At 41.4% G+C, this 120,417-nt stretch overlaps 4 protein-coding genes and 1 long non-coding RNA gene across 19 annotated transcripts in view; 3 read left to right on the top strand and 2 right to left on the bottom strand.

Moving 5' to 3' along the window:
- Positions 1 to 7,772, top strand: part of NEK3 (NIMA related kinase 3) — a 25,647-nt gene extending 17,875 nt beyond the window's left edge. For all 5 annotated transcript variants that reach the window (XM_040448318.1, XM_040448322.1, XM_040448319.1 and 2 more), the window contains exons 12-17: positions 3,090 to 3,189; positions 3,947 to 4,087; positions 4,344 to 4,478; positions 6,634 to 6,760; positions 7,196 to 7,276; positions 7,386 to 7,772. In XM_040448318.1, coding sequence (XP_040304252.1) covers positions 3,090 to 3,189; positions 3,947 to 4,087; positions 4,344 to 4,478; positions 6,634 to 6,760; positions 7,196 to 7,276; positions 7,386 to 7,413 — 612 coding nt within the window. In that variant the 3' untranslated portion in view covers positions 7,414 to 7,772. The remainder of the gene's footprint in view (positions 1 to 3,089; positions 3,190 to 3,946; positions 4,088 to 4,343; positions 4,479 to 6,633; positions 6,761 to 7,195; positions 7,277 to 7,385) is intronic.
- A 3,229-nt stretch (positions 7,773 to 11,001) lies between these two features.
- On the top strand, positions 11,002 to 72,450 carry NEK5 (NIMA related kinase 5). Of its 5 annotated transcripts, none has more exons than XM_040448332.1 (23): positions 11,002 to 11,417; positions 12,925 to 13,063; positions 21,113 to 21,209; positions 27,969 to 28,066; positions 29,949 to 30,032; positions 30,123 to 30,193; positions 31,277 to 31,363; positions 33,332 to 33,386; positions 35,347 to 35,547; positions 35,627 to 35,708; positions 37,597 to 37,730; positions 40,149 to 40,333; positions 41,151 to 41,217; positions 42,494 to 42,610; positions 43,838 to 43,924; positions 45,509 to 45,601; positions 47,927 to 48,007; positions 48,242 to 48,310; positions 50,285 to 50,393; positions 55,719 to 55,868; positions 56,915 to 57,052; positions 63,378 to 63,483; positions 70,565 to 72,450. In XM_040448332.1, exons 2-23 carry the CDS (start codon positions 12,947 to 12,949, stop codon positions 70,830 to 70,832), a joined length of 2,496 nt encoding a protein of 831 aa, XP_040304266.1. In that variant the 5' UTR covers positions 11,002 to 11,417; positions 12,925 to 12,946; the 3' UTR covers positions 70,833 to 72,450. The 5 variants fall into 5 exon arrangements, with proteins under 5 accessions (XP_040304266.1, XP_040304267.1, XP_040304265.1 ...); XM_040448333.1 differs by lacking the exon at positions 11,002 to 11,417 and adding an exon at positions 11,424 to 11,729; XM_040448331.1 differs by lacking the exon at positions 11,002 to 11,417 and adding an exon at positions 12,593 to 12,822.
- Positions 42,484 to 49,017, bottom strand: LOC121012906 (uncharacterized). The gene is made up of 3 exons (XR_005782389.1): positions 48,628 to 49,017; positions 47,448 to 47,602; positions 42,484 to 42,577 (listed from the first exon to the last, which is right to left on the bottom strand). It is a non-coding gene; the product is annotated as an uncharacterized LOC121012906 (long non-coding RNA).
- A 4,040-nt stretch (positions 72,451 to 76,490) lies between the features above and the next one.
- ALG11 (ALG11 alpha-1,2-mannosyltransferase) lies at positions 76,491 to 89,928 on the bottom strand. The gene is made up of 4 exons (XM_040448337.1): positions 89,805 to 89,928; positions 84,179 to 84,409; positions 79,538 to 80,469; positions 76,491 to 77,033 (listed from the first exon to the last, which is right to left on the bottom strand). Exons 1-4 carry the CDS (start codon positions 89,846 to 89,848, stop codon positions 76,762 to 76,764), a joined length of 1,479 nt encoding a protein of 492 aa, XP_040304271.1. The 5' UTR covers positions 89,849 to 89,928; the 3' UTR covers positions 76,491 to 76,761.
- Positions 89,929 to 90,172: 244 nt separating this feature from the next.
- ATP7B (ATPase copper transporting beta) overlaps positions 90,173 to 120,417 on the top strand; it is an 82,415-nt gene continuing 52,170 nt past the window's right edge. For 2 of the 7 annotated variants that reach the window (XM_040448326.1, XM_040448324.1), the window contains exon 1: positions 111,311 to 112,302. In XM_040448326.1, the coding sequence (XP_040304260.1) occupies positions 112,054 to 112,302 (249 nt within the window). In that variant the 5' untranslated portion in view covers positions 111,311 to 112,053. Of the gene's footprint in view, positions 90,472 to 90,766; positions 90,872 to 111,309; positions 112,303 to 116,849; positions 117,349 to 119,502; positions 119,811 to 120,417 lie in introns of those variants that run through there. The other 5 variants (XM_040448327.1, XM_040448330.1, XM_040448325.1 and 2 more) reach the window with 5 other exon arrangements.

Here is a 120,417-nt window from a genome sequence, read left to right on the forward strand (position 1 = left end):
CCTTCCTTCCTTCCTTCCTTCCTTCCTTCCTTCCTTCCTTTCTTCTGCCCCAAACCCGTTTTTTTATTTGAATTCTTGATGACAAGTGGTTTCAATATAGATGTGAGAGAACTTTGTTCTGCTTTCCATCATGAAAATTTTGTTTTAGTCTGGCTGTGGTTTGTTTTTCATTGTGGCAAAACATGTATGACATAGGATTTTACCATTCTAGCCATTTTTAAGCATGCGATTCAGCAGCATCAATTACAATCACAATGTTGTACAACCAGCAGCACACTCTGTTTCCAGGACCTTTTCATCACCCATTACAGAAACTCTGCTCACTACAATAACTCCCCATTCCTCCCTGCCCTGCACAGCCACCCCAGCTCCTAGTGACCTCCATTCTACTTTCTGTCTCTATAAATGTGGCTGGTCTAGATACTTCCTAGGAGCGGAATCATACAATATTTGTCCTTTGTGTCTGGCTTCTTTTGCTTAGCATAGTGTTTTTAAAGTTCATCCGTGTTATAGCCTGTATCAGAATATTTTCCTTTTTATGGCTAAATAATACATCTCTGTTTTGATCTTGACATTTTTCTGTTCAGGAACTTTTAGTGCCTCCCCATTATCTGAGAAAGCAAGCTGACACTTTGCAGCCTGACATTCAGGGTTCTGTTTGTCTTGTTTTGCCCTGGGTGGCTGGGAGTTCTTTGATACTAAAACTGCAGTCAAGTCCTGAATAGGAACAGTGGGTCCGCTTCCTAGTGTTACCATGCCCAACTCAGTAACTTGGGTCACACTGATGATTTTTTTCTGTCTTCAACATTTTAATCAACCTTTTAATTCCAAAAAGAAAAAAAATTAGCGCTAACAGCAAAATTTTCTATTTGTGGAATGTACTAGTAATTAAACTTGTAAATTTTTGGAATGGAGATTTGGCTGTAAATAAATAACAGCATCCCACCATTATGTGGCCAAATGGAATAGATCCTGCCCCTGTACTTTGTTTTTTAATTTGTGTGGGCATATCTATTTTTTTTCCCCAGCTTGATTGAGGCATGATTTATAGACAATAAAATTTACCCATTAGTATAGAGTTTGATGAATTTGGAAATTTTATACAGTCCTATAACCACCACCACAATCAAGATCTAGAAATCCCAGCCCCCTAAAAAGTTTCCTCTGGGCCCCTTGCAGACAATCCTGACTCCTCTTGTTACAGGTGACCACCACTGTCTATTTTATTTTATTTTGTTTTGTTTTTTGTTTTATTTTATTTTGTTTTGTTTCATTTTTTTTTGAGTTTATTTATTTTGAGAGAGAGAGAGAGAGAGAGCGCACGCACAAGTTGGGGAGGGGCAGAGAGAGAGGGAGAGAGAGAATCCCAAACATTGGTGTAGAGCCCAATGCGGGGCTCGAACCCACAAACTGTGAAATCATGACCTGAGCCAAAGTCAGACGCTTAATTAACTGAGTCACCAAGGCACCCCCACCACTGTCATGTTAATACCTACCTATAGTGGACATATCCATGTGTTCTCTCAAGATGGAAAGGGGGCAAAATGTACGCAGATTGAAGAAAGAGCCAGAAAGTAAGCTGGCAAGATATGATGGCAGGAGGGCAGAGCTGAGTGGTGTGGAGCCATGAATGGTGTTGGAGGCTGCTGTCTGTGGAGCAGTGACTGTTAATGGGAATGGAACATCGGAATCCCCTCAAGGCTTTGTTTTTAAATATTTTATTAAGTTTATTTATTTATTGAGGGGGGGAGGGGCAGAGTGAGCTAGAGAGAGAATCTCAAGCAGGCTCCACGCTGGCAGCACAGAGCCCAATGTGGGGCTCGAACTCAGTTAACCACCTGAGCCAAAACCAAGAGTCCCATGCTTAATTGACTGAGCCACCCAGGCGTCCCCCTCTCAAGGCTTTTAAAACTGCTCATCACCACTACCCAGCCGAGATTCTGACTTCTTTGTCTATTGTGGGTCCTTCACCATATGGGGAGAGAAGTTTGAGAACCACTGTATAGAAATAAGGCACGGGGGGCGCCTGGGTGGCGCAGTCGGTTAAGCGTCCGACTTCAGCCAGGTCACGATCTCGCGGTCCGTGAGTTCGAGCCCCGCGTCGGGCTCTGGGCTGATGGCTCAGAGCCTGGAGCCTGTTTCCGATTCTGTGTCTCCCTCTCTCTCTGCCCCTCCCCCATTCATGCTCTGTCTCTCTCTGTCCCAAAAATAAATAAATGTTGAAAAAAAAAATTTAAAAAAAAAAAAAAAAAAAAAAGAAATAAGGCACGGTGTGCCAGCTACAGCCTACTGTTTATTTATTCAACAAATCATTGAGAACCTATACGCTGGAAACTGTTGAGGCACAGGATATGTATTCCTTCTCAAATATATGCAGATTTAGTGGCATCTAGACAGTGTGTTGCTATACTTCATGAAATCAGAAGCTTAGATGATTTGGAAAAATACTGAAAAGTGGGAACATTTTATTTTTTTTATTATTATTTTTTTTAACGTTTATTTATTGTTGAGACAGAGAGAGACAGAGCATGAACGGGGGAGGGTCAGAGAGAGGGAGACACAGAATCCGAAACAGGCTCCAGGCTCTGAGCTGTCACCGACGCAGGGCTCGACGGACCGCGAGATCATGACCTGAGCCGAAGTCGGCCGCTCAACCGACTGAGCCACCCAGGCACCCCGAAAAGTGGGAACATTTTGACTATATATAGCAACTTTATAAAAGATCTCACTTTGATATTCCAGCATGAAAAGCCCAATACAGCAAACCGTATTGAAAATTTTCATTCCTCATTGCTTCTGTGAAGGTCTGTCATTTTTATATATCCTCTTCATAGTTGCAACGATCAATATTAATGATTAGTAATGTGTATGACTTTAATATACATAAATAGGTATGTCTGTGCTTTTTAACTTACATATGTATGATGTATATGGCTTCTACATGCAGTTATATATGGGGTTCTATAGTTATTAATGTTTTTTTAATTCATTAATCTTTATTTAAAATTTAGGTAGCTGACTTTGCACACTTTACCTTGTTTATAGCAATTCAAGCATTGCTTCATCTTTATTTTTAATCTCTTTTCAAGCAAGGGGAAGAACAAGGTAGAAAGTACAGCGACACTGATTTAGAAAGCATTCATAAAAATTCAACCGAAAGTGCACTGAGGAGAGTAAATGAAGAGAAAGGTAAGTTATTCAAATTTGAGTCACTGTGTAAGTGAGGAACTGGGGAATATGGAAGGAATACTAATTTTCACCTTACTTGGTTGTAGGTATTGTGAGCAAGTGGGCTGGCAGATTTTTGTTTGCTTATCTAGTGATTTATTTCATGGTACAGGAATATTTTATTACTCACAAAAAAAGAGAATAGTGTTGATCAGTAAGAGCCTTTAGAAAAAACAGTATTTGTTGCACTATCTACCATAGGAACCATGTCCAGAAATATACAACCTCTCAGGGCTTCATTCTTTGTACATTGTATAATATATAAATTTTTTTTTTATTTTTTTTTTAACATTTATTTATTTTTGAGACAGAGAGAGACAGAGCATGAACAGGGGAGGGGCAGAGAGAGAGGGAGACACAGAATCTGAAACAGGCTCCAGGCTCTGAGCCATCAGCACAGAGCCCGACGCAGGGCTCGAACCCACGGACCGTGAGATCATGACCTGAGCCGAAGTCGGGCGCTTAACCGACCGAGCCACCCAGGCACCCCTGTAATATATAAGTATTTTTAAAAATTCACTTTAATTATTAGCTTTACCTTTTCATTTGGAGTTTGTTTTTTTTTTTCCATTTCCTTTATTACTTAGAAGAACATTGTTGTGAGTGGAGGTGAGTTTAAAGAGAAAAGAAAGACGTCCGTATAGTTGTTCAAGTATATGTGTGCATTTGGATGAATAAACAATATGCTTAGCGGTCCTTTTTAACATTTTGAAATCAGATAAATCAGTCCATCCGAAGAAAGCCAGTTCACCAAGTCCTCTCAGGCGACAGTGGGAGAAAAATGTACCCAACACAGCTCTCACGGCTTTGGAAAATGCAGCCATCCTCGCCTCCAGTTTAGGGGCCGGGGAAGATAGAGGTCAGTAGGCTGATCGAACAGTGTTATTAGAGAACATTTTCTAATGGTTGTTTAATGGGCTAGACGCCGTTCTTGTTGTTTTTATTATCACCCTGTAAAAGATCTTAGGTGTCATGCCTGAGAGCAGTGCTCATGGAGACAAGTGAAATAGATTTTAGTAGAGAGTAAAATATAATTAGCTTAAAATATGGTCTGGAAGATATATGCTGACCATCTTTTTTTTACGTGGCACTAACAGTTACCTTTTCACAACTAGGTGGTTCTGTAATAAAGTACAGTGAAAATAGCACCCGTAAGCAGTGGCTCAAAGAGACTCCAGAAACTTTGATGAACATCCTCAAGAATGCTGATCTCAGCCTGGCGTTTCAAACATACACAATATATAGACCAGGTGACTCAAGTCTATTATGTAACCATGGAAACACTTTGATTTTTTTTTTTTAAAGTGTGGTAAAATATGCATAAACTAAAATTTACCATGTAAGCCATTTTTAGGTATGCAGTTCAGGGGCATTAAATACATATATGTTGTGCAGCCATCACCACCATCCATCTCTAGAATTTTTCCCATCTTCCAAATCTGAAATTACGTACCCATTAAATAATTCCCCATTTGTCCCTCCCAGAAACTTTGATTTTAAAGTTGTAAATGATTTTATTAAAAAAAATTTTTTTTAATCTTTATTTTTGAGACAGAGAGAGAGAGAGACAGAGTGTGAGTGGGGGAGGAACAGAGAGAGAGGGAGACACAGAATCCAAAGCAGGCTCCAGGCTCTGAGCTGTCAGCACAGAGCCCAACTTGGGGCTCCAACCTGTGAACCAGGAGTTCATGACCTGAGCCCAAGGCAGACGCTTAACCGGCTCAGCCACCCAGGTGCCCCAGAAGTTATAACTGATTTTAAAGTTATGAAATGATTCAGAACATTGTATTTTTTAGGTTTTCTTGAGTTTTTTTTTAGCCAGTCTTGAGCTATAATTAAGATTTCCCATGGAGCTTCATTACTTTTATTTGTTTTTTATTTATTTTTTAAATGTTTGTTTTTGAGAGAGAGAGAGAGTGTGTGATAGCAGGGAAGGGCAAAGAGAGAGGGGGGCAGAGAATCTGAAGCAAGCTCCCTCACATAGCACAGAGCCCAGTGCAGGGCTCCAGCCCACAAACCATGAGATCATGATCTGAGCCGAAGTCGGATGCTTAAACTTGGACTAAGCCACCTAGGCGCCCCTTGATTACTTTTTATTGTTTACTTGTTTGTTGGTTTTAACAAGGGTGGGACTACTTTGGAGGGTAGTCTGTTTTTACCATGCAGAGTACACCACTGCTTTAATGACTTTAGTTCAGACTCCATCATAGTAAACTTGGAGGAACTTCAAGATTTCTTTTGCTCTGTGCTTGAATTCTGCCATATTGAATAGAGCTCAAGAAAGAGAAATCATTAGGATTTGATTTTCTTATTGTTTCTACAGACATTTTCACTAAAACTGCACTAAATCACCTTTTGTAATACTCTCTTTAGGAATCCAGGCCGAAGCAGTGCATTAAGGGTGTCTACATGTGTGTACATGTGTGTATAAGTTTGATCATTCAATTATTAAGCCACGTTGCTAGGTTAAGATCTAAGACAAATTATGCCAAGTAAAGCATGTAATGCTGTGGCAAGTCTCAACTGTGTTTATTGTAACAGATTTAGTTGTATTTGTTTATTTGGTCAGTGTTTATTGAGTGCCTAACTTATGCTAGGTTAAAAGTTAAAAAAAAAAAGAAGAAGAAAGAATAAAACACAGTTCCTTCCCTGAAAGAGTATGGGGGGAACGTGGCCCTCACGTCAGAGGTTTAGAGGAGTGTAGGTGAATTGTGGAGATGTGTCCTGATAGAACCGCCCCGCTGTGTCACAGGAACCCTGGGCGCAGGTGGATACACGGGACGGAGTGTTCAGGAAGGCTAACGGTTGTGAATTTTGTTTTAGCAATTGTAGGTCCTGGAGTTTGTTTTTGGTCCAGTGATCAAGGTTTTGTCGTTTCAGGAAAGTCACTGTTCAGAAACTCTGCCGTAGCTCTGTTTTGAAGGGTTTTATAAAGATTTAGCCCACATTGTTGTGTTAGGTTATTGTTGCGTGAGCAAAAAGTAAAGCGATTGCCTTCTGGAAAATCTCTTGAAGGGACGCTTGTGGTTGCCATTCCCTAATGTTCTTCTCCACCACTGGAAAAAGTTGGGGGTGGGGAGCTTAAAGGAAAAACAACTGTAATACAACCATCCAAAGGTAACTTTAATATAGGTTCTTATATTTGGAGGTTTTAAGTGTACTTTTCTGCATTCTTCTTTTGAAGAAAGTACTGCTTGTAAATTTAATAGCGATACTGATGCTTCATGGGCCTGTTTTATGCCAGAAATCACGCTGTGTAATGTGGGGAGGCGCTACCGAAGAAATATAGGGCCTGGCATTGTCCTCAGTTAGCCAGCTGTCTTCTGGAGGATTTTAGTCCTATGTTCACTAAATAAGTAAATGCTGTTAAAATTGGCATAATTTCTCTTAATATTCCTCTTGAAGGCTCAGAAGAGTTCTTGAAGGGCCCCCTCTCTGAAGAAACAGAAGCATCAGACAGTGTGGATGGAGGCCACGATTCTGTCACTTTGGACCCAGAGAGACTGGAGCCTAGATTGGATGCAGAGGACACGTATGTTGGGATATACCTAGATGGTGTTAGTCGGTGCGCATGATGTCAATTATACCTTAATTTCAGGTTTAGCAGGAACTGGTTATATTACTTGACATCACAAATGAATATTTATATCTTGATCTTTTGTCTGGGATGGGTAATGTGTTTTACAGTATTATTACAGAATTCCTGACTGAGCGGTATTTTATGATCGTTTAGCTTGGACTTACTATTTTTTAATATGTTGGATTTTATTTGCAAATGTTGTAGAAACATGAAAGAAGCAATCCTATGGAAGGGATAACAATGTTTTCCCTCCGTTTGGTTGCCTCATGGAGCTCGTTTTCCAAAAACGTAAATATTGTGATGGTGGCGTTCTGTTTTGAGCCATCAAAAAAAATACTTGCTGTGCCCCTAATATGGAGGCTTAGTATCCAAATTGTTTCTTCACAGGGATTTTGAGGAGGACGACGATAGCCCTGACTGGGTGTCAGAACTGAAGCTGCGAGCTGGCTGGCCAGGAGTGTCTGATGGGTAACGCCCAAGAAGTGCTCTGTCGTTAATATCGCGTAGCTGTTTAAAGTGAGGAATTAATGTTTGGATGGTATCAGCTCACAGGATGTGTATTTTTCTTTGGACACAGAATGAAGAGGGGGAAACTGAATATTTAAAACTGTTCCTGATCAGTGTCACAAGGTTTAAAATATCTGTAACTCTCGAGTTTTTGAACTCAAAGAGAAGGCGTGGAAGAATGGCTCTGAGCTTCAGGCTTGCAGTCAGAACAGAAATGGGATGCTGCTGCTTACGTTTTGTGTGATTGTGGGAGATTATTTAACCTCTTGGAGCCCCAGTGTCCACAACTCTAAAACGAGGATAATAATGCCTTCCTCATAGGGACGCTGAACATAGACCATGGCAACGGCCCATAATGTTATTTCTGCGATTGTTATGATTTGTGTTTAATTGCTGCACAACTCTTTTTACATTTCCTAAAGGTTTGAGGATCAAAATAAATTTAATTAGACCATAATGATGTCGTCCAGTTTTCCAGTAAGACTTATTTCTGGGTAGTGATCCATGATCTTCAGTGATCTTCACCAACAGTCCGCCATCCTTAAATACGGCCCCTCATGGCACCCAGGTCAGCGGATCAGCTGTGGGACGGGGTGAAGGGGCTACAGATCTTGTCTGCTGTTGGCAGTCCTGGGCAGGAGAAAGAAACAGGCCAGAGGCGGGACGTATTGGACACTAGAGTGTGCCGTGGAAATAATGGGATGCCAGTATGTGTGGGGCATGACACACACGTGCTGGGGTCCCGTCATTCCATTGTCATTCCATACTGGGATGCTGTTGTGAGGTGAGATATTTTACTATAGAAGAAAGAGGCTTCTCCTAGGGGATCTCCCCGAGCGAGTGTGCAAACGGCAGAAGCCCGAGGCAGTATGGGGAGCAGTGCTCCAGTGAAGAATGGGAAAACAGTTGAATCTACAGCAGGATGGTTACTGAGCATCTCCTGAAAATGTGGAATACATGCATCTTGTAGATGTAAACCATTTTTTTTTTTTAATTTTCAGGAACAAAAACCATGGTATAGCCCTTCACCCCACACATTTTATTTACCCTTAGACATCTAGTCAACTGATTTGTTACTGCTGCTGTTAGCTTTGATTGCTTGATGAAGGTGATGTCTGCTACAAGGTTAAACTGTAAGGTTACTGGTTTTCGATTTCTGGGTCCTGTTCATTCCAAGTGAGTCACCAAGTCCAGCCCATACTCAGGTGCTGAGAAATTAAGCTGTACCTCCTGAAGGGGGCTGTCATCCAGAGCTAAGTCATTTGTATTTTTGCTTAAACTGTTCCAGCTTTGGCCATTGGGAGTTTTTCAGGTTACCTCTATGTCCCTTTGACATGCCCTCATTCTTTTGTGTTTTGGGAACACTTCCTGGTACTTTCTGGTACTACAAGAAGACGGTCTAGGCTCATCTTGAAGCGTCTCTGTCCCAGCTTCAGAATCAGCCATGTCTCCGAGGAACCTTGGTTCCTGTCATGGTTTCAAAACCAGGATCGGGGTGCTGGGTGTGCTTGTTGCTACAGAAGTGTCACTGCTCCTAGGCCCTCTCAGCAGACAGAGCTAGGAAATCCATCTGTGTTTACTGTCCTATGCACATGCACACAACTATAGTCGTTCTGTATCTCTCCATCTGTATGTATATTAAGCTAAGGGTGAGTTCATACTGATGTCCTTGCTTCTGATTTAGTACCAAAGGTTCACCCTGGCCTTTCCCCTCGCTCTTCTGTAGCTTCTCTGTCTGATAGTGAGAAACCTGGCCCGAACCATCCACTATCCACTTAACTGCTCAACCCCAGGATACAGATGTAAACAGTTTCCAAATAATTAGCCCATGCTCCCGTGAGAAGCAAATTTCCCAACTAGAGTATAGCATTTATGTGTTGTTCCTAGTGCTTTTAACCTTAGAGTTCCAGTTAAAACACCATTTCCCAGAGTTACTTAGGTTAGCTCCTTTTTAGCCGCTCTCTTGAAGACTTTTCAAGAATTAAGGTAGGCGGGGGTCACTTTAAGGATAGTTCCGGATACTCAGCTTCCATAAATAACAGTATTTGGTACCTCTTAGTCATGTCAAATTTTAGCATTGCCCCAGGGTGTAAATATTTCCAAACCACCAAACAAAGGGAACTTGGAATTATGTATAGTTATTGAGAGACTGAGTCTTGATTAGATGACAAATCCTTTCAAAAGTCAGATGGTTTGCAGAGTTTGCTTTTATTATTTAAAAAAAAATTTTTTAGGGGTGCCTGGGTGGCGCAGTCGGTTAAGCATCCGACTTCAGCCAGGTCACGATCTCACGGTCCGTGAGTTCAAGCCCCGCATCAGGCTCTGGGCTAATGGCTCGGAGCCTGGAGCCTGTTTCCGATTCTGTGTCTCCCTCTCTCTCTGCCTCTCCCCCGTTCATGCTCTGTCTCTCTCTGTCCCAAAAATAAATAAAAAACGTTGAAAAAATAAAATAAAATAAAATAAAATAAAATAAAATAAAATAAAATAAAATAAAAAAATTTTTTTATTTTTGGGAGAGAGCAGGGGAGGGGCAAAGAGAGAGAGGGACAGAGGATCTGAAGTGGGCTCTGTGCTGATAGCAATCATCCCTGTGTGGGGCCTGAACTCATTAACTATGAGATCATGACCTGAGCCAAAGTCTGGACACTAACCGACTGAGCCACCCAGGTGCCCCAACAGAGTTTTGCTTTTGAGGTACACTTTTAACAAAACTTCCTATTATTTAAATGAATGAGATTTCTTAATACTTACAGCTGGGAGGAAGGAAGGAAGGAAAGAAGAAAGAAAAAAGGACGGAGGGAAAGAAAAAAGGAAGGAAGGGAGGGATGAAAGAAAAGCAAGAGAATCATTGTTGAACCTTGTCGATTCTAGCAAAAAGTTAGCACTCATCTGTGGATACTAATTGGGAGGAAGAGAAAAATCCATTGACATCTTTAAGAGATGAATTTCCATAACAAATGTAATGTTTAATGATTATTTATCAGTGTGATTCATTTTATTTTTACCAGTTATCTACTACTAGTAATGTTAATAATTCAATAAAAAATAAAAGCCTATGGTCAGGAAAGGTAAATTTCCATTTATATGATAAGGTGATCAATATAACTTTGAAGCAGGAAAACATTACCTATGGGGATATGAGTTTAAGGAGAGAAAGAAATGATGTACACTTTGTGATTCTCAAAAGAAGCTTACTTAAAAAAAATGATTGTTGGTTTCAAATTGCTGTTTTTAGATTCCTTTGGATATGTCTTACTTGTGTCAATATTTATAATTGCTGGAAATTACATCCTTTTCAACTACTTAGACATGTAATGAAACGTTTTAGACAGCAGCTTGGTGTGCAATTGGGAGTGGGGAATGGGGAGGAGGAGGAGGGGGCCTGTTTGCAGGCCTCAGGGCGGCATCCAGTTTTGTAAAAGAACCCCCATGGAGGGGGCGCCTGGGTGGCGCAGTCGGTTGGGCGTCCGACTTCAGCCAGGTCACGATCTCGCAGTCCGTGAGTTCGAGCCCCGCGTCAGGCTCTGGGCTGATGGCTCAGAGCCTGGAGCCTGTTTCCGATTCTGTGTCTCCCTCTCTCTCTGCCCCTCGCCCGTTCATGCTCTCTCTCTCTCTGTCCCAAAAATAAATAAACGTTGAAAAAAAAAAAACTTAAAAAAAAAAAAAAGAACCCCCATGGAGGCCACCAGCTGTAGACAAAACAGTCTCCATCTCTTGACGGTATTTGAGACCTTGCACAAAAAACTCTCCTTGTCTCAATTTAGCTGATTCTTAAAACTGGGAGACCACAACCTTGCTGGGTTGTTGCAAACAGAGATAAATATCAAAAACCGCAAACCATCTGGTACGCAAGAAAGAGGCGCGGTGTGCTTGTGTGCTGGGATAGGCACTGGAGTCCCGACCTACGACAAAGTAACTCCAAACTCCCTGGCCCTGGACCCAACTTCTGGGTGGACTGCGTAGACCCCTCCTCTCGCAGCTTGCTCCCGGAGCCCCGCCTGCGTTTTCCCGGGCGGCTCCGCCCCGGCGGTCCGGAAGCGCGGCGGTCCGGGGACCCAGATTCCCCCGGGACGCTTCCCAACCTGCGGAATCGGCTGAACAGGTATGCTGCGGGCGGGACGCCCCGGATCCTAATCCCGAGCTGTCCCCGGAGCTCCGGGAGCCGCAGGGAAAGGGACGAGCCCCTGCGGGGTAGATAGGGTCTGCAGGGGAGCCATCCGAAGTCCTGGGCCCGCGTCAGTCTCCGTGGCAACGGGCGACACGCCGCGCTCCGGCCAGCGCGCAAACTCGGCGCAAGCTCGGCCGCCCACCCGGCGGCCGCCTCCCGGGGTGCTTCTAAGGGAGAAGGCTTGTCCCGAGAGCTGGGGGCTTCCACCCACTGGTGCTGTCTGGGCGGTGGGTCGCCGTCTCTCAGGTACGGGGCTGGTGCCCTCGAGTTCCGATTCCCCAGCCACCTTCCTCAAAACCCGATCCTCGGGTGTCTCAGGCCTCCCCTGGCAGCGGAGCTGGTTCCCAGCCCCATGCCACCCACGCAGTTGTCCCCCTTCCTACCCTGACACAAATTATCGAGAACATAACCTGCCTGCTCACGCAAGTTTTAAAAGTGGGCATGATGCCCTAATTGCAGTATAAAGAGCAAACGCAAGGGAACCGTTTACAACAAAGTCTGCATTTCAGTCTGCAAATGCTTGGTTAGTCCACACTTGAAGACGTCGTGAAGTAGCCAAGTGCCCGCACCTGGGCAGGGAGGCACCTGACGGTGACTGCCGCCCGCTATTAGGTTTCGGCTACCAGGAGGAGCGCGGCCAGCGGGGGCGTGATTTTCCCCACCGGGGCACGGTTCTCGGTAATTTTCTAAACAAAAAGTGCAGTCAAGCCTTGATTTACACGCAGTTGCATTCCTCGAAAATTCAGTGTTCGTTAAAACTGCAAAACAAAAAAAATCTATATTTACATGTAAAATGGAATTTGGTTCTAGCCGCAGGTAATTATAAACGGATTTTTCCACGCACCTGAATGTGTGTGGGGATTTGCTAAGGTTGTAAGGCCGCAGGATAATCCTTTATCTTCAGGACTGTTCCTCGCATCGCAGGACATTAGTATCTGAGGCCCAAGCCACTTCTAAATGCCAGAGTGCTTCTCCAACTCTGCCAAGCACAAGAAAACATCCACAAATTCCCAAGATGTCCCCTAGGGGGCAGCACGTCCCCGGTGAGAAGGGCCGAACTGTAAAACTGCGCGAGCCTTAAAGACATTCCTGCTTTATAGAGATGCCAAGACCCGAGGTGGTGTATCTTTGATTCTCAGAACAATCTTGCACATATGGGAATTGTTATTTCCATTTTAGGAATTGGGAAAGTGAAGTTTTCAGAGATTAAGTGACTTCCCGAAGATCACAACACTACACTGTATCAAAGCTGAGTCTGACCTGAGATTCTACCAAAAAGCAGTTTCACTTTGGTTGTCTCCTGTGGCCACAAGGAAAGTTATTTGACTGTCTCGGTGAGGTTGGTAGGAAAATTTTAGCAAAATAAGTTCTTTTACGTTGAGTGATCAATTTTGTGACTTTATGAACAGTGTGTGATAAAATTTCATCGCTCTGATTTCAGGAGCCACCGTGCATTCGAGACAATGGATAAATATGATGTGATTAAGGCCATTGGGGAAGGTGCCTTCGGGAAAGCATTCTTGGCTAAAAGGACGTCGGATAGCAAGCACTGTGTTATAAAGGAGATCGATTTTGCAAAGGTAAACTGAAGAAGTTCACATTCCTGTTCATTTTCAGTATTACATTCAACTGGCTTTTAATTGGGTATGAAAAGGAAACACTTTTTTTTTTTTTGCTTGTTTGTTTTCATAGTATGAACTTTAAGCCTCAGTTAACTGGTTTACTCAAACTCCTAAGTCCGTGGTCCAAACAGCAACCAATGATTTTATTAGAAAAAGGAAAGGAGAGTGGGGAGGGGAGGGAAAAAGAGGAAAAGAAAAATAAGATTATAGCATCTGGCTCCTGTGGCACTTGAGGGTGGCCTGCAAGGTCTGTGAGATTTCTTCTGCTCTATTGCTTGACTTTTCTGTTTGGCCACAGGGTGGTCCTCTTCCTCTGGCTGTATCTCCATCATCGGGTCCCCTCCACAAAGACTCTTTCCCTAAACGTGCCAACTGAGGTAGCAACACACCCTCAATCACTCCTTATTACACTTCCCCATTTTCTGAATGGCGTTTATAATCAGGAATTACTTTGCTCACTTATTTCTTCATGCGTTTATTGTCTGTCTCCTTCAGCATGTAGGACAGTGCCTGGCACATGATAGGCACTCAAAAACATTTATTGAATGCATTGAATGAATGGAGGAAAACAATGTACTTTTGTTAGCTTAACGATTTTGGAGACTAATGAAATATATTTCATTGAAAAGGAATCATTTTTGTGGAATTCCTCTCAGCATTTGTGTCACCCTCTCTAGTGATGTGTGCATTTCAAAGGTTGGGACAACAATGCCCATCACATGCTAGAATTAATTTTAAGGCAAGTGTTGTTGGTTGTCTTCTGGAGGATTTATGATTGAGGGTAGCAGAAGACCTTCCATACAAAATGTCTGCAAAATGGGGCTTCTGGCTGGCTCAGTTGCTCAGTCGGTAAAGCATGTGACTGTTATAAGTTCGAGCCCCACGTTGGGTGTAGAGATTACTTAAAAATAAAATCTTCAAAAAAAAAACAAAAGCAAAATCCCCAGATGTGTGCAAAATGGGCTTCATAAGTTGCACAGTGTGAGCGTACTTAATTCCACTGAATTTCTCATTTAAAATGGTGTATATTTATGTTCTATATACTTTACCACAGTTCTTAAAAGTTGCAAAGAAAAAAGGACTTCCCAAACGTACGTGAAAGCTCTGATGTAAGTTTGCTGTATAAAACTCAGGGGCGCCTGAGTGGCTCAGTCAGTTAAGCATCTGACTTCGGCTCAGATCATGATCTCACAGTTAGTGGGTTCGAGCCCTGCGTCGGGCTCTGCGTTTACAGTGTGGAGCCTGCTTGGGATTCTCTCCCCCTCTCTCTGCCTCTCCTTGACTCATGCTTTCTCTCTCTCTCTCTCTCTCTCTCAAAATAAATAAACAAACGAAAGAAAGAAAGCTCTGGTGTAGATGGTTAGCCTCAGGGAGAATGCTTTGTTTACCAATATAAGTCCCTTTTCATGGCTCCGGTGGCATACTTCCACAAGTGTCCTATTATTCTAGAGGCCTGTCAGAGTTTCCTTCTGCAACATTGTTCTGCTAACACTCTCTCATTTATCTGACTGCTCTTTCTCAGGCCTCCTGTTTTCTCATCCTCTATCTGTCCCAACCATCTGTCCTTTGCTGACACTCTTCTCTTTCCCTGGGCCATTGCCTCACTGCAGACCTCACCAGGTTGCAGGCCACACTTACAACTCTCTGTCCAACGCTGATACCTTCCATAACCCTGGTTCTGCATTTCATCTGCTCTGTGCCACACTGTGCTCATGACATTAGTGTCCTTGTGATACCGAGGCTCAAGACTGGAGTCATCTCTGAGTTTTTTCTCTCTCCACATCCAATTACTTGCTAAATGCCGTTGGCTCTTTCTCTCCCTCGAGTTTGTCTTACTCCTTTCACCAATTCCCTGGGTTACCCAGTAGCTTTGTCACGGCTCCAGCAACATTTTGATAATGCTCCAGTCATGTCCACAGACCTTCCCGTAGACAGAAGTCATAAAGGAAAAGATGGCTAGATGCATTGTCATCTTTGACTGCATAAAAACATCAAACTTCTGTATGACAAAACCCACCACGAATAAATTCAAAGTTGACAGAATGCCAAAAATATTTGCCAAGTATTGACCTAACGGTGCTAGCCTTTCGTAAATGAATAAAAAGAAAAAAACCCATAACTGAAGAAGTAATCATACTTACTCCTTAGTAAACTAAGAAATAGAAGTCAAACAATTTCACTCTTTGCGTATACATTTGGGAAGGATTAGAAGGAATTTGAAAGTGGAGGAAGTGGGCACTGTCTCCCTCTACTGGGAGGAAGGTAAATTGGTATCACAATGAAGAGAACTCTGTGTATCAAAGCCTTGGAAGGATCCATGCTGTGTTTGTGTTATAGGTCCGCAATATGTTGTGATGATGAAAACAAAATCAGGCCACCAGCACTTGTGTGTATGTGTGTGTGTGCGTATGTACTGTTAATGTTACACACACACACTAACTGATTATTGCTGAGTGATGGGATTTCACCCCCACCATTCCTTTCTGCAGTGTCAGAATTTAAAAAAATTTTTTAACGTTTATTTGTTTTTGAGAGGGGAGGGGCATGCGTGGGGGAGGGGCAGAGAGAGAGAGGGAGACACAGAATCCGAAGTAGGCTCCAGGCTCTGAGCTGTCAGCATAGAGCCCAACACAGGGCTCGAACTTGGTTGGGAACAGGGAGATCATGACCTAGGCTGAAGTCAGATGCTCAACTGACTGAGCCACCCAGGTGCCCCATGAATTGTATTATTTGTATAAGCAGGAAAGCTGTCTTCATTTTGAATTTTTTTAATGTTATTTATTTTTGAGAGGGAGAGAGAGAGAGACAGAGTATGAGCAGAAGAGAGGCAGAGAAGAAGACGAAGACACAGAATCTGAATCAGGCTTCAGGCTCTGAGCTCTCAGCATAGAACCCGGCATGGGGCTCAAACTCACAGGCCATGAGATCATGACCTAAGCCAAAGTCGGTTGCTTAACCTACTGAGCCACCTGGGCGTCCCTTCAAAAAGGAAAAGAAAAAAGTATACATCCTAGGATCTAGTACACCGGCTTCTGGGGGTTTATTCAAAGGGAAATCTTCAGAGATGTACAGTTAGAAAGCAACTTAAATGTCCAACAGCTGGGGATTGGTTACATAATTTAGGAAAAACAAAGCAGTTCTTAGAAATCATGTTGTTGGGGCGCCTGGGTGGCGCAGTCGGTTAAGCGTCCGACTTTAGCCAGGTCACGATCTCACGGTCCGTGAGTTCGAGCCCCGCGTCGGGCTCTGGGCTGATGGCTCAGAGCCTGGAGCCTGTTTCCGATTCTGTGTGTCTCTCTCTCTCTGCCCCTCCCCCGTTCATGCTCTGTCCCTCTCTGTCCCAAAAATAAATAAACGTTGGAAAAAAAAAAAAAAAGAAATCATGTTGTAGGTGAAATATTGACGTGAGAAATGTCATGGCTTCGGCTTATTGGGAAAACAGTATGTGCACAATAAGGCAATCTTCGTAAAAGTACATATTATCTCTCTCTCCGTCTCAGTATTTATACACACACACATATATTCACATACGTAAAAGGAAGATGTCCTGGATTGCTATCATGTAGGTGGAATGTGGGATTATACTGTACTTTTATATTCTTTCACTCTTCAGATGAGTTTTGACACTCTCGCTGATTTGTTCCCACATTCCATGTCCATTATCCCTCCCCCGCATGCAAACCCTTTGCACCCTAGCCTCGGTGCTCACCCATGGGGCTCTTCCTTTCAAGAAAGTCTTTGCCCATCTCCAAACATCAAGATCCCACTTGTTTAGGGCTGAGCTCCAGGAAACCTTCCAGGACCTTCCGACTCAAAATAATCTCTCTCTGTAAACTCCATAGCTTTTTATCCATCATGTTGTTATGTGCTGATTGCCTTCTACTCTGATGTGCTTTGGCTGGTTTGTGTGTGCGTCTATGCCTTCTCCCCCTTATTAGACTGTGTTTTCTGTGCAGGCAGAATCCAGGCTTTATTCATCTTGGTATTCCACACAGCACTGGTAGGTGTTCAGTACATTGTTATTGCATAAATGATTCAATTGATAGATACTTTCAGGCCTTCTAATTCTACTGTTAAGCTGGTACATACTTAGGGATTATAACACCATTTTAATTCTAAGTAAAGAAGAAACTATTTGGGAGGTGAACCCTCTTTAACAATGTATATTAATGCAGTTCATAGCATCTCTCCCATTCTTTAGTATACATAATAAAAAATTGACCATATTTTTCTAATACAGAACTGATTTTCTTTCATCCTTTTTCTCATGAACCACCCCGGTATCCATGCCATCACTAGGGAGAATGTTATGTTAGGCCTCGTCCTTCTTGCTTTTTCGTATGTCTTTCTGTTATTAAATTTGCCTAGCAATGCCTGTGTCCCAGTATTAACACGTATTACTTCTTTCTCCCTTTTCTACCCTAATGTAGTTTTTCATCACTTCTCAGCTAAAGAAATCTATGTTTCTTTTCACATCTCCAATGCCTCTCCACACAGTAAACTCTAAACGCCAGAACGTGAATTGCTCATTTTCTTATAGGTACCAAAAATCTAATATTTTTTCTCTTATCATCCTACTATTACCAAGCATATTATTTTGATTCTTTTTTTTTTTTTTTTTTTAAAGTAAGCTCTATGCCCGAGGTGGGGCTTGAACTCCTGAGATCAACCCTGAGGTCAAGAGTCGCATGCTTTCTTAACTGAGCCGGCCAGCCGCATTATTCTTTTGATTCTTGCTTCCAAATATGTGTTGTATATTTTCTTGATTATAAAATAAAAATGTTCATTGTAAAAATTTTTGAAAAGAACCGAAGGGGAAATTAAGACCACTTAGAGGAAAATAAAAATCTTTTATAACCTTTCTCTTAATCACTATTAACATTATGGTGAATTTCTCTCCAGGCTATTTTAATTTTTTTTTTAGAGATTATTTATCTCTAAAATGATAAAATGTGAGCTGGGGGAGACAGAAGGAAAGAGAGAATCCCAAGCAGCCTCTGAGCTGTCAGCACACAGCCTGATGCAGGGCTCAAACTCACAAACCCAGAGACCATGTCCTGAGCTGAAATCAAAAGTTGGACGCCTAACCAACTGAGCCACCCAGGCACCCCATCTCTGGGCTATTTTTTTTTTTTTATTTTTAAAAATGTTTTTATTTAATTTTGAGAGACAGAGACAGAGCACAAGTAGGGGGATGGGGTACAGAGAGAGAGGGAGACACACAGTGCAAAGAAAGCTCCAGGTTCCAAGCTGTCAGCACAGAACCTGATGTGGGGCTCAAACCCACAAACCGTGAGCTCATGACCTGCGCCAAAATCAAGAGTCACGCGCTTATCTGACTGAGCCACCCAGGCTCCCCTAATATGAGTCATTTTTATTAAACAGACTATGTATGTGTGTTTACCTATATGTGCATTAAATAAAAAGGTTTAGCCTGGGTGGCTCAGTCAGTTAAGTGTCTGGCTCTTGGTTTCTGCTCTGGTCATGATCTCACAGTTCATGAGTTCAAGTCCTGCATCAGGCTCTGCACTGATGTTGTGGAGCCTGCCTGGGATTCTCTCTCTCTCTCTCTCTCTCTCCTGTGTACTCTGTCAAAATAAATAAATAAACTTAAAAAAATAAAATTAAAAGATTTATAGAAAGGTTTAGCAATTAACAGCAATTACTCCTACAGCATAAGAATTCGTGGAATGAGTGGGGTTGTGGACAAGGGGAAGTTTCATTTCCATTGTGCTCACTTCTGTCTGGCTTCAGATATTTTTAAAAATCACAAGTGTGTATTATGATAGTAATTAAAACACTAATAATAAGAGTGCCTGCTCAGTCAGTTGAGAGTTGGGCTCTTGGTTTTGGCTCAGGTGATGATCTTGCGGTTTTGTGGGTTCAAGCCCCTCATCGGGGCTGCCTGGGATTCTCTCTCTCTCTCTTGCTCTCTCTGCCCCTCCCCCACTCGCACTGTCTCTGTCTCTCTCAAAATAAACAAAATCAACTTAAAAACTAAAATTAAAGAAATAAAAAACTAATAGTAAAACATGGTGATGAAGGTTGTCATAGGAGAATGCTGAAGCACGTTTCTGATTATTTTCTTTGGATAAATTTCTGGAAGAATTACTAAGTCAGAACCTGGAGCATTTTTAAAGTCTCTTAGTACATCTTATAACACCTCCTTCCCAGAAAAATTTTACCAGTTCATATACTTAACACCAGAAGTCTACGAGTGCCGTTTTGCTGCTGTTTGGATAACCCCGTGTACTAAAATTCTTTTTGTCTTTGACCATGTTTTTGATGAGACATGCATGATATCAAGTTTTGTTTTCATCCTTGCTCTTTTGATTATGGAGTGAGGTTGAATCTTTTCTTTTCTCTTTATCAGTCATTTTTGTTTAGTTTTTGTGAGTTTCCCATTCGTGTATTTTGCCCTATTTCTATTGGCAGATTTGCCTTTCTTTTCTTGTTAATTTGCCGGGACTCCTTTATATATTGTAAATACAGAACTATTTGTCACATACATTGCCAATATTTTTACCTAACCATCAAAATGCAGTGACCTACCTGCATTTGCCTTTTGATTTTGTGTATAATGTTCTTTTGAAAAATAGCAGTTAAAGTAGTTGAATAGCCAAGTCTATCAACCTGGTAAGAATACTTCAGTTTCTTTTTTTTTTTTTTTTTTTTTTTTTGTGCGGGGGGGGGGGGGGGCCCCCGAGAGAGAGAGAGAGAGAGAGCGGGAAAGGGGCAGAGAGAGAGGGTGAGAGAGAATCCCAAGCAGGCTTCACGCTGTCAGTGCAGAGCCCAACACGGGGCTCAAACCCACGAACCACGGGATTACCTGTGCTGAAGTCGGATGCTTAACCAACTGAGCCACCCAGGTGCCCCAGTTCCTTTTGTTTTTGAAGCTCATTTGCACCAGCTGTGCAGTTTAATTGGGGTGGAAGGAACTGAAGCTGAGAAGATTCAAAGGCCTTGCTGAAGGGCGCACAGGTAGGAGGCAGTCAGGCTGGGATCGAGAACGTTAATTTTTACAAAATCCTTAAATCTCAATGAGGATGAGAAATTTGGGAACTCCCACATCAAGTGTGGGCCAGTGTCGAAGAACATTACAGAGGGAGCAGTGGAGAGGAAGCAGGGACCTGCAGAGGCCAGAAGCCAGGGTGGAAATGATGGCAAAATGTTGAGAAGGAGGAAGTGGAGGTGAAAGCGAAGGGTGGCCGCTGCCGCTGACACCAACACCATCGAAAAATACTGGTCAGTAGATGATATATTGAATAGTAAGAAAGTACATCAGATCAGAAATGAAGTCACAAGAGACAGTTTTTATTTGCAAGTGAAAAATGTTGTCATCTTAACATAGAATTTTACTGGTCTGATTGATGTGATATATGACCTTCTTCTTAAGATTTCATTTGATTCTTCTCAGTAGTGATTGCTGCTGGAATATTGCATTTTTATAAAGGATGTCATTGCTGCTGAAAGATAAATATTCCAATAAGTTTCCTCTAGATGCCTGAATAATTAACACAATGCCACCAATGCAACTGAACCTTTTTTTTTTTTAATGTTTATTTATTTTTGAGATAGAAAGAGACAGAGCACAAGCAGGGGAGAGGCAGAGAGAGAGGGAGACACAGAACCTGAAGCAGGCTCCAGGCTCTGAGCGGTCAGCACTGAGCCTGACGCGGGGCTCGAACCCATGAACCGTGAGGTCATGACCTGAGCTGAAGTAGGACTCTCAACCGACTGAGCCTCTCAGGCGCCCCACAACTGAACCTTTAAGACAGCACACCTTCACCAGAAATATTTATTTTCTTGTTTACAATTGTCATAAACTATTGGTTAGATACAGATCTGCTCTAATTCTCGGGATGTCATTTTCTGCCACTGTAGATCAGTTTCAGAGTGGAATTAGGAGCCAGTGAAATTCTGAAGAATTTCAGATGACAGTGAGCAGAAAGCATGTTCTCGAAAGCACATTATCTCTACAGACTATTCTCTCTTAATATACTTTAGATGCCCACCCAAGAAAAAGAAGCATCAACGAAAGAAGTCGTTCTCCTGGCAAAGATGAAGCATCCCAACATCGTAACCTTCTTCAGTTCGTTTCAAGGTTTGACTTTCTAATGTGCTTCCAGGGTTTTAATAAAGTGTAGTCACGTAGACATCTATAAGAGGTACGTTCCTGGGAACCGTGCATAAATTAGGTTTCTTAAACAGACTCGTTTTCCCGTTTACTTAAATGGTCATTTGAGACATTGACTTTACTTCTTCTCTAGTGAGTTTTCGTAGACGACTTTTCCAAGTTTGCTCAAGTTTTCCTACCTGTCCTTGATTCTTACTGTCTCAAATAGTTAATGATTGGTATGCTAATAACTCCTAGATTGTGGCCTCCAGTAATACACATGTATGTCTCACAATGCACGTTGGCTGTGAGTGGGCAGGGTCTTAAGTCTGGGGCCCAGGTGATGGAGCCGCCCAAGTACGGAGCACGCTGTTCTCCTGAGCCAGAGAAAAGAGCGAGGCACAGGGTCCACCACGCCATCACCGTCGGAGCCCTGCTAGGATGTGGCCTGTTTCTCACGATCGTTCTGAGCTCACGGTCTTGTTGGCACAGCAGTCCCGATAACATGGTGATGAGGAATGGATATCCTGCCTCTGAGAGTCCTTGCATGCGCTGGGGCAACAGGTGGGCTGTCCAGTCCTCTTACAGAGAGGCGGCGAACAGCCAGGCACCGTGGCCAAGCAAACAGCCAAAGCAGAGGGGGAGAAACTTTAAGGAAGCAATTCCCTTCCTGTGGATGCCTGAATACAACATCTCTTCTGCCTTCATCCACCACTTGGCTCCAGAGGCAAAAATACAAAACACAACACGAAAGGAGCATTGGTCAAAGACCATTCACTCACTTAACAAAGTTTTATTGAGTGCCCTCGATGCCAGGTGTTGTTCTGAGAGCCAGGAATATAACAGTGAACAAAACAGGCATAAGGTCCTGTCCTCATGGGGCCTCCATTCTAGGGGGAAGAGACAGACAATAAACACATATCCTGTATGTCAGGTGTGTGTAAGCCTGCACACGGTTCACCATGGAGCATCCCTGTGCCAGCCCCCAGCACTCTGGTGGGTGCTTCAGTTCACACGTGCTGAGTAGTTAATGGAGCAGGAATGTTACCTACATGCCTTCAAGCACCCTCAGGGGGTGTAAACATCAGTAAATAAATATACATAGTCCCTACTGTTTGAGCTTTTACACTGCGTAGGGCACTGTGTTTCTTACAATTTTTAAAATATTTATTATTTTTAAAGGGGGGGGAGGGCAGAGAGAGAGGGAGACACAGAATCTGAAGCAGGCTGTAGGCTCTGAGCTTGTCAGCACAGAGCCTGATGCGGGGCCCGAACCTACAAACCGTGAGATCATGACCTGAGCGGAAGTCGGACGCTCAACTGACTGAGCCACCCAGGTGCCCCATGTTTCTTACAAATTAAAACCTCTGCATTCAGTGTGGCCCTCTTCAACTCTTGGGTATGAACAGGGTTCTTCTGAGCTCTACTTGGGACTTGAGCAGTACATCTGAGCAGGGAGTTGGGTTATTTTGAACAACTTCTAAGGGGCAGCCACTGAATAAGTACCCTACATTTCTATTCATCGATTCCTAACAAGCCGGAAGACAATCTTTTCCTCATTCCTCGGGTTATTGCTGTTACTCCCTCTGTCTGGCTAACGCTCATGCTCAGGCCTTCTCCGAGATCACAGTTCCCATCAGAGCCCCCTTCCTGACCTTGCACCGCACCTCTGCACTTGTGTGTGTGTGTGTGTGTGTTTACAGGTATGAATTGGTGTAAGATAGTCCCTGTAAGACAGTAGATCTATTGCATACTTTTCTCAGCACTGGATCCTCAGCATCTAACACATAGTAGGTGCTTCATATACAATTGCTGAATGAGTACATGGACTGGACCACTTTCACAGAGTGGAATATGTCCTTATGCAAGGTAGATATTTGAGGACCGTTGACATAGATACTGTTTTAAAATCAGAGGTCATTTGTACAGCAGAAATGACCTCTACTGAGTCTGTTTATATTGTAAGCTTAAACTTTCTTATGGCAGCTTTACTTTTTGTTTTTGAAGTGTGTGTTTAGGAAAACTAGAGCAATGAGGACAATGGGTTTGCCTGCAGGTTGTTGGGACTTGAAACACGGAGCTTATCTGAAAGCCACAGAACCCTTTGTAGCCCGGGACAGCTCAGAGTCAAGATAAAGCCTTTGTTTACCCTCAACAGCTTGTCTCTGAACAGAACCATGGCTCTAGTTCAGTAAATGTTTACCTATAAAAAGTATGAAGTTTTTGTAAGTTTGAAACAACATATGACTAATAAAGCGATGTAGTGAGATTTTTCCTGAAGCTAAGTTAATTCCATTTAAATTCTTTCAGTCAATATTTATAGAGTGCCTGTTATATGCTAGGCATGTTCTAAGTTTTAGGGATCATCGGTGAACAAAATTGGCCAGTGTCCCCCACACTGTTGTTTACACACTGTTGCTGTGTAACAGAACAAGTGACCACAAATTCAGTGGCTTGAACCAACACCCATTTATCTTTTCCTAACCTCTCTAGATCACAGGTCTGGGTTTGGTTCTCTGGATTCTCCGCTCAGGGTCTCTCTCTCCACTGGGTCTGCTGTCTCATCGGAGGCTCAGCATTCTCTTCCGTGCTTATTCACGGTGCTGGCAGAATTCATCTACTTCACTGGGGTGGGTATGGGCTTCCAGAGGCCAGCTGCCCTTTTGTAGGCCTTCTCTCCCTTGGAATCTCTCACTTCCTCTGTCTCTGACCTCTAGACTTAGATTTGGATGGATGCTGTGTTTAGGTCAAGCCCACCGGTAAAATCTCCTTTTCTATTAACTCAAAGTCAACTGACTTCAGTTATATCAGCGGGATCCCCTTCGCTGTATGACATGACATAACCATGGGAGTGATAGCCCATCGTATTTACAGGTTGTACCCTCACTCTGGGGGAGGGATTCCACAAGGTGTGTGCACTGGGGCCATCTTAGAATTCTGCCTGCTATCGACTGTGGAATTTTATAGGCCCAGGGGAAAGGGTGGGGAGGGTTGGACAATAAATGTTAACTTAATTAATAAGCACATTGTGTCGTATACTAGAAGGTGATAAGTGCTGTGGCAAAATAAAATAGGGTGAGGCAGGAGTGAGGAAACAAGTTAGAATAAGGCAGTCATTTGAGCAAAGACTTGAAGAGCCATGCTAAACTCTGGGGAAGAGTTTCCTAGGACAGGGCAACAGCCACTGCAAAGGCAGGAGGCAAGAGCAGGCCTGATGGGTTAAAGGATTGGCCAGGAGGCTTTGGGGAGAGGCAATCTGCTATGGGCCCTGAGCATCTCACACGCGCTTGCTGGGTGTGCCAGGAACGCAGAGCCCTGACTGCTGTCTACCCAGCTACATATTGTGTTTGTAGTGAGCGACACTGACGGATGAGACATTTCCCTCAAGGCGGAGCTGGCTTGTTCACTGCTCACTAGAATGCAGCAGATTCCTCAAGGTCAGTGTTTCTTTCCTGTAACGTGGCCCACTGCAGTGCATATGCTTGTCTAGGCTCACATGTTGTACCTCCGTGGAGTTTGGGGGACACAGAGAACGAGCGCTCACGTGAAGCTCTGACTCCTGCTTTTGCCAAGAGTAATAAAGTCCTTTGCCTCTGGCCCAGGAGTCACATGTCCCGGCATCCGTGAAATAGTCACAGGCTTGTAAATAGTACAGAATCTCATACCTGGCACGGAGCCCACTGGGAAGTCAGTGTGAGTAGAGTACAATGAGCAAGGGAGAATAGCAGGAGGTATTTTTATTCTTTAGGCCGAGTCTGTGTCCCTCCTTGATGTGGGGTGCTAAAATGCTTTTATTTATGGAATGATGGTGGTAATGGATGATATTTCATCAAATCTAGAGGCCATTAGTTACAAGATACACCATTCTGTGCTAATTACAGGAAACAATACTGTCAATTAGACTATAACACAGTGCTTTTTTTATCACAATTTTGTATTTAATGTGTACTAAAAGAGCCTTTTTAGACTTATTTACTTTCTATTACTCTTGTGCATACATAAAAAGGCAACTATAAGCAAATTAAATTGGTTAAGGTGTAAAAGTTATGCAGGCGGCATAATAACACCAAGACTGCTGGGCCCCCAGCAACCGATTAGAAGATGCCAATGTCTGTAAGATGCAATCCTAACTTTTTAAAAGTAGAGTTTAGAATGAATTAATTACAGCAGTTGTTTTTTAAGTGTTGGAATTTGACAACAGAAAAGTTGCTTAATGTCAGTCCCTACTATTAGTGTCCCTAAATAGTTTTGAAAGGTCAATGACCCATGAGCTCTATAGTTCCAGAAGTTGCTGCCCTACAGTGTGTCTTGTACTTCCTTTTTAGAGGAACCTTTTCCTCTTCTCTGCATTTTCAAATATTCTTTAAGACTAAATACAGTCTTAATGTTTGCAGAAAGGGACCTCTGTCACCTCTGCTCTGAGCACCTCCAAACGCTTGCTCATGTGGCATATAATCTGCTGTATTATTGTGCCAGTGTATTGCATTCTTTATTTCCATCAATGGGATTGGAGGCCGTGAGAACAAAATCCTTTCTCATACCTCTTCCCCCTCCTACCGTGCTTATTCTTAAACAGATGGAAAATTTGAGAACATAAATGATATTTCCAGACAGTTGTAACCCCATTTAAATATGAAATTAACAGTAGCTAGTGGGGGAGGCAATGGATATTTAGAGCCAAATGATGCTCATTGACCCAAATAGTTTTTTTTAAGATGGCTCAGCCATGATTACTTCTGAACCAGCCAATTAATTTCTTTCACGGAAAGCCAGTGTAAGGCTGAGTGAATCGTAGGTTGGTGGAAAGTGAGTAAAATGGAACCCTTTGTCCTTAGCTTTCCTGACTTTGACTGTTCCGTGGTTTTGAGATTGTCATCCCTTCATCACTATGGCAGCCCTTTCAATGACTCAGCTATGAGAAACAGTAGCTCTCCTAAAAGTAATATGTTCCTGAAAATAACTGATCCCTAGATTATTAGGGTATGTCAGGAAATACCTTCTTAAGACCCTCGTAGACTCCCCAAGTCTGTCCTCGACTGGCTCTTGTCCCCTTTGCCCTCCAGGGCACAGACTTCTACTTAGCTCTTCTCACGTGTACTCACTGATTTGCCAACTCTACGGTCCACGCCTTGTGCAGGAAGGATGGCTTATTTACCTTTTATTCTCAGCACCGCATTCCTTGGCATGTCCTCGGTAAAAGTCTGTGGATGAATGAATGGATCTGTCCCATTTGAGGAGGGAGGTGGACATTGAAGTGTTATGTGAAAGGAGCACTGAGTTTGTGAATTGGGTGCAACCACAACCGAGGGCAGATGCTGTCAGGATGCTCGCGGCCACTTTAAAGTTGGTTTAAGCTACTTGCAAGAGAGAGGTAGCAAATGATAGCTATTTGGCAAGAGATTCTGGCATTTAGTGGATGTTCAGTCACTACAGGGCAAAACACTAGGGAGATTCACCCCTGATTTTGTGCCATGTTTTTGTGTTCCTTACGTGTTTTATGAAACCACTTAACCAAACTTGATTAAGTCCCTTCCATGTGCCTTCTACTGTGCTAGGTGCAGGGAATACAGAAGAGCAAAGTGTGGGCTCTGTCTGCGGGGAACCCACAAAATAGCAGGAGACGTGAATAACTGAGTAGGAGCCGTTTCCTAACAGGAGCCCCACTGGCAGCTGGCTGGTTAAGGGGAAAGGCTGGTTAAGCAGGAAATCATATAAACGTGTTTAATTTTCATCTATAAATGCACAAGCACTTGCCAAACTTTTGACATAAGACCGAGGCCTCATCTTTGATTATGCGTTCATTGCATAGAGTTCTGAATATTCTTACATAGGCGACTCTCCTCCATTTCTTTTTAGAGCTTTTTAAAGCTTTCTTTTTAAAGCTCCAATCTTTTTAAAGCTTTCTTGGTTATTTTCCACTTGTCTTATCCAACGTTTAGGTCTATGGCATTTTTTTTTTTAAAGCTACTCGCTTTTATTGAGTTCTCCACAGTATTCAACATAGGTTTTGTAGAAATAATCACATCTCTCTTTTTCCATTCGTATTTCATCAGTTCATGCAATAATTGTAATAACAAGCATAATTGGCCTAAGCAGATTTGGGAATGCACACGATGATCTTGGTGAGAATTAGTGGGAACAGAGGTAGCTGAGCAGGCTAGAGAGGCCAGTAGCCACGAGTGGAAACCCTGAGTGGGCAGCAGGAATGGAGAATGCCCGTTACTCTAGAAAGTAGGTCAGGCAGAGGTCAACTGAGAAAAGTGTGTATTGTTCTCAACAACATAGCAGAGTACGTGCCATATAAATAAAAGGTTATACTCAAGTTCAAAGGTCTATTAATTCTTCCTGGGGTTTTGGTTAAGATTCCCAGCTCCTATTTTACAGCAGATTTCTCACATCTTGCAGGAATGTGTTAATAACAATTGTTAACATTTATGGAACTCTCTTTATATGCGGGCATTGTTCTAAGCATCTGACATGGATTAACTTGTTTAACCTTTATGACAGTCCTGAGAGGAATTTCTATATTATTATCTCCACCTTACGGATGAGATAATGACGCACAGAGAAATTTAAATAACTTGCCCGCAGTCACAGAGCTAAGAAATGTTAAGTGGTGAAGTGGGATGAGAACCCGTCCATCATGATTCTACAGCCAGAGTTTTTAACAATTGTATACTGCATTTTTCTGTTATATTCTCCATCTTCGGGAACATGAAAGGTAATGAATGATGCCTTTTCTTACAGAGAACAATAGGCTGTTTATTGTGATGGAGTATTGTGACGGAGGGGATCTCATGAAAAGGATCCATAGACAACGGGGAGTGTTATTTAGCGAAGATCAGGTAAAAACACCTCCATTTTGCCTTTTAATTTGTATGAGGGGCAATTAGATTTATAGTGCTGTAAGTAATAGACCATATTTATATACAGCATGATTGCTGGTAGAGAAAATTTAAATCATAAAACTGTGTGTCAATATTCTTGATAGATTTAGTCCAGAGCATGTTTGCAATTGAACTGAAATTGAATCTCTTTTTGAGAGTGAACTTTGAGAAACGATAGTGTATTTTTGGACAATCTCATGTAGGATGCCCTTGAGATAAATCTTCCTGGCTAAAAAAACGTGAATGTGGATGTTCCTCAGCCATTTCAAATGTGACATATTTATAGCTTTACTCTTCTTCCTTTTACCATTTAGTATGCTGTTTTAAAATAGCTATCCCACTTTGCTAGGGAGCATGGAAGGCCTTCGTGGCAATTGGCTATTTAGTTTCATTGATTATGAAGAAAGAGGAGAGAAAAGGTGAAGAATAATGGCCTCAATTCCCATTCCCTCTTGGCACAAACACATTTTTCTTCCATACTCGGAGCTTCCTGTGGAACCCTCCTGGGAGCTGTACTCGTGAAGGAGACAGCAAGTATGTGTGTGCAGAAGGGACTCTGAATCGGGCCTGTGTGATGGATAAGGCAGGCCACTGCCTGGAGCCGTGCACAGGAATGGCCTGCCATCTTTCTTTCGGCCATTTGTTTCTTTGTTCTGTTTTACCATGTAAGAGCCTCATGCCTATATCATTTTCTACGGCACACAATAGAATAGTTTGAATAGACAGATGATTCAGGAATCAGGATCTCTAAAGTTTGCAAATTTAATCACGTATTCTTCCTATGTTCATTTACATTTTATATTAAATTCCATATTTGTAGAAACCCTCCTTTCTTCCTATCCAGGTATTATTTTGCTTCATTTAATAAAAATACTTTTCTCTACAAAATTTTGAGTTACATTTCCCTCTGTTGGAAAAGAATGAAAATTATAACAATCTTAGCATCTGGAGTATAGCTTTTTTCCTTTTGTTTTTCTTTTTCTGTGTAACCTGGCATCCAAAGAACCAATGAAATTTTAGAATAGTTTAAGGAAATCTTTACAGGCCTAGAACACATTTTTAGAAAGAGGCTCATGGCCAGCTAAGAGAAAATAAAATCAAGACTAAGAAAGGAAATTAGGGGCGCCTGGGTGGCGCAGTCGGTTAAGCGGCCGACTTCAGCCAGGTCACGATCTCGCGGTCCGTGAGTTCGAGCCCCGCATCAGGCTCTGGGCTGATGGCTCGGAGCCTGGAGCCTGCTTCCGATTCTGTGTCTCTCTCTCTCTCTCTGCCCCTCCCCCGTTCATGCTCTGTCTCTCTCTGTCCCAAAAATAAATCAAAAGCGTTGAAAAAAAAAAAAAAAGAAATTAAGTTTTAAAAGTAAGATATTTGTTGTTTTTATATTAGATACATATATATTGATAATTCATTAAAGTTGTTAACAACCTCACAGATTCTCTGCCTCTTCTGCTTTCCCTCTCTGCCCTGGGCACCCTCTTTCCACTGAAAAGGAAACACTCATGGCACCAGGGTTATCAGGAAATACTGCTTATCTACTGTCCTAGTGCAGTTAGCAGACCAGTGTTAAGAAAAAAGAAAATCATGAACTGCCTCCCTCTCTCCCCTGCTTCTACTTATCTTTTCCTTTACTTTGATACCAGTGCATTCAAATTGCCTTTTGCAACCTCCATTTTTCTAGCTATAAAAAGAGAATAATGTGATAAGATGGTATTTCTAGTAGTTTCATTCATATAAGTTCGGACACACAAATGTGTCATTTCTCTCTTTTTGTACATTATCATGAAGACATTTCAATGACCACCAGACCACTGACCAGTTTTGTTTAATGTTCCTTCTACAGATTCTGAGTTGGTTTGTACAGATTTCTCTAGGACTAAAACATATTCACGACAGGAAGATCTTACACAGGGACATAAAAGCACAGGTAAGAGTTCAGAGAGAAGATCAAGACAGAAACCGATCTTGTTGTTTTCTTGAAATATCTCCCACAACATAGCATTCTCTCTATTTATAGAACATTTTTCTTAGCAAGAATGGAATGGTTGCAAAGCTCGGGGACTTCGGGATAGCAAGAGTTCTGAACAAGTAAGTGCTTTAAAAATCCTTTTTCTTTCTATTCATAACAGCCAAAATATGTATTTTTAGGTATCATGAATTAAGATATTAAAAGCTTGGTTTCCAGATAATTTGAGATAACTATTTCTATAAATGTCTTAAGTCATTCAGATGATACTTGGTCTGAGATTAAAATTTCCAAGATAAATCTCGGTATAATACAATGATGGTGGCAGTATTGTGTAGTGTGAGATAAGCTTATCACAGGAGATGTGACTGAATACGCACAAAGCTAGTGCATTTAGTGAAACAGGCAAATTCACACGTGCTCCGGGGAATGTATCGATGCAACTGCTTTGGAAGACAATTTAGTGGTAATAAGTATCAAGAGATTTTTAATCATTCTATTCCTGGGAATTTGTTCTCAGGTAATAGTTTGAAATTTGGAATGATTTAAATGCCTCATAATTGGGAAATAGGTAAATTTTATAAAACACGGCATAAGCGTGGATCTGAATATTATGTAGCCATTTATATTTGAAGACTTCTTGATGACATGGGAACAAACTTTGTCATATGAAGGCAAAAAATGGAATTCTGAATTTTAAATACTCTGTGATCACAGTCATATGAAAAATATGCCTGGAAAAAAGATGAGAAGGAAATATATCCAAATTTTAAATAATAGCTGTTTTGGGGTAGTGAGATTCTGGGTAATTTTTTTCTTCTTTATTCACTTTCGTGTTTTCCAAATTTTAAGCCATGAGATTGCATTGCTTTGGTAATTGGAAAGGGGGAATTCTTCTGCATGTCAGAGTTTTATAATATAACAATTGTACTTCTTTGTGGAGTCTTTGAGCCATAAATTTGTTTTATGTGTTGATTTGGGGGAGGTAAATTATAAACTTAAAAATCAACTAACTTTAAAAAAAATCAACTAACTTTATTATTCTTGTTATTAGTATGCAATATGTTTGCTTTATTTCCGTATGTGCATTCATCAAATTTTGTGTTATCCATTTTTATATTGTTTTTCTTGCATGTCTGTGTCTTAAGCCTTTTCTTACTCCAGTAATAAACTGTGTTGTTTTATTATTTAATATGATTTGCTAGTTCCATGGAACTTGCTAGAACTTGTATTGGAACACCTTACTACCTGTCCCCAGAGATCTGTCAGAATAAACCCTACAACAATAAAACGTGAGTTACCGACTATTGGTTTGAAAGTCTCAGTACTAACACTGGTAGGTTCTCTCTTTCTTATGGTACTTATGTAATTGCATTTTCTTCATGTGTGAAATGGGGACCCCAGTGACTATCTTGACCACTTCACTTAAAAATACAGGTGATAAAAGGAATATTAAAAATTGCAGTCACTGTGATGTCCGTCTTTCTATTTGCTCTTCATACCTTCTAAACGCTATTTAGCCAAATTCAGGAAAGTGTTGTGGATGGGTCAGATAGAAGGCAGGGAGGTCTGGTGGCAGAGCCCCGTCACCAACTCGACCAAGTCGGTTAACCTCTGTGGGCCTCAGTTCCTCTAGCAGTAACAGAGAGTGTGGGCCAGGTAATTGTTAAGGTATCTTCCAGCTTTAAAACCCAGCTAGTTTTATGAATACGATACTAAGCCCGCTGTTCAGGAGTAATATTGATATACGCAGTAGGAAAAGGTGAACATGAGGTAGTTTTTACTTCTGTGTAAGAAGGGGAAAAAAAATCCACTTTTCAAAGCTGGCTGCCAGATGAACTTGTTGGCTTATCAGGAAGACTGAGTTCCTCCTGGGAGTTAATTTTCCATTTGTTTAGGAAAATCCCCAAGAGATGTTTGGCTGTTTGACTTTGCAAGAGATAAGTGGAGGGCAAAGCCCAGATGGCAGAGATTTCTAAAAAAGAATAGTAAACATTTCTCTGCATAGAAAAACAGGCTTTTTTTTTTTTTTTTTTTAACAGCCTCTAATACCAAGAGGGGGTTTGGCCTCAAGTTAAGCAGCAAGGCAGCTGGTGCAACCTGGGTGGGAGGGCAGACTGTCCCGAGAAGAGCCCTGGGTCAGCAGCATTGTTTTGTTTCCTTGTACTGCTTTTTAAGAATTTGAATCAACATTTAAGTAAACTGATTTGGTGCTTCTGATAATTGGAAATCTTAGCAAAAATCAGCTGGGTACCCCGCTTTAGCTCAGAAAACCAGTCCCTGGTTCACCATAGTCCGCACCACAAACAGGGTGGTGTAAGACTTGTAAATGTTCCCATCCGGCCCGGTAGCTGCATTCCCTGTTGGACCACCCTGGCTATAGGGGGCGCTCTGGGACAGGGGAGGCTGTGGACCTACAGATGACCCGGTGAAGACAAAATTCTGTGTGATCGTAGGAAGTGGGGCCAGTGAGTTTCTAGAAACTCTTAGAAAAATGCTAGGAAACAGCTGGAAGTTGTTTCCTACCTGTTCTATAATCATCACCCTTCATTTCCTCAAGCCTTTGGGATGTCTTTCTCGGCTCCTGCTGCACACAGAGGAAGTATTGCTAAGCAGCAGAACCCTTTTCCTCACTGTACTGAATCCTTGTTTTCACTTTTTTTTTCACTTCTCATTATGTTTTCTTCAGTTTTTTAAGATTTAATGACGCTTTTTGTTCTCTAAAGTAGCTCCTTATTAAACCAATCGTATATAAGTACCAAAGAGCAAGTCTCCAGTCATGTATTGTTAGCACATTTTTCAGTTTATGGAGTGCCAACTGCTATGTCCTTACTTAGTAGAACTTTGGTTCTGTCAATAGCCTGGAGTAGAATATACCTTTGTAAATCAACCCGATTTTCCCCTTTGAATCAAAACAAATCTGTTTGAGTCCTGCCTTCTTCCTCTGAATTGTTCAAAATCCCACACATACACACATTTTCTTTGAGCACATGAAGCTGAAGTAAACCCTGAGCCCTCGGATTGTAGCAAAGTTTGTGTATCTTTTCTCTGCTGGGATTCTGACAAACTACATATTGTTTTAATTTTACCTCTTAGGACTAAGAATAGATAACGTATCTGAACGCATTTGTAAAAAAAAAAACTGTATAAAAAAAAACTATAGAATTGTGAAGATACACAAATACAAAGCACTGTAAGGATAAAGGCTTTAATTCGGAATTATGGATATTTCTTGGCATGTGAACTCTTGTCTTCCCCAGGGATATTTGGTCTCTTGGCTGTGTCTTATATGAGCTTTGCACACTCAGGCATCCGGTAAGTATATTAATTGTCAAATTAATCTTGAATTACTGAAACTGTGTAAGTGAAATTAACTTTTGAGAGGAAAAAGGTTAATGTTTGGAGTTACTAGATTGTTAAAAATTATATGGACAAGATATTAAGACGAATGGTCGACCTATATATACTGACATGGAAAGATGTCCAACTTAAATATCCAGGTTAGAGATGGTATACATAGAATATTTTCATTAAAAATAAATCATGTGAGGGACACCTGGGTGGCTCATTTGATTAAGTGTCCGACTCTTGATTTCAGCTCCGGTCATGATCTCACGGTTTGTGAGTCTGAGCCCCACATGGGGCTCTGTGTTGGCAGTGTGCAGTCGGCTTGGGATTCTCCCTCTCCCTCTCTCTGCCCTTCCCCTGCTCACCTGCACGCTCTCTCTCTCTCTCAAAATAAATCAACGTAAAAAGTTAATTGTTAAAAAAATAAAAATAAATACATTGTGTGCGAATATAATCAGCAAAGGGGAAAGGTGCATGGGGTGAAGTCTATAGGAGACCAAGCACAAGCTTCTAAGAGCCTCTCCCAATGGAGTCACACAGGATACGCTAATTTCTCCAGCAACATGTTGTGACAGCACATGTGACATGTTAGCAACCAGAGAAGCCCTTTAGAGACCCAGTGCCCAAGGTTTTTATGTGGCACTGGTCATGTAGGCACCCTATATCTGGCATATACTAAGCTTCCAGAGTCCCAGGAAGAAAGCAGGTGTTCAGTGTAAACCATATTATTTGCACAAGTGGTATAGGCAAAGAAAGCCACTCTGAATATTTAGAGAGTGGTGGGAACTCTCCTGCAATGTGAGTTCCCAGATGCCAGCCAAGGTGCAATATAATAAGCAGGTTCTTCTAAGGAGAGCAGTCCTTAACCTGCTGTGTTAACTCTTTTCTGCTGTTATTACTCTTATTATTAATTATTACTATTATTATCAATGGCCACACAGCTAGTAGGGGCCTGATCAAAACTGGATCTTTACAGCCACTCCAGGCTGCTGAGCATTATTATTATGTGTAAATAACCAATGACTTCACAAAATGGAAGGTTTTCTGGTTCATGAGGAATTTTTGAGGAAATGTTTATGTCATACTAATTTAGAAAGCAAGATGTAAAATTTCATGTTATTATGACCTCAACTCTGTAAACATTATTTTACTTTTTCTTTCTTTCTTTCTTTCTTTCTTTCTTTCTTTCTTTCTTTCTTTCTTTCTTTCTTTCTTTCTTTCTTTCTTTCTTTCTTAACGTAAGCTCTATGCCCAACATGGGGCTTGAACTCACAACCCCTCACTGAGCCAGGCAGGCTCCCCAATAAACATTATTTTTAAAAAGACTAGAAGGAAATATACCGCTGGCCGGGAAAATCATATGTACTTGCCCTCTTTGTAGCTTCCTATACCTTCTCGTTTTTTAGAATGAATCAATATTATTTTGATAATAAGGAAAAATTAAAACTAAAAAAACCTTGTTTTACGTAACATGACATCACATTGGGTAACTACCTATAATACCGACTCATGAAGTATTAGTTGATGACAACAATTTAGGGTGGACTATTGTGCTTCCAAATGAAGCTTTAAAACATTGTTTTTTGTTTTTGCATTTTTTTTTTTTTTTTGAGATTCAAATTCCACTTTGTTTATTTAAAAAGTCCGGATTGGGCAAAGGCAAAGGGACTGCTTTCACAAGGGCCCCTCAGCCGGAAAAGGGAAGGGCGGTCAGTTCTAGCACCCCCAGTTCTGGAGTGCAGGAATCTGAGGGCAACAGGCAGAGGGCCCCACCCCAAGTGTGAGAGTGTGTCCCTGAAGCGTGCCCGCCGATGGGGGCACAGGTGGTGAGCACCTGCTGGAAACTCTGTTTTGTTTCTTAGTATTACTTTACATGCAAGTACTGAATTCTTCTCTGATTTAGGATCGTTATTCCTTGTCCTTCCAGTTTGAGGGTAACAACTTACACCAGCTGGTTCTGAAGATTTGTCAAGCACATTTTGCCCCAATATCCCCGAGGTTTTCCCATGACCTGCAGGCCTTGATATCTCAGCTCTTCGAAGTCTCTCCCCGAGATCGGCCATCTATTAATTCCATTTTGAAAAGGCCATTTTTAGAGAATCTTATTGCCAGATACTTGACTCCTGAGGTGAGCTCTGAGGTGATTCTGTGTGGATGTTGACAGAGATTTTGGTTAGCAAGTCCTTGACACGTGTGTTTCATCTTAGGTCATGCACGAGGAATTCAATCACAGCATCACTCATAAAGCAAGATCATTGGCTTCTCAACCTCCAGGGAAGGGGATCCAAGGTAAGAACGATTTGACCATGTGATCAAAACACCTGTCTTATGTGCATCTCACACAGTGAGTTGGGATATATGGCTGGCAACATTAGTACGGAAATTCCACCAAATACACCGAATATGGATGTTTAAAGAATATGAGTAGTGGAAGCAGGAGAAAAATCATCTTGTTGAATGGTGACTAATGGTGGTGCCTGTATATCTAGCCGACGCATGATCTGGATGACTTATGTCCTCTCTTCTCATTAGTTAGGAAACTTCAAGAAGCAGTGGATTTACGAATAAAGAGACACTTGAAGAAGTAGAATCCTGGGGTGCCTGGGCGGTGCAGTCAGTTAAGCGTCTGACTCTTGATCTTGGCTTACGTCATGATCTCACAGTTTGTGAGTTCGAACCCCACACCGGGCTATATGCTGATGGTGTAAAGCCTGCTTGAGATTCTATCTCTCCTCCTTTCTGCCCCTCCCCAGCATGTTCTCTCTCTCTCTCTCTCAAAATAAATAAATAAGTTTAAAAAAATTAAAAAAAAAAGAAATAGAATCCTAACCTAACTTTTGCATAGGAAAGAGACAGTAAGAGAAGGTTCACAGACAGGCCTGGGACAATGAGTTGAAGCTTATTTTTTAAAAACAGAGAGGATAGACTGGCGATTCGGAATTCTCTTGCAAAGGCCCCTTAGAGCTGAAGTTAGTACCTCAGACATAATTGGTAATAGTGTGATCTTTATTATATGACCCCTGAAGGAAGCAGGTAATACTTTATGGTCATGATCAATAGAAAAACAATTTTAGTGGTGGTTCAGGAGTCAGCTGATGATGTGCTCTGTGCATGTGTGTGTGTGTGTGTGTGTGTGTGTGTGTGTGTGTGTGAGAGAGAGAGAGAGAGAGAGAAAGACATTAAAGAAGACAAGATTACTAATGTCACTGATGTTGTGAAATAAGAGCAGCATAGACTTAGTCATAACCAAATGTCTGAACTGAAAGGGTGAAGAGGAGGAGAAAATCTCCCCAAGGAGTCAGGGAAATCTATCTACTGTGATAGAGAAACTGAATTTGAGGAAAGTTGTCAAGGGAAGAAGAGTGAATGAGTCCCTCTGCCATGTGTAATTTGGTCTGGTGTAGTTATGTGTGGGCCTAGATTGAGGACATTTCAAAAGTGGATAAGTGGAGGGTGAGAAAAAGCATGCTGTCCACATGTCTAATATAAGAAAGAAAGGAAAACAGGAAAAAAGCCTGATGGTGACAAACACAGACATGTTAGAAACCTGCTCATACACTGAAAACAACAATGTGGCATGAGTGATGTGGCCTATAACCCAAGCTGTGATGACTATATGTAATTACTTGTACATATCTTATTATTACTTGTACATGTCTGATTATTGTACATATCTGGTTATTACTTGTACATATCTGATGCATGCTGTCTCTGTAAATGTTAGCATTAATCCCTAATTTTTTAAAAGTAGTGTTATATATTACTAGAAATATGTGAAGGAACCCTGGATAGAATGGTTTTCTCTGTTCAAAGAAAAAGCATGGTGTGGGGCGCCTGGGTGGCTCAGTCACTTAAGCGTCCAACTCTTAATCTGGGCTCAGGTCGTGATCTCACAGTTCGTGGGATCGAGCCCCGTGTCGGGCTCTGCACTGACAGCGTGGAGCCTGCTTGGGATCCTCTCTCCCTTCCTGTGCCTCTCTCTCTCAAAATAAATAAGCATTTTTTTAAATGCATGGTGGTTTTCCATCAGCACTTCTCCCACTGGGTCTAAATATCTCTGGCTAAAGTGAGCTTACTGTGTTACGATATGTCCCTTATGTTTATACTCTCACAAGCATCGATACTAAAATGCGAACATTTTAAAGAAATTGAAGTTGTTTTATTTTGGTTAAATAAGATTCTAAAATACAGAAAGCAAGATTCCAGGCAAAGTGCCTACCAAGATCAAGGATATCAGTGCCTGTTAAAAGGAAGGAAATATTACATAGAAATGAATGGAGACCACCAGCTGGAGCCCAGAAGCCCATAGCCGTAAGTCGTACTAAACCCTCTCTCTAGTTTGTTAGCAGGTAGCGTGTTCTATGGATCTACTTGCACATGTTGGCGAAGTACAAGCTCATTACTTTGGAGTCTCCTTATTTTGTACTTTCAGTAAAATTATTCTGTGATGAGCATTCAAGTGGTATCTCATTAGATAACTTCTAGTTATTATATTTTTAAAAACAATGCTGTAATTTCTTATAAGTAGTCTATGTACTAGTTTTAGTTTTCCTTTTACAACTCAAAAATCTTTAATTTATTTAAAGAAATAGCATTTTTCTATATAAAACAAGTGAGTAGCATAACTGCAGAAAACATTATGCTTTTTTTTTTCTTTAAAGTAGGCTCCATGCCTGCGTGGAGCCCAGTGTAGGGCTTGAACTCATGACCCTGAGATCAAGACCTGACCTGAGATCAAGAGTCAGATGCATTACCAACTGAGCCACCCAGGAGCCCCAGACATATGCATTTCGTTCTCTTAATTCTAACGTGTTATGTATAATTGAGAAACTTTTATTATATAATCAGTGATTTTTTTCCTAGAGATTCTTTATGCTTATTTATCTGAATCCACATTAGCAGAGCATTGATAGCATCTTAGTTGATGCTAGTGAAATGCTTCTGGTATATAAATGATTAAATGGCTATTGTCTTTTAGTTGAAGAATTGTATTTTTAAAGAAGGCTTATGGTATAATTAGAGGACCATTTGGAAATACGTTTACTCAGGTTTACTTGCTATATAGACATTTTAGAAAATGTGTGGTTTATAGGTAGATTTTGAAACTGTTTATTAAATTATTGTTCTTCATTTGATAGACCGTGGTTTAACTTTATTAAAGAAATTTAAAAGTCGGGGCACCTGGCTGTCTCAGTCGGAAAAACACGTGACTCTTGATCTCAGAGTAATGAGTTCAAGCCCCACGTTGGGTGTGGAGATTACTACAAAAATAAACAAATAAACTTAAAAAAAGAAATTTAAAAGTATGTTGTGATTTAGAATACTCTGTAGCAGACTCCTAGGAGAGAGAAAACATCTAAAAGATTCAAGGATAGATTAAGTTAGGAGAACAAGTTGATGTTTTTCTAATCAATCCATTGAAGGTTTCTGCTAATGCAATGGAATGAGTGGGTCTCCACAGGGACCACCTGTGGTGTTCTCATTACCATTTGGGGTTTTAGACAAAACCCTAAAGAAGCTGTTAATCTTCTTCCAATACTTGTCTATTTCTAGACATTTTTCAACAAGTCATTAGTAGGACCTTGTTTGGGGTTATATATAGGTAAAATTGCAAAACTAAGAAACATAAGTCATACTTTAAAAGATTTTAAAAATGAATACATAATTTATGTTTAGACTAATAAACCAGAATTTATACACTTATTTTAATATCTAAATAAAACCATGTGAAGTTGCCATTTTTTGTAAGTTAAAAATCATCCAATATCTACAATTCGATGTGGTTCAATTAACATATATATGAACCACACAGCATTAAGAAGAACAGAGGAGATAGTGTGTTACTTCTTCACAGTGAGGAAATTTCAGTTTAAACCATTTGTTTGGGTATTTATATTTCCAGCTACCAGTTCTAGTCCTTTCCAATGGTTTGAACTTCTTTTACTCTTTTGTTATCATCTGTTCAGTAGGCAGAATTGTCCTGGTTAACGTTAAATTGACCCTAGTTTGCTGTTCAGAACAGGGTCCTGACTGGTTTTCATGTGTTAATTTGGCCTTGTTCTTGTCTTATAGCTCAGTGGCCTTTACTTAACTCCAAGACAAACACTTGTTTCTGGTTCTCCTACCATTCTGTTTTGTTTGGGAAGGGTGGTGAGATGTAGCTTGGGGTGATAATATGCCTGTGGCAGCTGTTACATGACTTTCCTTGTGTTTACTTGGGAAGAAGGACTGAATGATTCAGCATTTTCTTTCCTTCAAGTCATGATGACATTTTGTATTTAGTCAATTTATCAGAACCTAAAAATGTTGCGAATCCCCAAATCCGTGGGCACAATACCATTTGTTCCCCCATAAAGTACAGCAAGATGTAAATAAGCTTATAAAAATATAAAGTAATAATTCTGAGTTTAGTTTCAGATCTTGGGTTGACTAGGCATACTCACTAGCTAAGTATTTTTGGTAGACCAATCATGACGTATGCAAGATTCCTATTCACACCTTAATAAAATGATAAACTACTGTGCTATAGTACTTAGACTTCTCAAGTATTTTCCAGTTCCAGGATTTGGGGATTCTAAGATTATTTACCTCTCAAAACTAGTCTAGAGCAAAAAAACAAAAACATACTTTCAGTGCCTTGTCTTAGCTATGGTCACCATCAAACTGTCAATTATTAGAGATTTTAATTATGTGTCTTCAAAATCCTTCCTCTTCTTTTTGATCCTTCAGATAAAAATGGTAGAAAGGCCCAAACTTCCTGCACTCTGTGGTCATTATGATTATTATTATGCTCAACTTGACGTGTTGCGGAAGAGAACTCATGAACCAAGTTACCACTGTGTTCGTCCAAAAGATTCTGGAGTGGAGGAGAATTATAAACAGGAAGAAAGCCACAGTCCATCACCAGGTCAATGGTAATGTCAGAATCTTAGTTAAGCTTTGGTCCTCTGAAAATATCTTGATATATCAACATTTATTCTGAAGCCCTTCCAAATTTTCCTAAAACAAATAACCCAAGAGGAACTTCCAAACTCTTCATCTTGAATACTCGAGTCAGAGTTTCTTTTTCTCTTTTTCATCTCAAATCTGATGTAGCTTGTCTTCTTTTTCATGGAACCATGAACATGTATGTATGTTATTTTCCAAAGAAATTATTAATATTAATAACAATTGAATTGTAATCAGATTATCATTTGAGACATATTAAAAAGACATATTGAAAATTCAGCATGTATTTTCCTGGGATCTTTCATTTGTGCGCCAGCATGAAGAGCCTCTAGAGGTACAGGAATGGCACACAACCATGGCGTCATGGAGCTCAGGGTGTAGTGCAGGAAATGGACAGGCAACTGGCAGTCAAATCAGGGGTGCAAGGCCATCAGTCAGATGCCTGCCCAAAGCGTGAGAATATCATGGTATGGATTTTTCTTTTTCCCTCCAACATATTGTAGACCATGGATGGACTGATCCTGTCCTGAAGAAAAATCACTGCATCAGAATATGTTTCTGTTTTATCCTCTCCTGTATCCCCAATTGGTACAGTTCTCTTTGCTTCCTTTTCTTCCTGAGTCCACAGAATGCATTCTGTAACTCTGAACCACTTCTTGAACTCAGAACTTTAGGCCACAGGTGAACTGTGAATCACATTCCTAAATTGAAAATCCACTCCTCAAATTGGTGCCTAAGTCTAGTAAAAGTTTCTACTCAAGCTGAACATTTTTATTTTCTAAGGCCTGCTGAATATCTTCAGAGGAGATTTGAAGCTCAACAGTATAAGTTGAAAGTGGAAAAGCAGTTGGTAAGTAAAATACCAATCGTCAGAGGCAATCAGGAACTTCCTGTTCACAGATATTCATGGGTCCTTATGTCCAAGTGCATTCTGCATAGAAGATGAAGACTACTCTCCACCTTCTCCAATTTTTATTTTTATTTTCTTTTTTTACTTTAGAGAGAGAGAGAGAGAGAGAGTGAGCAGGGGAGAGGGGCAGAGGGAGAGAGAAAGAGGATCTTACACAGGCGCCATGCTCAGCATGGAGCCCTATGTGGGGCTTGATCCCACGACCCTGGGATCATGACCTGAGATGAAATCAAGAGTTGGACCCTCAACTGACTGAGCCAACCAGGTGCCCCCTAATAGTTAAAGAAGAATAATGGGAATAGGCTTGAATCAGAGCTTGGGCGGCCTGGTTTCTTTCCTGGCTCTGCCCCTTGCTGTGTGACCTTAGGCAGGTCATACAACCTCTCTGAGCCTCAGTTTCCTTTTTATAAGTGACAGTTTGGGAGTAGATGAGCTTTGAGGTCCCTTTCAGTGCTACAATTCTTTGATTCTATTTTATTAGAATACTACACATCTTTTAAAAAGTGACTATTGTATTTTATTTGAAATGAAAGTTAGCTTTTTAAAGTTTAACCTTTATTCTTTAGTGTCAGAGTTCCGGGGTGGAGGCTGGATATGCATTCTATTTCTATCACTCTTACTTTGAACTACTCAAAAGCTCTAGTTCTGTTCCCCTACCTAACCTGATGCTCCAGTGATGGCTCAACTTTTACAGAACTTTAATTTCACAATCATAGTTTACCAGTTCAGAAAATGAATCTGGGTGTCTCACATGGTAGCATAAAATATTGATTGCTTAGGATAACAACATAAGTGGCTTTATTAAATTTCTTTACTTTTTAAGTATTTCATATTTAAATTAAGAAAATTCTGCTCATCCCAAATAGTGAGTTTTATTCACAATATAATTCTTGTTTAAAGAAAAAGGTCAAATGAGAAGATGTTTCTGAGATGCAAATATGCTTTAAAATTATTTCATTTGAGGGGCACCTGGGTGGCTCAGTCGGTTAAACGTCCGACTTCAGCTCAGGTCATGATATCATGGTCCGTGAGTTCGAGCCCTGCGTGAGGCTCTGTGCTGACAGCTCAGAGCATGGAGCCTGTTTCAGATTCTGTGTCTCCCTCTCTCTGACCCTCCCCCGTTCATGCGCTGTCTCTCTCTGTCTCAAAAATAAATAAACGTTAAAAAAAAATTTTTAATAAAAAATAAAATAAAATTATTTCATTCGATTGATAGGGTCTTCGTCCATCTTCTGCTGAGCCAAATCACAACCAGAGACAAGAGCTAAGAAGTAATGGAGAAGAGTCTAGATTCCAGGAGCTGCAGATCAGGAGAAACAAAATGAAGGAACAGGTTAGAAGCAATCTAATTCCCAGGCTCCCTAGGGGTGCCTGGGTGGCGCAGTCGGTTAAGCGTCCGACTTCAGCCAGGTCATGATCTCGCGGTCTGGGAGTTCGAGCCCCGCGTCAGGCTCTGGGCTGATGGCTCAGAGCCCGGAGCCTGTTTCCGATTCTGTGTCTCCCTCTCTCTCTGCCCCTCCCCCGTTCATGCTCTGTCTCTCTCTGTCCCAAAAATAATAAACGTTGAAAAAAAAAATTAATTCCCGGGCTCCCACTGTACTTGCCATTGTCTTTTGTGCTGTTCTGTATATTACTTTTAGTGTCCCAACAGTACACCTGAAAGGCAGAGCTCCCTTGCCCAGTACTTGTTGGACACACTCCTGTGAACCTCCATGCTGGGAGTTCGAGGGGTTACAGAGACACATATTTCACCTCCTCAGAGAATGTGATGTGGTGAACTTCATAAGGCTTTTTACCTTGGATTCATAAAGTAACCACCCATCATTAACATTTTTGAAATATGTATTCGCTTTCTGGGGCTGCCTTCACAAAGTACAACAAACTGGATGGTGTAATACAACAGACATGTATTGTCTCCCAGTTCCGGAAGCTGGAAGTCCAAAGTCAAGATGGCGGCAGGGCCATGCTCCCTCTGAGAGCTGTAGGGGAATCCTTTGCTTCTTGCCCACTTCTGGTGGCTTGTCAGGAATCTTTGACATTCCTTGGCTTACAGCCGCATGACTCATTCTCTGCCGTCAACACATGGCATTCTCTCTCAGTGTCTCTGCCTTCACGTGGCTTTCTTCTTTAAAGGACCCCCCCCTCATGTTGGGTTAGGGATCCGCTCTACTCCAGTATGACCACATCTTAGCTTAACCAGCTATATCCGCAGTGACACTATTTCCAAATAAGGTCACATTCTGAGGTACTGGAGGTTAGGACCCAAAATAGCTTTTCTAGGGGGGTAAAACTCAACCCATAAAAGTGGATATATGAAGTAATTGTATGTCATGAGCACAGTTAGGGTTATATATAAAAGTGAGATCACCCCAAGCCACCCCATCAAAGTCACAGGGAGGGAAGTACCACAGCTAAGACATAGATTATCATCTTTAGGAACAATGGGTTTTCTGATTCTTACTGTTTGTCACACATTCTTTAAATCGTAGGCTGTATAAGAGATTACTTTGTTTAGTTGTTCACCAACATTTCAACCTTTTGAATTGGGATTGCTTTCCAGGAGTATTGGAAGCAGCTAGAGGAAATACGCCAACAGTACCACAATGACATGAAGGAAATTAGAAAGAAGATGGGGAGTGAACTAGAGGTGAATACATTTTTCTCCCGAAGGAAATATGGTACTACTGATTTCGATCTACCTAAAGCGAGCAGGGTTTCAAAAGCAGCGTTCTCCTCATGGCAATTAGAAAATATTATCATGCAACCTTTTAATGGGAAAGCTAACAGATCTAACTGAAACTTTTAATACAGTTTACTTGAGACTACACACGATGGTGAGGGTATCGGAGATTCTGTTAGGAACGGCCATCCTTAAAAATACCTGTTCGTTGTCTGCCTCGTGAATTAGTCAATACTGATTGACTTTACACCAGAACTAGGTTAGAAGCAGAAGGTAAGTCCAGGCCCATAAGATAGGAAAAAAGATGAGCACTTATTGAATTCAGCAATGCTGGAATAGCCTCATATGCAGGGGTGAGGTTGTATCAGGCCACATTTGAGTGCAGTCAAGATGATTCTTGAAAATCTCTTAAAGGCGCCACTTTGGATCTCTCAGATCTCTGGGAGAGAGATCCATCTCTCAGATCTTCCATCTCTGAGATCACTGCTTTTTCAGTAGAGCTCCAGATGAGATAGCTAGCCTGTGTTTGTAGACCATGTTGCATGAAAAACACACGAATGTTTAACCAGTGGACCACCCTCACTGCCCTGGAATGCTGAGAGGCCTGAGGTTCTGAGGCCGGCTGAGGATACAGCTGGCCCCTGGCTCATGCTCATGAGCGGAGCTGGCCACACTCCTGGACTTGGTTTCTTTTTCCCCTCTCCCCCACCCCCGAGTGCATATAGATGAATTAATACAAATGAAGTGAGCATGTGGTACAATTCAGTTATACGTACGGGGCTCTGAACTACAGTCTTCACACACTTTATCTCATTTTACTCCCCATAATAGAGAAGTTAAATAACTCACCCAAAGTCACTTAGATATTACCAGGCAGACTAAATATCTGATTCTGAAACCTCTACTCTTCTAACATACGTACTCCTCAAAAGAGTTGGAAAGATACAGCATGTATGAGCAGTGATCGAGTAAGACTGAAGATAGTTAAGCCTTGTGCACAGGAGTAGATGAGCCCCGTGAGAGTTTTCATGGAAGAACGGAGGTGGGGTCTAATCTGCTCTGAGAAGAGGAGCAGAGTTTGGAGAGACAGAGCTGACGGGGAGGGCATTCTGCAGGAACCACAAAGAGGTTCACGCAGGACTGGGGGAGCTGGAGCGGGGAGGGTTGGAGATGGTTCTTTCTAGAGCAGAGGCTTGGTTAACGGTGGGGGGTTTTGAGTGATCATCTGCCTTGTTTTTAAGGCAGGTCTGTGATGGGAAACCTGAGTCCAGGAAGACAGAGAGCAGACTTTTCTAGAAAGACCAGGAAAGATGCGTGTGGGGAAAGATGTTGGTGGGGGATGCTGAGGCGGCCACCGGGTGGGGGGATGGAGGAAGGGGGAAGGAGCGGGAAGGAGAGCCCTGTGCAGCCATTCCCGCCGATGGCGCCTGCGCAGTGGGAGTGGAGCGTTTCCTCACTAGATCCCACTCAAAACTGGCCATGATTCACAATGTGGACCTCAGAACTGACTGAGAACCACTCCTGTTGACTGTGTGTAATTTGTATTTTTAGGAGGACTCAAAAATAGGTTATAAAACCTATTTAGTGAAGAAAAGTGACCTGCCCATCCCCCAAGAAGCACCTCAGGAAGAAGCTCCTGTACAGGTGATGGTTATTAGTAGGTGATAATGTGTTTCCCAGTGAGGTGGCTCTAGCCTGGGCGTTCTTTTTTTTTTTTTTTTTTTTTACGTTTATTTAATTTCGAGAGAGAGAGACAGAGCATGCGTGGGGGAAGGGCACAGAGAGATGGAGACACAGAATCCGGAGCAGGCTTCAAGCCCCGATTTGGGGCTCTAACCCACGAACCATGAGATGATGAACTGAGCCAAAACCAAGAGTCAGTGCTCAACTGACTGAGCCACCCAGGTGCTCCTCTAGGCCGGAAGTTCTTACCCCTCACTGTTCAGGAGAGCTGTGTGCGAAAGTTCTTAATAACTCAACACCTAGGCTCTACCCCCAGATGGTCTGGGGTGGGGCCCAGGCATTCTGTTTTCAGAAGCCGGCTGGGTGATTTAGTGTGCAGCCATGTGTGAGAAGGACTCTCGTGTGTGTGTATAAGAGTTCAGCTTTCTGGATGGTGTTCGAATCGGTGTCTCAGACACCTTGGTCAGAAATCTGATGGTTAATGTCTTTACTTCAACCTTACGTTTTTGGTGGGAGGAGGGAACTGGGCAGAGATGAATTATCAAATGGCTCCCAAGAAGGTTTGTTTTTCTTTCTGGGAGGTCTTTCACCTTTATCTTCAAGGTGCCACGAGGGCTTGGTTAAGGGTGGGTGAGGGGGGCCAGTGTTGGTGAAGACTGAAAGGCTCCCCGAGTGTTTTGCTTGGGACCTTCCACGACGTGATACCGGGGAGCTCTAACATGAACCGACTCGGGGGGATGGGGCTCAGGAGTCTAAGATGGTTGTATCTTAAGGAAAATAAAGCCATAGGACACTTCTTGTACAAATGAGACAACCAGACCCCACAATCAAATCTAGACAGGCAGCTTCGCAAAATCAGTAAGATACAAAAGTCACAATCCTGTTTCAGAGTTCATAATATTGCAAGGTAGAAACGTGTCCTTCCCAGGGCTGCAGGGGAAGCAGGGATTAATGATTCAAACTAACACCTGCTGTATGCAATGTACCTACAGATGAGGCAGCACTGAATTCTAAGGGAGAGATGATAGAGACCTCCTGTAACATGGCGGAGAGAAGAGAGCATTAAAACACACACACACACACACACACACACACACACACACACACACACACACCAAAAAGACTCCTGTGTTTCTGGCTTAAAAGTAAATATCATTTACTAAGATGGGGAAGAGTGGGGAGCAAGGTTGTGGCGGGGGGTTGTACTCTGGACATACTGAGTTGGAGAAAATCTGAGGGACTCCATGCCTGCTTCAGGGCTCCTCACACACGGAACATGCTTTCCCCGGACCTTCATATATGCAAGGTGCAACATCATTCCAGGGATTCCATCACATGCCAGGACGGGCTTTTCCTGCATTACTCTCCTCCTCTCCTCTTTTTCTGTGCTGTCACCCTGTTTGATTTCCTTCATAGCACATAGCACTTTCTGCAACGAGTTGCTAATTGAACTTACTTAGTACCTATGTTATTGCAGTAAAATGGAAGTTCCATGTCAGCAGGGATCTTTGGTCACATTCACCGCACTAACCCAATGTGTAGGACGGTGTCCGGCACATGGTGGGTTCTCTGTGTGAATGTGTGGAATGAATGTCAAGGTGAAGATGATGCTAAGTAGGCAGTTAAGTAGGTGAGCCTGCAGCTCAGAGGGGAGAAAAGAGCATCCCTGGAGGTGCACATTTCAGGGTCCTTGCATAAGGACCCTTAAATCCATAGCAACTGCTGACACCCTGCACTGAGGAAGAGAGGGGCAGAGGGCCCCGGACTGCATCCCAAGAAAGCCCGGTACTTACAGTTCACCTCTCACCTGTTCCTTTGACAGTCTCGTCATCTACTTTCACAGTCATCTTCTCTTCTTTGAAATTGCCCAGCAATTTTTAGAGCCCTCTCCTTCCTTTTTACTATTGTGAGCAGTGCACTTGTTTTCCTGGTTACAATCGTAAGCCTCTTAAGGGAGGGATCCTGTAGCCAAAATTATATTCTTGAATTAGATTAGTTGTACTGGACCAGAGTGATAGGCATTGTCACATTATGGAATTTTTGCCATTGCAACGCCAGCCTACAATGTTTTGCTATTTCAAGTTAATGGATGTTGTGTCCAAGTTTTTAGCGAATTGTTGTTAACTTTCCTTTACAAAGGCATGTTTTGATGCTCAAATTAATCATTGGATTCAATCCAGAAGTCAAGTAATGTAAACAGACCATGCTGTGAATTCAGGGGTTGTGAAACTATCATTGTTTGATCAATGTTATATGCTAGATTTTAATTTTTCTCTAAACTTGCAGGATATTGAAAGAGACTTGAAACAAATTAGAGTTCAGACCATAAAGGAAAGTAACATTCCAGAACAGAACTGTAAAGCTAAGGTAATAAACATTTGGTCTTGTGGGTCATATTAAACAGCTTGCTGGGGGGGGGGGGGGCACACCTTGCAATCTGGGTTGCCTACAGGACTTTTCCCCCTACTATTTTATGGAATTGCCTTATTTTGTGATGTTTAGCTAACGGTTTTTAGTATCTGTAATGTCAAATAGGTAGTTGTAATTTTAACACTTTTATTAGATTGCTAAACTAACATTATTTTCCTTGCTTTCTTCTAGAGAGGAGTGAAATTTGAAATTAGTTTAAACCAATGTATTTCTGATGAAAAAACCCTCCAAGAGGAAGAGGTATGCCATTAAGTATTTATTTCCATTAATAGGTATGAGAAAAATGAGTGTCTCAATAGCACATTTAATGAAGTTTTTCAATAGGCCATAGGGAGAATTTTCTTAAGTCTTCCCAGAAGGAACGCTGGTGTTCAAATGAGTCTTCCAAAAGGCTTTTTATCTTACCATTCTTTTTCTCATTGAGATTATTCCCTTAGATGGATTATTCCAATCTAATTTACTTTTCTCTTGTAAAGGAATTATTTTCTCATAATATTAACTGTCCTTGCCAAATTAAAATAGAAGACTTAATTATAGTCAACAACTAATATACTTACCTAAAACATTGAGCAGATATCCTGAAACAGTGCACATTTCTTTTAGGTCTTAATTAGTTATTGATAAGTTTCTTCTGGTCTTTGGATAAATCTCAGTTATGCACTTGGGCTCTCAGTGACATAGTGATAAATGCACGAATACAGTAAACTCAAACTTCATTTTATTACTTGTATTCAACATCTTTTTTAATCCCACTTTTTACCAGACCTGTTCACAAAAATCAGAATCAACTGATTTGTGTCTCCATTTCACCTTCACTAACTCTGCCTTTTAAATTACCAAAAGTTACGTGTAAACACATAGGAGCTATATCACATCTGATACTTAATTTCTTTCATTCATGTTCTTCATTAGCTGAAAAATTTTTAATGCTATCATTTCTTTTAGATTTTTTTGTTTTGAACAGACTTCATGTGTTAGAGCATTTTTGGGTCCATGGCAAAAATGAGCAGAAGGTACAGAGATTTCCCATCCATTCCTGGTTCCACACATGCACAGCCTGCCCCCCTCCCCACCCCGGGGTGGAACATTTGTTATACCTGATAAACCTAGATGGGCACATCATAATCACCCAAAGTCCCTGGTTCACATTAGGGTTCACTCTTGATTTTGTACATTCTGTGGGTTTTGTCAGACATATAGCGACACGTATCCATCATTATGGTACCATACGGAATAGTTTCCCTGCCCTAAAAACCCTCTGTGCTCCAATTACCTTTCAGATTTTTTTTTTAATTTTTTTTTCAACGTTTATTTATTTTTGGGACAGAGAGAGACAGAGCATGAACGGGGGAGGGGCAGAGAGAGAGGGAGACACAGAATCGGAAGCAGGCTCCAGGCTCCGAGCCATCAGCCCAGAGCCCGACGCGGGGCTCGAACTCACGGACCGCGAGATCGTGACCTGGCTGAAGTCGGACGCTTAACCGACTGCGCCACCCAGGCGCCCCTACCTTTCAGATTTTTATTAGCATTTTGCCACATAGAGACTTCTTAGAGTGGTGATAGTTAATACTCACTTCTCTTTAACCACTAGGTGTCTTAGCGTCCCAGCCCTATGGGGACCAGAGGGGGCAGATCCGGGGACCTATTTCAGGGCTGGAGTGGTACATCCACGGCACTTCTATGAAGCCAGGTGCCAAAGCTGGCCTGTTAGTATAAAGGAAGAGAGTAAAAAAAAAAAGTGTTATCTGTCAGGGTTCTTCACCCTTTGTTACTCGATGCTTTGATGTGCTTAAAACAGAGTGATCATTTTAGTGTTGTTTGTGGAGTATTAGGAGCAGTTTTAGGGACCTGATTGGGAACATTGTGCACTTAAAGCAGGGCGTGGATGAGATAACCTTGAGAGTTCTATAGAATGGAACTGCAGGAGGATAGAATTCAAGGCAGGAAGTCTGGATAAAATCAAGTTGCCCTATGATTGGTGCTTGTCGCTGTTGAGAAAGAAGGAGAAGAAACAAAAACATTCCTGTTTCTATCTTGTTCCAATATAGTTCCAGTTTTAAAATGCTACTAACTTATTTGTTTAATGTACATATGTTGAATACTTCTCACATGCCTTGGTAAATGTTATTACTGAGAAAACACACAAAAAATTTTTAACGTATTTCTTTCCTAAAAATATGGCTTTTGTCATGAAACACTGTGGAATTGCTTTAGGTAACGGATGTGCGAAATGAAACTTTGACCTTTGAGGATGACATGAAGCTTAAGAAGTATGAAGATTATACAGACAAAGCATTTGAAAAACTCTGTTGTCCAGAAGCAGGTACGTGTTGTGGCTCTTGAAAGCCGTAGATGAGAAAGAACGTTTCATTGGCGATCCATTACAGTCCCTCTCCTTGCTCACCTGCAACTCCGTGTCACCTGCCCTGCTCCATGGGCTCTAGCTGGCAGAGCCCTGGCTCCTCTGCCCCCAGAGACCCAGCCCTTTGCACCTGCTCTGTGCTGTCTCCTTGGGCAGCTGCCCCCAGCCGGCAGCTCCACACCACCCACGTTCTCATTGTCTGCTGGAGTGTTCCTTGGACAAGTCCCACTAGCCTCTCAGATTCATCAGTTGTCGCTTGAATTTCGGAGCTCTTCCTTCCCAGCCATCCTTTATTGTGGGGACTGCCAGCATCAGGCTGACCATTCCTGCTGCACACCGCAGTGGGTTCTCCTCTGAGACGTCTCTGGAGTTTTCCTCTTCCTTCAGCCCCTCAGCCACCGGTTTAGGGCCCGGTCGTCTCTCAGCAGTGTGGCGAGATAGTGAATGCGTGGAGTTTGGATCCAAGCTGCCACTGCCACTTTCTGACTGTGTGACCTTTCACAAATGACTACAGTGCTCTGAACCTCAGCTTCCTCCTAGGAATGGGGATAATAGTACTTGCCACACAGGCTTACTGTGAGGACAAAAGTGAAATGTGATATATCGAGTACCTGGCGCATAGTAGGTGCTTCATAAATGCTATTTCTAACTTGTCTTTTTCCTGTGCCTCACTGCACTGCCTTACTCTCTTATGTGTCCTTCTTTTCTCTAGTATTTTCCCCTTCATTCTCTAAATAGCTGCTGGAGTTATCTTGCTATATTACTCTTCTACTTAAACTTTTTCTGGATAATGCTTACAGGATTCCTCATAGTCCATTCCACATAGTATCCTGTTTAACACTGTGGGACCTGAGCCTGTGCTCACCCACCTTTCCTGCCCCAGCACTCCTCTTTCCTACCACTGATGATGGGATGCATGCAGCCTCCTGGAGCACCCCTCTTCCCTTACAGCTGTGTGAGCATTTACGTGCCTTCGCGTGGCTTGGGGTCTTCTTCCTAGAATAATACACTTCACCTCATGTCCAGGTGATTCCAGAAAATAATCCTTTATTCAGTTCAGCAGGCATCTTGCTGAGAATCTCCATGTGCACAGACCATGCGAGTGGTAAGGATCTCAGCGATGAATGAAAATGGAGTCTGCCCTCGACATCTCAGTAGCATCGAGCCAAAGAGAGGGGGGACCAAACATGTTTTCTGAGCCCAAATACTAATCATCATTACAGTGCCAGCTGGCTGGAGAGTCAGGGAGGTACCCGCTCCTACAGAGCTTGGCATGCTAAAGAGCTTGGGCTTTTCCTATATGGTGACCTTCAACCAAAGGGAATTAAATGCTCTTTGTGATGGAGAAAGACCGGGCTGGCTGCAGTGTAAGGATGGTGTGGATGTAAGTGGCCAGACTGCAGGCAGGAGACAAATAGCTCAGGTGTGAAATGACAGGTGCACAGGCCAGAGCGGTGTGGTGACAATAGACACCGAAGTGTGAACCCCTGAGTGTGGCGGTTGGGGAAGAGAAGGAGGTCAAGGATCCTCCCAGTTTTCCAATTCAGGTGGATGAAGCTGTTACCAGCCAAATAGGCACACACATCGCGCTGAGGGAGGTGAGCGGACATAGTATCACACTCTAGATTTGGGACACATTGAGGTTTAGGTCTTTCTGAGCCTCGGCTGGAGATTCTTAGAAGATGCTAGCTGTGGAAGACTGAAGCTCTTGGACAAGTCAGGGTCTCCATAGTATACACACGGTATTATCATAATCACCTTAACGATGGTCGAAAATACCTAGGTAGAGGGACTAGAGTGAGAAGGAAATACAGCTTGGGACAGACCCTAACGATGTTTAGACAAGTTTTGGGAAAATCCAGAGAGAGTGAAGCCAAAAGAGGAAAGTTCTAGAAGGAGGTGCAGGGTTGGCAGCATCAACTGGAAAGGCTAAGGGAAGTGGGTTGAATAAGAACCTATAGGTTTGGCCGTCAGGATCTTATAGTGGCCTGAGCGAAAGTTGCAGAGGAAGGGACAAATTCCAAGGTTATTCTTTGCATTGCATAAATTTTCTGGAAAGAGGAGGCTGTAAGTTGTAGGTCTCACAAGATGTAGCTGCCTTTTTTTTTTAGATTAAAGAGATTTCAGTTGGGTACAGAAAATGGTCTTTAAACTTCTCTGCATTCCTGTAATTATAATTCAGGTTGAAAAATTTTTTCCATATGTTTTGATCATCCATATTTCTCTTGTGAATTATGTGCTTTCATCTTTCATTCATTTATCCACTGAAAATGGCATTTATTTTTCTCTTTATAAGACACTTGAAGTTAAAGCGTTACCTATAATATGTATCGCAAGTATTTTTCTCATTTAGTTTTCAGATCTCATTTCCAGTAACAAGAGCAAGTGTGTGTGTGTGTACACATATATAATTTAGGAGTAAACTTTATAAGGGTTTTGCAGAGCATGTGAAGAACATTATAAAACCTTACTGAGGTAGTTAAAGATCACTTGAGTAAATGGGGAGAAATAACACTGTTCTATATTAGAAATATTCTTTCCAAATATATATATGGATTTTGTCAGTTTCAATCAAAACCACAAAAAGATGAGAACATCTTGGCAGTTTGGAGAATGTTGGAGATTCGAAGGGGCACATATGGCTTTCAAGTGTCAAAATATATTCTATAAATTATAGTCATCGAAAGAATATGATACTAGCATCAGAATAGATAAAGCAGTGAAAAGAAGAAATAGTTTAGAAACAAATCTGAGTATGGATAATAACTTAGCATATGCTGAAAGTTATATCACAAGTTAGTGGGAAAGAAAGGCTCAATCAAATAAATGTTGCTAGGCCAATCAGTTAACAATTTAGGGGAAAGTTGTGAAATCAGACCCTATATAATGATACAACAAAATGAAAATAAAAATTTAAAAAGCCAAAGAATTTATATGTAAAAAATGAAGATATATATTAGAAAGTTAATTAAAAGAACAATTGAAACTAAAGGAAAGCTATGGAATAGAGAAGATGTTTGCAAATAACATACCCGATAAAGGGTTAGTATCTGAAACATATAAAGAACTTATAAAACTCAGTACCCCAAAAATGAATAATCCAATTAAAAAATGGCAGAAGACATGAATAGACATTTTCCCAAAGAAGACAGACAGATGTCCAACAGACAAAGATGCTCAACATCACTGATCATCAGGGAAGAGCAAACCAAAACCACAATGAGATGTCACCTCACACCTGTCAGAATGGCTGGAATCAACAATACAAGAAACAACAGATGTTGGCGAGGATGTGAAAGACAGGGGAACCCTTTGGTGGGAATGCAAACTGGTGAAGCCATTCTGGAAAACAGTATGGAGATTCCTCAAAAAGTGAAAAATAGATCTAGTCCTATTAGATAGAAATATCCCAGCAATTGCACTACTAGGTATTTACCCAAACAATACAAAAATACTAATTCAAAGAGAGATATGCATCCCAATATTTATAGCAGCATTTTCTACAATAGCCAAACTATGGAAACAGCCCAAGTGTCCATCAACTGATGAATGGGTAAAGAAGATGTCACACACACACACACACACACACACACACACACACACACACACAGTGGAATTTTACTCAGCCATCAAACAGAATGAAATCTTGCCATTTGCAACAACATGGATACAGCTAGAGAATATTATCCTAAGTGAAATAAATCAGAGAAAAACCAATATATGATTTCACTCATATGTGGTATTTAAGAAACAAATGAGCACTGGGAAAGTGAGAGAGAGAGAAAGGCAAACCATGAAGCAGACTCTTAACTATAGAGAACAAACTGATGGTTACCAGAGGTGAGGGGGCTGGGGGGAAGGGTTAAGTAGGTGACGGGGATTAAAGAGTGCACTTGTGATGGGCACTGGGTGATGTGTGGAAGTGTTGAATCACTACATTGTATACCTGAAACTAATATTACACTGTAAACTAACTAGAATTTAAAACAACAACAAAAAAAGAAAAAGAAGTAAGAGAAAATATAGGTGTTTTTCTTTTTGGTTAGGGAAAACTATTCAAAATACATGGAAAACAATCATGGGCAAATTAGTAATAGAGTCCACGTTAGCAGTGAAAAGCTTTGGTAAAGCAAATAATCTAGCTCCTAGAATTGTCATCTCCTGTAGTTTCTCTAGGGTAAATAATCATGAATGTCCACAAACATTTAGCTACGATGATCTCATTATAGTATTATTTATAAAAGTGAAAAATTACTAGCAAACTAAACATCCAACTACAAAGAATTCTAATACATCCACAAAACAATACTATATTTGCTTTAAAATGGGCATATAGAAGAGTAGCTAATAAACTGACTATGATATGTTACTCATTGAAAAGAGTAAGTTCTGAAAGTTACGCATAGTGTGAGGCCCATTTTTGTTTCAAAACACAGAATCTATATTCAAGGAGAAATTTTTAAATTTTTAATAGTCTCTAGATAGTGAGATTATGGGTAACTTTTATTTTCTTCTACTTATCTGATTTTCATATTTCCTATAGTGAAACATAGTAGTAAATAAAAAGATTTTTAAATTAAGATAACAGAACTGAATGCATTTCCATGGAAACCGACTGAAGTAAAATGCTCAGAAGTACCTCAAGGAATTTGTCCATTCTTGTCACTAATATTTACTAACATTTGGATATATTGGCTAGTCAGTCAAATATTACTAACAAAAATGGAACAGCTCGTAAGCCTGTTTAAAATTTCAGTCTTGTAAGTTATGATGTATGTCTTAGTCTGTTTGGGCTGCTATAACAAAATGCCATTAACTCAGTGGCTTATAAACAACAAACATTTATTTCTCACAGTTCTGGAAGCTGGAAAGTCCAAGATCTTGGTGCTGGCAGAGTTGGTGTCTGGTGAGGGCCCACTGCCATGTTTTCACTGTGTCCTCACTTAGCAGAAAGGGTGAAGAGCTCTGCGGGATCTCTTTTATAAGAGCACTAATCCCATTCATGAGGGCTCCACCCTCATGACCTCATCATCCCCCCCCCCCCCCCACCGAAACCCCACCTCCCAATATCATCACATTGGGCATTAGGTTTCCACATAGGAATCTGGGGTGGAGACTGGGCACAAGCATTCAGTCTGTAACAATCTGTGTTCGAATGAGGTGGTCATTTCTCTGTTTTTGAGTGTACCAGCTGATGGACTGCCTCCAGGGTTCCTGAGCACTGTTTGGTACAATTAGTTGCACTTTGACTGCTTTTAAAATAACGAGTCATTTTCTCATACTCAGAGTTGTTCATTCAAGATACTGGTGCTGCTGCAGAGAACAGGAGACAGTGGGACGCACGAGCTCCTCAGACTCTCCTGGCGATGATGGCAGCCGGTGACATGACCTCCACCTGTTCCACTCTGCTGGGCGGGGAATCTACACTCGTTCAGTGTAAGTTGCCAGCAGGGGGAGACAAAGCCTCAGCTGCAGCTTTGTTGCTGGTGCTCAGCTTGATGCCACAGTTCTTTTAGTACAATCCCTATACATTTGGTATCAGATATATTTCAAAGACATTGTTCTGGTATCTGCCCCACCTCCTGAGAAACTTGCCTGCTAATTATGCTAGACAACTGATGACTCCAGTTCATGAGAATAGAAAGGAGGAAAGGTCCAGAATCCCCTTTCCTTGTGGGGAGGGAGATTGTCTAAGGAAGGACAGTTGGCTTGACTTGCCTTCCCATGCTAGCCCCATTACTTCCTTGGAATTTCTTGCAGGGGTTGGTTTTTTTTCCATCAATAAAATCTGAATTAAGATGATAGCTATCCACAAAGGTTAGAGTTAGCAGTACAAAAATACATAGAAAATTGCTTTGTAAACCAGTGTGCTATTAAAATGTTAGGAGTGTTTAGAATATGATATTTCCAACCTAAATTCCTTCGTTTACATCTGAGCTTCCATCATAGTCTTTCCATAGGAGGTGTTCACAGCAAAGTCTGGGTGTTATTTTTACAGGTGGTGAAGATTTTTCTTACTTCCTGTGTTCCTCTTGATAACATAGGGTTGGAGGAGAGCTGAACTTTATACCCATTTCATAACTTGAAATGTGTAACTATATCACAGACATTTATAAATGTGTGAGTTGACTTACATTTATACCATTAAAAAACACTAAAGTCCTCAAACTTGCAAGAGGGGCTTGCAAACATAATACAATTTCATCTGTTTGAAGCCAATGAGATAATAAGAAGGAAAACCTAGTTTAAAATAAACAAGTGGAATAGAAATTTTAACATACCAGTGTGGCTAGTTTACAAAGCACAAAAGTGACTCTCCTACCCATCAGCCATGTGTCATAAGTCACTAACCTTTTCTGTATCTCCGTTTTCTTGCTGGTACCATGAGGGGTGGGATTAGGTCACCTTCTAACATTCCATGATTTTATAAGAACTCAAATGAAGAAACATTTTTATTTTCAGTAACACAGTTTCCTCTTCAGGTGGCCAAGGGATTGTGACTGAAGGAGTTCCAGAAAATAGGAAGCAGTGGGGGCACGAAGTGCCAGGAGCTTTAATGAACGCTTTGGCTGCAGCACGTCTAACAAGTAGCTCATTTTATGCCAACGAAGGAGAATTGGGTATGCAGTTTATTTTTAAAAATATAACCAGTCACCTGAGGAACTTTGTCAGAGACCTGTAAATGTAGAAAGGGGATAAAAATACCTTCAGCCCAGAGAGAGAACTGTAAAGGTCTCAGCCTTTGCAGAAGCTGATTTGCTTTGTCCGAGCCCGTTCCAAATGCTGCTAACAAAAGACTCGAGCTTCTGAGAAAAGTGGGGTAATTTTCTTTAATGTAATCAGTTGACAACTGGTGAAAATAAGTAAGTAGGGCAAGTGGCTTTGTAGATGATGAGCTGGTCTTGCTTAGCTCTACCTGACGGTATATTTCTGACAGCTATTCAATAGACAGATTATCCTGTAGGCAATGAAAATGCATCATAATAGAGTTTCTTGGCTTTGGGAGGTTTTTTTTTTTTTATTTTGCCTCTGATTTTTAGCAAGATTATGTTTGTGTTTGCCTTATGGAAAGCCAACCATCATTTTCAAAAGTTTGAGGCAATTCCTATTTTGGGATTTTGTCTTTGCTCAGGTGTGCAATGCTACAAGGAAGTCGCCATAGGCAGGCTGGTGCCTCGGCACAGGTGCGAGGTTAGGGACCCTGTGTTTCAGGGCGAGATTGAGGTGGTAAGGAGGCACAGATACAAGCTAGGTATAACAGAGGCTGATAAAGAATGATGCAAAAATGTGTACAACCTTGAGAATAATGTAAGATAGGCACCTTCCTACCCAAGAGTGAGTCGGCCAGTTTGTGAAGCCTAAACTTCACAAACTTTGTGAAATCTTTGTGAAAGTTGAGTCTTCAAGAATGTAGAGAAGAAAGAACGTATCAGGTGGGAAGGACATACAGGTACACGAGTCTGTGTCAGGCCCTGAGAAAAGCAGTTTGACTAAAATCTAGGAGAAGCAGAGGGGGCCAGAGTCCCTGAGTGTAAGAAGTCCTTCGAAATCCTTCGCTCTTACTACTTCTGTCAGTTGACACACTGTTGCTTAAAACTTAAAAGGAGAAAGAGGGAGAAAGGGAGAAACTGCCTTTAAGACTCTCTTTCCAGTACTTTCAAATTATAAAAAGCAATGTAATTGCCTGTTTGTTTGCTCCCTTCCCTTCTGTGCTGGGGTAAAAGCATTGTCCCTGAGGATGGGACCGGAGGCGGTAAGGAGGAAGCTTTGGGCTGACCTGGTTTGGCCTGGAAGCCAAGGGCTGGGACCCCAGGCCAGGTAGGAAGGATGGTGTTCCTCTTTCAAGACACTGAGGTGGGGACATACTTGGTGGCTATGATGCCTCTGCTTCCATTTGTGCCTGTGATTCTTAGAGAGAGTCATAGAAAACCTTCATTTGGTCTGTCATGCCTAATTAATTAGTTCATGAACTTCATGTATTTTTACATAGATGGCTTTACATTGGGCATGTATGAACAACTGATCTATCAAGTGAGATTGGAAATAGGAATTTGGCTCCGCAGGTGCATTCAAAGCAGAGTGCAGATGTTTTCTTTTGCAACCTGCTCAGGGCGTTGACACGCCTCCCGCCCCAGCTATGCTCTGAGTGCTGGTGGCCTCTTGACTTCCTGTCTCTGGTCATCTTTTCTTCCTTCAGCTCAACCCTTTGCACTCCTGCCTGATAATCCTCCTCCTGAAAAAGACCAAATCTCTTTTCAGCTTAAAATCCTGCACAAGATTCTCTCTTACCCCCAGAATAAAATCCAGTCTCTTTGTGGACTCTAAGCACCTTGAAGATCAGGTCGGCCTGTTGCAATGCCAAGGATTGCTTGCATTTCTCCACCATCATATATTCCTCCCTTGGTTTAGAACGCCTGCCTCTTTGATCAGAATTATACCTCCTGCAAGATTTCCCTCTGATGAACCTCCTACCATTTCTGTCAGTGTGTTTCATCGGCGGTTACCCTTCTCTCCCTTCTTTTCCCTATAGTACCCAATGGGGCTTTTTGTAAAGGGGTCTGAAATAAAGTCGAACCTTGAATGCTCTTTTGCATGAGTGAGTGGAAGACCCTGTATCTATATTAATATGTCTCTCTTTAATCCAAAAAATTCTAGGAAGTCCTCAAGTTTGTCTACAGTCTCCCCACCTTTTCTCTTAGCTGCTTCTGACAATTTCACATTCATTCGGTCTGACACTTAAATTCATTCACGCTCAAATTATTTGTTAAACGCATGCAATATTGACCTTTCATCATTATATTTATTGTTTAAATTCATGTCATAAAAAAGATGCTGTCGTGAATTTATTTGCATTTTTATGATTGCTATGAAAAACCTGGATCTCAAACTACTGCCTGGGTCCTGCTGACGGGGAGCCACTGCTTTAAATGATTGAGAAAATATCTAAGCATGTTTCCCTTGCCTGCCTCTAGGTTTGGCTTCCCCGCTTAACACCCCACAAGACACTATAATTGTCTGATCATAAAACTAAAGTTCACTTTAATTTCTTATTCTTACTATCTTCCTCCCTAGACTATAAGCTTATGAGAGCTTTGTCTTGATTACCACTCTGCTTCATCTCTCTGTCCCTAGTGCCTAGAACTTAGTAGATGGCCATAGTCTTTGTGAATGAACATAAAACGACAGCACAGCTTTAGTATAACTTTATGCAAGGGCATGTAATTACCAATATTTGTATGGCCGTCAAGTTGGAGAGGGAAAAATTACAATGTGAAAAATAATTCTTATGGCTGTATAGAATCTTCACGAAGCCTTTCTGAATGTGTAAGTTTTACGAACTTTGATTGCAGGTATAATAGACACAGTTTATAAAGGCTTGTAAGGATTAGCTATTGGTCATACATTTAAGCATTTTTCATATACCCTTCATCAGTCTTTAGCTTAAACTTCCAATTTCTTTCATGCTTCTAGCCCTGCATTCCATTAAAAAAATGAAACTTTATCAACTACGTGTTTAATTTATCCTCACTTTAAGATAGCAAGTCTTTCATAAAATCCTTTTCAATGACTCTTACTAATAAAAGCTACACTCTTTAGATGAGGACAAGTACTTTTTTTTTTACATGTGCATAATTAATTCAGGTCAGTAATTTTGTTTATCATTTAACCACTCCAAGGGGATCCTTGGTGGGAAGGTAACCTCCATGTTTCTTGTGTAAATTTTCAGGCCACAGAGTTGCCTTGGTAACATCATGGTTGCACATCCTGATAACAGCTGATTTACATTTCTACAGTTAGCTATAGTCATTCTTTCTTCTCTCTTGTTAAACAAAAAAATAAAAGCCTGCTAAAATTGTCTTCCTAAAACAAGAAACCAAAAACTATGAATCCCATACCAAGTGGAATATTCAGGCTGCTATTAATCAGCCAGACAACCTCACAGATGATATGTATCAATCAGTTCGTTTATTTTATAGTGCACTTTAGGAAACAATATAAGCTATGAGTTGGGATGAAACATATTGATTAAAAATAGGTAAATATTTAATTACAGTGTGGTGAAATTTCTACTTGTAGTTATGTACGTGAATAGTTTACCAGAGAGAAAAAGCCACACTTTGTTTTGTTTTTTTTTTTATTTTTTTATTTTTTCAACGTTTATTTATTTTTGGGACAGAGAGAGGCAGAGCATGAATAGGGGAGGGGCAGAGAGAGAGGGAGACACAGAATCGGAAACAGGCTCCAGGTCTGAGCCATCAGCCCAGAGCCTGATGCGGGGCTCGAACTCACGGACCGCGAGATCGTGACCTGGCTGAAGTCGGACGCTTAACCGACTGCGCCACCCAGGCGCCCCCACACTTTGTTTTTAATTTCACCTTTGGAGAAAAGTTACTATTTCTAATACCACTTGTTAGCAGTGGGTGGGATTTTTTCCTGGAGACTAACGTGAAACACTGTTTAGACCCCTAGGAACCAGATGGTTGCAGAGGACATGTGGGAGACGTAGGTTATGGTGGGTTCCCAAAATGGGCATAGTCCTTCACTCTTCCCTTTATCTGTGCCCTTTTCAATATGACTTTGCAGCTTCTCCATCATTAAATGGCTTTTTTTTTTCTTTCCCCTTGAATATCAATTGGCCTTTGTAATTTGCTTCGGCGGGTAGGATGAGTACAAGTGGTGGTGTGCCAAATCTGAGTATACAAGGAACTGCTACTCTTTTTTTTTTTTTTTTTGGAAATCTGTCTATCTCTCAACTCCCTCCAGTTGGCCTGCTGGAAAATGAAGAGACCATGTGGAAAAGAGAGGCAAGCCACCCAAGAGAGGCCACAGTAGGCCAGCCAGCCTCCAGCTGGCCTGGCAAGTGACCGCACATGCATGATGGGGCTCAACCAAGACCAGAAGAGCCAGCCAGCGAAGCCCAGTCCGAGCTGCCTAACAGCAGGGTAGTGACCTAAATAAATGGTTACTGTTTTAAACCACTAAGTTACGTGGTGGTTTATTCTGGAAAAGCTAACTAATATAGACATGTATAACAAAATTCCCAAAGTGGGAGTCAAACGGAGGCTAAGCCTTTATAGTTTTAAAGCTAGCTTAGGAAGCCAGCATTTTAAATTTTTTTGTAAACCATTTTAGTGTTTTAGATTTTAAGAAAATGTCTCAACATTGCTATTGATCGCACCAAGGTTGAGGTTATGCAGGAAAAAAGCCTAGACATCAATGATAAGCATATGAAAAGATGCTCAACATCACTCATCATCAGGGAAATTCAAATAAAAACCACACAGAGATATCATTTCACATCTGTTAGGATGACTGCTAGCCAAACAACAACAACAACAAAAACAACAACAACAAAAAAAAAACAGAAAATAAGTGTTGGTGCGAAATAATTAGAACCCTTATGCACTATTGGGGAGATTGTAAAATAGTGCAGCCATAATAAAAAGCATATGGAGGTTCCTAAACAAAATTTAAATAGATTTTCCATATAATGCAGCAAGTCCTCTTGTGGGTGTATGTCCAAAAGAACGAAGAGATATTTTTGCACATCCATGTTCATTGTAGCAGTATTCACTGTAGTCAAGATGTGGGAGCAACCTGGAATGTCCATCAGTGGATGAATGGGTAAGGAGAATGGGCATATTCATAGCATAGAATATTATTCAGCCATAAAAAAGAAAGAAAGAAATCACGTCGTATGCTACAACATGGGTGAAACTTGAGGACAGTATGCTAAGTGAAATAAGCCAGTCACAAAAAGACAAACACTGAATGAGTCCACTTGTATGAGGTATTTAGAGAAGTCAGACTCTTAGAAACAAAGTAGAATCGTGATTTCCAGGGGCAGGGGAGAGGGAGAATGGGGACTTGTTTAGAGTTTCAGCCATGCAAGATGAAAAAGTTCTAGAAATCTCTTATACAGCAGTGTGCATATAGTTAACAATACTGTACACTTAAAACTTGTTAAGAGGGTAAATTTATGTTACGTGCTTCTTATCATAATCTAGAAAACACAGACATTAATGAAAGAATAATTCAGAATATCTTAATTGTCTCCTAAATCATTTTATTATGGTATCTCTGAATCAGGATCCAAAAATTTTGATTGATAATATAAAAAAAATAATTCAGAGGAGTAATACTCTGAATGTGAGGCATTTTAATTATATGTTATTCAATTTGTTTAACTTATATTTTCCTTTTTAGGAATATACCAGACTGATACAATATTTACAATGTATGCTTAGAAAGGACTAAAAGTTCTTATAATAGTTTATGTTTATAAAAAATAAATTCTAAGGGCTAAGGAATCATTTTGTCATTTTGTCAGTAGCATTTTCTTTGCTATTGGTGTGTAAAATAATAATGCATCTTATAATCAGCGGATGAAGAATAGTGTGACCCAATAAAGATGGCAAAGCTTAAGTTTTTACAACAGAAGATTTTCTTAAATTTTCTATACAATCAAAGCATCTATCCCCAAAGTGGAAGTATTTTGTCTTTTCATCTCTCTCTCTTTTTTAAGTTTATTTATTTTGAGGGAGGAGGGGAAGTGGGACAGAGAGAGAGGAAGAAAGAGAATCCCAAGCAGGCTCCGAGCTGTCAGGGAAGAGTTGGACACGGGGTTCAACCCCACAACCGTGCTATCACAACCTGAGCCGAAATCAAGAGTTGGACACTTAACTGACTGAGCCACCCAGGCGCCCCTTGTCTCATCTCTGATCCTGATTCCTCTCACTTCTCTTTCTGGTCTTGTGTTGCCTACCACCTTCAAACAATGTGCGATTGTTGGGATGTCACTTGTCATTCCTGTCATATTCTCTGATTTAATGGAAATGATTCAAAGGCTTTACCTTTATGGTTGATGTTCAATACAGGATTTGGGTATACCCCTCATTGGGTATATAGGCTGGGATGTTTTAATCTCTCTTATTTCTTTAACAGTGGGAACATTAAAACAGTGGCTTCCTAGAGAAGATGAGGGAAATGTGGGAATGGCCCCTGGCATTGAAGTAGATGAGGAACAACCAAGATCGGACGATGATGATACGTAAGTAGGTCCTATCCAGATGCCTGAGTGAAGCGCTGGTAGAAAGTGAAAATGCTGTTGTTGAGACTTGAACAATAGTCTCAGAGACCTAGCTAAGGAGACCAAGTTTTACTACACATGTGGGTTTGTTTCCAGGCTCTCTGTTCTTTTCCAATGGCATTGTTTCCTATCTCTGCAGGAGTGATGTTCTGTCTTAAATTACTGTGCATTTACCATATCTCTTGGTATGTGGTAGGACTAGTTTCATACCTTCTTGTCTCCATATCTTTTTCTTCAAAGTTATCTTAGCTATTGTTGCCTTAAGGTATACTTAACACATACATCTTTGCATTTTATTGTAAAGTGTCATGAAAAGCTTTGTTGGGATTTTGATGAGAATGACATTACATTTGTTGAGTAATTTATAGGATTTGACATCTTTATGACCATAAATCTGAACATCCATGAATATAGTATAGCTTGAATCTCTTTATGTCTTTTCATAAAATATCCTTCAGCATTTTTGTAGTCTTATTCACAACATATAGGTAACACCTAACTTTTTTTGTTGTTGCTGTTGTCATTATTAAGGGGGTCATTTTTCTTTTACTGTGTTTCACCTTGGCTACCATGAGTGCATAGAACACTATTGATGTTGTATCCTGTAACCTTACTGAATTCTCTTATTAGTTCTAAAACTTGGAGTCTGTTGAATTAAAAAAAATTTATCATGTGCTTTTTAAAAATTTTTTTAATTTTTTAAATTTACATAGGTAATATAGTCACATGGCTCCAAATTCAGAGGTTAAACTTTGTCATAGTCTTCCTGCTATGACAATTCCTCTTCCCAGAGGCATTAAATATGCCTCATGTGCACACCTCCCCTGAGGAATTGCATTAAACTCTAAGCCAATATGTGTATCTTGTGTATGTGTGTATTCTTTTTCTTTTTTGTACGAAGTTTCATAGTGCACATACTCTCTTGCAACTTCCTTTTATCACTTAACACTGTAGCTTGAATATGTATCATAATGTACAAATAGTAATTTACATACTATTTGTATGTACATTTGTAATTGAATATTGTCAGATTTCCCTTCACAGAGGTTAACACCTATGAACATTTCCACTGACAGAGTACAAGAGTGCCTGTGACCTTGTACATTTTCTTGTTTAGTGTGTTACCAAACTTAAGGATGATTGCACAACTGATAGGTTAAAAAGTGACATTTAAGGTTACGTTTAATTAGCATTTCTTTTCTGAGTAAGGTTGTCTTTCCAAATGCTTAAGAACCATCTTTATTTCCTCACTGGAGACAATTATTCATAGCCTTAGCCATTTAAAAAATTAGGCTACTAACATTGTATTGATTTGGGGAACCTTGTGTATTTTAAGGAGATTAATGTTTTATCTATAATATGGCTCTAGAATATTTTCCCCAGTTTTTTGTTTGCATTTTGATTTTATTTATAGTGGCTCATGATGTAGAAATTTCTTATTTTTTATCTAATTAGGTTTATCAATTATTTCATAAGAAATGATACCAGAATTTTTAAGTACTTTTATGATTAATTTTCTGTTTAAATATTTTAATCCTCTTGGATTTCACTCATATTACACTGCAAAGTGTGGCTCTAACTTTATTTTTTTCCAAATAACTTCTTCCTTACTCCAACACCATTTATTGAAAATCTTTATTTTTGCTACCAATTTAAAATGTGACTTCTATGACGTGCTACATTTTTATATGTGCTTGCATCCAATTCTTATTCTTGCTAGTCTAATTATTATATTATAAACATATCCATAATATGAATTATTATTTTGGAGGGCTAGTTCCCTTAAATACTTTGCTTTTGTCAGTATTTTTCTATCGAGTTTTGCTTGTTTATTTTTCCATACGAACATTAGAATCAACTTGTCTAGCAAGTAAAGGAGGGCAGGAAGGAAGGGAGGAGAGAATTTTCTCAGCCTGCTTCCTGGCAGTAGAATTTTAGAGTCCAGCCATTTCTTTTCAATTAGGATTGTCTGTGTCCCTTTTGGTTCAACCTGGCTATGTTTCTGCATATATATTTCTTTCAAAAATCACATAGGTTTCTGCAAATCTTACTGGGATTCACTTCATTAGACAAAAGCCAGTTCCACAGATCTTTTTTACCTAAGTGCTTCCCTGTCTTGAGCTTTTGCTTAGATTCTGAGGGACAACACCCTGAGGCACTGTGGAAACCCTTCCGTTTGAGAATGATTTTGAGATTCTTCCACATTGACATGTGTATCAATTAGCCACTTCTTTTTATTGCTAAGTACTGTTCCATTATATAGAATATATATAATTCTATTATATATATATATAATAAAATATATAATATATATAATATATATAAAATACATAAAATATATATTATATATTATATATAATATAAAATATATAATATATATATTACCACAATTTAGTAATACATTCACCTAACAATTGATGTTTGGATTGTTTCTAGTTTTGGGCTATTATAAATAAAGCTGCTATGAATATTTATGTACATGTCTTTGTGCGGACATAAATTCCATTTCTCATGAGTAAAACTGTAGGAGTGGAATGACTGAGTTGTTTGGTAGGTGAATGTTTAACTTCTTAAAAAACTGCCAAACTATTTTCCAAAGTGGTTGTGTCATTTTACATCCCCCTGTTGAATGGTGTATAAGATTTCTAGTTGCTCTACATCTTTATCAACACTTGGCATGATCAATTTTTAAAAATTTAACCAATCTTGGGCGCCTGGGTGGCCTAGTCGGTTTCGGCTCTTGGTTTCGGCTCAGGTCATGATCTCGTGTGTTTGTGTGTTCCAGCCCCGCGTCGGGCTCTGTGCTGGCAGCCTGAAGCTTGCTTGGGATTCTCTCTCTCCCTCTCTCTCTGCCCCTCCCTCCCTCACACTGTCTCTGTCTCTCTCAAAAAAGTAAATAAACTTTAAAAATAATAAAAATAAATAAAAGTAAGATAAAAATAAAAATTTAACCAATCTAATGGGTATGTGTGGTGTCTATGTAGTTTCTGAGTTACAGGCATTATTTAGATAGCCTTGCTACCAGTTCTTTGTTAGATATATATATTTTGCCAATATATATTGGCCAGTATTTTCCCAAGATTTCTGTCTGGGATTTCTTGTTATGGTATGATTCAGGTTTGAAGTTTCTGACTAATGCATTTTTTAATCACTTTCAAAAATCAGAGTTTCCAATTTATTTGCATTTTGGACAGAGACCATCATCTGAGTTTTAGTGGTTTGGAAAAGTTTATTGGGACTCCCTTTGCTATTCAGTATAGTATTAATTTTATGACAGTTATATATGTACTTGAAAAAAATGCATATTCTTACTATTCTGGGGGTACGTATGTTCTATATAATTATCAAGCTTAAAACATTTTTTCGTTAAACTACTCTATGGATTTTATTTCCCCTTTATCACTTCTAGATAGAAGTACATTAAAATCTTCAGCTGTGTTTGTGGCTTTGATCATTTCTCCTATTTCTATCTCCTTTCAATGTACTTTAAATATACAGAAGCTGTGTTCTAATTTATGATTGTAATATCAGTTTGATAGAGTATCCCCCCCTTTTGTACATTATGTATTGTAAATTTGTCCCTATTAAAGCTGTTTGCCTTAAATTCTATTTTGTCGGATACTGACATTGCTATTCCAACTTTTAAGTTATTTTATTTAACTTTTAAGTATTTTTCTGACATGAATTTTTTTTAATTTTTATAATTTCCATATGGTTTCATTATAATGTGTTTCTTATAAAATGCATGTAGTTGGTTGATTTGCTTCTTGTCCTGTAATAACCTCTGTCTCTTAATGAATTTAATATAATAAAAATCATTAGAATTATTGACATATTTGGGGTTCACTCTATATTTTAAGCTTGATTTTGTATTTTCTGTTTGTTATCATTTGTCATTTCCTTCCCCTCCTGTTTTCTAACCTTATGTTACAATCACAAACTTTTCTGTATTACTCCTGTTTTCTCTGTACTAGTTTTAAAGATACAGATTATATTTCTATTCTTTTAATAGCTAGCTCTTATGTACTTCCTACAGATTTATCTAACAAATTCAGAAGTTGTTCAGTTATCTTTTTTTCTTCCCAAATATGACAAACACCTTTAACTGCTAAAACCCTTCCATTCTAATATTGTTATCTAGGGTTACAATTTTACTTAAAAAACATTTTTTTTATTGTGGAAAACTTCAAACATAGTGAAAGTATAGAGAACAGCATAATGAACCCTCTTGTATTCACCATCTTTACTGCCTGCCCCCTGTACCCTTACACTTTTTTTTTAAGGTTTGGAACATTTTAAGTCTGATCATGTAATCCAATTTTACCCTTTTTTTTTGATGAAATATATATATTTTACTCTCAAACCTAACTCAGTTTGCCATTCTAGTTTATCATTCTTTGAATTTGCCATGGTTTTTTCTAGTCTGTGCTTTTCTTCCTATTTCAGTTTTCTTCTTGCTGATGTATATTCTCCAATAATTCTTTAAGATAATATTCTCTAATAATTCGGTGGGTGGTAAATTTTGGATATGTTTGCATATCCAAAATTATTTTATTGCTTTATTTATAATTCAGCTGGGTATACAATTTTAGGTTGACAATGGTTTTTCTCTTGATCTTTATTATTGTTGATGAGAAATATGCTGATTGTTTTTCCTTTATAGATATGCTTTCTCCCCAGCATGTTCATAATTTTCTTTTTATCTTTGTGTTCTTATGTTTCACTGTTATATGTCTGGGTCTGGATTTCTCTTTTATCCTGCTTGGCTCACTTTCTTGTGAGGACCTATGACTGTCTTTAGTTCTGGAACATTTTTACTTATTACTTTTCCAAATGTTTTTCTTATTCCCTCCATTGTGGCCCTCAAAACAGATATGTTTTGGAGCTTCTCAATCTGTCCCCAGTAACATCTAGTTGTACTTTTGTATTTTTTATTCATCTCTGTTCCATTCTGGGTGAATTCTTGAATACTATTTTCAAACCTATCTGGGTATCATCTATTAAGTTTTTTTTTTAGTTTATTTATTTTGAGAGAGAGAGAGCATGAGCAGGGAAGGGGCAGGGAGAGAGGGAGAGAGAGAATCCCAAGCAGGCTCCATACTGTTGGCACAGAGCCTGATGTGGGGCTCAAACTCATGGACCATGAGATCATGACCTGAGTCAAAACAAAGAGTTGGACACTTAAACAACTGAGCCACCCAGGTGCCCCATCATCTATTAAGTTTTTAATTTAAATGATTATGTATCTCTAAGATTCATAATTGTTTATATATTTATGTGTTGTTTAATTATTGCATAATTATTTCCCCTAATTTGAAAACATTTTAAAATGGATGCTGTGCTTTATCATTTTGAACATACTTTAAGAGCATTATAAAAATCCTCCATAAAAGTAATAAATCTGGACCTAACTCCTCCTCCAACTTTAAATAAAATTTCTTGCCTATCTTTCTGACCATTAGATTTATTCATGTGTTTTGGAATTTTAGTTTATAGACTTATTTTGCTTTAGAAGTTTCATTTTGAAGTTTTGTTTTTTAAATTTTCTTTCTTCCCTTTCTGTCTCTGTGCTCCTCCTGTGTATCTGCCCTGCACACTCTCCCCCCATCCACCTCACTGTTGTCATGTGACCATGCCTCCTACCTCACAGAGATAGCATGGGTTTGTAAGCGGAACGGTCTTGATTGTCTAGTTCCATAACTGCTCTGTCCACAGAAGTCCTCATTGCCTTCTCTCTCCCTATCTTCCTTCTCAGACAAAAAAACTGTCTCCCTTCCTGCTGAAAGCACATCCTGGCATGGGTACTCTGAATCCCAGCCTTTTTCAGAGAACTTGTTCCCGTCTGTTTTTTTTTTTTTTTTTTTTTTAGAGAGAGAGAGACAGATTGTGAGTGGGGCAGAGGCAGAGCGGGGCAGAGAGAGAATATTAAGCAGGCTCCATGGTCAGCATGGAGTCCAATGCAGGGCTCTATCCCATGACCCTGGGAACATGACCTAAGCCAAAATTAAGAGTTGGGTGCTCAACTGACTGAGCCACACAGATGCCCCTCTCTGTTATTTTTAATGTCTCTCTATTCCCTACTTTCTCTCAGCATATAAACGTGCCCAAATCTCTCCCATCTTGAGAAACACCAAAAAATCACTGCCTTCATGTTCTCAAGTTAACACTGTCCTTTCAGAGCCAGGCTCCCCTCAGAGGAGTTTAAGCTCCTTGTTGTCACTTGCTTACCTCCTACTGCTTTCTTGATCCACTATAGAATCACTCCTGCCACACAGCAGGCCAGAAATGTTCTTGCAAAGGTCATCTATTACCTTGAAATTGCCAGGTCCAACTGTCATTTCTGTCTTCCTCTTACTTGGCTGCTCCCTATCTGGAAATTCTCTGCCTCCTTGGCTTCCATGATGAACACTTTCTTGGCTCTTACCAGATCTTCCTCAGCCTCTTTACTTGCCATGTAGATATCTGGGATTGTTAACATGGTTTTCTTGGTCTCTTGCCTTCTTCCCTTCTAAAAATATCAGTGTTGAGGTCTTAGATGTAATTTCAGTTCCTCGTCCTACTAATTAGTATCTGTGAGACCTTGGGCAAGTTTTATTAACCTCTCTGAGCCCAGATTCTTAATAAATTGATGGTGAATATGTCTACCTCAAATTGTTGCTAGTATTAGATGAAATACAGTTATGTAAGTGCTCGAGGGCAGTCACTGGTGTATAATAAGGGCTCACTATATGGCAGCTGTTTTTTATTCTTTTATTATTTTTTCTCTTCTTCACTTTTTAAACATAAGAGTAGATGGGTATTAATAAATATAATTAAAATTGTCAAACACAAGTCCAACTAAATAGAATACTGATTATCCCAACATTGTTTTTTTGTCATTCTTAGGAAAACCAGATGGATATAATAAATAACGCATTACGTAGGGGAAAATGCATCTATTAAATTGCTCAAGTGGGAGTGGGAAATGAGAAGGGAAACTACCTTTCATATGTATTTTTAATTATTTTGATATCATAAAGTTGATTTTTAACTCTTATTTCAGAAATTTTGAAGAATCTGAAGATGAGTTGAGAAATGAAGTAATAGAATCCCTAGAAAAACTTGCTACTTCTAAAGAGGAAGAAAACAGAGAAGAGTCTCCTGGTTTTTCTAAGGGTGCTGGAAAGTTAGGAGGAAAGGAGATAAGCATACAGAAATATGCAGAATTCAGTGAAGGTTTAGAGAATATTTCTACTCGATCTAGTGACAAAGTATGCATTGCTGATGAAAACCAAGAAACATCAACAACCCATCAAAATGTACAAGTGTGATTATTGTACTTTTTCTTAAGTGATAAGTTAGTATCTATTAGGTATAGTGTCTGGGCACAAGTCATTAATATTCATTCTGTAAGAGTTTGCCAGTCATCCCAGGGGTTTATTAATTTTTCTCCCAATTTAGACAGTAAGGCTGACTAATTTGAGTATAGAAATTAATATTTTTACTTTAAAATTTCTATCAAGAAATCTTTCAGACAGTAGATGTGATAGGCAGAGTAATGAGTCTCTCTTCCTGCCACCCCGCAGCACACCCAGTGATGTGAATATATTGTTACATGGTAAGGGGGAATTAAGGTTGCAGGTGGAAGTAAGGCTGCTACTCAGCTGACCTTCAAATAGGGGAGGGTGTTTTTGATTACCCAGGTGGGCCCAATGTAATCAAAGGGTGTTTAACAGTGGAAGGAGGCAGAAGAGAGAACCAGAGAGATGTCAGGGTGAGCGGGGATGAGCCTGGTGCTGCCACCTTTGAAGATGTAGGAACATGCCATATGCCAAGGAATACAGGCAGCTTCTAGAATCTGGGAAAGGCCAGGCAATGGACTCTCCCCAGAAGCCCGCAGAGGGAACACAGTCTTGCTGACATCTTGGTTTTAGCTTCTGGAAATCCACTTTAGACTTCTGACCTACAGAATTGTAAGATAATAAATTTGTGTTGTTTTAACTAAGTTTGGTAGGTTTAAATTTGATAAATTTAACTAAATTTGTTAAGACAATGGTAGAAGACTAATACAATGTACAAACAAATTCATTTAGAATAATCTGCCATTATAGAAAACTGTGATTTGGGGATTTCTGAAGTCATACTGAATACACTTTTTTGAAGCTGATGTTGACACTCAAGAGAGTAGGGTAATTGAGCAAAGAGAGGATCAAGGCCCATCATGTTAATTACGCACCAAATATTCATTTTATTATGTTTTATTGAATTAATTCCTAATAGCTTCAAATGTATAGATTATAAGCTTCTTGAAGGCAAGAAGCCATCATCTTACTTACATCTTATATCTTATTTACATTGTACGCTGATCTTTTTATATATGGTGCTTAGCAGAGAACAATCCCAGTGTTGAACATGTGCCTGGAGTTTAATAGATATTTGTTGATTTATTGTGTTGCTTCTATGAAGGACAGAGTGGTTATAATTCTAAGTGGTAGAATTCTCCCTGAAATAGATGCTCTGGAATAAAAATAAAACTGAAATTACACATTAATACATTGCTAAGCCAATGAAACAAGGATGAGGAGGGGTTGGTCAGAATATTTCTAAGGTCTGCTTAGTATTTACATTTGATATAATTTTATTAAATGTGGGGAAAGTATCAAGATTCCCCTAACTGTCGGATGCATCCTGTATTTTCCTTGGTGAAAGTTCCTTTCAGCTTGGTGTATAGGGTTTCAAGCTGCTCTTTAAGAGAGATGGCTCAGTATGGTCACATCATGAGGCTGAGAATACTTAAAAATTTCTTACCACTGTTAATTTCAACCGTGGTAACACATGACCCCGAAAGATTAAAGCATCATTAATCCTACTGACTCTTACTGGTCAGCATATACGTGTTTTACTTTTGGAACATTATGTGGTTAAGGCATGATAAATCTGTTAATATGCTTTATTTAATCCTCATTCTAGACAGTAATTGAATGCATGGAGAATGCAACTTGGTTCCTGAAAATTCCAAAGATCCAAAGACCAGTCAGTTATATGCAGAGAAAAAGGAAAAAAAGAATGAATGTTTAGGGTCAATGTTTAAGGGGCGCCTGGGTGGCTCAGTCGGTTAAGTGTCCGACTTCAGCTCAGGTCATGATCTCCCAGTTTGTGGGTTCAAGCCCCGTATCGGGCTCTGTGCTGACAGCTGAGCCTGGAGCCTGCTTTGGATTCTGTGTCTCCCTCTCTCTCTGCCCCTCCCCAGCTCACGCTCTCTCTCTCTCTCTCTGTCTCAAATAAACATTAAAAAAAAATTTTTTTTAAAAAGGTCAATGTTTAAGAATAAGCCTATCAAGTTTGCTCCAATGACAAGATGTGTGGCTAAAGTCTCCTTTAGCTAACAGCCACCAACCCTTATTCATTGTAAGATTTTAAAATCTTTGCTATAAAGTAGGAAGTATTCATTGTGATAAGTATACATATCTTCAAGGTTTTTCAACCTACGTCAGCTCCTAATTCACCTTACCCATCTTACGTACACTGTTATCTAAATCATGTTCTTGAGGCACAATTGATTACTTTATTCTGGGTTTAGACGTAGCTGCATTTGTTAAGTTGAAACTATTGATTACACCTGCATGTGTTTTTAGAATAAATTTTATTAAAAATTATGCATCTTAGGAACTATGTATCCTAGCTATCAAACTGATCATTCTTTAAATGTGTACAAACTTTTAACTTCCCTTTTAAGTATCTCGTACCATGTATAGTCCAAGTGAGCACGTAGCACTCGAATATTAGAACTGATGCTTCTTTGAAGCCAAGGGTGGCCTTAGATTTAGGGTGGGGACAGAGGAAAAAGAATTAGCTGAGGAACAGTGGGAGAGGTAGGGGAAATTACAGGGGCATAATGTGATTCTAGTAATTTGCAGAATTGCTTCTCATGGTTAACTTTTTTGTTGTGTCCACTGAAAGATTTAGCACAGACACCCTGTTCATATTAGAGTCCTGGAGTCTAGGGTACATTCACATAATTAAACACAAATATTCTGAAAGCACTGATAATTACAGGGGCTACTCAGAATTTTGTCTATGACTTTGTAAAAAAGAAACCCCAAAATTATTAAAACATATGAAGTTCTGCAGTGTTTGGTAGGTCCGAAATATTCATTAAAAGGAAAAAGTCTATTAAACTTGACAACCTATTCTTCTTGGGTACTAGAGGAGAGACAATTTTACTTTATCTTTAAATTTTTCATTTTTATTTTTTTAAATTCTTGGCATGTGGAGCTTAGAAGTACTCGTAGTAGATAACAAATAATTCTGAATTGAGAGCCTGCATGAGGGGACAAATACACCATATGCGGAAAAGTATCCAAGAGACTGAAAACCACTTCCTATCATACTTAGAGACAAATAGATTTTGTATCTATTAAAGTCATATTTAGATACAAGTAGATATACAAAGAACAGGTATTTTGTTATGCACAACTGAAATAAGAATGTGCATCCCCACTGCTGTGGGTTCAAAATATACTGTGTTTGGACCACTCAAAAACAATGTTTTACAGGAACAGTCACTCAAGAGTTCTTCAGACAGACAGCAGACATATTGCTTTGATGCTTTCCATGGTTATCAGTCCTTCCAAAGAAAAAAAAAAAAAAAAGACATGTCCTATCACATTAGGAACAGGGAAGATGAACATATATGCAAATTATGTTTCCAGTGATGTTTGTGACAAATGAAAAAATAATTTTGAAGAAACAAGATTAAGAAATGCTTTATGGGATTTCAGAAACCGTTCTTCCTTTACGTCTTAGTCCCTTTCAATTTCTTTATCTTTATTCTCATGATTTTCTATGGGCTGATGGGTAAACTGCGGGGGCGGTGGTATGGATCTTACCACAAAAGACTAGCTGTAAGATAAGAAAGTGAACTGGGCTGGAGTCAGAAGTCCCAGGTTATAATTCCGATTTTTGTCCTTAAACAGCTTTGTGAAATGGAGTCTTTAGGTCTTTAAATTATTCTTGTCTGTAAAGTTGAAAGGAAGAAAACTGGATTAGAGGATTTGTAGGGTTCCTTCCAACTCCAATGTCCACTAGTCTTCTTTTTCTTTTTAAATGTTTATTTTTTTTTTTATAAGAGAGAAAGAGCACAAACAGGGGAGGGCAGAGAGGGTGACAGAGGATCCAAAGCGGGCTCTGCGCTGACAGCAGAGAGCCTGATGTGGGGGACTCGAACTCATGAACTGCGAGATTATGACCTGAGCCAAAGTTGGATGCTTAACTGACTGAGCCACCCAGACACCCCCATCTTTCTTTTCTAAACTGAATCCTCTCCACCCAAAGCTATGTTGGTGTGTCATATCATCCTGGGCCTCTGTTTTGCTGCTTTTTGACCTGATGACAGAAGGTGGCCTGTAGATGAGTCAACGACTGGACATAGACGATGAAGCTGGCCAGGTCGGTGACTGGATGAGAGGAGTTTGGAAGGGAAAAACATACCTCTTTCACATGCTCCTAACACAAAAATGTATCAGATTGACAGAGAAAGACAGATACATGATTTCACTCATGTGGAATTTGAGAAACTAGATGACCATAGGGGAAGGGAAGGAAAAATAAAATCCAGAGAGGGAGGCAAACCATAAGAGACTCTAAATACAGAGAACAAACTGAGGGTTGATGGTCATGGGTGGTTGGGGGGCGGGGAATTTGGGTGATGGGCTTTGAGGAGGGCACTTGTTGGGATGAGCACTGGGTGTTGTATGTAAGGGATGAATCACAGGAATCTACTCCTGAAGCCAAGACTACACTGTATGTTAACGAACTTGACAATAAATTTAAAAAAAAAAAAAAAAAAAAAAAAATATATATATATATATATATATGTATCAGACTGTGCAGGAGGTGGATTCACTGAACTAGAAGGAGCTAATTATGTGTGCAGAAAATGCCAAACGCTGTAGTTCTCTGTAATTGCATCTGCACAGCCACATACTTTTCGTGCTAGTTATTCAGCACAGAAGTCCCGTTAAATGTGTACTGATTTGTAGCTACTGACTTAGTAACCACTCGCCTACACTGAACCCTAATGCATTAATAAGGAGGATTACGAAAGACATATACTATAAATTGTTATCTTTAAATTACTTTATAAAGGTACCTTTAAAAAACTTGGATAGTTATCCAGGTATTTTTCACATACTTTCCATCTCAGAATCACTAGGAGGTAGTGAGGACAGGTATTAGCATCTCCAGATTATAGATGTAGAATGTAAGTTTCAAAAAGATTAAGCAGCAGCTTGAGTATTAAGAGATCAGATGTTGGCAAATGATGACACAGGGATCAGGCCCAGGTGTTTTGCTAGTCCGGTGCTCTTTTCAAAATGCCACCTCATCATCTTACAAGGCATGATGCTGATAACGGAGACTGGGTGGACGGATCTGGCTACTCTATCATGGCTATCAGAAAAACCACTTATCAAAGCGATCTCACTCAGACCTTCTGAACAACTTAAACCTAGCTTCCAGCCTCCTGCGATGTGGAAATGTGAAGGGATGATGAGAGCATCCTTCTCAAATGTACTGAGAGCACCAGACAAAAACCTAATTTCACAAATATGGAGCCGTGGGAAGGATCTCTGGAGGCCTCCTGGCCTCTGCGAGCCGACACATGCCCACAGGGCGGTCCCAGTCCCTGCCTTTTCACTACAAGCTTTCAGAACATGATTAAGCCTGCTTAAAGTCTCTTTTCTCTTTTAAGAGAATCTTTAGATATATCCAAGAAGGTCATCCACAATTATTATTTAGGATTTAAATGGACTAGAATTTTTCTGTGTTCCCAAGATAGCAAAACATTTCTAAAGTACCAAACTATTAATTATCAGTCTTCCATTTTCCTTTCGACATTTCCTTTTTTTCTAAAGGTAAATTCTCTTTCCTGGGTTCTAAAGTACAGTCATTTGACAAATAGGACTTGAAAAATGTGAATTAGACCAAAATTAAGATGGTTGGTTCATTTTTTTCTTTCAGATCCATATTTTTCAGAATTTGAGACAAAATCCTAATCTAAAATTTTTTCATTGAAACAATTTAGGTAATTTTGACCTTTGTCATTTTCACTGAAATAAATATCCTGTCTATATACATACTGCTGAGAGCACTGCTTAGGCTGACTTTATTACAATACAGAAAAAGCTTAGAAAAATTACTCACGAATGAAGGTATGTCGCCATTTCATATAAAATATCTTTCATCTGTACAGATATGACATTATTTGAATAAGCTCTCCACAGATGACAGGAACGCCAGTTCAAACTCCTGATCAGAGAATCTGCTTACAGATGCCCGAGCACTGCTTCGGATTTGGAGTCTCTTTTCCTCAGACATGGAAAGAATATGAGCCATGGTTTCCGCATAGCCTTCTTCGCTTTCAGCCAGAAATCCAGTTATCTCTCCTTCGTGAGGGACGACAATGTCAAGCTTGGGGCCCCCTGAATTGTGTGCGAGGATAATCGTGCCAGCTGCCATACACTCGACAACTCCTGAGAAAGAAACAAAACCATGTGGTCTTTGAACTTTCTGAGAGTGTTCACAAGAACAAGGATGAGCAGAAACCTCTATAAATTTTAGGACACCCATGAGAAATTTAACCACATGTCTGTTGGGCCTATAAATCTGCTCACTAAACTTCCATGGTGTCAAGTAATTTTAAGTTTTTTAGTTTTTAGCCTTCACAATAATGCTACTTGGTTCTTAATTGAAACAGACAAGCAGGCGAGAGAACAGTCTATAAAAAAAAGATCCCTGCAGGTAATAAAACGAAGTAGACTACAGAATGCTGGCAAGATGGCAGACTGAAAGATAAAAGGTGTAAAGAGATACCAAAAGCAAAATTTCAGGAGTTCCAATTCCAGCATTAGGAGGTTGCCCTCCTCCCTCTACTTCTTCTTTGCTGGCTCCTCCTCTTCTGCCCACTTCTGAACCCTGCTCGTTCTCAGCATTTTGCAGCAGGGGCCTCTTCTCACTGGGCACTTTCCCTAGGCCACCTGACCCTCTTCCGTGGGGCTTCCGTAACAACCCGGTCGGCAACGAACTCCTCCGTCTGTGTTTCCTGGTCAGGTCCCTCACCTGCACTGCAGACTCGTAGAGACAAGTGTCCACTGGACATACCCACCTCCGTGTCCTGCAGATCACTCTAACTCTACCTGCTGGGAACCTGGCTCATCAACTGCCTCTCCTCTTGGGAGTCTGTCTCAAGGTGAGAGCTATCCACTGTTCATACATTTGCCTACACTCAAAACCCCAGGAGGTCCTCTTGGACTCTTCTCTCTCCTTCACGTAAGACGTCCAATTAATCACCATGTCCTGCTCAATCCTGCCTCAGAATTTCCCTCGAGCATGTTCGCCTACCGTGTTTGTACCACAGCACGTCACCCAGGTTGCCAGGGCAGCCCAACACATCCTCCTGCCTTCCTCCCCTGGCCCTCCCTGCTCCTCACTGATCCACCCCTCCACGGCAACCACAGTGAACTTGAGGAAATAGAAAGCTTTTCAATCCAATATTCAAAATCAGCCTATCTTTTCCCACTGGCTTCACCTGGCCCCAGCTCCCCTCTCCATCAGCGTGCTGTTCCTCCTGCATGCTCCGGCCATACCGAACCCTTAGTTCCCTGAGTGCACCTGCTAGTGCCCTTATGGTCCCACCTGTCACGATACTGTTCCCTCTGCTGGATATTCTCCCATCTCTTGCAAGGCTAACTTCTAATTACTGTTCAGGTCCCAGCTTACGCATCACACCATTTCCTCGGGCAACTGTTCTCTGACCTCACAAATCTGTTAGGTGTTTCTCTTGGGTGCTTCAAATCACCCTGCACTTGCCCTGGCACAGCACTTAGCACCGTGTCCAGTAAAGTGCTGTTTAACTGGTCTGTATCACACACAGAGCTGGAAGTCTCGGAAGGGAACAACAAGTCCTGTCTCCCAGTCATTTTCCCAGCACCCGCCACGTGCCTGGCACACTGAATGCTCCAGTAAGTCTCTGTGGGAGGAGCCACAGGGAGTCAGACCCTGTGCAGAAGGTCTGAATCAAAAAGTTCTTGCTGTATGTCTGGGCTCAGTAATGTGCGACCCACTAGGGATAGACAGGAGGGTAAGAGAAATCATAGCCTTAGCACAGGAGACTTCACTTTATGTTTTTCCATTTTCCCTGAACACCTAGCTGTGTGGACACAAAGCAGCCATGTGAGAAATAGATGTTGAACCAAATTAGACACAAGACAGCAGTTGACTTTATACCAAATGTATGCATAACAGGAAGTCAGGATATAGAGAGCAGCTTGTGCTAGAATAAACAAGAAAGGCTAAATTAAAGGCTAAGGAGATGAAAGTCAGACACTTTTAATGGGATTTGGCAGAAAAAGGAGGGTAGGCCATTTCAATAATGGGTAGGGAATCAACAGAAGAAACAACAGAATTGCCATGAGGAGCCCTGTCAGCTCAGCTTTTGGTGTACATGAAAATCACCTGATGAGCTTTACTGAAATACATCTACCTGGGCCCCACCCGGAGATTCGGATTTGGTCCTTCAGTGAGATTAGGCCAGGAATCTGTACCAGTCCAGACATAGGGTTAGGTGGGGCAGAGAAACTGGTAGGTAAGAGCAGGGGCTGAGTTAGGATCCAAGCTCTATCTCTTATTGCTAAGGCTGAACAAGGGCAAGTTCAAAACCTCTCTGTGCCTGAGTTTCTTTATTCGTCAAATGGAAATAACAGTACATCAAGCAAGGTTTCAGAGAGGACTAAATCAGATAATACTTGTAAAGATCTCAACAGTGACTTATGCACAGTAAGCTGTCAATAAATATCAGCTATTATTATTGACTACATACTGTTATGTCCTGCGGGGTCTCAAATGAAAAAAGTTTACTTGGCAGACTGGGAGAGGAGAATTAGACCTGATGTGAACTTCTAGAGTATTATTATTTTATCAAGAGAACCCAAATGTACATCTCATGACACCAAACGAGTTGCTGAAAGGACAAACTCACCAATCCCAAAATGCTCGTTCCACATGGTGTGCAGACCAATTGCTGCTTCAGACAAGTAAGTCTTTAACTCATCAAATGGAATGTTTATTTTAAATTCCACATCTTCTTGAACTCCCAGATCCTCAGAAAGCTTTCTCAGTTGGTTTACCCTGAGCTCATCATCTTGGTTACGACACCCTCCAATGAGGACAAGTTTAAGGGAAGGAAGTGACCCAGCCACCTTCTTATTCAGCAATTTAGCAAAGGCTTTGATCTGCAAAGGATGATTCTTTTCAGGCCGGAACTGGCCAATGGAAACCAGCAAATGTCCTGGGGTTGTCTTTTTCTCATGTAAGGGAATGTCCAGAAAGGTCTGTACATCACAAGGTGGGTAAACAATATTAGTGCAATTCCCGACTTTCCACAGTGAGAGAATGTGGTTTAGCGTCCAAGAAGAATTGACCATCACTACATCACTGCAAGAACCCACAAGTCCATAAATAAAAGCAAATAAATAGTAATAGATGAGCTTTACTTTGCTGAGAAAAGGATTCCTGGTAATGAAGGCTGCGTTATTAAATCCGATATTTTGGTTCTTCACTACAGACAGCATATCGGTGCTGATCGTGGGATAATGAACGTAGCTGCCAATGCGACAACCACCTAGATACTTAAACAGAGGCAGTGTGAACGCGTATCCCATTGAATCGATGTAAACGTCAGGAACACACTGCATTAGAGCTTCCCAGCCAAGAAAAATGGATCCTAGACTTTGGCCCAGCAGTGTGAAGTGAGGATAGAGCGAATCTTCCACAAGGTAGCGTTTCCTCAGGAAAACAAACTTCACTGGGTGAGTGAGCCTGATGTTAAATCTTCGGAAAGCACCTTCTAGAATCTGTTGACCACTGACGTTCACGTCACCAGTATACACAACATAAATTGCTTCAGGATACCTAAAACAGAATGCAGTAGTTAAGATTTTCACTGGTTTAGGTTAAAATCGAGCAGAAAAGTTGGAGATAATTATTTTGTCACAATCATAAAGAAGGTTATTTCTATATTGAAAAAAAATGTTTTCCACTGTTTTTCCTTCATTGCACTTGGTCTGCTGATCCCGAGTCCTCTGCTGTCCTGGGAGTTAAATGTTAGTCCTCCAAATGAGACTTCGAGTTCTTTGCTATTTCCTCTTCTGAGAGTTTTGCATGGAGCAGACATCAACAGAAATTGCTGACATTTCCGCTTTTATGAAATACACAGAAACTTTATTCTGACGACCTTTTCAGTATAAAATGGTAATATCAATAACGTACTCCTAAACAAGAGTTAAAACTTACTAAATGTATCTTTAGACAGGATCATAGATGCTAAAGCGTTACTCTATTTTTATCTGAGAAATGCAATAAGATTCTAAAAGCTAGATCAGGTGCCTGCATCAAAATCAGATAGGGTAGAATAATAATGGAAGTCTTTAAAAGTATATATTCTTATGACTATGCTTTTGGCATTTGCTCTGATGGTGTTTTTGGCTACTGAGTCATAAAACATTTCTTAAATATCTAGTATGAGCTACTAGGTTCTGGGGATTCAGGGATTAGAGGGTCTTTACCCTCGAGGAGCTGAGTTCAGTGGGGAAAACAGATATATAAACAGAAAACTGCAAAACTGTGATATGTGTTGATAAAGACAGCCATGGGATGCTGTGCAGACCCAAAGGATGAGCATCTAACTGCACTTCCCCACAGGCAGAATGATCCTTAGACTGAGGTGTTTTGTTTTGTTTTTTTTAACGTTTATTTATTTTTAGTATATGTGCTGCCGAAGCGAGCACTAACGTTTATTTATTTTTGAGAGACAGAGAGAGAGAGAGAGCTTGCACACATGAGCAGGGAGAGGGGCAGAGAGACAGAGAGAATCGCAAGCAGGCTCCGCACTGTCAGTGCACAGCCCGAAGCGGGGCTCAAACTCAAGAACCGTGAGATCATGACCTGAACTGAGATTAAGGGTCAGATGCTTAACCCACTGAGCCACTCAGGTGCCCCTGGAATGATCCTTATAAAACGTAAAAACGATTGTCATCTCCGATTGCTTAAAGATGGCCACAAATTCTTTGACACTTATCAAGTGGTGGGATCTATGTCCCTTCCCCTGGAATGACAGGCTCTGTGACTGCTTTTACCAATAGACTATGTCAAAGGTGACATTTTGCCAGTGTCTAGAGCCAAGTTCTATGGGGATGGTAATTTCTGCTTTGCTCTAGAGAAGTCAGCTGTCACATAAGACGTCCAACTATCCTGAGACTGCCATGTTGTGTGCAAGCCCAAGCGAGTCACGTAGAGAGGCTGCGGGCGACAGAGATGCCTGACCAGTGTTCCCCACCCTCACCCACTGTCACTGTTGCAATCATCCCAGCCCAGGAAGCAGGTATGTTAGTGGAGAAGCCTTCAGATGACTTGGAGCCAGCTGCCATCTAACTGCAGCAGCTTGGTATGCAGGATTTCAAATAGGGCCCATCAATCCCCAAACTGTGAAAAATAATGAGAAATTCTTGCTTTAGCCATTACGTTTTGGGGTGGCTTGTCACGTAGCAGCAGATAAGCAGAATATCATCTCTCTGTCTGAAACACTCATATAGTTTCCCACAGCACTTAGAATACCAGCTAGACTCCTCACTCTACTCACTCAAGCCCTGAATAATCTGGACCCTGCCTCCGCTCTCTCACGTACCCACAGGGTCAGCCAAACTGGATTCCTTTCTCTGAACGAGACAGGCTCCTTCCAGTCTTAGGGGACTTGCAAGAGTTGTTCCCTCCGTTTTGAACTCTCTTTTCTCATCTTCACTGTGTTTTCCTGAGGCAGACGGTATGGCATGTGATTTACAACATGGGCTCTGTAATGCAGTTCCCTTATCTGTCAAATGAGGGTAACAGTAACAATCTCGTAAGGTTACTCTGAAGATTGGGTGAGCTGACACGTGTAAAACACTTCAAACAATGCCTGGCACATAGTAAATGCTAAGTACACGTCAGCTGCTTTTGTCATTTAAACTTCAGTGAAGTATCACCTCCTTGGAGATTTTCCCTACTTACTCAGTCTAAAATATGGAATCATTCCCGGGGCACCTGAGTGGCTCTGCCGGTTAGGCATCTGACTCTTGATTTCGGCTCAGATCATGATCTCATGGTCATGAGATCAAGCCCCAAGCTCTGCTCAGTGCAGAGCCTGCTTGGAATTCTCTTTCTCCCACTCTCTGCCCCTTTCCCGTTCTCTCTCTCTCAAAATAAGTAAACATTAAAAAAAAAAAGTATGGAGTCCTATTTTAATTTCTTGCGTAGCATCTCTCACCATTTGGTATTTTTCTTTTTAGGTATTATTTTGTCTCCTCTCCACTAAAATCTAAGATCCATGATCTATTTTGTTCACCATTCAATCTCAACTCAACAGTGCCTGACACAGAGTAGGTCCCCAAGAAATATTTCTAGATCGAATGAAAAGTGTATTGTAGTTTATGCTGAGTCAGGAGAGGCTTGTAGAAATTAGCTGAGGAGAAAAGGTCAGAAAAAAAAGGAACACCGTATGGAAAGGCAAGGAATCTATAGAGAGAGCCTGATGCTCCTAGTTCAGTGTGCTGAGCAAAGTATACATGAAGGAATGGGGAGGGATGAAAAATAAAATGTGGCAAGAACAAGATGAAAAAGTATCTTCTATGTCCTACTGAGGATTTGGACTTCTTTCACTGCAGGTGACTTGGGAATAACAGAGTTTGCTGGGGAGTACAGTAGAGCTATCACAAAACTTTACCGCTGCCCTCAAGAGTGAGAGAATCCAGGTAGACAAGTTAATGCACAGAGTTAGGAGAAATAAAGAGCAGTAGTGATTAGAGAAGGAGCAGGGAAGGCCTCAGAAAGGTGGGCAGTACGCTGAGATCTAAGAACATGTTTTAGATCCAGGGAGTTATGGAAGATGGCAGAGGAAATACAAGGGTGGTGGCTGGAAGCCAGGATGAGCCGAGAAACAGAGATGTAGAGTGAAGGGAATTCTGTGTGAAGGTTCTGGAACTGGATGAAGGGCATGTGCCAGGAAGTAGCGTAACCAGGGAAGAATAATAGTTTCCTCCTATGATAAAACCACAAATGGAATTTGTACTTTACTGTGTTTATTCCTCCTACGTTTGGAGATGCAGGTGGGGAGAAGGAAGCCTAAAACATGAAATGACCGGGTAGTAGCATATTCTTTCGAACATGGTAACTTAAGACTAACTGGTAATGATATCAACATTAAAATCAGATAGATGCTCTCACAGAGATTATCTCCTGTGTGCCACTATGGACTAAATGTATTCAGGCTTAAAGTGTTCCTTGGTATTGCTTGATATGTTTCTGTTTACTATTCAACTTCTCCACACGTTCTTCCAAGGTGACAGTTATCCCCGCTAAATTTTGCCATTAAAGGGTGGATACTTTCCCTTTCCATTTCTTTAGCATATCAACTAAAATTCAACAGGATCTTGTAAGGCAGGCTGGCACATAACAGGAGCGTTTCCTTATTGAAGAACAATTAATTTCTGGCCACGAGTAAGGTGAGAGAAAGTTAAGTTTCTGGGCAATGATTTTTTTTTTTAAAGGTAATACGAGAGCAAATGAGCTAAGAAAGATGCATACCTACTTTTTCTGCAGAGCCCTTAAGGCACACCACAAAACTCTTTCTCCTCCACCACCAGCATTGCAGTACGGATGAAAAAATGCAATCACCAGTTGATTTTTCCCATTTTTGCTAGTTGCTACTGACTCTTTCTTTCTTCGTAGCAGCAGTCTGATTCCCCAGAGGATAATGGACAAACATATGCATAAAATTCCACATACTGTCAGGCCAGGGAGGAATAATGAATAAAAAAACCTGAAACAAGAAGGAAAATATAAAAATCAACAGAATGCCCATTCAAAAGAAACAACAAATTAAAGTCCACTTTTACATATCCACTTTATGTATCAGTAGTAAAGACAGATTTTTATACCTGGGAGTCTGCTAACGAAATACTTTTTAATCAGCAGTAAAAATCAATCTCCTAACAGTGTATGTGTTAAGGGACTAAAAACAGGGGCGCCGGGGTGGCTCAGTCGGTTAAGCGGTCGGCTTAGGCTCAGGTCATGATCTCGTGGTCCGTGAGTTCGAGCCCCGCGTCGGGCTCTGTGCCGACAGCTCAGAGCCTGGAGCCTGTTTCAGATTCTGTGTCTCCCTCTCTCTGACCCTCCCCTGTTCATGCTCTGTCTCTCCCTGTCTCAAAAATAAATAAATGTTAAAAAAAATTAAAAAAAAAAAGGACTAAAAACTAAAATTTAATTATTAACCTAAACAAGACATGATCAGGAATGGCATCTGACCCTCAAAAATCACAACACAGAACCCAAGCAGTATGTCTTCTGAATGATCAATAATGAACATTTAATTAGTTAAAAGTTTGGTGAGGTAGCAAATCATTTTTATTCTTTCACTTTGCCTCAAATAGAACAATTTCTGGGGTGAGAGGACTTAGATCTCTCCATTTCTATTACAAGTTCTGCATCTGATCTGTTTCTATGACCCTAGAACACTGCCTTTCCTTATGTGCCTCTAAATGAGTTGCCATAAATGCTCTGACAACGTACTTCTACTCCATACTCACTCCCCCACTGACTGCTAAAAGGCTCTTACTGCCAGGCTGACTGAAGCTCTGCAAAGGCAAGGAAGGACCCAGGCTTGTTTACCACTGGATGCCAACGCCTAGCATAATGCCTGGCCCAGAGAAGGCATCCGTGTTTGTTGACAGCATACAAAATTCTTTACCGCTTCAGACGTCTCTCAGATGATGTTAAAATAATTTTTCAAAGTGTGTTTTTCTGTTAGCATTGGGCAATATAGTTGGTATCTAGCTTCATATTTTTTATATCCTGCCTACCCTTTATAAAGGATCCGGGGAGCTTGTAACACATAAAGACACTAAAATACTAAAACTTAAATAATGAAAACGCAGGGCTGGGGAGTTCAAGTATTTGGTGGGGAGCAGTGACAGGTGGGGGACATAGATATACAGACTCTAAGTTTGTACGTGGTAGTGAAAAGGAGATTGGACTCTGAAGGGCTTAATGATCCAAGCATGTATGGGGATATTTTGTGTACTTGCATAGTTTTCATTGTCCATAAGTAGAAGACATAAATTCTTCAGAGAAATAACTTTTTTTCTTAATTTTTAAAGTTTATTTATTTATTTTGAGAGAGAGAGACAGAGAGTAAGTGGGAGGGGCAGAGAGGGAGACAGAGAATCCCAAGCACAGGGAGAAAATCTGACAGTGCAGCCTGACATAGGGCTGGAACTTACGAACCATGAGATCATGACCTGAGCCAAAACAAGAGTTGGATGCTTAACCGACTGAGCCACCCAGGAGCCCCGGCAGAAATAAATATCTTACTTATATTTAGTTTGGAAACAAACTTCTCATGTGGGACCTCCTATTGTGAATAATTGCACTGTTTGAAGACGTATTTGACTTATTAGAATGATTGATCTCAGGATATCTTTAAACTCTTAAAAATTCCTGAAGACCCCATACAGCTTTTATTTCTATCAGGATTTCCCAACCTCGGCACTGCTGACATTTTAGACCACAATAATTCTTTGTTTGCAGGGACTGTCTTATGCATTATAGGATGTTTAGCTGCATTCCTGGTCTCAACCCACTGGATGCCTACAGTACCCTTCCAATCATGACCATAAGAATTATTTCGACATTGCTAAATGTCCTGCAGAAGTTAAAATCAGCCCTTGTTGAGAAATACTCATTTACATTGATTATATCTACCAATATTTAGCATATCAAATGAAACTGAGGAATTTAATGAATTATTCTGACAATGACAAATCCATTACAAGTTAATATAAAACACATTTTTACTAAAAAAGCCCTTTTTTCCAAACAAACAAAAAAGAAATTCAGTAAGAAGGGTATTACTGTTTTAGATATTTGCAGACCTCTTTAACGTCTGGCTTAACAAAAGACAGTAGCTTTTAATATCTGCTTCTGCATTCAATCTTAGTGATATGTTGTTTTACTTGAAGTATGTGAAGGAAATGTAAGCTCACTCAGATATGTAGTAGGAAAAGGGAGTGTGTTTAAATACCCTTTTCAGATGGTTACAGCATTTTTCTGTGATGTTATACCAAATTAGACAAGTGGTAATTTCTTAATTGTCAGGTGCAACATGGAGTTTGAAAGCCAATCAATGCCCTTTTCATACTCTGTTATACTGAAATCTTGTGCTTTAAGTGGATCTTTTACCTATACATGATTTTGTAATGTCATGACTTGATTATTTAGAAAATATTGGTTTATGACTCATGTAGCCTTTCCAAATGTGGGCACATTTTTTCATTGTATAATATCCCCAAATCACATTTGTTAATATCACTACCCATCTCTTCAGGAAAATCTTTTAATTATTGGAAAGTGGTCAAGCTTTGAATGGCAGATACAGGTTCTCCAAATTCTAATTTTCACTTGAGAGTTCAAACTTTATTATTAGCAATAAATTCTGTCACTTGTTTTCTTTGAACTGACAGGGTCACTTCATTCATTTTCAAAGCCAAGTCAGAAGAACCATACTTTGTCAGTCATTCTTTCAAGTAGAAACCACGTCCCATAAAAAAGTGTCTTGAGCTTTCAACTTAGCAATCATGCAAGAACTTTTCCTTGAGATAAGCATCATACTTCAGTATGAAGACATTATATATATTAAAAATGTATTCAACTCAAGGTTAATTCTTAAAAAAATTAATTTTTACTGTTTCATCAAGGACATTCTTAGTAAAACTGGCTTTAGCAAGTGCACGGTGGTGAAAAACACAAGACTTCTAGTGTACTTTGATTTCATTGCCTCGATTTGTAGTAAGTAGCAGTTTTATCCACTATTACTTTTGCACCATTGGTGCAAATGTAAACATAATGAGAAAGCAAATGTTAGCATAAATTATTATAAAAATAGTTTTGATCTTGAAGAACTATTAAAAGAGTCTTCAGGACCTGTCAAGGTCTATGGACCATACTTTGAGAACTACTGACTTAAAGGATGAACAGGGTTTGACATAAGTGGTAAGATTTGTCAATTATTTAATGTTTGGAATATATCTGTTCATAAAAAGAATATTATACAGCTTTCCCAGGAAAAGTTAAAAGCCCATTTAATTTAAAATGAGGCTGATCCATAGAATCCAAGGATTTTTATGGCATTTCCTTCTAATGATTTAAGTGGGAAGATTCATGTGATAGGATTTTCAAACTGAACTATTTAACTTAAAATCAGAAAAAATAAATCCTACTAATAACTAAAGTTGAGCCAGTCCTTTATTGAGTCTCTTAGTTTCAAAGATACAGACTATATAAATTTATTAAACATCCTACAGTACTTGCACATCAAAACTATCCATTTTAGAATTTGTTTAAATCTAACTAAAAATAGGGGCGCCTGGTGGCTCAGTCCAGTTAAGCATCCAAATTTTGGCTCAGGTCATGATCTTAGGGTTTGAGAGTTGGAACCCCACATCGGGCTCTGTGCTGACAACTCAGAGCCTGGAGCCTGCTTCAGATTCCGTGTTTCCCTCGCTCTCTGCCCTTCCCCAACTCGTGCTCTCTCTCTCTCTCTCACTCTCAAAAATAAACATTCAACTATACAGTATATACATACACACACACACACACACGTATATAAACTAAAAATATGTGCCATTAAATAACGTTTACCACAGAAACCCAAGGCTTTAAAAGATAATTAATCAACAGTGACTCATTCATTCAACAAACATTTATTTAGCCATTGTGATGTGCAAAGCACTGAGTCAGGGATATTTCAAATGTCAGGGAAGAATATGAAGCCTCTGAAAATAGACTTTCCTGTTCAAAATGTTTTAAATAATCATTATAGAAATTGGAGTAGAGGGGACAAAAATGAAGAAACAATACCTGAATTTTGGAGAGAATAGGTATACACTGCAGGATGCTATCATGTTAATTACAAATTTCAACCTGAACAAAAATAGGTAGGTGTTAAAAGAACTGTGTAGATGGAATATAATAGGTCTTTTTTTTTTTAAAATAAATTTAGGGCAAGTCAGGTAAAAAACAGTAGTATTACAACAATAAAAGTAGGGGGAAAAAAGTCTGGGGTTTTTTTCACCAAAATGTTAACAGTAGTTATCTCCAGATGGTAGCACGCCTGGCCAGTTTTCTTTTTTGCTCCTCTATTTCCTAACTCTTCTATAAGAAACAACGTATTACCTACGTAATACAATTTTGTATTACTCCTACATCAACCGGAAATAAAGATCAATGGATGATCATGAAGCAGATGATTCAACATAAACTTTTTATTTGTGAAAATAAAGAGAAATCTCACTAAAATGGAGTCAGGAGGCCAGAAGCGGGAACGCAGAGGAGCTCTATCACTCAAATGTCAATTTCATGAAGAACTGTCAATTACAGCATCCAACAGTAGAATCCTAAACACGATGGAATGGTCACTAACAGGCCCCAACAGGGAGAGATGTACGTCGCATTTCCTACAAGAGTACTCCTGCAACTCAGCCAATGAGAAACCCTCACTACTCTTGCTTTTCTCCAGCGGACTTTACTCCAACCCCCCCACCCCTTCAACTTCCTCCTTCTCCATAAAACAACGGTCCTCTCGTTGGTAGAACTTGCCAGGTATGGTTTTGTCATAGCTTGTATATCCAGAAATGCAATTCTCTGCTACTCCCGAAAAAAACAAACAAAACCAACCAAACCACTTTTGTTGGTAAGATAGCTGTTTTATTTTTAAGGTTAACATATTTAAGTGACATATGTTAACAGCGACCATTTTGGTGAGTGAAAGAGGGGACACTAAGACGTGACAAGAGCCAGTTTATTCTTTACCAAAAAGAGACACGATAGTTTGGAAAATGACCCATGGCTCAATTATAAAGGAAAACGAGAAATGAATATGGATAATTTACAACAGAATAGTTGGAGTGTGAACAAAAAAGAAAAAGGGAAACTACACCCTTCAGCCAGAAGTGGGGCAGGCGAAGAAAACGCGGTTAACTGAGTCTTTAACCCAGTCAGCTTCAGTCTAATTAAGACTCCGAAGTGAGAACAGCGCTATCCTTGAGGCCTAGATTCGTGACTAGAAGATCCCCCTTCCCCGCAAACTTCAGTTGCCCTGGGCGGACAAGAACCCCCGCAAAACAGAAAACGCCTGCGAGCCCACACCACCAGCTCCTCACCTCAGAAACTCGCACAAGCACCAACCCCCTTTGGTGGTCGCCATCTTCCCTCGACCCCCGAACTCAGGAAGCGCTTCGCTGTTCCTCTTCTCTATTGGCTCCAGAGGAAGCGGGCGGTGTTCTCTCCGACCCCATGGGGCAGGTTTCGCGTCTCAATTGGCTGCTGGTAGTAGCTTCCCACGGCCTTCCAGTCAATAGAATCTCCCGGGGAGGAGACAAGTTTTCGGCGTGGCGCACAAGGGTCCCGCCCCCCCCAGCGGGCGGGGCCGTAGTGGGAGTAGGGCTGGAGAGGGCGTGGCCTGTGATAGACAGCCGGGCACCCGCCCTCGGCCCCCTCCCCCACTGGAAGCCCCCCAGCCCGGGGCCCGCCGGCCGTTGAGACCAATGGGAGGCCCTTGCGCATCTCGGATCGATTTCCCAGGTGCGGAGTTCACTCCCGCGGCAGCTGCGGCATTTGGGACCCGCGACGCCCCGGAGCGAAGCGCGGAGCTGAGAGGCAGCTGTGCGGAGTGGACCCGAAGAAGGTGCCCGCCACGCCGCACCTCTCCGCCAGCGGTTGGCGAGCCCTGGGATCTGCATCTCCGGCTCGGCTCTGCGCCGCTCGCCCGCCCTCTTGTCCTTCACACGCCGGGGGCCTAAGACCGAGTCCGCAGCGTACCGGCTCGAGGTAGCGGAGACTTGGGAGGGAGGACCGGTCCCCGTCAGGGGCACGGGCAGGGCCGCCTCCGGGTGTGAATGAGGGTCCGAGGCCAACCCTCCGCCCTTGCGCTTATCCCCGCACCCCCCACAAGGGCCAGGGCGCGCAACTTTGAATTAGCCGGTGGGGCGAGGGCTGCTGATCCCCTGGTCTGAAATGCAGGAGACCTTTTCCAGACCCTTCCCCGGGTGAGAGAGCCGAACCGCAGAGATGCCACCCACAGCCCGCTCCCGGGGTTTTAACACCGCACTTCTCCACTAACCAGGTGACCTGTGGGCTCTGGGCGGATCACAGAAGAAATTGGTTCCTCCGGAGGAGGATGCTTGAGCAGGAGAGGCAGCTTACTGCTAGAGTAGGGGCCGGTTGGAAAGTAAGTTTCCCTACCCGAGCGCCGCGTGCTCACACCTGCCGGGAGGACTTTCCACGCCCACCTGCCTGCCTTTCTCTGCGGCCTGGCCTGGCTTGCTCGGGGAAGGCAGGGGGCTAGAGCCCTAGCTCCAGGAGAGCGCCCTTAGAAATGCTATGCCTTTAACGGGTTTGCAGGAACAATTTAAAACCCAGCACTTTCCCACTCCTCTTTATGTCTGAAGCTGGATTTGTAAGTGAGCGTTGAGTTGCTGTGTAAGAGCCCTAATTGCCCAGGACGAGTAAATTAGTTACCCAGAGAAGTTATGAAGAGTGCGCGGGTCTCTTTTTATCCAGGTCCTGCAACTTTTTTTTTTAAAGAACTGTTTTGAATTCATTTTAATTATACAAGTAAGGCATTAATGTGGTGACTTAAAAATGCAAACAGCACAGAAATATTGAGCATGAAAAGCAGATCTGCTTCCTAATCCTTTTCTGTACATTTACATATGTCATCCTTTGTTCTGCAAATATTTATTGAACACTTACTGCATGTTTCAGGCATGGTACTGAAGAGCCGAAAATACAGTGGTTAAAAAATGTGTGTGTGTGTGTGTGTGTGTGTGTGTGTGTGTGTATCTCCAGATAAATCTTTAGGTTTTGTATGTATGTGGTTTTAAAATTTTTGTTTGTTTGTTGTAAATGAGATCACATAGTGTGTATTCTCCAACCTTTCTTTTCTTCCCCCCCCCCCCATAGAACTGTCTTTTGGAGATTGTTTCATATCAGTACATAAACATCTATCTTGTTGTTCAGTTTAACCTCTATACAGTATGGATGCATACCATAGTAAGTTTTATTTTTTCCCTGTGGGTGGACATTCTGTGTATTTCTAACTTTTTTTCCTCCCTTCACAAGCCATGCTGTAGAGGACATCCTTGTACATGATTTTTAATGCTGACACTTGAGTATTTCTTTAGGATGGACATGTAGGCCTGAATTGCTGGTCTACAGATTTCTAAAGTGAACTCAACAACATTATTTTGTGCCCTTTTGTAGTGAAATTTGTCTTAGGTTCTGGTGGTACAGAAATGAAAGGTAAGTGGATTAATGGATGGGTAGACAGAGGCTGGTCAATAGATGCCTCTAAGTGTGATGGCTCTGCATTTAATGGAGGTGCAAAGAACACATGGGGGAGGGTGGCTCAGACAGGGGCACACTTCTAACTCCCTACGGTGCCCCCACCTCTCTACCCATCAGAACAATCCTTATCATTCCAGATCAAGCTCAAGATGCTTCCTCCTTGAAACTTTGGTGACTGCTTCTCCCTGTGTTGACCTCACCCTCTTCTGGATTTCTTAGAGAATAGTATTAGCTGATATTACTGAGCCTACTCCCTGCTAGGCACTGTACTAAGCACTTTATATTCTTTTATGTGCACTGTCTTATTTAATCCTCACAAAACCCTTTGATGTAGGTATTATTTTTTGTTATTACCACTTATTTAACAGTTGTTTTTTTTTGGGGGGGAGGCATGAGTGAGTGAGGGGGTGAGAGAGAGAATCCCACATAGGCCCCTCCCTGTCAGCGCTTCAACCCAAAGCGGGGCTTGAACTCATGAACAGTAGGATCATGACCTGAGCCAAAGTCAGATGCTTAACTGACTAAACCACCCAGGTGCCCCTAACAATTTTTTTTTTTTTTTTTTTTTTTTTTTTTAGTATTTACTCTGTGCCAGCCATTCTAGGCACTGGGGATCCAATTAAGACTAAGACCCTGCCCTCAAGGAATTTATGTCCTAGTGGGAGATGCAGAAATAAAAAAGGGTAGGCAAATAGTGTGATTTTTGGCACTGGTAAGTGTTGTGGAGTAAATAAATCCGAGTATGGGCATTAGGCAGGACATGGGAGGGGAGATACTATCTAGGGCAGGTCGTCAGGAAATTATCTCTGAGGAGGTTGTATGAGTAGAGACCTGAATGGTTCAGATTTGGGAGAAGCGTTCTAGGTTGAGGAACCAGAAGGTGTCAATGTCCTAAGCCCAGAGTGAGCCGAACAGGGGAGGAACAGTAAAAGAGAGCCAGAGTGGCTGGAACAGAGAGAAGGAGAGGAAGTAGTACAATACGGGGTCAGAATTCATCCTCTTTACAGGTGGGGGGACTGAGGCAGAGAGAGGTTAAGTCACTTACTCAAGGTCCTACAGATAATAAGAGCTAGTAACAGGGAGATCTGGAATTGAGTCCTCGCCAGGCTGCTTTGACTTTCTTGGGTATATATTTTCTTTCAAACTTCCTTGACACCTGGTCATATGGTATGATTATTTAAACTTATCTGAATATAGCTTTTTTTTTTTTTTTTTTTTATCAACTGTGTGTTTCTTGAAAGCAGGGACCAGGTTTGTATCTCTTAAAAAACATTTTCCAGGGGTGCCTGAGTGGCTCAGTCGGTTGAGTGTACGATTCTTGATTTCAGCCCAGGTCATGGTCCCAGGGATGGAGCCCTGTGTTGGGCTCCTTGCTCACTGTGGAGCCTGCTCAACATTCTCTCTCTCTCACTCTGCTCCTCTCCCCTACTTACCTGTTCTCTCTCTATCTCAAGAGAAAAAAAATTCTCCATAGCTATTATAATATGTGCACCAGAGTTGTTCTTGAATGAATGAGTTATAGCAAGATTTTTCCCTACCCCCGCCCCCAACACATTGTTTTCTCTTCGGAGGCCTGTCTGGGGCAGCAGTAACCCTGAAAGGGAGGTGGTCCATGAGCTGGGTCATTCAGCCTTCACTCTACAAACATGGAGTGCCTTCTGTTTCTCTGACGCTGGGCCAAAGCAGAATAGAAGTGCAGTAGTGGCACAAAGATGAATAGAGGTCAGCCCCTGTACTCTTGGGGCTGACAGTCATAGGTGCCAGACAAAGACGTCTGTATACAGCATAGCACGCACAGGCAAGAGCGATTGGCCTTTCCTGGGAGGAAGGGATGCAAAAAGAACTTCAAGAAGAGGTATTTCATGACCGAGGTTTTGAAGGAGAAATGTGTCAGCTGGGCACACAGAAGAATGAGAACAAGGATGTCGCAGGTACAGTCCGGCATGTGCAAAGGTGCAGAGGCTAGAAGTGGAAAGACAGATTTGCCCTGAGTGGCTTGACAGCCTGGAAAGTGGTTGTGGGAGGCTCTGTTTCTCAGGCCTTTGGACTTTATCCCACAGACGGGGGAGTTTGCACAGGGGGAAATGGTGTATGGTGCTCTTCGGAAGTAAAGGGCGAACTGGGAACAGAGGTGCTGGAGACCTGATTAGAGGCCTTTGCTGGGGTCATCCCATCCAGATCCAAGGTGGCCAAAGCCCTACAGAACTGGGAGTCCCGTTCCCAGTGTCATGTCAGGAGACAGTGGAGGTTTTCTGCACTCTTCAGTGTCCAGAGCATCAGAGGCAATGGTAGTCCTTCTAGCAACAACACAGAGAATAGTGGGTACAGGACTAACTGGGAGTAAACTGCGGTGGGGGAGGGGTGCCGGGGTGGTTCAATCAGTTAAGCATCCAACTCTTGATTGTGGCTCGGGTTATGATCCCAGGGTCGTGAGATTGAGCCCCATGTCGGGCTCTGCGCTGATAGTGTGGATCCTGCTTGAGATTCTCTTTCAAAACAAAGAAACGAACACTAAAAAAAAAAAAAAAAAGCTGGCGGGGGGGGAAAGAGAATTGGATTTTAAGTGCTTCTTTATCTGACATCTTCACTGCAAGGATGGAGATGACCCAAGTCCATTACTGTCCACTGATGCCATAGCACAGGTAGCAGAAAGTGTCCATGTTCAAGCGTGTGCAATATTATTTTATCAGTAGGATTAGAAATCCTTACCCAGTGAAATTCTCGAATGTCTGACTTTTTTTTTTTAAACTAAGTTAAAGGAAAAAAATCTAAGCAGATCAAAGGTCAATGAGATAAAGTAGAGGGCAAAGCAGAGAGGGACTTTTCATTGTGATGTAACCAACATGGCAAATAAGATTTAAAAACACCAGTGGTTTGAAACCTGTGGATTCAGAATGCAGCAATTCTGTTGAAGCCTCCGTTCCCACAGAAACTAAAAATTACTATTATAAAAGTAATTTAATTCTGTGACTGAAATTTGGAAAATAAAGACCAAAAGGGGAAAATTCACTTTTATTCTTTCTTACTCTTAGGATGGCTGTTAGCATATTTGTAAACTTCCTTCATTGCTTGCTTTTGCTGCATCAAGTTACTAATTTTTAGAAATAAATACAATCTTGTTTCTGAAAGATAACCAACATTAACGTCTTAGGCCTATTTCAGTCCAGTGAGCTCAGTCAGTCTTTCCTGTGTGTGTGTGTGTGTGTGTGTGTGTGTGTGTGTGTGTGTGTGTGTTTCTTTCTTTCTCTAAACTCAGTGGTGTTTTTTTTTTTTTTTTTTTTTTAATAGGCTTTAAAAGCTGCCTATCATGGAGGCTGTTATTATTATCAGTAAACTTGTATGCCCTCTCCCTATCTTGGAGGACCACTTGGTGTAGTCTGAAGTTTCCTCCCAGGCTCCCTCCTGCTGCCCCCGCCCCCCAGTCCAGGGTCCTCCAACTGCTGTCCCAGGGCCCTGCTGCCACACCACAGGGACAGAACTGCTGGGAAATGCAGGCAACCTCCCCTTGATGCTGCTAGTGGTTTCTTGTTCCTCATCTCATCTGTGCCTGCTTTTCACTTGTTCTGTGTCAACTTCTTGCGACTCTTTCAAACCTTCCCTGCTTGCTCATCTCTGCCTTCCTTATTTTCAACAGATGACCTCAGTGCTTACTTCGAGAAAGCTGGATACCATTGTATATGGTTTTCTTCATCTTTCTGCCTCCCTCAGTGCATCTTCTTCCAGAATTTTATTTATATCTACAACGTATTTTCACTTCTTCATCTAGTCTCAGGACAGGCTTGCTTTCTTTTCAAGGTTCTCTCCCTGGCCTCAGTGCCCTTGTCCCGTATCCCTTCTTCTCTACCTGTTTTGGAGCCCTTACTGGTCATGTCTTTTCTCACTTCCAGTCTTTTCCTCTTTATGCAGACTTCTCCCTTTGGTTTATAAACTCATGCCATTTGCCTTCATTTTAAAATCTCTCCCATTACCTGTGTCTCCCATTTGCTCTTGTACTATTTCTCCCCTCTCCTTCTTTCTCAGTCTTCCAGAAAGAATAATCTTCATTTGCAGGTTTCCACTCGCCTATTCACTTTAAGATTTTTCTTTTATTATTCTATCAGTTTATTGGACATAAAAGAAATGTATATAACCATATATGTAGTTATAAAGCATAGTAAGATAGAGAATGCCTGTGAACCTACCACCTGACCCAAGAACGAGAATGTTGTCCATGCCAACGTGGACATGAATGGCATCCACTCAACTGTTCCTTCTCTGGTGTCACCATTAGGAGTACCCACTGTAGAGGTAACCGCCATCCTGTTCTTTGTTCGTTGTAACTCAGCTTTTGTTTTTGTTTTTGTAAAATTTTATCGCACATATATGAATGCCTGAACAATACATTATTTAGTTTTGCTTGTTTCTGAGCTTTATAAAAATTCTGTTGTCGTGTGTTTAGTCTTCTGTGCTAGCTTCTCTAAGTAGACATCACATTAAGAAAATTATTTATTTTAGGGGCACCTGGGTGACTCGGTTGGGTGTCCCACTTCAGCCCAGGTCGTGATATGTGGTCCATGAGTTCAAGCCCCACGTCGGGCTCTGTGCTGACAGCTCAGAGCCTGGAGCCTGCTTCGGATTCTGTGTCGCCCTCTCTTCTGTCCCTCCCCCACTCATGCACTCTCTGTCTCTCTCTCTCTCTGTCTCTCTTTCTCAAAAATAAACAAACATTAAAAAAATTAAAACAAAAAGAAAATTATTTATTTTAAATAAAAATTTTTAATTTTTAATTCCAGTATAATTAACATACGGTGTTTATGTTAGTTTCAGGTGTACAATATAGTGATTCCCCGATTCTCTACATTATCCAGTGCTCATCATGATGCGTGTACTCTTAATCCTCTTCTATTTGCCCATCCGTCTACCTACCTCCCCTCTGGCAATAGTTTGTTCTCTCTGTTGAAGAGTCTGTTTTTTTGTCTCTCTCTCTCTCTCTCTCTTTGCTCATTTGTTTTGTTTCTTAAATTCCACATAAGAATGAAATCATAAAGTATTTTTCTTTCTCTAACTGATTTCACTTGGTAATATACTCTCTAGATCCATCCATGTCGTTGCAATGGCAAGATTCCACTCTTTTTTTTGTGGCTAATACCCCATTTCATATATATACACACATATACCCCACATCTTTATCCACTCATCTGTGGATGGACAATTGGGCTGCTTCCATATGTGGACTATTACAGATAATGCTGCGGTAAACGTAGGGGTGCATGTGTGTTTTCAAATTAGTGTTTTAGTTTTCTTTGGGTAAATATCCAGTACTGGAATTACTGGGTCATATGGTAATTCTATTTTTAATTTTTGAAGCAACTCCATACCGTTTTCCACAATGGCTGCATCAGCTTGCATTCCCACCAACAGCGCATGAGGGTTCCTTTTTTCTCCACATCCTCATCAACACTTGTTGTTTCTTATGTTTTTGATTTTAGCCAGTCTGACAGGTGTGAGGTAATATCCTATTGTGGTTTCGATTTGCCTTTCCCTGAAGATTAGTGATGTTGAGCATCTTTGCACGGGTCTGTCAGCCACCTGTATATTTTTTTAGACATATGTCTATTTAAGTTCTCTGCCCATTTTTAATTGGATTATTTGTTTTTTTGGTGTTGAGCTTGGTGTGTTCTTTATACAGTTTGAACATCAAGCCTTTATTGGATATGTCATTTACAAATATCTTCTCCCATTCGGCAGGTTGCTCTTTTGTGTTGTTGATGGTTTCTTTCGCTGTGCAAAAGCTTTTTATTTTGGTGGAGCCCCAGTAGTTTAATTTACAGGCCATTACATTTCTGAGATTCGTTGTTGTGCAGTATGCCATTGTGGGAATATAGCACCGTTTATCCATTTTGCTTGAAGGATACTGGGTGGTTTGGGTGCTTTTGCAATTATGAGCATTCTCCTGGCATATACACTGGTGCTCTGTCCACTTCTGTTCCTGTTGCTTCACCTCTTGTCTGGAACCTCCTTTGTTGAGGATTCCATGAATGCCAAAGGCAGATCCTCCCTAATTCTTATTTTAATGGTCTCTCTAACGATGTCAAAAAAAAAAAAACCGCTTAGGGGTGCCTGGGTGCCTCAGGTAAGCGTGAATCACCCCACTCTTGATTTGGCTCAGGTCATGATCTCTAGGTAGTGAGATCAAGCCCTGCAGCGGACTCTGCACCGACAGCGACAGTGTGCCTGTGTGCTCGTGTGTGGGTGCTTTCTCTCTCTTTCAAAATGAATAAACACTAAAACATTTGAAAAACGGCTTTATTAAGATAAGAGTCACAGGTACATGCAATCATCACAACAATCAGTTTTATAGTATCTTCATTACCTCAGAAACAAAGCCTAAACCCTTCATCTATCACTCCCCACCTCCACATGGTCCCCTTGCCTAAGCAACCACTGATCCACTTTCCTATCTTTAGATTTGCCTATTGCAAAGATTTCATGTAAATGGAATCTTTGTCTATTTCTGATCTTAGGGGAAAGCTTCCAGCCTTTTGCCATTAAGTATGAGGTTAGCTCTTGGTTTTGCGGAGATATGCCTTACCAGGTTGAGGAAGTTCCCTCCAATTCCTAGTTTGTTGAGCTTTTTTATCATGAAAGGATTTTGGATTTTGTCAAATGCTTTCGCTGTGTCTGTTGAGTTGACAATGTGTCTTTTGTTTTTTATTCTATGTGGTGTATTCCGTGAATTGATTTTGGATGGTAAGCCAGACTTGCGTTCCTGGAAAGATCCCACTTGGTCATGGCATGTAATATTTTTTATATGTTGTTGGATATGGTTTCCTACTGTATTGTTGAGGAATCTTTGTGTCCATATTCACCTGAGATATTGGTTTGTAGTTTTTTTGTGATATCTTTGTCTGGTTTTGGTATCCAGGTAATGCTGTCCTTATACATAGAATGAACTGAGACGCGTTCCCTTGTCTTTTGTTTTTTGGAAGACTTTACTGAAATTTTGTATTAATTCTCTTTAATTAATCTTTGATGGCATTCAGTGTTGAACCTGTCTGAGCCTGGGCTTTTTTTCTTGGAAAGCTTTCCGATTATTAATTCAGTATCTTACTTCTTAACAGTTGATTTAGATTGTCTGTTTCTTCTTAAGTCAGTTTTGGTAGTTTTTCTTTTTAGAATTGGCTGTTTCCATCCAATTTACCTTATTTGTTGGCATATAGTTGTTTCTAATTGTATCTAATATAAACCTTATTTCTGTAAGATCAGTGATAATCTGAGTCTTTGTTTCTTTGGTCATTGGTCATTCTAGCTAAAGGTTTGTCAATTCTATTGATCTTTTCAAAGAATCAGCTTTTGGTTTCAACAGTTTTCTGTATTTTTCTATTCTCTATTTCATTAATTTTTTTCTCTAATCTTTATTATTTTATTGTGTTGTGGGTTGAATGGTGCCCCCAAAAGATAGGTTGAAGTCCTAAGCCCTTGTACCTGTGAATGTCATCTTACGTGAAAATAGGCTATTTGCAGGTGTAATTAGTTACATTCAGATGAAGTCATACAGGATCTGGTGGGCCTTAAATCCAATTACTGCTCTCCTTATAAGAGTACCATATGAAGGCATAGAGAAGAGAAAGCTTCTTGATTACCGACACAGAGATTGGAGTGATGCTTCTATTAACCAAGAAATGCTAAGGATTGACAGTAACCACCAGGAAGTAGGAGAGAGGCATAGAACACTTTCTCCTTCAGAGCCCTCCAAAAGGAAAATCTTTGACTTCTAACCTCCAGAACTAGGAGAGAATAACGTTCCAGTACTCAATTTGTGGTATTTTATTACAGCAATAGTAGGATACTAATATAACTTCCTTATGCTTCTTTAGGTTTAGTTTAGTTGTCTTTTTTTCCCAGTGTCTTAGGCAGAAGGTTAGGTTATTGATTTGAGATCCTTCTTTCTTAATACAGGCATTGACAACTATAGCTTTCCCTCTAAGCATTGCTTTAGCTGCATCTCATACATTTTGGTAAGTTGTGTCTTCATTTTCGTTTATCTCAAAGTATTTCCTAATCTCCCTTTTGGTTTCTTCTTTGACCCATTGTTTATTAGGAGTGTGTTGTGAGTTTCCCGGATTTCTTTCTGTTACTGATTTTTTTATTCTATTATGAGTGAAGAACAGACTTTGAATTATTTCCATTTTATTAAATGGGTCTGGTTGGTTTATAGTGTTGTTCCTGTCTTCTGTTTTGTGATTCTGCTACCAGTTCCAGCGTGTGGGTCTTTTTCCCCACGCCAAGCACTTCTTGGGCCAGCTGGGTGTTCTACAACCTAACTTAATTCGCTTTCTGGAGATAGCATCAGATCCCACAGGTTAAGAGCTCAATTCTGCAAGACTGAGTTCTAAAGACTCCTGCTTCACCAGTTCAGACACCGGTTGCAAGTCCAGACTGTTACCTGTGCTTCTGACTGACTTCTGACTCCTTGGGTTCAGTTAATTTGCTAGAGGGGCTCACAGAACTGAGAGAAGTACCTACTCACATCGTGTGTTGTAAAAGGATGTCACTCAGGAACAGCCACGTGGGAGAGTTGCATTGGGCAGGGTATTAATGAGAATTTTAATCTGCCATCATTTAAGAGATTCCAAGGGCTTTAGGTTTCCTATAAATCACAATGCCACATGTTTCCTTGTTGATATTCTGCACAGTTTTGTTCATTTTTGAAAGTGGGTATTGAAGTCTCCAACTGTCACTGGTGAATTGTCTTTTTTTAAAAAATATGTTATTTATTTTTTAAAATTTATTTTAAGTTTATTTATTTATTTTGAGAGAGAGAGAGAGAGAGAGAGAGAGAGAGCGAGCGCATAAGCAGGGGAGGAGCAGAGAAATGGAGAGTCCCAAGTGGACTCTGCACTGTCAGCGCAGAGCCCCATGCGGGGCTCGAACTCACGCGATCATGACCTGAGCAGAAATCAAGAGTTGGACACTTAACCACTGAGCCACCCGGGCACTCCTGAATTGTCTTTGCTCTTCTCATTTCTGTCCGTTATTTTTGTCTGGGAACCCATTTTGTGTTCTGTTTTTAGATGTATATGTTTGTAATTTTTACATTTTCCTCATGGAGTGACTTTTATCATTATAAAATGTACCTCTTTATTTCTGGTAACATTGTTTTCAAGTCTGTTTTGTTTGGTATTAGCATAACTACCTCAGTGTTCTTGTGGTTGCCATTTGCCAGATGTATCTTTTTCCATTCTTTCATTTTTAAACTATTTGTGTTTTTGAGTCTAAAGTTCATGGAACTTTTTGGATGTGTAGGCCATTATTATTAGTAGTAGTAGTAATAGTAGTTTTTCACTAGATTTGGAGAAGTTTTCAGTCAATATTTCTTTGAGTATTTTTCCTACTTTGTCTTTCCTGGTCTCTCATTACACCTGAGTTGGCATGGGCAGTGGTGTCCCAAATTTCTATGAGTGTAACCGAACCCAAATCCATCTGCCCAATATGCAGCAGAACCGATCACCAAAACATTAGGTTTGCAGCCAGGAAAGGGTTTATTTGAGAGGCAGACAAGTGAGGAGACAGGAGGGCAAGCCTCAAATCGGCCTGCCTAAAAGAGGAGAGAACAAGTGTTTTTTTTTTTGTTTTTTTTTTTTTTTTTAATAATCGTAGGGGTTGAGATTGCATACATATTGATGAATAGGGCAGGGAAACTTATGACTGTTCATGAAGCACAATGTAGCATGTGCGTTGAGCAGACATACATATAACATGTATCCCATGTTCACTTTAGAGGAAGACTCAATATTCAGCCCTGATGTCAACAGGTTATCTTATATCTTAGGACACGGAGACGGGGTGTGGGCATGTTCCAAGAGCTAGTATAAACTGGATGGGGTCTTGGCTTGTTATCTTGGGTAAGGAAGGCAGGGCCTTGCTTGTTCATATGCTGGAACTGTATCAGTTGACCACGAGCCCAGGCTTCTGCAGAGACAACTAGTGGGTTTGATAGCGGGGTCTGAAAAGACACAACAGGTGATTAGGGGGAAAGAGTTCTCTGAGAAACAAGCTTTAAACTTTATGCTAGTTTCAACCTCATTAACCCTGTGGGTCACAGTTTCATGAGGTTCTATTAATTTTTTTGCATTCTTTTTTTCCTGAGATGACATTATCTCTTTGATCTCTCTTCTTGTTGGCTGATTCTTTCAGCTCAAATCTACTGTTAAACTCAACTAGTAACTTTTCATTTCAGTTTCTATACTTTTCAACTGCAGAATTTCCGTTTGGTTCCTTATTTACGATTTCTGTCTCCTTACTGATATTTTCTATTTGATGTGACATTGTCATCATCCCTTTCTTTATTTCTTTAAAACTTTTTTAATGGTTTCTGCCTTTGTATATTAAATCCTACATCTGGTTGCAATTATAGGCTGCTCTTTTCCCCTGATGTATGGGTCATACTCTTTTTTTGCGTGTCTCATAATTTTTTGTTAGAAACTGGACATTTTAGACAGTTCTGCATGCTGCTACTCCCTCACCACCCCACCCAAGGGGTTGCTTTTTTTTCCTTTAATTTTTTTAATGTTTATTTTATTTTTGAGAGAGAGAGAGAGACTGAGACTGTGAGTGGGAGAGGGGCAGAGAGAGAGGGAGACACAGAATCTGAAGCAGGCTCCAGGCTCCAAGTTATCAGCACAGAGCCTTACGCAGGGCTCAAACTCACAAACCATGAGATCGTGACCTGAGCCGAAGTCGGTTGCTTAACTGACTGAGCCACCCAGGTGCCCCCCAAGGGCTTGCTTTTTTATTATTTAATGACCTACTAGATTATTTTAGTGGAAACCTTTTTTTTTATGTTTATTTATTTATTTTGAGAGAGAGCAAGAGCAAGAGAGAGAGAGAGAGAGAGAGGGAGAGAGAGAATCCCAAGCAGGCTCTAGCTGATGTGGGCCTTGATCTCAGTGACCATGAGATCATGACCTGAGCTGAAATCAAGAGCCAGACCGTTCACCCTGGCAGTGTTGAGCCTCTGTTGTTGTTTCTCAAGGGGCACAGCCCTGAGTGTGCCCTCAGTCACCTTGTAATAACAATTATTTAGTCTTTGTGGTTTTTCCTGGCTGCACCTAGCTATTAAGCTCCACTAATTGCTGGCTGATCTATTGTTTTCAGTAATGCCAGGGGCATACATTGCTCCACAGCTGGGTCCATTCAGACTCAGGCTCCTTTGATGGGATGTTCCTGAGCTCAGTGTTTTGAGATTTGTTCTGACCCTGGTCATATTCTCCCTCGTGGCCTCTTTTCTCAGGTCACTCCAGCAAACTGGCCAGCCTATAGTTTCGTCTATATGTCCAGTCGATCCACCTGTCTCCTCCCAGTTGCCTCTCCCAGGCACAATTTCTGAGCCAAGGCTCGAACTGGGGATGGCGACGATGTCACACTTTTCTCTGGCTCTCCCTCTTTTAGAGTTGAGTGCATGGAGAAGGGAATTTGCCAGGGGCACGGGGTCGGCAGTAGCCTCCGTTCTGCTCAGCTTTCCTCTCATGGGTTGGAACCACAATGTTACGAACCAGAGCAAGGACAGTTGAGGCCCCATATTCTGGGTGCACCATGCTCAAGGTAGAGCCTTTGTACCACCAGCGGGGACTAGTTGGAAGAAGGGAACCTCCACCTCTTGGCTGCATCAGCCTGCAACTTAGCTTCAACGTCAGGATGAGATGGACAGGGTAAGAAGTGCCTATGCCTTGCCCCTCCTGGGAAGAAAGCCCACCGACTGGTTGCTGGGTGGAGAGTGATCCCTGTGTTCTTGGCTGCACCAGTCAAGTGGAATTTCCACCTCGCTGAGTTCGGAGAGGTGAGGGAGTGAGGTCTTGATTCACACAGCGCAGACTCGGGGCTCCGGGGAGGGGGGCAGGGAGGAGGGCCTCAGTCAATTAAGTGATTAAGCATCTGACTCTTGATATCGCTCAGGTCATGAACTCACAGTTCTTCATCAGCGCTGTGCTAGCCAGGAGCCTGCTTAGGATTCCCTCTCTCCCTTTGCTCCTCCCCCCACTCTCTCTCTCAAAACAAGTAAATAAACTTAAAAAAAAAAAAAACAACAGCACAGACTCTTGCTGTTTTTAACTAATGTTAGTAGGTTTTCAAAAAAATTTTTTTAAAGTGCTTATTTTTGAGGGAGAGAGACAGAGAGAGAGACAGAGAGCAGGGGAGGGGCAGAGAGCGAGGCAGACACAGAAACTGAAGCAGGCTCCAGGCTCCGAGCTGTCAGCACAGAGCCTGACGCGGGGCTTGAACTCACGAACTGTGAGATCACGACCTGAGCTGAAGTCAGACACTTAATCGATTGAGCCACCCAGGAGCCCCTAGTAGGTTTTCTTGAATTAAATCGTTTCTTCATTTGCTATATGTCTTTAGGATCATTTCCAGCTATTTTTCATATTTGTTTGGTTGATTTAAAATAATTTTCAGAGGCACCTGGGTGGTCCAGTTGATTAGGCGTCCACTCTTGATTTTTGGCTCAGATAGTGATCTCATGGTTTGTGAGATCAAGCCCCGCATCAGGCTCTGTACTGACGCATGGAGCCCGCTTGGGATTCTCTCTCTCCCTCTGTCTCTGTCCTTCCCCCAAATAAATAAATTCAAAATAAAATAATTTTCGCCAATTTCACTGGGGAGCTGATCTGCATAACTCATACTGCCATGCCAGAAGTTCCTACTCCTCTACCGCATTTGACACTTATAATAGAATTGTATTGTGTTTGGCTGTGTATAAGAGAAAGCCCAAAGCAACATGGCTGTCAGTGAAGTCTAACGGCATGTGTCCCAGGTTGGTTTGGCATCTCAGGGTCATCAGGGATTCCGCCTTCCTTTTCTCTCTGCTCTAGCAAGCTAGGATGCAGCTGCATGTTCCTGAGACCTCATGGCCTTAAGCTGGCTGCCAGGACTCCAGCCATCTAATCCATGTTATACACAGCAGAAATGAGGAAGGGGTAAGGGCAAACCCACTCTCTCTTTTAAGGCGCCTTCTCAGGAGCCCTGACAAACAGCTTTTCCTTATATTTCATTGACCAGAACTTTGTGTCTGTTTTCAGCATTTTTATTTTTTTAATATTTATTTAATTTTTAAATGTTTCTTTATTTTTGAGAGAGAAATAGAGAGGAAGAGAGCACAGGGGAGGGGCAGAGAGAAAGGGAGACAGAATCTCAAGCAGGTTCCCATGCTACTAGCCTGTCAAGGGGCTCAAACCCACGAACTGTGAGATCATGACCTGAGCCCAAATCAAGAGTTGGGCTCTTAACCTACTGAGCCACCCAGGTGCCCATGTTTTCAACATTTTTAAGTTAGAAGATTTTATTGTGTAAAATTTCAGCTACTTACCTTCTCTTGGAAACTCTGACAAGGCCCTTTGAAAATAATTGGCCAGAGTGCAGGAGTAACTGCCTCTTTTAGGTGGAGCAGGTTAACAAGAAAACCACAGGATCAAAATGGTGCCACTTAGGTTAAGGCCCCAAGACTGTAAACCAGGGGTTCCTACCTAACCTAAGTGAAGTTTCAACCTCCTGCAGAAATACAACCCTTAACTGGTTAGGAGTTTTCTGATAAGCGCCAGTGAGGTATTCTGTCATGCAGGTCTTGTCTGTCCCCTAAAGGAAGATGAGGTTTGGCACATAGTAAGACCCTCTCCCCTTCCCTCTCAGGGAAGATGATCTTGTCTGAAACAATCCTTTCAGTCTTTTCTTTTCTGTTGCTTACAACTTTCAGGCCCCACCCTCCTTCCCTTAAAACCTTCCATTCTGTACAACCCCTTGGGGTGCCCCTTTACTTGGTCGATGGGGTGCTGCCTGATCCATGAAGCATTCCATAAAGCCAATTATATCTTCAAATTTACTCAGCTGGTTTTTCTTTCTTTCTTTTTTTTTTTTTTTTTAATAAGTCCTGTTCTCAATAGTAGTTGAGTTTAGACCATTGGCTTAGAGGAGAAAAGAAGTAAGGGAGAAGAGAGCCAGCTTAGGATGGGGTACCTTCTGAATGTTGAATACTTGTTTGAAAGTTTGGCAGTCTGTTTTTTATAGCAAAAAATTACGTGAGTTGTTTTTGTTTAGTTTTCTGTGTCATTCATTCAACAAGTACTTATCGAGAAACGTAAATGTAAGCACTGTTGTAGTGCTGGGAATACAGAGGTGAGTAAAGAAAACAGACAAGGGTTTCCTGCGCTTGTGAAACTTACATCCTAATGGAGAGACAGTCAGTAAATATATAAGTAAGTAAAATATATATTACCGTATCAATGGCAGTTGAGTACTCCAAAAACTTGGCAGGAAAGGATGGGCAGCGGCAGCAGGAGTGTTTGAAATGAAAAGGGGGTAAACGGGTAAGTCACTGAGAAGGTGACATTTGAGGAAGGTGAGGAAGTGAACCACCTGGGTATGGGGTGTTGGAGGAGGGTTGTTTTTAAGCTGAGAGAGTAGAGAGTAGTGGGCACAAAGGCCCTGAGGCTGGAGCATGCCTTTTGCTTTGTTACAAAAACTGCCGGATCAGAAGAGATTTAGCCCAGTGAGTGAGGGGTGAGCAGTGTGTGGATTGGTTGCAAAGGAGACGGGAGTGGAGCTGACTGCTGTTGTCTGACTTCCCCTTTAAGGGGACTTCTCTGGTTTTTTGTGTTGAGAATAGACTTTAGGGGCCACGAACCACCTGGGGGATTGTTTTAGTACCGCAGGTGAGATGTGCTGGTGGTTTGGACCTGAGCTGTATGTAGTAGGGGGTACACATGGATACTGCACATACTTAAACATGGAACTGACAGGATTTGCTCAACATTTACCTGTGGGTTTGAATGCAGGACACAGTTCTTATCAAGGGTTAATGCAAGTGTTTGCGCTGGGCTAGTGGAAGGGAGGAAATGGGAAAGACGGTGGTCGAAGCAGGGAAGGGGCAGAATACTGGGAGCTCAGTTTTAGGCAAGTTCACATTAGAGATGCATATTAAATAGCCAGCAGGGGATGCTGGTTGAGCCTTTGGATCCCTAAGTGTGGAATTGGGAGTGGTATTTCTACTGGACTGAATGAGTTCACCGAGGAATGCGTACAGACGGGGAAGGGGTCCAAGGGCTGAGCTGCAAGCCACTCCAGCACTAAGGGGTTTGGGGACCAGTAGGCTCCTGTGAAGGCCTCTGAGAAGAATCTATTGGGGGGGGGGTAGGAGGAAACCCAGGAAGGGGTGGGTACTTGGAGCCTGACCTTGGGGGTAAGAACAGTTCACCCTACCGCCAGAGGGAAGGCGCTAACACAGGTGGGCGGATGGTTGAGATGTTGGCAACTTGTTTTCTGATTGCTTCTGTTATTTCAGCGTAGTAGAAAGCAGGCTCATCAGTGGAGAGAGACTGGAGCTGGGGGTAGGGAGTGGAGGTTAGAGGAGCAGCGGGGGGTGGGGGGTGGGGTGGTGGTGAGACGTCTGGCACCTCCTCCAGGAGAGTGGAGAGGGAGGGGACTAGGGAGGTGCACAGTTGGACAGCCAGCGGCCTCTCCAGGTTCATGGTCTTGAGGCAGCATGGCCGGCCAGCCTGGCCATGTTTGGTGTCATCATTCAGCTGGGGGCCGACAGACCCGGAGTTTGGGGTAGTCTGGGGCCGTGGAGGAAACCAGGGCTGGGATTGCACCAGGTGGGCATCAGATGACCAGAGCAGCCAAGGGAGTTGAAGGTGTATGTAGTTAACTGTGGAAGTGAAACATTGGCCTTTACTCTGACAATCTCAACTGTTTCTCTTTTGGCCCTGTCCAGTCTCTTTATGGTTTAGAACTATTATAATTTTTTTCACTGTAGGCTATCAAGCCAGGCATGTTTTGTTTTTTTTTTTTTTTCGTTTTTGTCTCCTGCTAGCAAGCTAATATAAAAACTGTGTTTAGCTAACTGTTTCGGTCTCAGAAACCACCAATTCCTGGGGTGTGAGGAGCAGCCCCCCAGTCCTTCCCCTGGCAAGTCTCCCAGGGTAATTGGCCTGCAGCAACCCCTCCCACCCCAAACACCTAGTGTTTGAAGGATGTCTTTTATACTTTCATACTGTCCTCTCCTGTTCTTCTCTCCTAACCTGCTAATGAACTCCTGAGGGCAGAGTATGTCTTGTGTCTTCTGTTGCACATAAGCGCCTGAATGGTTGGCTCTCAGGCTGTAAATTATATTCATTTATTAACATTCCGCCTCCGTTGTGAGGGATGTGCTGTTTGTACTGCTCATGTTCTCTGTATGGGAACCTTCTGGGCCACTGCTTCCCAGCATATGGCTTAGTGTCAGGTTCTGTTGTCCTGTCCTGTCACAGGATCTGGGGTTCCTCTGCTTGTCTCAGGAGGACTGGCCCAGTGTTTTTCCTAAGAAGCCCCACCCAGGGTGAGCCTCGAGCCAGGCCAAGCTGGTCATCTTTGGAAAGTGCTGAAATATTTGAACCAGATGGCCCTCTTGCATATAAGGTCGTCTGTCCCGGAGGCCCTGGAAACGTGAGCTGCCCATCTGCCTTTGGGCCCAGGATCCTCAGGTTGCAACAGGAGGGTTTAGGACATCAAAGGGATTTTTATTTTTATGCAAACAAGATCCACAGAGACTGGGAAGGTGAGTCGGAGATAAACAAGGTGAATTTATTTTGGAAAACCGCTGAGATAATTTGCGCATGTGGGAAGCAAAATAGTTTAGCGTGAGGAGACCCTTGAAGACCTGTAGTTCTGGAAGGAATACGTGAGAGGTGAATGTGCCCTTCCCCCATGGTAAGGGGGACAAAAACCACCGTGCAGTTCTAGGTGGAAAGCGCATTCAGATCTGTCTGTACTTCATCTCTGTGAGCATGTATTTAACATCTGGGGGATGATATTTGTTCATCACCGTGTTAGGTAAGACGGAAGAACCTTGTCTTCGGGTGCTTGCAGTGTTTCCTGCCACTGGGCGCAAGGGCTGGTTCGGATACAGCCTCAGTGGAGAGAGAAGGCTTGGCCTCCTCTAAACGTAGAGGCTCCGTACCTGCCAGGTCTGTGGTGTTGCGTTAGTGACACTGGAATTCGGGTGAGGGAGAGAGAGAGCCCTGCTGTCGTGAATAGAGGCCAGTCCGCTGAGAGCAGGACTTAAAAGGATAAGGAGGATTAGCCGAACAGAGGAGGGGACCCGGGGGTCAGGTGTGAGGAAAGGGGGAGGCGCAGGAAAGAGGAGTTTGGACCTGATACTCAACCAGGGAAAATGGCTTATGCTTTGGCTGTTTGGCAGGTCCCCTAGAACTTATGGGAACAAGGGAGAAGGCACCGTGTTCACCCCAGAGGTACCTCCCCACCATTCCTCCTCATCTCTGCCAAACTGGAAATGGCCCTGTCGGCCTCAGGTCCTCACCAGCTGTGATCACTTGATCGCTGAGCCTGGAGGCCCTCCTCATTTGTTTAATCCTACTCTACTATTCATTTTCTCTGCTTCTTGTAACCTGATAGTCCCCTCTTCTCTGAGTCTTAGTTCTCATGCCTGCCCAAACTGTATTTCTAAGTCACAAATGATATAAGTCCTCTGTGTTAAAAATTAGCAATTCTCTGCTGTCTATTGGACAAAATCTAAACTTCATGCCTCTTCTAACCTGGCCCCCAGTCTCCTTTTTCTTTTCTTTTCTTTTTTTTTTAAACATTTATTTTTTGAGAGACAGAGACAGAGCGTGACTGGGGGAGGGGCCGAGAATGAGAGGGAGAGACAGAATTGGAAGCAGGCTCCAGGTGCTGAGCTGTCAGCACAGAGCCGGATGTAGGGCTCGAACTCATGAAAGGTGAGATCATGACCTGAGCCGAAGTCGTACACTTAACTGACTAAGCCACCCAGGCGGCCCTCCAGCCTCCTTTTTCTAGCTGTGTTCTGGGTCTGAGTGGCCATTTAGGAGAGGTAAAAATATTTTACAGTAAAGCATTTATATTTTCCATAGGTCATGGAACAGGATAGACTCTTCAAAAGCACTTGGGATGTATGATGCCAACTACTTTCATTATTAACTATTCATATCTATAACACAGAACTAGTATTTATATTTAGAATGATCCCATATCACCAAGGAAAATTTGAAATATGGTTAGTAACTCAGCTTTTAAAAAGACAGCAGAAATACACGGCATCTTTGGGGGAGGATTTCTACCCAAAATGACAAAAATTTTTTAAATATCTGGTGCTTAGGGGCGCTTGGGTGGCTTAGTGGGTTATGTGTCCTACTGTTGATTTCGGCTCAAATCCTGATGTCACAGTACGTGGGATCAAGCTCAGAGGTAGGTTCTGTGCTGGCAGCACGGAGCTTGCTTGGGATTCTCTCTCCTCTCCCTGCCCTTCTCCCCACTCACCTGTGCTGTCTAGTGCACACGCTCTCGCTCTCTCTTTCTCTCTCTCTCTCTCAAAATAAATAAATATTAAAAAAAAAAAAGATCTGGTGTTTAAAGAGATCAGATTAGGTTATCTGGAGAACGCACTTACTATGCCCAATAAAGGAAATGTGGGGGGGTTGGCAGGCACACCCAGACCCTGGGTCTGGACCTCATCGGGAAGACCAGAGATGAGCAAGATTTGAGTGATCGCGAGAAAGCAGGGGCAGATATACCGGACTCCTCTGTGCCGGCGGCCCCTACATGGAGTTGGGGCCCTAGCATCACACATGCCATTCCTTTGTTGTCACTGATTTGAATGGCACTTCTTAGAACTGCAGGCAGATTCTTTTTTGACTGAGCACAAGGAGGATAAGAAGCCAAGGGAGACACATTTTGGAGCTGGCTGCCTGGAGCGTTTTTCAGAAGTGGGAGCAAACACGTAGTCACATCCCCACAGGGTAAATAAGAGGCAGAAGAGGAACCGGGTCTCCTAGGACATGTGGCTCATGGGCCAGTGGTGAGGCCGCCTTCCCTCAGGCAGAACAGGGCTCTTGCTCAGCATTTCTGGGGGCAGCAGTGGAAGTTTAACGGGGAGGAAGGGTCACTGTAGGTAACTCCTTAGGAGGCAGAATCCTCAGGGAGCTTGAGCAGAAGCGGATGTGTTCTAAATGCCCTCAGGTACCTGCCACTGTGACCTCACCCTCCCCTGCCAGGGGCATGTTCATTCCGCGAGAGGAATGTTTTTACCAACTCAATTCAGTGGGCAGCGTGGACACTTCACACACACTGGCAGGGGGTGGCGTTGCCAGGATTAGTGGCTGGCGGAGCCTTTCCTTCCCGGGGGATGAGGTTGCCTCCTTCCCGGTCTGTGAGCCAGTGGGGGTGGGAAGGGAGACAGCGCTGCCCAGCCAAGTGGGAGGCTGCCTGGATTACCACACTGCCCCCTTCTCTTAATCCTCCTGTGGACAGCGGGGGGTAGCTGGAGAAGCCTGAATTGTGGGTTCATTCCTGGCTGTCCTCCCACGTACAAAAAAGGATAACAAGGATGAGCCTTTGTTATCCAGTGCGTTTTTGCAGTCAGTTCTTACTGAAGCCAAGCCAAGTTGGTCCAAGGGAAAACAAAGCTGCAGGAAACATGGACCTTTCTTACACCTTCTTGAAAATGCAAGTCATGTTGCCTAGGAAATACTTCTGTCCCCTAGCGTGCTGCACACCGCCAGCATTGGAGCTATGGAAGAGGCCGCTGAAGTTATTCCAAGAAAGCGTTGGAAGTTTGGTAATGAAAGGAAGTGTCATCTCTCCCCTGCCTCGAGGCTGGGTTTCTGGGAGTGCACACGGCCAAAAGGAAACTGTGCTCAGCTTTGGGAGGTGACTGTGTGCCGGGCTCCTGCACACGCTGGCCGGGTGTCCTGGCTGGGCTGGGTGAGGGCACGCGTGGGGCCGTGTGCAGAGATTCCCAGGGCCGAAAGCAGTGTGGTGAGTGAGAGGGTGCCAATTGGTTGGAAGGATGTAGGTAAACAAGAGTAAATATACATACAGCAGTGTGCAGCCTGCCCAAGTTCAGAAGCTGGCTGCCAGACTTGGCCGGCAGCCTCTCCCCCGCTGGCTCCAGAGCAGAGGGGAATCTGCAAGACTGACGGATCACAGGTGCCTCCCCCTGCTAGTTAGGAGGACACTTTTAAAGCATTTCCTTCTCACTCGACCAGGTAGCCTGGTGAGGGTGAACAGCTTGCTTGAATGGTGGGTAAAGGTATGACCGTGGACACAGCGATGGAGAAAGCCGGGGGTGACACGCCCGGGAGCCCTGAGCCGTCCTTCCTGGCGACTCTGGGTGACCCACAGGTGACCCTCGTGTCCGTCCACAAGCGGTGGTCCTTCAGGAGGAATCCTGGGACCGGGGGCTCCACCAGGCCAGTGACTTCGGAGGAGGAAGGAGAGTTTTCACAGAAGGTTTTGAATGGAACACGGGGAATCCGTTCCAATCAGGTCAGTGCAATTGCAGAAGGGCTAAAAAGCCGAGAGGGAGTTGGACGGGCTTTCAGATGGAGGTTCCTCCCTTGTCTTACGAATGGGGGATCAGGGAAGCGCGGCCGGGGTGGGGAGCCAGAGTTGAGGTGATTCTCCAGACTTTATCCAGAGATAAAGTCCATCATGGTAACCGTTGGGTTTCTCGCTTGTTTTTAGGATATTTTGTAAGCCTCTGTGGGCCAAAAGTTTTCCGGAAGGCAGATCAGACAAAAATGGAGTTTTGCCCTCTTTTTGCTTTTTAAAATGTGTACCTTATTTTGTTAATCTCCATATTTCGACTAAATAAACATTTTGAATGTGTTGCTGCAAAACGAAGCTGTTCTTCTTAAGCAAATGAACATTTTGTTAACCCAGAGGTCAGGTCATGTTCAAAAGTAGGGCAGTGTAACGTTTTATAAGAGCCTTGTAGTAACATTTCCGGGTGGGACTGGTGGTTTGTGTGGGGTCTTTTTCATTGATCAGGGCAGATGAAAAAATACCAGTTAGCAACAAAGGAAAGTTTTTGAAGTCCTTTGACCCTTTAAGAGTTATGTTTGTTTCTCCTGGGTTTTATTGTTTAAAAAGTCCCCACATTTGCTAAAGGAAATTTTGTGAAAAGAGATTTTTGAAATGTACTATGCAAGAGATTTACATCTGTTGAAGGAAATTTCTGAATGCCCTTATGCAGTGCACGGTTAACTTTATATTTTTAGCTGAGTGTCTAAGACAGAAATATTAGATTGGGGTGGGAATGCTTAACATTGCTTTAAAATGTTCAGAATACTACGTCACAAAATCCAGCCTATGTCTGAGATATTTGAATGTGAAATATCCTAATTTTTAAATGGCCATTACTAATCTCATGTAACTAGGGGAGCAACCTGAACCTGGCTGGGGGAGCCTGTCTGAAAGGAGGACCCAAGTAGAGGCCCACGTCGAGGCTGTGGTCCTGGGGATCTGGTGCAGATCTGGGCTCTGCCGTTGTGGGTCTGGGGGACCTGGCAGGTGAGGCTCGGGCTCCTCCAGCTCCAAATGCCCCACTGCAAAGCGGAAGTAATAAGTGCCACCTCACGGGATTGTGAAAGCACTTTGTGGAGTACTACGGAAATGCAAAATGGTATCGTTTCTGCGAAAATTATGATTTTCAGTAGAATTCCCAACTCAAGATGTGTTTGGTGCCCTCTGAATGCCTGGTAGAACTGTGTCAGCCAATTAATCTGTCGGACCACAGTTCTAGCTATTTTTTTCTAGAGCTCTGATTACACAAGTAACATGTGCTCATTATACAAGACAAATTTCGGATGAGGCAGGGGGAATAGAGAAAAGTATTAGGAAGAAAATATAAGCAACCATATGCCTTAGCCATATATGTGTACATGTATCTATTTATTTATTTACAAACAGAGGATCAGGCCGTGCATAGTATTACGTACCTTACATTTTTTACTTAATATTTTGTGGACATACACCCACACACACATGATGTATATTCATCTATATTTATATACACATCTGTATCATCAGGTTTAATTGCAGTCCTGCTTTTAAATTTAGGATTACTTTTAGAAAGAATCTAACTATTCTCAAATGGGGGAAATTTGTAGTAGCTGGTTTAGGATGAGAAGAACCAAGCTAAAAGTCATTTGTAATTGAGTATTTGTTCATTGTCAACAGTGTATTTGCTCAAAGTCTATTATAATCAAACTTTGGATCTACTTGAGAGTTAACTTGTTTAGTACTTAGTATGTTTTTTTGATGATAGCCATTTTAACAGACCTGAGGTGCTATCTCATAGTGGTTTTGATTTGCATGTCTCCGGTGACTGGTGACGTTGAACACCTTTACATGTACCTGCTGGCGATTTGTACGTCTTCTTTGGAAATGTGTCTGTTCATTTCCTCTTCCTATTTTTTTGTTTGTGTGTAAATATAAAAATAAATATAAATATAAATTTTGCTATTGAGTTGTATGAATTCTTTATGGATTTTGGCTATTAACCCCTTATCAGATATGTGGTTTGCAAATGTCTTTCTCCCATTCTGTGAGTTGTCTTTTCATTTTGTTGATGGTTTATTTTGCTGTGTAGAAACTTCATAGTTTGATGTGGTCCCACTTGCTTATTTTTAATTTTGTTGCTTGTGCTTTTAGGTGTCATATCCAAAAACTCATTGCCAGGATCCATGTATGTCAAGGAGCTTTTTCCTGTATTTTCTTCCAGAGTTTTATGGTTTCTGGTCTTCCATTTAAGTCTTTAATCCATTTAGGGTTAATTTTCATGAGTGGTGTAAGATAGGGGTCCATTTTCATTCTTTTACATGTGAATGTCCAATTTCTCGAGCACCGTTTATTGAAGAGACTATTTTTTCTCTCCACTGAGTATTGTTCTCTTGTCAAATATCGTTTGACCCTATACTGTTATTTTTTAAAAGGTTTATCAATGATTTGCACTTCTTTTTCTGAGGATTATATTTCGTAGCAAGTTCCTGTTGTGCATTACAGAGTAGCATACATTATAAATATGTATCCACACCTAAGTCTTTCAAAGGAATATACTTGTTTTATGTTTAGCTGATCATACCTATAATTCTAGGCATAAACTTACATTTGTTAGCCATTCTAGAAGACAATTTTGTGTGATGAAATGCTAACTAGATTATTTCATCACATATGACAATCACATGGAATTTATCAATAATGATAATAATAATAATAATAATAATAATAATAAGCAAAAATAATCCCAAGTTCATTGACTTCGGTCATATAATTATCTGAGTTCATAGTGTTGCTGTGACATTTCTTCTAACCAGTGGTACTGTTGCATATATTTAATGTAGGTCTTTTACATCCTGATCTTGTAATTCTAGCAAACGACCTAAGGGAATTATGACCTTATGATTCTGGCTTAGACCGTTTCATTCAAATATTAAAAAATATTCCAAAGAAAAAAATATTCCAAGATACTCACAGTTGCTTGGTAGTGACAGGCTCGTTATGTAAAATTTCTTTGACGGGAAGGGCTTGCAATGTAGTGTTCTCAGAGAAGCTGAAAAAATGCTTTTGATTTGGTAAAAGTCTGATGGAATATTTGTTAGGATAGATGTAAGTTAAAAGCAATGAAATTCTCTGAAACTGTTCATAGTAAAGCTGTTTGGAATGAGATTGCAAACAAGCTCTCTGAGGTAATAATCGTGAAGTGCTTCTTGGAGAGGTCTTATCGTTTGTGAATTTCTAAATTTTATTTTGTTGTGTGTAGAAAACAGCATGCATCGTATGTATATATTGAGACTGGTTTATTTTATTTAACTTAATGCGCTTTTTCTCCCAAGAAAATGGATGTACTGCACCCAGTTTCTCAGTAAGAGTTGATATTTTTCCTTGCTGTGGTCAAGGGAAGGAAATGGGCAATACATTTGTCCAGAATTTCCCAGGAACGACATAGTCAACCCCACAGCAGGGGTGGCCCTCGAGGGCAGAGATCTAAGTGTCACACACAGACAGCCCAGGTATGTAGTCGGCCCTCATCAGTGTTTGAATTAGTGCCTGAGTTTTGGTTGGTTCGTTTTTTCAGTAAATAAAGTTGAAATAATAGTTGGTGGAAGCTCTTTCTGGACGCTTGTAAGACATCCTGGAGGGACAGTTTGAAGGGGTTGGAGTGGGGGCTGGGGGATTATGTATACTAGTTTTAATCATTAGTTTTCCTTATCAGTTAAATGGTGGAAATAGTAAGTTCCCTGCCTACCTCCTTGGGCCACTTTTGAAGACCAAATGAGCCATGTGTGTTGTCATAGTCCCTGTCACACATTTATTATGTTAGCCTTTTAAATCTTTTTAGCTTTCCGGCCTTCCTGCAAAATTGTAGGGTGGGTATTTTTACTACCCCACTTTACATGGAGCTAAGAAAACTGAGTTTCGGGTTTGCTCAGACGTGGCTGGAATTCATACCTAAGACTGTCAGATGTACCCTCAGTAAATTCCCAGCAAGTAGGAAGGACAGATACTTACCCAAATATGTGAAAGTGTGTTGTAGAGTATGAGACCATGTGTATCACTGGTGCATCATTGTTGTCATCTGTATCACAGTGATTAATAATGTTTACATCGTGTGGTTTAACAAGACATTTTCTGGGGCGCCTGGGTGGTTCAGTCAGTTGAGTGTGGGACTCTTGATTTCTGCTCAGGTCATGATCCCTGGGTCATGGGATCAAGTCCTGATTCTGGGTCCACGCTGGGCGTGGAGCCTGATTACGATTCATTCTCTCTGTCTCTCTGTCTCTCTGTCTCTGTCTCTCTCTCCCCCTCCCCCCATCTGTCCCTCTTCCCCGCTCACATGCTTTCTCTCTCCCTTGCTCTAAAAACACAAATATAGAACCCAAGGCATTTTCTTCTTTGCCTTAGAAAAAGTACAAAACCACATGTGTTTTCTGATGGAAGCTTTTTTTTTTTTTTAATTTAAATTTTAAGAACCGAAAAACATAGACAGTCTCACCCACAGGTAACCTCAATTTTATGTATTAATAAATCTGCATACATACAGGTTTAGCAACAAGACATTGATTCTTCCTCAGTGGAGGTTTTAGAGACTGACGCCAGTCCGCCTGGGTGTTTCATGTGGGATCTTTTCTTGAGTCAAACAATCTCTTCGGACCCTCCCTCCCTTAGGAACCTCTGACATCCAGGGATTTCTCAGATAAGGGTAGGGCCTGGCAGTGACTCATTCACAATGTATTCCAGAGGATGTGGAAGGTCCCAGAACCACTGCCACCTCTCCTTGCGTCCTGCCTCCTCTTGCAAATGTAGTTGCCTTGAAATGCATTTGCAGTTAGGAATATTGAAGGGAGCAGAATGAGTGCCAGTGTTCTGCTGTAGTTTTTCTGAAGTACCAGAGACCCTGAGAGGTGACATACTAAGGGGCGAAGGCCCGACTCAGAAGCCAGCAGCCGGGCTCAGGGCTCCCGGCTGCTCCTCTGCCTCCTCCTTACTTTGCTCACTTGCTGAGGTGTTAGCCTGTTCCTTATGTGGCAGGTAAGATGTGGCTGTTTTTCCATGTTTTTCTGCATTTTGCTTTTCTGCATTGCAGTCTCCTCCTGTAATTAACATGGCTAAAAGGAAAATGTAACCTTAAATGCTGTTTTTAAAAAAATAGCCTGCTGGACTTTTGAGCCGGATTTAAATCCTAGCTCTTACTTAAATTGCTTTGTGACCTTTGATAAATCGGAGTCTGTTTCCACAGTAAAATGGTGATAAGAATATCTCTTTGTAGAATTATCTTGAGCATTAGAGATATAAAGTGCCGTCCCCATAAAATACCACTGAGAACCATTAACTATTTTCTCTTATTGGATCTGCGTGCGTATGGAAGAACCAGGACTTCTCTGTATTTTGAAAGCTCGGGTGCGTAGAGTTGCGTGGGGTGGAAGTTATATGTTGGAAGAATTGCATGCATGTGTATCATTTTTGCCTTCAAAGTTGTTAAGGGTGTCACACACCCTTCAGGGTGAAAGAAGTCTCAAGGATAAGTGGGCGAGCGGTGTCCTTAAGGTTGACGGAGATCCAAGTGAGACTAAGAGCTCTCGAAAGTGGCTCTAGCGGTCCTTGCTTCGTGCACACGGTAGAATTGCTCTTTGATTTGTGGTCACGGGCATTTTCTACAAGGCATGTCATTTCTGGGCTTTTCAATTTCAGTCTGGTTTTGAAACCTTTCATCAAAGCGTGGCACCCCATTTCCAATTTCTTCATACCAGGCTGGCCTGTCTGCACATCTTCTTTTCCTTTCCTGGCTCCATCTTGGTGAATCGACCACTTGTATTCCTTTACCCGTCTTTTCTTTTACAAGCCCTGGCACTCACAGCAAAGTCCACGTGCCCTGAGTGTCCAGAGAGTAGCAGAGAATTGAAGTTCATGTTTGGATTCCCCTCTGTGGAATTTCCCCCTCCTCCTGTGTTTCCAGTCCCTTCTAATCCTGATGCCCAGTATACTGATAGTTTGTTAAAAATTCCCAAGTTAGTTCTTCCCCAGTGTGTTGTTGGGCTTGCCAAAGAAGTAAGTCCCAGATGTCTGTTCTCAAGAAATATACAATTCAGTGAGAATTAGGCAACATTAGGGCTTCCATAAAGTTTTCCCAGGACACACTTTGTTCCCTGGACCCCCTCTCCAATGTGCCCTTAAACCTCAACGTGTTTGTTTGAATTCATTTGAGTTTCCCCCCTGACAAAGATTCTCCTCACTGAGGAATGGAATTAAAACCACACACACGTACCAATTGTATACACTTAAAAACTATCCAAACACCCAGCAACAGTTATGAGGTTGCTTCTAAACCAGCAGAGACTTTCGTGTTTCATAAAGTTGTGTTCCGTGCAAAGCGAAGCTTTGTCTTTCGTAACTGCTTGTCTTTAGGAACCTGCCTGTCTAGAAGGGGGGCCTCTGAGTATTGTTTGCTACAAACAAATAGCTTCTAACGCTTCTGCAAACCCTTTTGGCAGGAGCATAGAATCCATAATCCAGGGATTAAGAGCTAGCATTGTGGCCTGGGGTTTGGTGAGTTATAGCTAGATCTACCTAGGACCAAAAAAATAAGTTGGGTAGTAAATCATTAGGGATTTGTTTTTCCAACAGACTAGGTGATTGAGGGTTATGTCTTGTTTTAGGGAGGCCATTCTACTTATTAAGATACTGTATTAAAGCAAGTGTCCTTGAATATCATAGTTTTTCTTTTAGCTTTTTCAATTAATTATTTAATACCGGTTACAATCAAGTCACGGTTCTGGATCTCCTTTTACTCCTGTGTGTGTGTTTTTTTTTCTTTAATTTTCAGTTTTAAACTAATTATTTTTTAGAATTTGGTAATGTGTGCGCGTTGTACAATAGGTTATACGTTGAAAAATAACTCTTCCTCCCCTCTCCTTGCCTCAGCCCCTGATCCTCCTCAGACTCTGTACCAGTTTCTTATGCCTTCTCCCAGAGCCCGTCCATGTATATACAAGTAGCTATGGGGATAATACTCCTTTGCTCACAAATAGGGCTAGCATGCTATGATAGAACGAACTTTGGTGACTCTCCCAACGAACTACAGCTCCTTGTATTTAAGCCCTTATATAATTCCTTCCTGTACTGACTGAGCTTGGCCATGTGCCTGGCTGTGGCCAATGGTGAATTAGCAAATGTGATGCGAGCAGAGGCTTGGTAAGCGCTTGCATACTGGGACTTGTTCTCTGGGAATGTTCACTATTGTGACACTCCCTCTCGGAACCCAGAAACCACCAGCTGTGAGATACCCAGCCTAGCCACGTGGAGAGGCTCCATGGAAGAGAACTGAGGTCTCTGCTAACAGCTTCCAGACAGTCACCGACATCAACCTGCCAGCCATGTCGCGGACAAACCATCTTCTTGGAAGTGAAACCTCCAGTCTCACTGAGGCCGCCCCAGACGATGCCATGAGGAGCAGACAAGCCTTCCCCGCTGAGCCCTGTCCAAATTGAAAAACTGTGAGCTATCTCTCTGAGCCACTAGATTTGGTTTGTCAGGCAGCAACAGATAACTAAAACACTGTATTCACCGTAAATTCTGTGTCTTGCTTTTGTTCACTGAATGATATATTTGCTATTTCAGTATATTTAGAGCTGCCTCATTCCTTTTTTAAGAGCTGGAAAGCATTCCTCTGTATAACTGTGCAGTAATTTAGTTAATTGGCCTCTTATTGATGGGCATTTATGTTTCCGGTTCTTTGCAGCGTTTAATATCTTTGTTGCATGCTTGCTTTTATACGTGAACAAATATATTTATTGAGTAAATTCGTAGAGAGAGTTGTTGGGCCAAAGAATATTTGGATTTGTCATTTTCAGACGTAGTGCCAAGTTGCCCTCACGAGAGGTGATGCCCCCACCAGCTCTAGGGACTGCGTGGATGGTGCCAGCCTGAGTGGTGAGAAGGGCCACCGTGCTATTGGAGTGTTACATTTCTTCCTTACTATTGTTTCTGCAGATGTTGAAAAGGCGTTTGCATTTCCTGCCTCTTTTCTGTTGGATTGTTGGCCTTTTTCTTTTTAGAAGGAGCTCTTTACATTTTAACAAAATTAGCTCTTGCTTAGTATGG

This window comes from Herpailurus yagouaroundi, unplaced genomic scaffold (genome assembly GCF_014898765.1).
Source record: "Herpailurus yagouaroundi ecotype Mexico unplaced genomic scaffold, PumYag 197, whole genome shotgun sequence".
NCBI lineage: Eukaryota > Metazoa > Chordata > Mammalia > Carnivora > Felidae > Herpailurus > Herpailurus yagouaroundi.

What these genes read in the sequence shown, in the direction of transcription:
- NEK5 (XM_040448332.1), top strand. Translation starts at nt 12,947, where the DNA reads ATGGATAAATATGATGTGATTAAGGCCATTGGGGAAGGTGCCTTCGGG. An exon ending in AACAGAACTGTAAAGCTAAG is followed by an intron (nt 48,008 to 48,241) that starts GTAATAAACATT and finishes GCTTTCTTCTAG; the next exon opens with AGAGGAGTGAAATTTGAAAT. An exon ending in AGATCGGACGATGATGATAC is followed by an intron (nt 63,484 to 70,564) that starts GTAAGTAGGTCC and finishes CTCTTATTTCAG; the next exon opens with AAATTTTGAAGAATCTGAAG.
- ALG11 (XM_040448337.1), bottom strand. Translation starts at nt 89,848, where the DNA reads ATGGCGACCACCAAAGGGGGTTGGTGCTTGTGCGAGTTTCTGAG. An exon ending in TTAAGGGCTCTGCAGAAAAA is followed by an intron (nt 80,470 to 84,178) that starts GTAGGTATGCAT and finishes ATTCTGTTTTAG; the next exon opens with GTATCCTGAAGCAATTTATG. An exon ending in GAACGAGCATTTTGGGATTG is followed by an intron (nt 77,034 to 79,537) that starts GTGAGTTTGTCC and finishes TTTCTTTCTCAG; the next exon opens with GAGTTGTCGAGTGTATGGCA.